The 124,069-nt window shown below is 33.0% G+C and overlaps 1 protein-coding gene across 5 annotated transcripts; it reads left to right on the plus strand.

Annotated features, from left to right (window-relative positions):
- The first annotated feature begins 5,824 nt into the window (after positions 1–5,824).
- On the plus strand, positions 5,825–116,332 carry LOC135141018 (brain tumor protein). Of its 5 annotated transcripts, none has more exons than XM_064071806.1 (2): positions 5,825–5,988; positions 112,222–116,332. In XM_064071806.1, the coding sequence occupies exon 2, from the start codon at positions 112,241–112,243 to the stop codon at positions 114,686–114,688; it is 2,448 nt and encodes an 815-aa protein (XP_063927876.1). In that variant the 5' UTR covers positions 5,825–5,988; positions 112,222–112,240; the 3' UTR covers positions 114,689–116,332. The 5 variants fall into 5 exon arrangements, with proteins under 5 accessions (XP_063927876.1, XP_063927878.1, XP_063927879.1 ...); XM_064071808.1 differs by lacking the exon at positions 5,825–5,988 and adding an exon at positions 41,510–41,678; XM_064071809.1 differs by lacking the exon at positions 5,825–5,988 and adding an exon at positions 42,778–42,984.
- Positions 116,333–124,069: the final 7,737 nt, after the last annotated feature.

A 124,069-nucleotide genomic window follows, 5' to 3' on the forward strand; every position in this document is an offset into this window, starting at 1 on the left:
GAAAAATAACCGTTATTAATTAATATTATCGCCAAACGAATGTCAGGCTTTGTTGTTTAAAGCTAATTTTATTAACCTCGGTGAGTAATTATCTATTCCACGTAAAAGTCGCGACCCGAGACATTTGTACTGGAATGCCGGTGTTACAAACATCATCTCATTTACAAAACCCACTAATTTTTAACAAAAAACGCTTTTCCCATCCGGTGTTCACGGAATGAAAGCAGTCATTATTTCATAATTTGTTGGTAGTGCTAACCTCCCGGCTACCCACCCGAATAAAACTGTCACTGGCGAAATCGTGATTTTTAACGGAAAATCCTGACTCTTTGGTGCTAAATTCGCTAGTGAAACATGCTGAAAACACGTATTTTAAAATACATTGGACGGATGATTTGCGCTAAAACGGTCTCGTTATTTTTAAACGTGGACGTGGAAAAAATGGTGCAAACTTAATTTGCAAGAGTGCAGGAAAATTGGCTTTTAATTTTTCAATTTGCAGTTTTTGGATTGTCAATTTTTCAATTTATTTAATTTTCAATATTTTGATTTTACAATACATATTTCTTTTTTTTTATTTTTCACTTTTTCGAATTTCAAGTTTTTCAATTTTTAATCTTTCGGATTTTCAATTTTTCGTTTCCTTAATTTTTCAAGTTCTCGATTTTTATTTTTCATTTTCCCGATTTTTTTAATTTTCATTTTCTCCATTTTATGTCACAAATTTTCATTTTTTTAATACCTTTATTTCCTGTTGTTTCTTTCGATTTTTCAATTTTTCGAATTTTCAGTTTCTCAATTTTTCGTTGCCACAATTTTTCATGTTCCTGATTTTTATTTTTCAATGTGGCGAATTTTTAATTTTTATTTTCTCGATTTATCTCACAATTGTCCATTTCTTCATTTCCTTTATTTTCTGTTTTTTTTCGATTTTACAATTTTTCATTTGTTCAATTTTTCAAAGTTTTGATCAATTTCTTTAATTTTCAATATGTATTTCTATTTCATAATACATACTTCTTTTTTTTTTCACTTTTTCAGTTTTTAAGATTTTTCAAGTTTTCATTTTGTAATTTTTTGTTTTTTATTTTTGATTTTTCAATTTTGCAATTTCTCGACTACCAAAATTTTCATTTGTTCGTTCCTTCAATTTTTCGGTTTGCATCAGTTTTTCAATTTGGCAATTTTTCAATATTACAGTTTTTCATTTTTTGATTTTTCAGTTTCTCAATTTTTAATTTTTCCCTTTTCTAATTTTTTTGTTTCCCAATTTTATTTTTCATTTTCCCGATTTTTTAATTTTCAGTTTTTCGATTTTATATCACAATCTTTCGTTTTTTCATTTCCTTTATTTTTTGTTGTTTCTTTCCATTTTTCAAATTTTCAGGTTTTTTCAATTTTTCTTCAAATTTTCAAGTTTGATTTTCACTTTTTACTTTTACATTTTTCAAGTTTTTATTATACACTTTTTCGTTTTTTATTTTTCAATTTTACAGTTTGTCGTCTTCTAAATTTTTCAATTTTTCAATATTACAATTTTTCATTTTTCCATTTTTCACATTCTCGATTTTTAATTTTTCCCTTTTTCAATTTTTTAACTCCCCGATTTTTATTTTGCCTTTTCCTGATTTTTTATTTTTCATTTTCTCGATTTTATATCACAATTTTTTTGTCCTTTCATTTCCTTAATTTTTGTTGTTTCTTTCGATTTTCCAATTTTTCGTTATTTAATTTTTCAGGCCAATCGTCGATTTTCCAATTTTTAAATTTTTCAGTTTGCAGTTTTTGAGTTTTTACTTTTTGGATTTTCAATTTTTCGTTAAACTTTAGATTTTTCAAATTTCTTTTTTAAAATTCTTCAATTTTTTTTATTTCTCGATTTATCGAATTCAGATGTTTGGAGGTTTTGATTGTTCAGTTTCTCAATTTATGAGTTTCTCAATTTTTTTCTATTTCTCGATGTTTCGATTTTTGGATTTCTCAGTTTTTCGATTTTCCAATTTTTGGACGTTTCGATTTTTCAGTTATCTGATTGTTCATTTTTTTTTAAATTCTGGAGATTCGATTTGTCGATTTTTCAGTTTTTCGGGTTTTAAGTTTTAGGTTTTCGAATTTTTCTGTTTTGATTCTTTGATGTTTGGATTTCTTCATTTTTGAATTTTGCGATATTTCAATTGTTCCATGGTTTAAATTTATACTTTTCTATTTTTGTTTTCTGTCTTCTTTGTTAAGTATTTTCTATATTTAAAATTGATAGTTGCTGAGATTTTTTTAAAAAACGATTTTGTGAATTTTCCAATTTTAACATTTTCCGATTTTTTAATTTCGTAATTTTTCGATATTACAGTTTCTCATTCTTCGATTTTTCACATTCTCAGTTTTTAATTTTTTTCATTTTCAATTTTTCGTTTCCTCAATTTTTCAAGTTCTCGATTTTTATTTTTTATTTTCCCGATTTTTTTAATTTTCATTTTCTCGATTTATATCACAATTGTCCGTTTCTTCATTTCCTTTATTTTCTCTGTTTTTTTTCGATTTTTTAATTTTTCAAATTTTCAGGCTTTGAATTTTCAGTTCGTCCATTTTTCAATTTTTAAATTTTTCACTTTGCAGTTTTCGGATTTCCAGCCTTCGGATTTTCCAATTTCTTTAATTTTCAATATTTCTATTTCATAATACATATTTCTTTTTTTTTTCGTTCCTTCAATTTTTCAGTTTGCATCAGCTTTTCAATATGGCAATTTTTCAATATTACAGTTTTTCATTTTTCGATTTTTCAGTTTCTCAATTTTTAAATTTTCCCTTTTCCAATTTTTTTGTTTCCGATTTTTATTTTTCATTTTCCCGATTTTTTAATTTTCACTTTTTCGATTTTATATCACAATTTTTTGTCTTTTCATTTCCTTAATTTTTGTTGTTCCTTTAGATTTTCCAATTTTTCGTTATTCAATTTTTTAAATTTTCAGGCTAATCGTCGATTTTCCAATTTTTAAATTTTTCAGTTTGCACTTTTTGAGTTTCCACTTCTTTTCTACTTTTTGGATTTTCAATTTTTCGTCAAACTTTAGATTTTTCAAATTTCTTTTTTAAAATTTTTCAGTTTTTTTTTATTTCTCGATTTATCGAATTCAGATGTTTGGAGGTTTTGATTGTTCAATTTCTCAGTTTATCGAAGTTTCGAATTTTGGATTTCTCGGTTTTTCGATTTTCCAATTTTTCGATGTTTCGATTTTTCAGTTATCCGATTTTTCATTTTTTTTTAATTCTGGAGTTTCGATTTGTCGATTTTTAAGTTTTAAGTTTTCGAATTTTTCTTTTTTGATTCTTTGATGTTTGGATTTCTCCATTTTTCAATTTTGCGATATTTCACTTGTTCAATGTTTAAATTTTAGATTTTTCGATTTCTGGATTTTTTTAATTAGACAACCTACATAAATTTTCATGTACAGACTGTTATACTTTTCTATTTTATCTTATTCTATTTTTGTTTTCTTTATTCCTTGTTAAGTATTTTCTATATTTAAAATTGGTAGTTGCTGAGATTTTTTTAAAAAACGATTTTGTAAAATTTTCGATTATCCAATTTTAACATTTTTCAATTTTTTGATTTTACAATTTCACGATCATTCGGTTTTCCAATTTAACAATCTTAGTCTTCCGAATTTTCAGTTTTTCAATTTTTAGATATTGTAATTATTGCGTTTTGTTTCTTCAGTTTTTCGAATTGCAATTTGTATTTATTTTTTTTTTATTTTGGGTTAGCAGTTTTCCACTTTTCTATTTTCAATTTTTTAATTTTTCAACTTTCCAAATTTTCATTTCTTCAGTTACGGTTGCGATTTTTCGCTTTTTCAATTTTTAATTTTTCGGTTTTTCCATTTTACAACATTTCAATTTTTAGATATTGTAATATTTGGTTTTTTCGATATTTGGACAACCTATTAAAATTTTTGAGTTTTAGTTGTTCGATTTTTAATTTTTCAATTTTCCAATAACCCAATTTTTTCAATTTTTTGGTTACAAATTTTCCATTTTCTATTTTATATTTTTTAATTTTTTGGTTTTTCCATTTTTCAATTTCAATTTCAAAAATCAAGAAACTCAAAATCTAAAGATTTAAAAATTACAAAACCGAAAAATTGTATTATTAGTAATGACAACCTAAAATACAGGGTATTCTATATGAAAAAGCTGAAATATCGATATATATTCTAAAGTTTTATAATTTTTTATAAACGCTGTGTATATTAAAATCTGATTTAATTGATACCACAACAAAGCGCGTATATTTTTCCACAGCACTCTATTGAGATCTTTTTATAAACTCAATGCTAAAAAATTTCAACAAAATTGGAATAACGTGGCCACGTCGCATCACAATTTCGAAAGTAAAGTGTACGTATAAAGACTAGGATGAGGCTAATGAGAATATGTAAAAATCTATAGTATGTTTCATAAAAAAATCCAATATACAACTCTGAAACTTTTTGGTCTTTGACTTTTTCTTCTATTTCTAACCTAACCTCGATTATCCTAGATTTTTAAATCTGAAATCATAAATTGAAAAATACCGAGTAACTATAAATGTCTGTGATTTCTTTGTCAGGTTGGCAACATATTTAAAATTTGATGATGGTAAACCTAATTGTTAAACTGACACTTTGGCAATTAGTTAAATACACTAAACTGAACACATTAGTATAAAATCTGCTTGTTTTTGTTCTCCAATGTCATTAATGTCACTATTAATTAAAAAAAATCATTCAATAGTAGAATTAATCTCTATATTTTTTCTAAGTTTTTTATCAAAATTATAATGAAAAATGACAGATTTAATGTTGATTTGAACTTTCAGTTGACATATAAGCGACACTTGGATTGAATTGTGACGCCTCTGAGTATAGCTGCTTATAATATACCGAGAGATCAATAAAAAAAACACTATCAAAGGCATCATCGTTAATAGTTTTAAACCCAAACTTTCAAATTGACGGTAAAACAAAAATCTTGACGCTTTGCTACTGATTTTGCTGTCATTATTGCAATGAAAACAGGACATTTTGACAAAATTCACTGTAAAATTTATGAAAGAATTATTCAAGAGCTCTAGTGAGTTTTATTATAATTCAGTGGAAACCTTACACAAGTGACATTTAAGAACTTAAAATTTGCTGTAATATTCTGTAAATATTGTGTGGACGAACCGCCACTGGTTCCCGATTATTATAATAATAATGATAGCCATCGGAAGTGACTTTCGGTATTCCGTTTTCCATTCTCTGATTGCCTCGAACTGGTTAGTTGTTTGTTTAGTTGCAACACTGTTTTCTTTCTAAATACCCATCGCTTTTGAATAACCCATCAACAGAAAACGTGCCCATAACCCACGCTTGTTAACAATGAAAAGCCATCATTGTTTCGTAATTCGTTGATTCCCCAAACCTGCCAACCTAAGGCACTAAAAACCGTCAGTCAGCAACCGTGTCAAAATCGGCGCCGTTTCTCTCTTAACCTCAAAGTCCGAAAAGTGCGGTTTTCGTCGAATTGACTCATCATCTCCACCAGGAACTCCGAATTCGCGCTACCGCAAGTGAGTATTGACAGTTCCCCGAAAGTCCGCTTCGCCGAAACCCCGTCCACTTGTCGGGGGTTTCGTCGGGTCAAGCTCTGGCATTACCATTGACCAGGTACAATAATTAACCCATGTGATCAAAACAGCCTGGTGGGGTGTCCGCGGGGCTGCGTCAATACGGCGACGGGCCCCCTTCGCGCAGTCCCCACGTGGTGCTCCCTCCCCTCCGGGCCCAGCCGGCAAGCGACCGGTTCCCGCCGCCAGAGCTCATTGTAACGCGAATCGCAGACGAGAACGTATCGCACACCGCCAGTTTGTTTGTTGTTGTGTGCTCAAGTTGTTCTTCACACTGTATAGTTTTAGTGCGCCGCCCCAGGACTAACTACTTCGGAGGCTCATCGCATGGCGACTACAAGGTGAGTCCCGGGGGTCCCTACCGACTCCTCTTTTCTTCGAAGTGGCGGTTGCACTCAAGGCCGACGCACCAGACGAAAGTTATTTATACGAATGATGGACGTGTCTTCTTGCACTAGCAAAAACGCCGATGCGACATATGGTGCTGCAATAAACATGCTAACGTGGAGGTGATCGATTTTTTCCGCATCCGCCGGCTTTATCGGAATAGATTATGCAAACATGAGTAACGCGAGCTGACTATCACTCAAATTTCCCAATGGTTACCTTGTCACGGGGATTCTTTGTTCTGATGGTGGCTTGCCGGACTTCCGAAACGTACATAAACAACGGACGGTCAGCCGGGACTTCGCGAAATGATGGAAAGCCGCTTTTCACGGATGGAAAGTCACGACTTCGGGGGCGATGAAGTCCAGAGGGACCCCAACACCCAAAGTTCATTCAAACTTGACATCACACCCTTGGAAATGTTACAAACTTACAAATTTACGACCCGGGCACACCTGACTAACTCAAAAGTTTACTTTTAACACCCACATTATTAAGACTAGAGTAACCGTCAAATTTAAACTGCCAGTTTAAAGTCATTTATAACACTAGCTCACGCGTCACTTTTACTATTTTGATTTTGTCTCAAAAAACAACTACACTTCGCTTTCAAACAAACGGAAGTCGAAATTAGCTTTATAGGTTATCTATATGATAGAATAGTAAAAAACAAAATGAAATTTTTATTTAAAACGAGTACATGGACCAGAGTCGTATTAATTTCTGTAAAAAAATTACCCACCTGAAGATGGAATAATGAAAAACAAGATTAACACTGAAAAGCATGTTAAGAATAGTTGAATTTTTACAGGCTTAAGTCAAAACAAGTAACTTAAGTCATCGGTATTGATCCACAAAACTCTATAATAATAATGGTAACTAAATGTTACACATGTAGCAGTTCTTTACACCACAACCACAACTTCGTATCCGCTCTAAATAAAATATGACGTCCTGTCAACGTCAATAAGAAAACTTCAAAACTTATCTCGTAATCCTGCGTCTAGCGAGAGCGCTAACGTAGAACTATTGTTTCCAAAGCAAATAAACAAAAGTTTGAACAAAAACACTATTCCCTATAGATTTCCGTGTAATAGTTACACTAATTTACGACTGCGCCCACGTATCAACTTTCGTAGCAACAGTGATAAGAAAATTCGACTTGAAGTCGACCGAACAGCGGCCATTTTTCGCGTGGGCGACTTACGGACACCCTGTATATCCAGCAGCGCCAACTCGATTTGTTCTGATTGCTGTGCGTTAGCAATAAGGACCGCGTACTCCGGAATTAACCGACTATACTCTTTGTTTCGCATTACAAGAGCTGTAATAAGACTGTGTGGTAGCTATTTTTGTTGTGGATTTGACCGTGTATCCGATGTAGTCACTGTGGAAAATTTTATGTTGTGTCAAGTCATTTGGAATTATGGTGGAGCGTATGACAGCTAAAATTAAAGTTAGTGTCACTGATTGATAAAACTGCATTGTAATCTAGAGAGTTTTTGTGGCCCAAGAAAACAAGGCGGTTTTTGTCGCGTTTCAAGTTTGGAAATTTTTGTTGTTCTTTGTTAAATAGGGTTTTTGAATGTCGTATCGTAAACTTTATCAACGGCTAATTAATACATGTTTGAATAAACATTTTTTTGCGTAATCGGTGAAATTCACTCATTCAGAAATTGGTCGTGGTTTTCAAAAAAACATAGGAATTTGGAGTTTTTTTGACACTGATTTATCGGTGTTTATGGCCCGGGTTTTCTAACAATTCATAGTTGGAAACTGACGCACCGAAGCTGTTTTCGTTCAAAGCGGTACGATTTTACGTTAAATTATTCATAAGTTTAATGAAATCATTGTGATCATCGTTTCGAATAATTATATTATTGTTCGTGAAACCAAAACATTTTTTGTTTGTATTTTTTGTATTTGGTTAAAATTACGAATATACAAATAAACTATAGGTACGGTTTTGAAACAGTGAACTTAGTGGGTTTATTTGGAAACTTCATGAATCTTTACAAAAACATTTTTGTACTCGGACATATTCGTTGGAACAATGAATATTGAGTCTATACGTAGAGATTTCTTTTGAGTAAAATAAAAATAAAAAGAAGTAAATAAGGGTTAATTTGGTTACTATTCACTATTTCAGAACCGAAACTCTACACTCATTTACAGAAATGTAAATTTGTATATATGTATGTACTAAATTTTTATGATAAGAGCATATAATTTTCGATATTACAAAACAATCTATTTTTATACATAACAAATGTATTCAAGGTTGGCTGTGCATACCTTGACCATATATATATCACCGTATTATCAAGTATCATATTAATTTGGCGTTTTATAGTTTGTTTCAAATAAACATTCGTTTTTTAAAGCCAATCAATGCTCTTACGATCCCCTGAAAAACAAATTCCATGTATTTTACGAATATACGCTTAGTGTTTTTGCGGTTAGAGAAATGTGGTCACACTTTCCGCAATCTCCCCATAGAAACTAAATATAGTTTTTTTAACGGGTGTTCAGTTGAAAAAGTCATCAAGTGGCCTTGGTTTTTTGTAAATATTGTGAAGTATGTCTACAATTAACCTAAAATTTACGGTTTCGTCCAATTTTGTGATTTTTCAGTTTTTCGATTGTTTAGTTTTTCTTGTATTTTTTCAATTTTTCGATATTCGAGTTCTGGATTTTTCGATTTCTTGACTTTTTACTTTTTGAATTTTCAATTTTTCGTTTTTTCAACGTTACTTTTTTCAATTTTTTTCGTGTTTTCGTCTTGATTTTACTATTTTTCGATATTTGAACATTTCAACGTCGTAAATTTTAGGTTATTCGATTTCTCGATTTGTCAGTTCTTCAATATTTCTATTTTTCAATTTTTAAAATTGTTCGATTTTTAGATTTCCCGATTTTTCAATTTTTCAACTTCTTGACTTTTCGACTCCTTGATTTCTCGTTCTTTTGATTTTTCGATTTCTCGATGTCTCAGATTTTGAATTTTTCGAATTGATGATTTTTCACTTTTTCGAGTTTTAATTTTAGATTTTCGAATTTTTATTTTTTTGATGTTTTGGTGTTTAGATTTCTCCATTTTTCAATTGTACGATATTTTAATTTTTCGCTGTTTCCAATTTTAGATTTTTGGAGTTTTCGTTTTTATTTTCAAATTTTGACGTTTCTGTATTTTCCTTTTTTCGATTTATCAATTGATCTATTTTTTGATTTTCCCATTTCTCGACTTCCCAAAGTTTCGATCTTTCAGTTCTTCAGTTCAATTTTTCGATTTTTCAGGTTTTTGATTTTTCAATTTTTTGGTTTCCTAATCTTTGGATATTTCCTTCAATTTTGTGATTTTTCAGTTTTTCGATTCTTAAATTTCCCGATTTTTCAAGTTTTCGATTTCTCAATTTTTTCAACATTATCAATTTTAGGAACTCTTCAATTTCATTGGTTTTTTAATTTTTGATATTTTAATTCTTTATTGCTAAAAAAAAAGTAAAAAATAGTACCAAAACTGTAACTAAAAAATTCTGAACGCTTAGATCAATCAAGTTCTCAGTTTTTGAGTCAAATCTATTTGTTGTTTCACTTGAGGTTTCACCTAACTCCCGACATCAAACGTTAATAGTTTCGTTTCGGGATTTTATAGACTGGAAAAGGATGCTTTGATTTATCCGAATTGATATTTACAAAAGACTTCTTGACAACTTTTTCAATAGAACGCCCGTTGAGTGATTAGGAGCGATTTTGATCCAAAATTCGTCCCACTCGAAAAAATAAGGAATTGGAGTAGGCTTCACGAGAACTGTTTTTAATTTGGATTATTGAGCAGTGACATTTCCTGGGAATTTCGTCACCGTTGTCCCAGAAACTGTTTCTATAGCATAAACTAATATATTTTTTTGCATTTCTTTGTCTCTCCCGCTTCACGAAAGACGCGCAAACAAAGATTACTTCTAATTTCGTGCGAATCAGGCTTTAAAGTGAACTTTTTTCTCAAGGTGCATTCGAACGGAAATACGAACGCATCAGCGAAGTCTAGTCGCATTCCTTTTTAATAATTCCGCTAAAAATACAAAACCCCCGAGTCGAAAATCGCCTGCAGCCGCACATTTTCCCACTGCCTGCCGCATTATCGCCGAACTTTCCCGCACATCGCGTTACCTTGCCGCGTCCTTTGTTCCACATTCGTTTTTTATTTTTCTCAGAAATACCATCCAAACAAAATTCCATAACGTAAACAACGTCGGACGAACTCCACATTAATATCGCTTTGATTTCTCGCGATCTGGCAAACATTTCGACGAATGCAAATAACGCGACAATAATAGAACGCGCACCGGGAGGCGACGATCTTCGGCCGAGAATTGGCGCGACGGCTCGATAGCGCTTATCACGATCACGGGCGTCCCGCAGCGGCCAAGCAGCGGGCCGATTCTTTACTCTCTCTGGCGTATCGTTGTTGTGTTTATGTTCGGTTGTGCAAACAGCGCCGACGTAAATTCGGGTTTATAAATTTCACGTTGTCGTTATCTCGAAGCAAATACGATTTTTTTTATTCTTGTTTGGTAATCTGTGCAGCCGGGAAAGTGACATCCGCCGATGACGAACAAAATAATCGAAGGCGTTCTTTTGCGTTATCTTTGTTTCCTGCTTTGTTTTCCGTGTGCGCAATACCGCAGTGTCCTTAAATTTCTTCGTCTGACCTCGACTACCGCACCTACAATATCCTTTATTGTGTCTTGGTATCAGCGGATCGGACATGTGTGCAATATCCAATTGCGCCGAAGAGGTGGTGCGGCGGAACCGCGCCGAGCCGTTGTGCAATTTTTAATTATTATTAATCTAGCGCCGAATTGCGTGATTATGGCGAAAAGATGATCTCATGGGATCGTGGATAGTGCTTTGAAAGTGAAAGTGGTTTTTGTAATGGATTATGTGTGCTGGCCTTTACGTAGCCCCTTCTCTTTGGCCTTTGAATTGGTTCACAAATGGGAATCGAATTGCTTGTGGCAGGTCACTTATTCAAAACAATAACAGATAAAAGAGGTCCGTAAATAGCGGACTAATGAATTATATTATCAATAAATTGAATAATGAGCGATAAGGGCGCGATAAAAGTAATGAAGGCGTTGTTTGTTAATGCTGGTGGGTGTCCACAGACGCTATTAATCGAGACGATTCCAGGCCAGAAACGCCGCTCGGACTGGCCTCAATTACGCTGGAAAGCCTATATTTGCTCCTTCTAGTACACACATTCTACAACAAGAGTAGGTGGTGTAGGTTTCCAGCTGGTCCGCTAACCATAAAAAATTCGTAGTGTATATTGTCTTGTTTGATTTTCTACAAATTAGATCCAACTCGCACATTATGATTGTGGGTGTCATATATTACGCTATTTGTGCTCACTCCCACTACCCGATTCTCTTATCTCTTCCTGGGAATGTGGTGACTGAATTCTACGCTATTCGATTCCTCTTTCTAATGTTTTGTTGCTCTAATCCGGCTCGAAGAAGCAAAATCGTGAGTGATACGCCAGTGATTTTATGCGCAAGGTGTCACAGTCGACTGTGGCCGAGTTCCCCGAATCCCAAAATCTGGAATGCCGCCTCGGCCGCATCTGCCGGAAGTGTGCAGGCTCTGCTCACACGTGGCGCGAATGCTGATGATTGATGAAATTTCTTATACACTTAAGGCGGTCGTCGACGCCCGGCCAAGGTCTTCGTAATTAACAATTACACCAACAGCATCGGAAAAAGTCCATTGTTTTCAATATCTCCGGACGAATCAGTGACAGTAGCCGACAAATTGATGTAGCTTTTTTTGCCGCCGACTCGATTAATGGCCAATAATTGTAATTTAATGTTTTTATGGTGTTTTCAAACGGTCAGAGGAATTTATGTTATACTCCGCAACGAATTCGGCAAAGCGGCCGTAAAGTTTGTCGAGTGTTTCGAAGTTTATGTTGGTTAAAATTAGAGTGGATTAGAGAGATGTTAACTCGGCGAAAATGTGTAGCGGGGTGTCGAGGACGCGATAGTGGAGTCCCGGGGGGCTGTGTTAAACAAGATTGCGACAATGGTTGGTTTTTTCGGGGTTCATTTCCGTTTCGATTTCTACACCGTCGAATTTATAAGAACGCATGATCGTGCTTGCACGTTGGGACAAAAAAACGTTTTTTATTGGGTACTGTGCAACGTGTTTCCTAGTCTACTTTCAGATGTATGGTCCCACTACTATAAAGTAATAAATGTAATAAGTGAAATCTCGCAATTAGAGAACGCCGCTTTTTGCATATTGGATCTTTAGAAACCGATTGCGGCAATTGAAAAATGTTAAAAGTGCTAGCGAATAAACAACAAATTACACGTATTTCTTCAACGTGTTGATGATTAGTTGTCATTCGTTTAATTAGTTTTAATTAATCAGGGATTTTGTATTGTGTTCGATTGTGAATGAGTGTGTTCATTAACCTACAACGATTTTTATTTTTGTTTGTTGATGGTTAAATAAGTCGCTTCTTAACAAATTAAAATGCCTTGTAACTTCCACAAGGTTAATGTTCTTGTTAAAATATGGATGAATGTGCCGTGGAAAGTATACTAATTTTGGTGTTTGTTTTAACGTCAATTTTAATGAAATGTGAAGGACGTTCTCAGTTCTGTATTAACAAATCTTTTTTTACTTTGCTCTTAAAAGCATCGTTAAAGCACTGCTGCGATGAGGCAATTATCAACTGCAAATGGATGGTTTAGTTCCGGTTTTGAAATAACGAAATCGACAAAAAATTGATGTAGATCTCGATGAGCTTAATCAAAAAACATAAGGTCTTGATGGTCCCAGACCAAGATTTTTCAAAAATTCGCTTCCAAATTCGACATTTCAAAATTTCTCAAAAATTACATTTCTTTTGGCGGCTCTGGTAAAATTGTACGAATTTTCGAAAAAATAAAACCAAAAAAAAACATTTGGAGATCGAAATCAATAAAAAGATCCCTTCTGCTAGTTTTCGAAAATGCGTGGGAAAAGTCAAATTTTTTTTATAGATTTTCAAAAATTGAGTTTTGTTGAAATTGGCTGAAAATCTACAAAAAATTCTGAGATGTAGATCTCGACGAGTTTAGTCAAAAAACATAAGGTCTTGCTGCTATTCGGTTTCCAAGTCGACTTTTTAAAATTTCTCAAAAATTATACTCCTATTTCTTTTGACGATTCTAGAAAAAAATTACAAATTTTCGATCAAATAAAACCAAAAACAACATCTGAAGATTGAAATAAATAAAAGAATGACTTTTGGTAATTTTTGGAAATGCTTAAGAAAAGTCAAAATTTATTTAGTTTTCAAAAATTGAGCTTTTGTTAGAGTTGACAAAAAATTCTGAAATATAGATCTCGATGAGCTTAATCGAAAAACATGTTCATGCTCCCGGAGCAAAATTTACGAAATATTGGGTTTCTACCTAAAATTTCTAAAAAATCTCAAAAGTGACTTAAAAAAAAGTTATTTCTTTATGCGATTGTGGAAAAATTCGACGAAATATCAAAAAAATAAAACCAAAAAAAAAATCTGTAGACCGAAATCAATAAAGAGATCCCTTTTGCTAATTTTCGAAGATGCTTGGGAAAAGTCAAAAAATGTATATGGATTTTCAAAAATTGAACTTTTGTTGAAATTAACAAAAAATCAACAAAAAATTCCGAGATGTAGATCTCGATGAGCTTAATCCAAAAACATAAGGTCTTGATGGTCCCAGACCAAGATTTTCGAAAAATTCGGTTTCAAAGTCGACATTTCAAAATTTCTCAAAAATTACATTTCTTTTGGCGGCTTTGGAAAAATTGTACAAATTTTCGAGAAAATAAAACCAAAAACATTTGGAGATCGAAATCGATAAAGAGATCCCTTTTGCTAATTTTCGAAAACGGTTGGGAAAAGTCAAAAACATTTTATGGATTTTCAAAAATTTAGCTTTTGTTGAAGTTGACTAAAAATCCACAAAAAAATCTGAAATGTTGATCTCGACGAGCTCAATCAAAAAACACAAGGTCTAGATGGTCCCAGATCAAGATTTTAGAAACATTCGGTTTCAAAGTTCAAAAATTACATTTCGTTTGGCGATTACTGAAAAATTTTACGACTTTTCAACCAAATAAAACCAAAAACAACATCTGGAGATCGAAATCAATAAAGGAATCCCTTTTGGTAATCTCGAACGTGCTTGAAAAAAGTCAAAAATTTGATACAGGTTCTCAAAAATTGCCATATTTCTTCCTTCGATTCTGGAAAAATTGTAAGAATTTTCAAAAAAATTGAATCCAAAACGATTTTTGGAAATCGAGATGAACAAAAAAGGAGTCTCTTTTGATAATTTTTGAAAATGCTTGGAAAAAGTCAAAAATTTTATATGGGTTTTCAAAAATTGAACTTTCGTAAACTTGACAAAAAATTCTGAAATACAGATTTGGACAAGCTTAAAAAAACATGACAGGTTCATGGTTCCGGATCAAAATTTTCGAAATACTCGGTTTCGAGCTCGAATTTTCAAAATTTCTCAAAAATTACCATATTTCTTTTGGCGATTGTGGAAAAATTGTACGCATTTTCGAAAAAACAGCCCAAACAACATCTGGAGATCGAAATCAATAAAGGAATCCCTTTTGGTAATCTCGAACGTGATTGAAAAAAAGTCAAAAATTTGACACAGGTTCTCAAAAATTGCCATATTTCTCCCGTCGATTCTGGAAAAAATGTAAGAATTTTCAAAAAAATTGAATCCAAAACGATTTTTGGAAATCGAGATGAACAAAGGAGTCTCTTTTGATAATTTTTGAAAATGCTTGGAAAAAGCCAAAAATTTTATATGGGTTTTCAAAAATTGAACTTTCGTAAAAGTTGACAAAAAATTCTGAAATATAGATTTCGACGAGCTTAAAAAAACATGACAGGTTCAAGGTTCCGGATCAAAATTTTCGAAATACTCGGTTTCGAGCTGAAATTTTCAAAATTTCTCAAAAATTACCACATTTCTTTTGGCGATTATGGAAAAATTGTACGAATTTTCGAAAAAACAACCAAAAACAACATCTGGAGATCGAAATCAATAAGGAATCCCTTTTGGTAATTTCGAACGTGCTTGAAAAAAATCAAAAATTTGATACAGGTTCTCAAAAATTGCCATTTTTCTTCCGTCGATTCTGCAAAAAATGTAAGAATTTTCAAAAAAATTTAATCCAAAACGATTTTTGGAAGAGATCGAGATGAATGGTAATTTTCAAAAATGTTTGGGAAAAGTCAAAAATTTTATATGGGTTTCCAAAAATGGAGCTTTTGTTAAAGTTGACAAAAAATTCTGAAATACACACCTCGACGAGTTTAAAAAAACATGACGAGTTCGTGGTTCCGTACCAAAATTTTCGAAATATTTGGTTTCGAAGTCGGATTTTTAAAATATGTACTAAACATGCAAAAAAATAAACTCAAACAAATTGGATGTTACCTATATGGCCACTACACAAATTTTTGGATGCAGTACAGCTGTTTGTGAATCTACATTCTCTGTTTTAACCAGCATTTTAACCAAGTACCGTACTAATTTTTTGGACTTCGACAGGTTTTTACGAAAATTTAGCGTAAAAAATCGACGTTTCCAATTATTTTAATGTTCTTTCAAATATAAAAACTGAGAAAAAATAAAATAGTTATCTGAGTGTATTATTAAAATGTAAATATTTACATGAAGCCCCCTCTGTCGACAAACTTGCCCCCCCTGAATAAGTTTTCTAGCTACGGGGCTGGAAACGAGATCTTTTGTGTTCACTATTTCAAAACCAGAACTATAGAGGAGTTTAATTGGTTATAGGAATTTGACATTTATGTAATTGTGTGTTTATTTTTGTTTCTTGATCGATGTACACACATGTTTTTGTTTTAACCGTGCGAAATAAGTTTATTACGCAACATTCTTAGACTTTCGTCTGGTAACGGAAACTTCGTGTTTATGTTTTCGCTTTGATATTTTATCATATGGAAGTTATATTAATTTCACTATTCTCGGATTTATGAGTAATACTAATAATGTAGACGGTTTGGAAATTTCAGTACTGTAAATATGATGATCTAAATACTTGAAATTGTTAATAATAAATTACATGCAGCAATAACGCAGTTTATTGTTGTTATTAATGCAAATTAATAATTAACATAACATACCCAACGGTATGAAAACATAATTTACTTCCAATATAGTTTCCAGTTAATAAATCGTAATAATTGGCGCGTTTTGTCAGCATAGTGGGCACCGGAAAACCTGAAGCGACTTTTTTGAGGAAACTTAACTGGTTGTACGTAAATTTGCTCTTCCTATTTATGATTTTACTGCTGTTAACGTGGATTTTTCATCCAATATTTACACTCGAATTAGCATAAATTCCATTCGTATCAATATTTACCTTTGGAGTTTATGCAAAATCGCGTTCAAAAGGTCGTAGATTTCTCTAGATTGATAAAGTAACCAGTCGCCGTGCCTAATCCATCATGAATGGTAGTTTTTATTTCCTAATTAGTGTATGTCCCCGTCGTGCCGTCGAATGAGATAAGGCGATTACAGCCGAAGCAGACTCCGAAATTCGGTTTCTATACACATGTCCAGCCTAAGGAGCCCCATAGCTACTCACCTTCGTCCAAGCACGACAAACTTTCACTTTCAAAAGCCAACTTTCCTACTTTATGTGCATAAATCCAATTACCCAATTTGGCAAGTTTTAAGCTGTAGGGTTTGCGTTAATTAAAACGCCAAAACGCGCCACTTCATCGTGGCTTAAGTCGGGTCCTTTCCGTGTTGACATTTTCCGCAGGCGTGAACTTTATAATTCGACTTGGTCGAGAGGCCGCGATATCAGCAGCCTTGACGGTCGTGTCGTCGACATCGCGTCCAAAAATACCGATTAATAAATTGTTTAAACGAGCTAGGCAGTATTTTTTTAACGATCTCTCTTGTTGTACGACAGTTGATTCGTTTAATTGCCAGATGCGTCGTGATTCATACGATTCAAGCAATTACCCGCCGAATTGAAACAAATGTACGACCTCATTAACGGAATCAACACGAAAAATTTAACTGGCGGCACGAGAAAGGATGTCCGCTGATTCGCGCTCGGACTTATATATCAGCTGCAGTCGGATATTTTTCGGAGGAAAAAATCGCTTTCACTCGGACCAATTAATTAGATCGGGAACAAAGGCCGCTGCGTCGGATCGGACGAATTATTCAGGAGCGAGATTTTGTATCTAACGCTCTGGGCGCCACCTCTGTATTTATTCCGACCGGTCCCGGGAAAGCACTTAATCATATTATCGTTTTCTGCTTTGTTCACGGCGGAACGTTAGTTCGTTCTGCTTCTGCTGACGTACGCCGTTTTCCGGTTGCTCCTATTTGCGTTACATTTCATCAAAAGGGAAAAAACGACCCGATTTCGTGATGACTCAAAGATGGACGCTTTTTTCACGATGACATTTATTCGAAAAACATGTGCGGAGGACAGATGTTGCGGCCTGGAATTGCATCAGACCAATGCAGGGTTTCCGGGGATGGGAAATGTTTACTTTTCAGCGCTAACAACACACAAACAACACGAAAACGTCCGAGTGATCACGTGAAAGGCGCATGAACACTCTTCGCCAAAACCCCACCGAAAATCTAGCCCGAAACTAATGGGAAAGGTAGCTTCGTTGATCACGCGCAAGATAAGTGAGAGACAGGAGAATCAGGATGACAAAAATTGGTTTATGCTGTTCAATTAAAAAGTATCAATAGAAATGTGGCGGCACAATAATACGTAGTAGTAAGCGAAGAAAGATAAGCTCCTCCGTAGTCTAGTGGTAAGGGCACCTGCCCGGCAAGCGGTAAACCGGTTTCGATCATAATTTCTTGCTGTTTCAACTTTCGAATTCTCAGTTTTTCGAAAGTTTAGTTTCAATTTCTCAATTTTTCAATTTCTTGGTTTTCAGTTTTTCTCTTCAATTTTACGTTTTTTAAATATTTCGATTTTTCAATTTTTGACTTTTATAAACTCTTTATTTGTCGATTTTTCAATTGTTTGGTTTTTCAGGTTTTTTGGTTTTTCAATTTTTCAATTTTTTCAGGTTTCGATTTTTCAACTTCACTTTTTTGATTTTTCGATTCTTTGGGTTCTCAGTTTTTAGATATTTCAGATTTAATATTTTTCAGTTTTTCTTTCATTTTTCAGTTTTTCGATATTTCAGTTTTGGAATTTTTCAATATTTCTGTTCTTCGACTTTTCCATTTTTGATTTCTGGATTTTCCGATGTCTCGACTTTTTACTTTTTCGGTTTTTAAATTTTAGATTTCTTAATTTTTTGGTATTTTAATTTCTCAGTTTTTAAAATTTTAGATTTTTCGATTTCTCGATTTTTCATTTCAGCTTTTCCATATTTCAATTTTTCAAATGTTTCGATTTCTTAATCTTTCGATTTTTCGACTTCCCGGTTTTAGATTTTCTGTATTTCAATTGTCATTTTTTCAATTTTTCGATTTTTAAATTTTAGATTTTTCAGTTTTGATATTTTAATTTTTCAATATTTAAAATTTTAGATTTTTCTGTTTCTCGATTTTTCATTTCAGTTCTTCGATATTTCCGTTTTTCATGTTTTCGAATTTTTCAAATGTTTTGATTTCTTAATCTATCGATTTTTCGACTTCCCGGTTTTAGATTTTCTGTTTTTCAATTGTCGTTTTTTCATATTTTCGATTTTTCAATTTTTCAAATTTGGCATTTATAAACTCAATTTTTCGATTTTAAAATTAATCGATGTTTTGATTTTCCCATTTCTTGACTTTCGAGGGTTTCGATATTCCTGTTCTTCAATTCTTTAATTTTTTGATTTTTCATTATTTAGTTTTTTTAAGGTTTCGATTTTTCGACTTGACTTTTTGGATTATTCAATTTTTAGATTTTACAATGTCTCAATTTTTCAATTTCTCGGTTTTTAGTTTTTCTCTTCAATTTTACGATTTTTAAATATTTCGATTTTTCAATTAATTGATTTTTCAGGTTTTTTGGTTTTTCAATTTTTCAATTTTTTCAGGTTTCGATTTTTCAACTTCATTTTTTTGATTTTTCGATTTCTCAAGTTTTCAATTTTAGTTTTGGCATTTTTCAGTTTACTTATTATTCAATTTTTCGATTTTGCAGGTTTTTGATTTCTCAATTTTTCGATTCTTAATTTAGTTTTGGGATTTTTCAATATTTTTGTTCTTCGACTTTTCCATTTTTTTGACTCCTGGATTTTTCGATGTGTCGACTTTTTACTTTTTCGATTTTTAATTTTATATTTCTCAATTTTTTGGTATTTTAATTTCTCAGTTTTTAAAATTTTAGATTTTTCGGTTTCTCGATTTTTCATTTCAGCTTTTCCATATTTCAATTCTTCAAATGTTTCGATTTCTTAATCTTTCGATTTTTCGACTTCTCGGTTTTAGATTTTCTGTATTTCAATTGTCATTTTTTCAATTTTTCGATTTTTAAATTTTAGATTTTTCAGTTTTGATATTTCAATTTTTCAATATTTAAAATTTTAGATTTTTCTATTTCTCGATTTTTCATTTCAGTTCTTCGATATTTCCGTTTTTCATGTTTTCGAATTTTTCAAATGTTTTGATTTCTTAATCTATCGATTTTTCGACTTCCCGGTTTTAGATTTTCTGTTTTTCAATTGTCGTTTTTTCATATTTTCGATTTTTCAATTTTTCAAATTTGGCATTTATAAACTGTCAATTTTTCGATTTTAAAATTAATCGATGTTTTGATTTTCCCATTTCTTGACTTTCGAGGGTTTCGATATTCCTGTTCTTCAATTCTTTAATTTTTTGATTTTTCATTATTTAGTTTTTTTAAGGTTTCGATTTTTCGACTTGACTTTTTGGGTTATTCAATTTTTAGATTTTACAATGTCTCAATTTTTCAATTTCTCGGTTTTCAGTTTTTCTCTCCAATTTTACGATTTTTAAATATTTCGATTTTTCAATTAATTGATTTTTCAGGTTTTTTGGTTTTTCAATTTTTTTATTTTTTCAGGTTTCGATTTTTCAACTTCATTTTTTTGATTTTTCGATTTCTCAAGTTTTCAATTTTAGTTTTGGCATTTTTCAGTTTACTTATTATTCAATTTTTCGATTTTACGATTTTGCAGGTTTTTGATTTCTCAATTTTTCGATTCTTAATTTAGTTTTGGGATTTTTCAATATTTCTCTTCTTCGACTTTTCCATTTTTTTGACTCCTGGATTTTTCGGTGTGTCGACTTTTTACTTTTTCGATTTTTAATTTTAGATTTCTCAAGTTTTTGGTCTTTTAATTTTTCAATATTTAAAATTTTAGATTTTTCGATTTCTCGATTTTTCATTTCAGCTTTTCCATATTTCAATTTTTCAAATGTTTCGATTTCCTTAATCTTTCGATTTTTCGACTTCTCGGTTTTAAATTTTCTGTATTTCAATTGTCATTTTTTCAATTTTTCGATTTTTAAATTTTAGATTTTTCAGTTTTGATATTTTAATTTTTCAATATTTAAAATTTTAGATTTTTCTATTTCTCGATTTTTCATTTCAGTTCTTCGATATTTCCGTTTTTCATGTTTTCGAATTTTTCAAATGTTTTGATTTCTTAATCTATCGATTTTTCGACTTCCCGGTTTTAGATTTTCTGTTTTTCAATTGTCGTTTTTTCATATTTTCGATTTTTCAATTTTTCAAATTTGGCATTTATAAACTGTCAATTTTTCGATTTTAAAATTAATCGATGTTTTGATTTTCCCATTTCTTGACTTTGAGGGTTTCGATATTCCTGTTCTTCAATTCTTTAATTTTTCGATTTTTCATTATTTAGTTTTTTTAAAGTTTCGATTTTTCGACTTGACTTTTTGGATTATTCAATTTTTAGATTTTACAATGTCTCAATTTTTCAATTTCTCGGTTTTTAGTTTTTCTCTTCAATTTTACGATTTTTAAATATTTCGATTTTTCAATTAATTGATTTTTCAGGTTTTTTGGTTTTTGAATTTTTCTATTTTTTCAGGTTTCGATTTTTCAACTTCATTTTTTTGATTTTTCGATTTCTCAAGTTTTCAATTTTAGTTTTGGCATTTTTCAGTTTACTTATTATTCAATTTTTCGATTTTACGATTTTGCAGGTTTTTGATTTCTCAATTTTTCGATTCTTAATTTAGTTTTGGGATTTTTCAATATTTCTGTTCTTCGACTTTTCCATTTTTTTTACTCCTGGATTTTTCGATGTGTCGACTTTTTACTTTTTCGATTTTTAATTTTAGATTTCTCAAGTTTTTGGTCTTTTAATTTTTCAATATTTAAAATTTTAGATTTTTCGATTTCTCGAATTTTCATTTCAGCTTTTCCATATTTCAATTTTTCAAATGTTTCGATTTCTTAATCTTTCGATTTTTCGACTTCCCGGTTTTAGATTTTCTGTATTTCAATTGTCATTTTTTCAATTTTTCGATTTTTAAATTTTAGATTTTTCAGTTTTGATATTTTAATTTTTCAATATTTAAAATTTTAGATTTTTCTATTTCTCGATTTTTCATTTCAGTTCTTCGATATTTCCGTTTTTCATGTTCTCGAATTTTTCAAATGTTTTGATTTCTTAATCTATCGATTTTTCGACTTCCCGGTTTTAGATTTTCTGTTTTTCAATTGTCGTTTTTTCATATTTTCGATTTTTCAATTTTTCAAATTTGGCATTTATAAACTGTCAATTTTTCGATTTTAAAATTAATCGATGTTTTGATTTTCCCATTTCTTGGCTTTCGAGGGTTTCGATATTCCTGTTCTTCAATTCTTTAATTTTTCGATTTTTCATTATTTAGTTTTTTTAAGGTTTCGATTTTTCGACTTGACTTTTTGGATTATTCAATTTTTAGATTTTACAATGTCTCAATTTTTCAATTTCTCGGTTTTCAGTTTTTCTCTCCAATTTTACTATTTTTAAATATTTCGATTTTTCAATTAATTGATTTTTCAGGTTTTTTGGTTTTTCAATTTTTCTATTTTTTCAGGTTTCGATTTTTCAACTTCATTTTTTTTATTTTTCGATTTCTCAAGTTTTCAATTTTAGTTTTGGCATTTTTCAGTTTACTTATTATTCAATTTTTCGATTTTACGATTTTGCAGGTTTTTGATTTCTCAATTTTTCGATTCTTAATTTAGTTTTGGGATTTTTCAATATTTCTGTTCTTCGACTTTTCCATTTTTTTGACTCCTGAATTTTTCGATGTGTCGACTTTTTACTTTTTCGATTTTTAATTTTAGATTTGTCAAGTTTTTGGTCTTTTAATTTTTCAATATTTAAAATTTTAGATTTTTCGATTTCTCGATTTTTCATTTCAGCTTTTCCATATTTCAATTTTTCAAATGTTTCGATTTTTTGACTTCCCGGTTTTATATTTTCTGTTTTTCAATTGTCGATTTTTCAATTTTCCAATTAATCGATGTTTTGATTTTCCCATTTGTTGACTTTCGAGGGTTTCGATATTCCTGTTCTCCAATTCTTTAATTTTTCGATTTTTCATTTTTTAGTTTTTTTAAGGGTTCGATTTTTCGATTTCACTTTTTTGATTTTTCGATTGCTCAATTTTTGGACTTTTTAAGTTCTCAGTTTTTAGATATTTCAGTTTTAGGATTTTTCAATATTTCAATTCTTCGATTTTTCAATTTTTGGATTTTTAAATTTTAGATTTTTCAATCTTTGATATTTTAATTTTTCAATTTTTTTTTAATCTTTCGATTTTTCGACTACCTGGTTTTAGATGTTCTGTTTTTCAATTTTTCGATTTATCAGTTTTTCAATTTTTTATGTTGGCCTATTTCGGTTTCTCAGTTTTTCCATTTTTCGTTTTTTGATTTTTCCGCTTTTTCAATTTTTCAACTTTTAACTTTTTGTTTGTCGATTTCTCTATTTTTCGATTTCTCGACTTCATCGCTTTTCGATTTCTCGTTCTTTTGATCTTTCAATCACTCAGTTTTTCAATTTCTCGAATTTTTAAATTTTTTGATTTCTCGATTTATTGGATTTTTCGATATTTTGATTGTCAATTTCTCAATTTATTGTTCAATTTTTAACTTTTCGATTTTGGCCTATTTCGGTTTCTCAATTGTTCGACTTTTCGATTCCACGATTTCTTGATCTTTTGATTTTTCGATTTCTCGGTTTTCAGTTTTTCTCTTGAATCTTAGGATTTTTAAATATTTCGATTTTTCAATTAATTGATTTTTCAGGTTTTTTGGTTTTTCAATTTTTCTATTTTTTCAGGTTTCGATTTTTCAACTTCATTTTTTTGATTTTTCGATTTCTCAAGTTTTCAATTTTTTAATTTCTCAGTTTTTGGACATTTTAGTTTTGGCATTTTTCAGTTTACTTATTATTCAATTTTTCGATCTTACGATTTTGCAGGTTTTTGATTTCTCAATTTTTCGATTCTTAATTTAGTTTTGGGATTTTTCAATACATATTTCTGTTCTTCGACTTTTCCATTTTTTTGACTCCTGGATTTTTCGATGTGTCGACTTTTTACTTTTTCGATTTTTAATTTTAGATTCTCAAGTTTTTGGTCTTTTAATTTTTCAATATTTAAAATTTTAGATTTTTCGATTTCTCGATTTTTCATTTCAGCTTTTCCATATTTCAATTTTTCAAATGTTTCGATTTTTTGACTTCCCGGTTTTATATTTTCTGTTTTTCAATTGTCGATTTTTCAATTTTTCAATTAATCGATGTTTTGATTTCCCCATTTCTTGACTTTCGAGGGTTTCGATATTCCTGCTCTCCAATTCTTTAATTTTTCGATTTTTCATTTTTTAGTTTTTTTAAGGTTTCGATTTTTCGATTTCACTTTTTTACTTTTTCGATTTTTCAATTTTAGATTTTTTAATTTTTTAAATTTTAGATTTTTCGATTTCTCGATTTTTCAGTTCAGTTTTTCGATATTTGAATTTTTCAAGTTTTTGAATTTTTCAAATGTTTCGATTTCTTAATCAATTTTCGACTTCCCGGTTTTGGATTTTCTGTTTTTCAATTGTCATTTTGTCAAATTTTCGATTTTTTAATTTTTTAAATTTGACTTTCATAAACTCTCAATTTTTCGAGTGTTTCGATTTTCCTGTTGTTCAATTCTTTAATTTTTTGATTTTTCAATTTTTCGAATTTTTAAGGTTTCTATTTTTCGACTTCACTTTTTTGATTTTTCGATTTTTGAGTTTTTAGATGTTTCAGTTTTAGGATTTTTCAATATTTCAATTCTTCGGCTTGTCTATTTTTGAATTCTCGATTTTTCGATGTGTCTACCTTTTTACTTTATCGATTTTTCAATTTTTGGATTTTTAAATTTTAGATTGTTCAATCTTTTGATATTTTAATTTTTCAGTATTTCTTAATCTTTCGATTTTTCGACTACCTTTTGATCTTTCAATTTTTCAAATTTTTAAGTTTTTTGTTTTCTCGATTTATCGAGATTTGGATTTTTGGATATTTTGATTGTCAATTTCTGAATTTATAAATTGTTCAATTTTTAACTTTTCGATTTTGGCCTATTTCGGTTTCTCAATTGTTCGACTTTTCGATTCCACGATATCTTGATTTTTTGATTTTTCGATTTCTCGGTTTTGCGATTTTCCAGTTTTCGATCTTTCGATTTTTCAGTTATCCGATTTTATAAATTTGGGAGTTTCGATTTTTCGTTATTCGGTTTTTAAATTTTCTGATGTTTCATTTTTCGATTATTATTAGATATCTCAAATTTTTGATTATTTTATTTTTTCATTTTTTTTTCTCACTGTAAATATCAACAACCACAACATTTTTTTTTATTGGCATCCACTATTTAAATTTGGCGGTTGTCGACTCCAATCTCTATATCTATATTAATCTCTGGTAGTAGTAAGCGAAGAAAGATAAGCTCCTCCGTAGTCTAGTGGTAAGGGCACCCGCCCGGCAAGCGGCAAACGTGCGGTTCGATTCCCACCGGAGAAGCAACATTTTTCTTCTGCTTACCTACAAAAGTCAGGAAGGAGCGTGAAAATGGGGCGGAGTGAACGCAGATCCTAACTTCCTGGACAATCAGAAAGCTTTTTAACGATGTTGGAAACGGCTTGTTCAATTAACGTCGTGTCGTTACATCTGTAATGCACTCACTACTGATATCGATCAAGTGTCTGATCCTTCTGCACTAAAGTGAATGCAATCAGATTGTGTAGTGGATGCAGCAGCTTTCTTCACGTTGTCTCCCGCAATAATTCGTTGTGTTTAGGCTCCTCGGGTCCTGGGTGGTCAGAACCCCCGTCGTAAAACTTGACATAAAGTCAAGATTTTAATCTCCACCCACAATAAAACAATCAGAACGAGACGAATCCGCAAAATTGCGTTGCTTGATGTGCGTAACTTACGACAAAGGAAGCCATTAGTATTATCGTTCAGAGGTGTTAGTTTATCGATTAAAGTCATCCGAACTAGTTGGAATGAACAATTGCACTGATTGGAGCGTTCCACTTTGTTAATTAATCATTGTAGCATCGATAAAATCCCTATCTCTCGAAGCAGTCGCATCGCGGATTCCACGATCGACCGGAAACGTCGATGCTAATTTCGATTCGAAACCAGAGCAGAGCCTTAATTAGCACGGAAGAAAAACAGCGAGCGACGAAATTCGATTAATCGCCCGATTTTATTAGATTTTTCCTCGTCGGTGACGTCCGACAATCTTATTTCGTACTGTTGCGACTTAATCACAGACGTAACGAATTCTTAAATTGCTCGTAAAGCAAAAATTATATTGTGTTTAATCACTATAAAACGCGCGCGCAATGACCAATAAAACGAAACGGTGGAAAATGGAGAAATTCGCATGGCGATAGTTTCCCAAGCATTGTTTAAAGTAAATATTGATAATCAGCTTGTCGAATTCCAAGAGAACACTTGTCGGATGCGAGTTTCAAGTATGTCGTTGTTTACATTTGTTGTTTCGATATGTGGAAAGAAGAACCGGCGAGGCGTTCCTCGGTGGCTTGCCCTAACGCACCCAAATTGGCTGGTTTCTTCTCGAACATCGAGAAAACTAACGCATTCGTATTTACCAATTGTGTTTGCTCTCTTACCATAAAAATCGTATCACTAAACCAACTGCGATAACGAACGAACCGTCTAGTCTGAGACGCTCTGTATTTTTGCTCGGTAAAAATGATAAATGCTAAGTTATATAATAAAAGCCCAGTTAAAAAATAAATTTTCAGTAAAAATAACATGCTTGGTGAAATAATAGCTGCTTAGTTAAATTAATAACTGTTCGGTTAAATAAGGAATGCTTAGTAAGAACCGTACGTGCTAAGTATAAAAATTGGTCGAAGGTTATTTCGACAGAACTTCCCTCGCCCGTCAAGTGCAGCACAACAAATAATACTCCCGCAGAAGGCGCAAATTGAAAAATGAAATATACTTAAAATAGACAACAAGTCGAAAAATCAAAAACTTTAAAAATCGAAAAAAAATTGAAAATCCAGAAATTGAAAAGTTCTCAATATTTAAATGCTGAAAAATTGAGTATTGAAAACTTGAAAAATTGAGAAATCCAAGCATCAAAAAATAGTAAAATCGAAAAATGTAAAATTTAAAAAATCCAAAAATTGTGAAATAAAAGAAGAGAAAAATCAAAAATTTAAAAATTCGAAAAATTGAAAAATTAAAATATCGAAAAATTGAAGAATTGGGCGATCGAAACACCAAAAAAATCAAAAAAACAAAAATCTAAAATTCAAAAATCAAAAAATTGAACACTCGAAAAGCCAAAAAGTCGAAAAATCAAAACATCAACAGTAGAGGAGTCAAAAAATAAAAAAATTAAGAAATCAAATTAGACCAAAATTGAAAAATCGAAAAGTTAATAATTGAAAAATTGAAACATTTTAAATGAAAAAAAATCGGTAAACCGAAAAATTGAAAAATCTAAAAATCGAGAAATTGAACAAACTAAAAATTAAACAATTTAAAAATCGAAGAATCGGACAACCAAAAAATCTAAACCGAGTAATCGAGAAATCAAAACATCAAGGAAATCAAAAAACTTAACGGAAAATCTAGAACTTAAAAATTGAAATATTAAAATATCTATGGAAAAATTGAAAAACCGAGAAATCGAAACATCAAAAATTGAAAAATCCCAATCGAAATTGAGAAATCGAAATCGAGCAAAACTGAAGTATCGTAAAGTTAATAAATTAAAAAACTGAAAATTTTTGAAAAAAAAAAATCGTATCAAAAACTAAAAATTCAAAAAAATCGAGAAATTGGACAATCAAAAAATCTAAACATTGAAATCCCAGTAAGTTGATAAATGGGAAAATTTAAAAAACAAAAATTTTAAAAATACAAGAATTGAACAACAAAAAAAATCCAAGCCTGAAAACTCAGAAAATCGAATGTTCGAGAACTCAAAATATCAAAGAAAACAAAAATTCTAAAATTTAAAAATTCGACAAATTGAAAAATCATGGAACTGAAAAATCGAAAAGTCGAGATAGTGAGAAATCTAAAAACCTAAAACTTTAAAAAGTGAAAAATTAAAATATCGAAAAATTTAAAAACCGAGAAAACACAATATCAAAAATTTGAAAAATTGAAGAAACGAAATATTGCAAAATTCCAAAGTTGAAATATTGAAAAACCTAAAATTGGAAGGAAAATTAAAGAATCGAAACAGTGAAAAAATCCCAAACTGAAACATTGAAAAATCTAAAAATCGAGAAATTGAACAATCTAAAAATTAAACAATTTAAAAATCGAAGAATTGGAAAATCAAAAAATCTAAACCGAGAACTTGAAAAATTGAATAATCGACAAATCAAAACATCAAGGAAAACAAAAAAATTAACGGAAAATGTAGAAATTAAAAATTGAAAAATTAAAATACCTATCGAAAAATTGAAAAACCGAGAAATCGAAACATCAAAAAATGGAAAAATTGAAGAACCGAAACATTGCAAAATCCCAGAACTGAAATACTGAAAGAAACACTGAAAAATGAAAGGAAAATTGAAAAATCGAAAAAGTGGAAAAATTCAAAACTGAAATCTTGAAAAACTGAAAAATGGAAAGAAAATTGAAGAATCGGAAAAGTGAAAAAATCCAAAACTGAGACATTGAAAAATTCAGAAATCGAAAAACTGAAAAATCACAATTGAAGAAAGAATTGAAAAATCGAGAAATAGAGAAATGTGAAAATAAAAAAATCAGTTAATCGAAAAATTTAGAAACGTCGAAAATAGAAAACTAAAAAATAAAAAAATTTAAAAATCGTAAAACTGGAACATCGGAAAATTGAGAAATCGAGAAATGAAGAAATTCGAGAAACCGAAAATATGAAGAATCGAGAAATCGAAGAATCGATAAATTGAAAAATCCCAATCGAAATTGAGAAATCGAAATCGAGCAAAACTGAAGTATCGTAAAGTTAATAAATTAAAAAACTGAAAATTTTTGAAAAAAAAAATCGTATCAAAAACTAAAAATTTAAAAAATCGAGAAATTGAACAATCAAAAAATCTAAACATTGAAATCCCAGTAAGTTGATAAATGGGAAAATTTAAAAAACAAAAATTTTAAAAATACAAGAATTGAACAACAAAAAAAATCCAAGCCTGAAAACTCAGAAAATCGAATGATCGAGAACTCAAAACATCAAAGAAAACAAAAAATCTAAAATTTAAAAATTCGACTAATTGAAAAATCACGGAAATATGTCAATTTTTGAGAACCCGTATCAAATTTTTGACTTTTTTCAAGCACGTTCGAGATTACCAAAAGGGATTCCTTTATTGATTTCGATCTCCAGATGTTGTTTTTGGTTTTGTTTGGTTGAAAAGTCGTAACATTTTTTAGCAATCGCCAAATGAAATGTAATTTTTGAACTTTGAAACCGAATGTTTTGAAAATCTTGATCTGGGACCATCTAGACCAGTGGTTCGCAAACTGGGTGCCGCGGCACACTGGGGTGCCGCGGAACCCTCAAGAGGGTGCCGTGAAAATTTTATAATGATTTTAATAAATATAAGCACACAACCAAATTTAAAAAATAATAATTGATGATCTGATTTTATTAATATGGTACAACTGTTCAGTAATGGAAAATGTGTTCTGAACATGTCAATTTTCTCCATACTGAAGTAAAATGCCTATCTAAAGGCCGTGTTCTTTCTCGATTTTGGGAATTAAGAAAAAAGATATAAACGTTTTTTGAATCAGAAAATATTGAACAATTTTTTGACCTTCAAGACCACGTTTGGTATGCAAAACTAGCATATTTAACTAATATTTTTGAACACTTAAATAAAATATGTAAATTCAAGTATGCAAAGTAGAAATGAAAATATTTTAACCTCCAGTGAAAAAATGTTGGCTTTAAAAGACAAGCTTAAATTATGGAAAAAATATTTATAAAACAATCTTAACATCAATTACATATTATACAATCATGTGATAAAGTGTTTTTGATAATAAATTAGTTACAATTAAAACTGTTCCTGGAGGGGTGCCGTCAAATTTTGTTTAATATTTTAGGGTGCCATCAATAATAAAAGTTTGCGAACCACTGATCTAGACCTTGTGTTTTTTGATTGAGCTCGTCGAGATCAACATTTCAGATTTTTTTGTGGATTTTTAGTCAACTTCAACAAAAGCTAAATTTTTGAAAATCTATAAAATGTTTATGACTTTTCCCAACCGTTTTCGAAAATTAGCAAAAGGGATCTCTATCGATTTCGATCTCCAAATGTTGTTTTTGGTTTTATTTTCTCGAAAATTTGTACAATTTTTCCAAAGCCGCCAAAAGAAATGTAATTTTTGAGAAATTTTGAAATGTCGACTTTGAAACCGAATTTTTCGAAAATCTTGATCTGGGACCATCAAGACCTTATGTTTTTGGATTAAGCTCATCGAGATCTACATCTCGGAATTTTTTGTTGATTTTTTGTTAATTTCAACAAAAGCTCAATTTTTGAAAATCCATATACATTTTTTGACTTTCCCCAGCATCTTCGAAAATTAGCAAAAGGGATCTCTTTATTGATTTCGATCTACAGATGTTATTTTTGGTTTTATTTTTTTGATATTTCGTCGAATTTTTCCACAATCGCATAAAGAAATAACTTTTTTTTAAGTCACTTTTGAGATTTTTTAGAAATTTTAGGTAGAAACCCAATATTTCGTAAATTTTGCTCCGGGAGCATGAACATGTTTTTCGATTAAGCTCATCGAGATCTATATTTTAGAATTTTTTGTCAACTCTAACAAAAGCTCAATTTTTGAAAACTAAATAAATTTTGACTTTTCTTAAGCATTTCCAAAAATTACCGAAAGTCATTCTTTTATTTATTTCAATCTTCAGATGTTGTTTTTGGTTTTATTTGATCGAAAATTTGTAAAATTTTTCTAGAATCGTCAAAAGAAATAGGAGTATAATTTTTGAGAAATTTTAAAAAGTCGACTTGGAAACCGAATAGCAGCAAGACCTTATGTTTTTTGACTAAACTCGTCGAGATCTACATCTCAGAATTTTTTGTAGATTTTCAGCCAATTTCAACAAAAGCTCAATTTTTGAAAATCTATAAAAAAAATTTGACTTTTCCCACGCATTTTCGAAAACTAGCAGAAGGGATCTTTTTATTGATTTCGATCTCCAAATGTTTTTTTTTTGGTTTTATTTTTTCGAAAATTCGTACAATTTTTCCAGAGCCGCCAAAAGAAATGTAATTTTTGAGAAAGTTTGAAATGTCGACTTTGGAAGCGAATTTTTGAAAAATCTTGGTCTGGGACCATCAGGACCTTATGTTTTTTGATTAAGCTCATCGAAATCTACATCTCAGAATTTTTTGTCGATTTTTTGTCCATTTCAATAAAAGCTCAATTTTTAGAAAATCCATATAATATTTTTGACTTTTCTCAAGTACATAGTAGGCTATGGAATAAAATGTGACATGTTCATTTTTTTATACGGTCAACATCAACGGTAGGGTGATATTGCCAAATAATATACCCTGTAAGAAAATAAAGGTGGGGCCAGTTAATATGCTTCGGCAATCGGCATTATATTGAAATTTTATTACTAATTTGAAATTTATAATATATGAGTCTTCCAGGGGGGGCAACCATAACTGCTAGTAGCTACGGGGCTGCTTTTTTTACGATATTTCTCAGCCATATTTTTTTAATTGATTGAACTGGTTTCTGCGCTCTAGAATAAGAAAAAAGCTGCACTTTGATGTGTGCTACATCTATATTAATATAATTTTTTCATACAAAAAACCAAAAAAATGTTATACCTCGTCTAGTGAGTCCCCTTAATCTAAGTATTCGTGTTACATTGTATGACTCCATTTTGACAGTTTTTCTTTTTTTGCAGGTATGTCCGTGTTTCCCCGAGGCGCCACATGTCGTTTCGAGCGGGAATGATCTCATGGTATGGCCGTGCAGCCGGCAAAAGGTTAACAAAACTGAACTTTTCGCGGGCCAGATGTGGCCACCTCCTCGTCGCCGGGTTAAAGTACGACCTTCGTTGTTCTCCGGTTAGGCGATGGCGGGGAAAAAATCCCAAATCGTCGACAGCCATAATAACAACATCCATCAGGCAGTGTGCATGAAAGTGAAGGCGCTCGGCGACCGTTGGTCGACGATGATGGTCGGCAAAAAGCTGGCCGAGACCGGTCAGTATAATATAAATGCGGATCAATGTGCCAAAGCCGGGTAAACGTCCCATGATTATTGTCCTCGCTTATGCGACCTTGTAAACGCGAACCTGATTTACCTGTGCACGCATAGATACTTACATACCTGGACCTGGTTGAAAAACGGCGACTTGAAGATGGCTCGGTCCGAGTCACGACTCATTTGCCGTAATTAGCTCATCACGGACTGAAAGTAAAGCCTGTAATCTCGTTACGGGATCGATCATACATTCGCATTATGCTGTTACAACATGAAAAAGCTCGAGGACTGATTAGTGTCCCGAATCGTCTTCGCGTTAGAAGGTCTTGGTTTTGGCTTCGCGCACGAATTCCACGCTCTCTAGCCGTTTTCGCCTTCGTTTGAAGAGGACGTCCAATTATTGAGCCGCTTTCGTCCCTGTTGCTTTGCGGATCCGAATCCTCGCACAACACAATCAATGATGTAAGCCGTGGCAAAGCCTTCGGTTGATCCGACGTGCGACGGAGGATGTGTTTATGAATATAAACGACAGGGACATCCGCCAAGATAATTCAGCATTCGGTTCGGAAACATGGGCGCAATTTCGCCAGGTTCTGGGTTTTAATAAAGGCCGGAATCCTTCGGAAGTTTGACACCGGATTCCGCGGATTATTAGCCCCGTGTTCGTCCTCGGTGAGTCATTGATGAGGAGCGTCGTGATTGGCCGAATTGAAAAAAGGCAAACTCAAGGATCACAAGTTTGCGCCGGGGGGTTTTACGCTTGATTTTTCGTCGAGCCGAGCGCTTTGAAGAAGCTTAATCAAATAAATTTCTCCCATCGTCGGGATAAAGACGTTTTTATCGTCTGGCGCGAGGAACGACGGTCAGGAATTTAAATATCTACGGATCAATGTGCGGTTACGTCCAATTTATGTTGTAAAAGGGGAAATAATTTCTTGTAGTGGATAGAACCCGGCGGATTTAATAAGTCGCTTCGGCCCGACAAATAGCAGCCATTAATAATTGCGTTTCCTAAACGCCCCGACCTTTGTTGGTCGCGCGACGATAGAACGCTGCATTGTTTTAATCGAATTTCATGAATGGTTCGGATGCTAATTCGCGCCTGTCATTCATGTGATGAATGCGCCATCGCCTTCGGCCGTTTTGTACCATTTGGGTTCAACGGTTCAAGTGTAGCGCGGCGGAGGAGAAGGAGGAGAATGTCCCCGCAGCCTTGTGTACGGATCGTGGTCGGCCGAGTGGAACGTCGGGCATGAGAATCCTGCGGCACCGTGGACTAAGTGAACGCTTAAACAAAGGATCGTTAGACTGCGGAAAAATGTAGCGAATTCTATTTGCACGTAGGAACGTGAGCCTCTGCGCATTCAGATGCGAGATCACCGCGAAAATTCTGCATTCGCGTTATGCCATGGCTTAATTACGCGGAAACTTTACTACCGCTGACGGTTTTTCTACTTTCAAGACGGACTTCAGGTACAATCGCACGCAAATGTTTTGAGCCTATGGGCGGATCGTTTTTGTAGGTAGGCTCAAACTACAACGAAATTTACATTTTACTCCATAAAATTTTATTGACAATAACGGGACGGACAGTGGTTACATTTGGTAAGAAATATTTATGGCTCCAATAAAATAATAGTCACTTTCGTTCGTGAGTAACGATAGTCCGGACATGAATTATTTTGCTTTCTAACATCTTTCGATCAATTGTTCCGTATAAAAAATTTCATCACTTTTTCAAATAAAATTCCTATTAAATGTTCCTAATAAATAAATAAAAAAAAAAACGATATTGTCGTTGAGTGACATGTAACTGACATAATAATAAAAACGTGCCATTTTTGTTAACTGATATTTTTTTCATAAAGGTCGCAAAATTATCAAATTTGTCTAATCATCCCCACCAATAATGTGATGACGTCACTTCAAATTTATGCATAGTAAATGTAGTTTATGACTCCGTGTTGAATTTTTATCCGAAACGTCCAGATTTTTGGAAAAAAATCAAAATTATAAAACAATATTTTGCAATTTAATTTTGAATTTGCAAAATCGAATACTTTGAAATCTTGCAGATGTTTTAAAGTCATGATAAACATGATACATTTTTTATTAAAATATATTTGCTTATCCCCTCTAAAAAATTTATGACGTCACCTCAAAATTTTGCAGAATAAATCCTACCTTAAATGTAGAAAATATGATGAGTTTTTATACTTGTGATTTATCACTGCATTAATATTTTTTTAGATTTGGTTATACAGGGTGTCTCAAAAAAGTTAATGACTGAGTCAATTTGTTTTATTGAAGGAATCAAGAATAGCAAAACTGAATGCTTTGAAATATTGTAGATGCAAATCGAAAATCGGAAAAACTGAAATTCACTAATGCAAAAAACAGAAAATCGAAAAATACAAATCGTAAAAATCGAAAATCTAAAAATGGATAACCAAAAAATCGAAAATTCAATGAATCAAATACCGAAGTCGATCGAAAAGTGGAAATTCACAAACCTCAAAAATCGAAAAATCGAAAATTGAAAAACGGAAAAACCAAAAAATCGAAAAGTCAAAAATTTGTAATACTGAAAATTAAAAAAATAAAAAAAAATCGGAAATTAAAATGATCAAAATATATAAAGTAGAAAAAATTGCAAAGCCTAAAAACTGAAACGAACAGAAAAATCGAAAAAGCAAAAATTCGAAAAATCTAAAATCGCAAAAGTGGAAAATCGAAAATCTGAATAAAGAAACTTGTCTAAAGTCTAAAAGGTGAGAATGGAAAAATTGAAAAACCGAAAATTCTAAAAATCGTCAATGGACAAATTGAAAATCGAAAAATTTAAATTGAAAAATTGAACATGGAAAAATCGCTGAATTGAAAAATCGAAAATTCGACTACTCAAATTTTCTAAAAATCGAAAAATCATAAAACCGAAATATCCAAAATTCTAATGGTCGAAAGTCTGAAAACTGAAAATCGAAAATTCTGAAAAGCGGAAAATAGAATATCGAAAAATTTAAGAGAAAGAAAATTGAAGTCTAAAAACCGAAGAATGGAAAAATTAAAAATCAAAAATTCGAAACTTCAAAACCGAAAAGTTCAAAGATTTAAAAAGGAAAATCCAAAAATCTGAAAATTGAAACTCGAAAATTCGGAAGATCGAAAAGTAAAAAAATTGAAGTCTAAAAGCTGAAGAATGGAAAACTGAACAATCGAAAATTTGATGAATCAGATATGCGAAAAACAGAAAATCTGAAAATACAAAACTGAAAAATCGAAAATCTAAAAATGGAAAAACCGAAAATCGAAAATTCAATGAATATAATACGTAGGTCGATCGAATAACCGGAAATTCACAAATCTGAAAAATCGGAAATTTGCAAGATTGAAAAACCGAAAATTGAAAAATCAAAAAACCGAAAAATGGAAAATTCAAAAAGTAAACAAATTTCAAAGCCTAAAAAGTGACGAACAGAAAAATCGAAAGCTCGTAAAATCATAAAGTGGAAAATCGAAAACTGGAAATTGAAAAATCGGAGGTTGGAAATCCGAAATTGAAATATCGAGAATCGACAAATTAAAAAATCGGAAATCGAAAAATAAAAAAAAACAAAATTCAAAAATCGAATAATCCGAAACTAAAATCAAAATTGATGACGCCATCTCAAAATTTTGCCTAATTAATCCTATGTAAAATAACATTTAATAATAAGATAATCTGTTTTACTGTTCAAATCAAGAACGGCTCGCCCCATTTTCCTGAAAATTTTATAACTTTGGTAATTTTTTTTTGATGGATAAAACCTGAACGCGCTCGCTGTGCTCGCATTAAAATTTTTTTTTTTAAGTTTAGTGTCAGACGATAAATACATTTTTTTGTTAATGATTTAGCTTCTCAGGGACAGAAGTAATTTACAAAAAAAAGTCGTCTTTGCACATTCTTTTATTGATTGCATTCATTCCAGAAGAACTGATTTATTTTCTCCGAATTTTGTATTTTTTCAGATTTTTTTGTTCTTTTTTTGGATTTATAGAACTGGATTTCTTGAGTTTCTTGGGTTTTTACTTTTCTTCGGTTTTTTTATGTTTTTGGGGTTGTTGGGATTTTTTAGTTTTTTGTTTGTTTTTTTTTTATCAAGTGGAAAAGTAAAAATTGCAAAGTCTAAAACTGACGAACAGAAAAACCGAAAAATATCTAAAAATGGAAAAATCGAAATGCTCAAAAATCGAAAATTCGATTAATCAATATTCTAAAAATCGAAAAAACGGACACATCCACAAATTGAAAAATCCCAAATCGAAAAATGAAAAAACCAAAAATTCAAAAATCAAACTATCGGAAAGTAAAATAATCTTAAAATGAAAAAATAAAACAAATCGCAGAACCATAAAAACTGAAACAAACAGAAAAATCGAAAAACCACAAAATCGGAAAAACGAAAATCGAAAAATCGCCAATCGAAAAATCGTAAAATCTCGAAAATGGAAAATCGAATACTCGAAAATTGAAAAATCGAAAATTGAAAAATCAAAAAACCGAAAAATGGAAAATTCAAAAATCGAAAAATAGGAAAACAGAAAATTCGAAAATTCATAATATTGAAAAGTGAAAACTCTAAAAGTCGACAATTCAAAAATCGAAAAGTAAACAAATTTCAAAGCCTAAAAAGTGACGAACAGAAAAATCGAAAACTCGTAAAATCATAAAGTGGAAAATCGAAAACTGGAAATTGAAAAATCGGAGGTTGGAAAATCGAAAATCGAAATATCGAGAATCGACAAATTAAAAAACCGAAAAATCGAAAAATTAAAAAATCGGAAATCGAAAAATGAAAAAAAAACGAAAATTCAAAAATCGAATCATCCGAAACTAAAATCAAAATTGATGACGTCATCTCAAAATTTTGCCTAATTAATCCTATGTAAAATAACATTTAATAATAAGATAATCTGTTTTACTGTTCAAATCAAGAACGGCTCGCCCCATTTTCCTGAAAATTTTATAACTTTGGTAATTTTTTTTGATGGATAAAACGCGCTCGCTGTGCTCGCATTAAAATTTTTTTTTTTAAGTTTAGTGTCAGACGATAAATACATTTTTTTGTTAATGATTTAGCTTCTCAGGAACAGAAGTAATTTACAAAAAAAAGTCGTCTTTGCACATTCTTTTATTGATTGCATTCATTCCAGAAGAACTGATTTATTTTCTCCGAATTTTGTATTTTTTCAGATTTTTTTGTCCTTTTTTTGGATTTATAGAACTGGATTTCTTGAGTTTCTTGGGTTTTTACTTTTCTTCGGTTTTTTTATGTTTTTGGGGTTGTTGGGATTTTTTAGTTTTTTGTTTGTTTTTTTTTTATCAAGTGGAAAAGTAAAAATTGCAAAGTCTAAAACTGACGAACAGAAAAATCGAAAAATATCTAAAAATGGAAAAATCGAAATGCTCAAAAATCGAAAATTCGATTAATCAATATTCTAAAAATCGAAAAAACGGACACAAATCCACAAATTGAAAAATCCCAAATCGAAAAATGAAAAAACCAAAAATTCGAAAATCAATCTATCGGAAAGTAAAATAACCGAAAAATGAAAAAATAAAACAAATCGCAGAACCATAAAAACTGAAACAAACAGAAAAATCGAAAAACCACAAAATCGGAAAAACGAAAATCGAAAAATCGCCAATCGAAAAATCGTAAAATCAGAAAATGGAAAATCGAATACTCGAAAATTGAAAAATCGAAAATTGAAAAATCAAAAAACCGAAAAATGGAAAATTCAAAAATCGAAAAATAGGAAAACAGAAAATTCGAAAATTCATAATATTGAAAACTCAAAAGTCGACAATTCAAAAATCGAAAACTCGTAAAATCATAAAGTGGAAAATCGAAAACTGGAAATTGAAAAATCGGAGGTTGGAAAATCGAAAATCGAAATATCGAGAATCGACAAATTAAAAAACCGAAAAATCAAAAAATTAAAAAATCGGAAATCGAAAAATGAAAAAAAAAACGAAAATTCAAAAATCGAATAATCCGAAACTAAAATCAAAATTGATGACCTCATCTCAAAATTTTGCCTAATTAATCCTATGTAAAATAACATTTAATAATAAGATAATCTGTTTTACTGTTCAAATCAAGAACGGCTCGCCCCATTTTCCTGAAAATTTTATAACTTTGGTAATTTTTTTTGATGGATAAAACCTGAACGCGCTCGCTGTGCTCGCATTAAAATTTTTTTTTTTAAGTTTAGTGTCAGACGATAAATACATTTTTTTGTTAATGATTTAGCTTCTCAGGGACAGAAGTAATTTACAAAAAAAAGTCGTCTTTGCACATTCTTTTATTGATTGCATTCATTCCAGAAGAACTGATTTATTTTCTCCGAATTTTGTATTTTTTCAGATTTTTTTGTTCTTTTTTTGGATTTATAGAACTGGATTTCTTGAGTTTCTTGGGTTTTTACTTTTCTTCGGTTTTTTTATGTTTTTGGGGTTGTTGGGATTTTTTAGTTTTTTGTTTGTTTTTTTTTATCAAGTGGAAAAGTAAAAATTGCAAAGTCTAAAACTAACGAACAGAAAAATCGAAATGCTCAAAAATCGAAAATTCGATTAATCAATATTCTAAAAATCGAAAAAACGGACACAAATCCACAAATTGAAAAATCCCAAATCGAAAAATGAAAAAACCAAAAATTCAAAAATCAAACTATCGGAAAGTAAAATAATCGAAAAATGAAAAAATAAAACAAATCGCAGAACCATAAAAACTGAAACAAACAGAAAAATCGAAAAACCACAAAATCGGAAAAACAAAAATCGAAAAATCGCCAATCGAAAAATCGTAAAATCAGAAAATGGAAAATCGAATACTCGAAAATTGAAAAATCGAAAATTGAAAAATCAAAAAACCGAAAAATGGAAAATTCAAAAATCGAAAAATAGGAAAACAGAAAATTCGAAAATTCATAATATTGAAAACTCAAAAGTCGACAATTCAAAAATCGAAAACTCGTAAAATCATAAAGTGGAAAATCGAAAACTGGAAATTGAAAAATCGGAGGTTGGAAAATCGAAAATCGAAATATCGAGAATCGACAAATTAAAAAACCGAAAAATCAAAAAATTAAAAAATCGGAAATCGAAAAATGAAAAAAAAAACGAAAATTCAAAAATCGAATAATCCGAAACTAAAATCAAAATTGATGACCTCATCTCAAAATTTTGCCTAATTAATCCTATGTAAAATAACATTTAATAATAAGATAATCTGTTTTACTGTTCAAATCAAGAACGGCTCGCCCCATTTTCCTGAAAATTTTATAACTTTGGTAATTTTTTTTGATGGATAAAACCTGAACGCGCTCGCTGTGCTCGCATTAAAATTTTTTTTTTTAAGTTTAGTGTCAGACGATAAATACATTTTTTTGTTAATGATTTAGCTTCTCAGGGACAGAAGTAATTTACAAAAAAAAGTCGTCTTTGCACATTCTTTTATTGATTGCATTCATTCCAGAAGAACTGATTTATTTTCTCCGAATTTTGTATTTTTTCAAATTTTTTTGTCCTTTTTTTTGGATTTATAGAACTGGATTTCTTGAGTTTCTTGGGTTTTTACTTTTCTTCGGTTTTTTTATGTTTTTGGGGTTGTTGGGATTTTTTAGTTTTTTGTTTGTTTTTTTTTATCAAGTGGAAAAGTAAAAATTGCAAAGTCTAAAACTGACGATCAGAAAAACCGAAAAATATCTAAAAATGGAAAAATCGAAATGCTCAAAAATCGAAAATTCGATTAATCGATATTCTAAAAATCGAAAAAACGGACACATCCACAAATTGAAAAATCCCAAATCGAAAAATGAAAAAACCAAAAACTCAAAAATCAAACTATCGGAAAGTAAAATAATCGAAAAATTAAAAAATAAAACAAATCGCAGAACCATAAAAACTGAAACAAACAGAAAAATCGAAAAATCGTAAAATCAGAAAATGGAAAATCGAATACTCGAAAATTGAAAAATCGAAGGTCGAAAAAAAAAACCGAAAAATCGAAAAATTTAATGATCAATGGAAAATCGAAAAATCGAGAATAGAAGAATTAAAAACGTAAAATCGAAAATTCAAATATCAAAAAAATCGGAAAGTAAAATGTAATCGAAAAATGCAAAAAAATTGCAGCAAAGTCTAAAAACTGCCCAACAGAAAAATCAACAAATCGAAAAACGGAAAAGCCGAAAACTCTAAAATTCAAAATACCGCAAATTTGAAAAATCAGAAAATGGGAAAGTAAAAAAATCGAAAAGTTGATAGAAAAATGGCAACTGAAAAATCTAATTACATGAAACGGTTGGTCGAAAAAACGAAAAATCGAAAATCGAAGTGATCTTTTTTTGAGACAGCCTGTATAAGTAAATCTAAAAAATATTACTGCAATGATAAATCACAGGTATAGAAATGTAGTACACTTCAAAAATGTCCGTGACTTAATTTAATGTGAATTTTATAACTATGGTTGGCACAATTAGACCTAATATTAGTGTGATTTTGAGCATATTCTCAATTTTATTAGAGCAGAATAGGTTATTTTTCTAATTTTATAAGTTACGGAAACTAATGGCACATCACAGATATTGCAAAAAAAATTGGGCTCAGGTTCCAACTAATTGACAAGATTTCAAAGTATTCAGTTTTGCAATTCTTGATTTCTTCAATAAAATAAATTTACTCAGTCATTATTTTTTTTGAGTCACCCTGTATGTATAAACAAATCCAAAAAATATAAATGGAATGGTAAATCACAAGTATAGACTCATCATATTCTGAACATTTTAGATAGGGTATTTATAAAATTAAAACTAATTCAGAGTAAGAATTTGGTCAACACGTAAATTTCGTTGTAGTTTGAGCCTACCTACAAATTCTGCCCTTGGACGATTTGTACCGCCTCCTTCGGTGACGACCGGCAAAAACGATCCGCCCATAGGGCTCAAAACATTTGCGTGCGATTGTACACAGACGCCGATACCACATTTTCTTCGAAAGCCACTCGACTTGCGATAACGCCGCCGTCCCGAATCCAGCGTTAGCTTAATTACTCGGAAGCCCTTCGAGCAGCCCAACTCGGCCTAGTCGTTCCGAGTCGCGGAAATGTAAATGGCGCCTAATGACACAGCGTCGTTGTTTTCTCTGTAATTTCGAGATGCCGAGCGTGCGTTCACCCATCCGACGACGGCGTCATCTCTTGAGTTGAAGGTGACGGTGCTGGCTGCCGTTGCTCCTGCTGCCACCGCCGTGCGATACTCATTTGTTTGGTGCGCCGTTGACCTTGAGAACGTACGCGAACCCAACAAAGAACTCGTGAGGAGTTCAAGCCGGAAACGACGGAGCGAGGGGCCGACCCGGAGGCTCCGGACGGACGATCGATGAGAGGACTGTCGCGTTCGCCGAGATACGGCTAATTGAAAGCCGCCCGAAAAGAAAAAATCGAATGCTCGTCGAGGTATATAGGTTGTGAATCATGAGATACGTTTTCAATTTTATCTGGAGTGTCTCCCCTTCCAAGTGCGGAAGTAGTAAATCCGCCATGGCTTTGTTTAGAAATACAGATATGCTTATCTGAACAACTTGGCCGTATAGAGGATCTCGTAAAGCACTTGATTTAAGTACGGGTACAATTGTGGGCGCGTAGGTGTTTGTTTTTGTTCGATTGATAGTAAATAGAGGTTGAATTTGGTCTTCAAATGTCTGTGTTTTGAAACGGTGTCAAAATGTGGTTTCGCGGTGTGTCGAGATTTTCGCCAGCGACCCGATTAAAAATTGACCTTCGCCATACATCGCAAGAAACCGTTTTCAAGTCGGCGAAAGTAAGTTGAACGGACATTAATTATGGAAGGAACAATTTCCTATTATGTTGAAGTACAAACGGTGTCGGTAACGCCGCTTGTTATAATGCAATATTGAAATAATTTCCATTCTTTGAGCTGAATCTCGCCCAGGGATCTCGCCTATCTCGCTACGAGATCGCACCGCTGGAACAATGAAAGCTTTGTTCGCGATATATCCTAGAGGAAAATTCATGCAACGTTCGCGGCCTTGGTGTCGATTTTGTGCAGGTCGCAGACTTTACAATAAATTTCTCGGTCCATTGTTGCGGCGAACACGGGAAGACGGCGCACGTGCCCTGGAACAGTAGACGGTACACGTGCTCGTTAGTTTTTCCAGCAAAGTGGAAAATTTGCAGATTTTATTTATCTTTGAGGAAACGTTGGCAGTGAATATTAAACTGATTTATTTGCGTTGAAAATTTGCGTGCTTGATTCTGTATACACCGACCACTAAATTTAGACGCCTGCACGTTCATTAGGATGGAAGCTTCGTGGAAAATCGTTTTGTCTTTGGATTAGCTCTCTCGGTTTTCGGCTTGTTGCCATTGGAAACCGATTAAAGTGGGCAATCAATCCGATTCGTATGCCGCGTCCGAGAATAGCTACACCCATAAAACTTCTGACGAAGATGAGCTTTTTTCGCGTGGAGTTTGTTGCTCTGTCCATATCGGCGACGCTGGAAGCCATCAAGTTCAAGGTCGTTTTGGAATATATTCGGAGAACGCTCTTGGTGTGCTCGTTTAGTAACGTCGACAGTAAATTTGGAAGCATGTGCGTCTGATGTTTTCAACGCGACGGCTTTTTTTAGATCATGTGAAAAGGGAACATAAACAATTTTGTATATGTTACAAGATTTTTTTCCCTCGGCGTGGAAGAAGGAATCCGCGTCCGACAACTCCGTCGTTGCACAAAAATCCGTCCACCGCCAGGGTCGATAGGTCATTCTTCCTTCGCCCCCTTTGTTGGCGGTGTTTATTTACGTTTGAAAGTTTTGGACGCCACCCAAAATATTCATCATTAATTCCGTTTCGAAGCTGGTAAACGGCCACTTCGCCGCGAATTACTCATTGTATCGGTTTCGTTTTTTGCAGAGTTAATCCCGGCTACATATTAGTGCATACATAATTTCAATTTTTGACAAGATCGATTGGCGTTAATTAGCGTGGGCGGCGCCGCCGCCGGATTAACGCCGAGATGGGAACGCTCCTTCATTATCCCTGATGCTGGTGGGTGTGCCAGCCTGGACTTCGAGGAGTCGGCCTTTCACTTTCCCATCGAAAAATTGGTGTGTATGCGATGCTGCAACCGCTCCCGTTCGCGCACTGCAACAATGCCCCAGAGCGTTGACCCCGGTGCATCCGCAGATCCTTGTTTGGTTTGCGCAAACTAGACCAAACCGCGCCAAATCGGCTTCTGCTTTCGTCGTTCTTCAGGTATGATCGCGTGCGTGTCAGACGTGGAGCCAGGGGGACCACCGCTTGCGTAACGCTTCTTTCGCGACTGCGACGCATCATCTGCTCTCGATCGCCCATTAAATTCGGATCTATTCAAACCCGGAGTTTGTTGACCCTTCTGCTCGTGTTTTTACCATACAGTTCAATTATCACTTGCTTTGATGCGGTAAGTGTACATTGAGAATCTTTTTTCCTCGGTCTGCGCGCGTTACAAAGTCGTCAGCGGGATCAATGACGTATTACCAACGCGTATGTTGCCGACTCGGTTGGGTCCGTTTGTTTTCCCCCAGCTGCACTTTGTTAAATGTGTAGAATAATAAACTCCGAGGAGGTTTTCTCTGTTTGTTAGTGTTGTACATATTTGAAACGGTTGCATGTGCGCGCCCCGGAATTATAAAGTACACATTAATGTCTTGTAATGTAAACAGTTTCGAGTTATGGTTATTTTTCGATGCGGCTACCTCTCCAGAGCGGTTTCCTTTCAACAGAACGAGAAGTTGGTCTTGGTCGAAATTTACAACGCGACGTTGCTGTTACTTCACGTTTATGACTGTTTTAGAGTTCACTCTTTGTATCTACTCTGTATGATTGTACTAATGTTCATTATGCGTCTGTTTTCTTTCTTACAAACCACATGTGCATTTTAATTCTCAAAGTCCTTGGTCGCCCTTTACAGACTTAATTATGCCCGCATCTGACAATAGAAGGGGGTAGACCTTTTTTATATGTATATGGTATAACGTTTTTTTAACGCGGCGATTTATAGAACTGCTATTGAATAAAGTTTTTATGCTTTAGTCATTGCGTTACTTTGTGCTACTAAAAATCCGTGACGAAGCAAAATTCGCACTATAACATAAATACAATTCGGAGCGCGTGCTCACATTTTTATATTTTAAAATAACCACTTCGTAACATAAACAGTTTAAAAGTTTCAGGATTAATATGCAACAGCACTCTCCTTTTCTGTTTATTTTGAATATTTCGCCCGCACATAATTGCGACTACGATTCTGTTAGGGTTAGAGAGATAGTTCCACTGAAACGTCAAAAACGTGTCGTAATAGTAATACGTTAATCGGTTTAATTGCAAAACATAAAAATAAAACAGTTACAAAGTTCTCCTGTATTTGTGGTTTATGAATCCGCCTTGAGTGTTTACCACAGGCAAACAGATTTTATAAAATAACATGATTCTCGTAATGCTGGTCTTGAATGCGTAATATATATTAATCATAAAGTTTTTTTTCTTTTCAAAAAATTATACAAATTATCAGACAAGCAGAAACAATGATTTCTTCGAATATCGCGTTTGTGTTAATGCAATGGGTTCTCGATAACACAAAAGCCATTAAATTTCGTTTATGGTTGTTGTAACATGTTATTTAAAATTGCTTGTACAGAATGACTCAGAAGGATTAATAAATGAGGCAGCTTAAACTTATGGAGGTTAATGGGTTATCACAAAAACATTAGATAAGTTGTGCTGTACTTCATGGACACGAGGGAAGTTCTGTGGAAATAACCTTCGACCAATTTTGGGTAATTAAAAATTGTGATATTTCAGTGCACTGTATTAATTCATTTAAAATTACTAATTCTGGAAAAAAGGTTGAAGTTATCAAGAAATGAGGCCGGATTTGAGTTTTAGACCTCGAAATCTACAAGAAAAAGTATTTCGTTAAAGTTCGAAAATCGTCGAAAATGAATCGAAATTTGCTAATAATTGCCAAATAACCTACCAATGACTTACTCATCTAAGAAAATGTACTAGGCCCGCCCACCCACCCTTTCTTTTCTTAGAAGAGTGGGTCATCTGCCAAAATCTTATTTTAACAAGTACCACCCCCGCCCCCACCCACCCTTATTTTCTTAGAGGGTAGGTTCTATGGCAAGTGTTAGCCCCACCCACCCGCCCTTTGTTTCCTTAGAGCGTAGATCATTGCCAAAATCAGTCTTATCTTAGCGAGTACAACTAGATTTTTCAGTTTTCGAACTTTTCAATTTCTCGCTTTTTAAATTTTCAATATTTTGATGTCTTTCGATTTTCGATTTCTCTGGTCAACTGAAAAAAACTTTCGATTTTTTAATTTTCACAGTTGTGACGCAGTTTTCCGATTTCTCAATTATTTAATTTTTAAAAAAATCGAGGAAATAGATGTATTTTTTTTTTAATTTTCGATTTTTGATTTTTTTATCACCGAGCTTTTGGAACGGAGTAAAAATAATTATTTTGATCAGCGATTTGCCATGTTTACCGTAACTTTAAAACATCTGAAAATTTTGTTTCTGATTTTCTATTTTTGGATTTTTCGATTTTTCAAAATTTCGGTTCGAATAAATTTGTTCTTTTAGTAAAAAATCGAACAATGACAAATCGTAAAAAGGAAAAATTTTAACATGAGAACTTGAAAAATTAAAAATCAAAAAATTCCAAAATTGTAAAGTTAAAACTTGAAAAATCAAATGACTGGAATTAAAAACTACAAAATTGTCAAAAAAATTATCAAGTGAAATATTTAAAAGTTGAAAAATCTAAAAGCTAAAAAAAAATGAAAACGGGAATTTCGAATTCGATTTTATAAGATTTGTTTTTTTTTTTCAATTTTTTTCATATTTTCTCATTTATCTGATTTTTTCAATTTGTCATTTTTTGATTTTTATTTTTTTTATTTTTAGCAATTACTAGCTCCACCCACTAGCCTCGTAGCGAGTACCCCTAGATTTTTCAGTTTTACGATTTTTCATCTTTCGAACTTTTCAATTTTTCGCTTTTTAAATTTTCAATTTTTTGATCTGTCTTCCGCTTTTTGATTTCTCTGGGCAACTGAAAAAAACTTTCAATTTTTTAGTTTTACATTTCTGGCAGGTTTCCGATTTCTCAGTTATTTGATTTAAAAAAAAATCGAGGAAATAGATGTACCTATATATTTTTTTTAATTTTCGATTTTTGATTTTTTATCACCGAGCTTTTGGAAGGGAGTAAAAAATAATTGTTTTGATCAGCGATTTGCCATGTTTACCGTAACTTTAAAACATCTGAAAATTTTGTTTCTAATTTTGTATTTTTGGATTTTTCAATTTTTCAAAATTTCGGTTCGAATAAATTTGTTCTTACTACTAAAGTAAAATATCGAAAAATGACAAATCGTGAAAAGAAAAAAATTAGAAATGAAAAAAATCCAAATTTGTTAAGTTAAAACTTGAAAAATCAAATGATTGAATTAAAAACTGCAAAATTGTCAAAAAAAAAACTATCAAATGAAATATTTAAAAGTTGAAAAATCTGAAAGCTAAAAAAAATGAAAACGGGAATTTCGAATTCGGTTTTATAAGATTTGTTTTTTTTTTTGTCAATTTTTAGATATTTTAGTTTCTGATTTTCCGATTATACAGTTGTACAATTTTCCGATTTCTCATTTATCTGATTTTTCAATTTGTCATTTTTTGATTTTTATTTTTTTTTTATTTTTAGCAATTACTAGCTCCACCCACCAGCCTTTATTTTTTTTGGAAAAATAAGTCATTTGCCAAAATTAGTCTCATCTTGAAAAGTCCTAGCCCCGCCCACCCACCCTTTATTTTCTTACAAGAGTGGGTTGTCTGCCAAAATCAGTCTTACCTTGACAAGTACTAGCCCCGCCCACCCACCCTTATTTTCTTAGAGGATCTGTCATCTGCAAAAATCACTCTCATACTTGACAAGATAAGATTGATTTTGGCAGATGACCTACTCTTCTAAGAAAATAAAGGGTGGGTGGGCGGGGCTAGTACCTTTTCTTAAAAGAGTAGGTCATTTGCCAGAATGAGTCTGTCAAATGTTAAGAGGGTAGGTTATTTGGCAAGTACTACCATAGTGTAAAATTTAATTTTTGAAACGAAAGAATCGTCCTTTAAACATTCAAAAATATGAAAAATACTCCAATTTTCGACCAATTTTCAACAAAATTTTCGAAATTTCACAAAATACATTTTCTTGTAGATTTCGGGCCGCAGAAGTCATATCCGCTTTCATTTCTTCGATAACTCCAGTGGTTTTTCCAGAATCGTTATTTGAAACATTCAAAAATATGCAAAATACCGCAATTTTCGACCAATTTTCAACAAAATTTTCGAAATTTCACAAAATACATTTTCTTGTAGATTTCGGACCGCAGAAGTCATATCCGTTTTCATTTCTTCGATGACTCCATTGGTTTTTCCAGAATCCAAAAATTGAAAACCGAACAATTCCAAATCGAAAAATTGACAAAATTAAAAATTGGAAACTCGAGAAACTCATCGAAAAATTGCAAAATCTAAAAATTAAAACATAAAAGAGCATTGCAAGTCAGAAAATTGAAAACATTGGGACTGGAAAAAAATTATAAAAAAATCTGAATATTGAAAAATCGAAAAATTGAAAAAATTAAAATTGAAAAAAAAATTGCATACTGAAAAATGAAACATTGAAAATTCGGGAAACTGAAATCGAAAAATTGAAAAACTGAATAAACCAAAGATTTTCAGTTATCCGATTTTCCGGTTTCTTTAATTTTCAATATTTAGATGTTACGATCTTTACATATTCCGTTTATTCGATTTCGCACTTTTTCGATTTTTACGTTTCTTAATTTTTAATCTTTGGATTTTTTAATTTTTGGTTTCTTCATTCTACTGGGTTCTTGATTTCCAATTTCTATTAGATTTTTCAAAGTTTTCGTTTTATACTTTTTTGTTTTTTCAGTTTTACAATTTTGCAATTTTTCCATTTTTTTTTAATTCGAAAAGTAGAAAGATGGAAAAATTGAAAAATCGAAAAATCGAAAATCTGTAGTGAACGAAAAATGGAAAAATTAAATGTCGAGAAATTATGAAATGAAAAATCCGAAAATTAATAATAATAATAATTATTATTATTTATTTGCTACAGGTACATAACCCAATTATAGAAAATGTAAAAGAATATACAAAATTGAAAAAATTGAATAAATGAAAAAATTAAAATCCACTGAAAAATGGAAAAATTCTAAAATCATGAAATTGAAAAAGTGCAAAATTTTCAAAATTATTATCATTACAACATTACATATTTAAAATAAAAACTAGAAAAATTACAAATCAAAATTGAAGTCACAAAAATTAAAAATCTAGAAGTCGAAAAATTGAAAAATCCAAAAATTGTAAAACTGAGGAAACAAAAAAATGAAAAATTGAGAAACTGAAAGAAGGGAAAATTGAAAAAATTGTAATTGAAATAAAAAAAATATAAACTAGGAACATTGAAAAATGGAAAAATGCTAAAAATGAAGAAAATAAAATCGAAACGAAGGATTGCAAATCAAAAAATTGGAATATCGAAAAGTTGAAAATTAAATATCAAGAAAGTGAAAAATTGAAAAATCAAATAAATGAAGTTTTAAAATCTAATAGTTGAAAAATCCAAAAATTGAAAACCGAACAATTTCTTGTAGATTTCGGGTCGCAGAAGTCATATCTGCGTTCATTTCTTCGATAACTCAATTGGTTTTTACAGAATCGTCCTTTGAAACATTCAAAAATATGCAAAATACCCCAATTTTCAACAAAATTAGGTTTATATCTTGAAATTTGTCTTCAGCAGTGTATGACGTTGTTCAATTTCTTCATATATATTCATTATTGAGCTTCCTTGAATATAGTAGAATGGCGTGCCCACTAGTTAATTTAGAATTTATAGTTCTGGTTCTTAAATAAGGAACACTGACCAAATGACTTCCGGTGGATTTGTGATTATTTGCACATTATGGCAACAACAATTTACGACATAAACTTCAATGCAGAAATACCTCACGAGATTGTTTGCAAATTTTGGTACGATTTTCGATATTTTCGCAATTTCAGAACCGGAACTATACGTACATTTTTCACCATATAATTTCCATATTATTTCTCTCGATGACTGTGGCCACACTTTCTATTATGTATGGTATTTCTCATTTTCTTCTTCCGTTACTTATTAATTATTATTAAAGATTACAAAAAAGAGTTAATTAATTTTAACCTTGTCAAAGTTGTACGTCGCTTAGCATATAACAACGTAAATGATGCCTGCACATGGCATCCAATTAATCTAATATTACAGATGTAGTTGGTAATTTTTTTACACATGACTAAAAATAGCTCGATTTGATTGAATTTGAAAGTTTTATATATAACTCGAACTATATAGGAGAAAATTTTAAAAGACGAACGACGCATTTATCACCTGTAAGCCGTTACTAAGTCTCGGAAATCTCCTTATTTGTGCAACGAATTACCTGCGTTATTCATTAACTAAACAAAGACAGTCCTGTACCAAACAAATTCAGTGAAGTATTCCGTTTCAAGTTCGCGAAAAGGTAATGACCTAACAGCCAACGTTCTTTATCTCTGACGCAAATAACCAGTAAAACGAACCCGCTGTGATTGTAGTTATTATTCCGAACATTTTTCCACTCCATATACTGAAAAATGTTAATTAAACCCCGATTAATTTTCTCCAATTCCATACGTCGCCCCGTGATAATCGCAAACTCGGTCTGAAGTTCAACTCCGTTTTAATTACGGCGAAGTTGCAAAAACCCCGAATTCCTGTCGAGCCCCCGGCACCTGAACTCAGCCCGGCAAAAACTGTGCATAAACGCGCTTCCTGCAGGATTCATGCATAATTTACTGCAGCGACAAAACACAGACCTTGCACGTTATTTGAACGTGCACGAAGGGCCACATAATAACGCGAAAAATCGATGCTTTCGCAAATCTCGGCTCGGTTTGTTCGAATGCTCGTCGAGTCCTTTGTGAATTACCGGTAAACGCCGCCGCCAAGCCGTTATTTCGCCCCCTTGGCGGCGGTAGAGGGTTTTCGGCGATACCTATAAATCGGCGGGGCGAACATAAATATGCACTTTATTTTTACTGGAATTCTGAATTAAAAAAGGAGCCGGCGAGGAAAGGCTTTCAGGGTTGCATTAATTTAACGCGAGGGCTCGGATTTCAAATTAGTGAAGTCGCGGAAGGAGTTTTGCGCCGTTTTCGTCTCCCGGTTCGGGGCGGCGCCCGCCTGCAATTAAAGGCGATTACTTTATTGCCGGCCGGGATTCGGCGGGACGTCGGTTTTTTAAATAACGTGACCTTATTGTAAATGAGATACGCGATTTATGCTTTTCGACTATGTCGCGATTTATACTCGTCAACGCCTTTCCCGTTAACGAAACCATATTAAATCGCCGCCTGGACTGTTAAATATTAATAAATCTGCATTTGCGATTCCGTTCGTTTGAGGAAGCGACCATTCATGTTTATTTATGCGCCCGCTGGGAATCAATCATGAATTTTTATTATTTTTTTGGCCTAGTCTCTATTAATAGCAAGGGCGCGCAGGAACCACACTTTACGCAAAAATTAAGCCTTTGACGACGCTGGATTATTTAGTATTCGTTCGGTTTCTGCATGGCTTGCCACAACACACCGTGGACCTCCAGAGTACGAAAAAAGTGATCTATTGTTTCCGTCTGTCTGTCTGTCTATCTGTCTGTCTGTCGATTTTGTAAAATAAGATCCTCTTGCACTTGTGTGTGAATCCGTGTTGGTTTTTCACCCTGGAAATCAAAATTGTATAACATTTTATAATGTAACTTTGTCTTATGTATTCGTTTATCCTCTCCTAAAAAAATGATGACGTCATCTCGAAATTACTTATTATACAGGGTGGCTCAAAAAATCTTATTTTATTAGTTATTTTTGATATCACAATTTTTCGTTTTTTCAACTTTAATTATGTCAGTGTTTCAGTTTTTCGTTTCTTCAATTTTTCAGGTTCTTGATTTTTACTTTTCTTTTTTCCGATTTTTTAATTTTCGTTTCAATGTTTCTTTCGGTTTTATAATTTTTTGTTTATTCAATTTTTCGAAATTTCGATTTTGATTTTTCAATTTTCGAGTTCTTGGATTTTCAGTTATTCGATTTTCCGGTTTCTTTAATTTTCAATATTTAGATTTTACAATCTTTACATATTTCGTTTATTCGATTTCGCACTTTTTCGAGTTTTACGTTTCTTAGTTTTTCCATTTTTTTTTTATTCGAAAAGTAGAAAGATGGAAAAATTGAAAAGTCGAAAAACTGAAAAACTGAAAAAACGAAGAATTCCAAAATCGAAAAATTAAATGAAAAATCCGAAAATTGATAATAATAATAATAATAATTTATTTTCTACAGGTACATAACGCAATTATAGAAAATATAAAAGAACATATAAAGTTGAAAAAATTGAATAAATGAAAAAGTTAAAATCCGCTGAAAAATGGAAAAATTCTAAAATCATGAAATTGAAAAAGTACAAAATTTTAAAAATTATTATCATTATATATTTAAAATGAAAACTAGAAAAATTACAAATCAAAAATTGAAGAAACGAAAATTAAAAAATCTAGAAGTCGAAAAATTGAAAAATCCAAAAATTGTAAAATATTATATTTAAAAAAGAAATATCAAAGAATCAGAACATTGAAAAACCGAAAAATTTTAAAAATGAAAATTCAAAGAGTTGTATAGCGTAAAAGTGAAGAAACAAAAAAATTAAAAATTGAGAAACTGAAAGGAGGGAAAATTGAAAAAATTGTAATTGAAATAATAAAAAAAATATAAAATAGGAACATTGAAAAATCGAAAAATGGTAAAAATAAAGAAAATAAAACCCAAACGAAGGATTGCAAATCGAAAATTTGAAGAAACGAAAAATTGAAAAATCAAATAAATGAAGTTTTAAAATCTAATAATTGAAAAATGATTTTTTTTTATTATAATTTTTACATATTTAAAATAAGAACAAATAAAGAATTGAAGAAGCGAAAAATGAAAATATCCAAAGTTGAAAAATCCAAAAATTGGAAACTCGAGAAACGCATCGAAAAATTGCAACATCTAAAAATTAAAACATAGAAGAGTATTGCAAGTCAGAAAATTGAAAAAATTGTGACTGGAAAAAATCAGAATATTGAAAAATCGAAAAATTGAAAAAAATTAAAATTGAGAGAACAAAAACTTGTCAAACCGAAACGAAAATTGCAAATTGAAAAATAAAACATTGAAAATTCGAGAAACTGAAATCGAAAAATTGAAAAACTGAATAAACCTAAGATCTTCAGTTATCCGATTTTCCGGTTTCTTTAATTTTCAATATTTAGATTTTACAATCTTTACATATTTCGTTTATTCGATTTTTACGTTTCTTAATTTTTAATCTTTGGATTTTTTAATTTTCGTTTCTTCAATCTCCCGTATTCTTGATCTCCAATTTCTATTAGATTTTTCAAAGCTTTCGTTTTATACTTTTTCGTTTTTTCAGTTTTTCAATTTTGCAATTTTTCCATTTTTTTTTTAATTCGAAAAATAGAAAGATGGAAAAATTGAAAAATCGAAAATCTGTAGCATTGAGTGAACGAAAAATTGTTAAAATTTAAATATCGAGAAATTATTTAATGAAAAATCCGAAAATTAATAATAATAGTAATAATTTATTTTCTACGGGTACATAACCCAATAATCGAAAATATAAAAGAACATTAAAATTGAAAAAATTGAGTAAATTAAAAAGTTAAAATCCACTGAAAAATGGAAAAATTCAAAAATCAATAAATCATGAAATTGAAAAAGTACAAAATTTAAAAAAAATTTGTCATTACATATTTAAAATGAAAACTAGAAAAATTGCAAATCAAAAATTGAAGAAATGAAAATTAAAAGAAAACAGAAGTCGAAAAATTGAAAAATCCAAAAATTGTAAAATATTACATTTAAAGAAAAGATACATCAAAGAATCACAACATTGTAAAACCGAAAAATTTTAAAAATGAAAATTCAAAGAATTGCATAGCGTAAAACTGAAGAAACAAAAAAAATGAAAAATTGAGAAACTGAAAGAAGGGAAAACTGAAAAAATTGTAATCGAAATAACAAAAAAATATATATAAAATAGGAACATTCAAAAATCGAAAAAGGATAAAAATAGAGAAAATAAAACCCAAATGAAGGATTGCAAATCGAAAATTTAAAGAAACGAAAAATTGGAATATCGAAAATTTGAAAATTAAATATCAAGAAATTGAAAATTGAAAAATCAAATAAATGAAATTTTAAAATCTAATCATTGAAAAATGATTTTTTTTATTACAATTGTTACATATTTAAAATGACAACAAATAAAGGATTGAAGAAGCGAAAAATGAAAAAATCCCAAGTTGAAAAATCCAAAAATTGAAAACCGAACAATTCCAAATTGAGAAATTGAAAAACTTAAAAATCGGAAACTCTAGAAACTCATCGAAAAATTGCAAAATCTAGAAATTAAAACATAGAAAAGCATTGCAAGTCTGAAAATTGAAAAAATCGGGACTGGAAAAAATTTTTTTAAAAATCAGAATATGTATTGAAAAATCGAAAAATTGAAAGAATTAAAATTGAGATAACAAAAACTTGTCAAACCGAAACGAAAATTGCAAATTGAAAAATGAAACATTGAAAATTCGAGAAACTGAAATCGAAAAATTGAAAAACTGAATAAACCAAAGATTTTCAGTTATCCGATTTTTCGGTTTCTTTAATTTTCAATATTTAGATTTTACAATCTTTACATATTTCGTTTATTCGATTTCTAACTTTTTCGATTTTTACGTTCCTTACTTTTTAATCTTTGGATTTTTTAATTTTTCGTTTCTTCAATCTTCCGGGTTCTTGATCTAAAATTTCTGTTAGATTTTTCAAAGTTTTCGTTTTATACTTTTTTGTTTTTTCATTTTTACAATTTTGCAAATTTTTTATTATTGTTTTTAATTCGAAAAGTAGAAAGATGAAAAAATTGAAAAATCGAAAATTTGTAGCATTGAGTGAACGAAAAATTGAAAAATTAAAATTATAAAATGAAAAATCCGAAAATTAATATGTAATAATAATAATAATTATTATTATTTATTTGCTACAGGTACATAACCCAATTATAGAAAATATAAAAGAACATACAAAATTGAAACAATTGAATAATTGAAAAAGTTAAAATCCACTGAAAAATGGAAAAATTCTAAAATCATAAAATTGAAAAAGTGCACAATTTTAAAAATTATTATCATTACATATTTAAAATAAAAACTAAAAAAATTACAACTCAAAAATTGAAAAAACGGAAATTAAAAAATCTAAAAGTCGAAAAATTGAAAAATCCAAAAATTGTAAAATATTATATTTAAAAAAGAATTATCAAAGAATCAGAACATTGTAAAACCGAAAAATTTTAAAAATGAAAATTCTATGAGTTGCATAGCGTAAAACTCAAGAAACAAAAAAAATTAAAAATTGAGAAACTGAAAGTAGGGGAAATTAAAAAAATTGTAATTGAAATAACAAAAAAAAAGAAAATAAAACCCAAACGAAGGATTGCAAATCGAAAATTTAAAGAAACGAAAAATTGGAATATCGAAAATTGGAAAATTAAATATCAAGAAATTGAAAAATTGAAAAATCAAATAAGTGAAGTTTAAAAATCTAATAATTGAAAAATGATTTTTTTTTTTTAATTTCAATTGTTACATATTTAAAATGAGAACAAATAAAGAATTGAAGAAGCGAAAAATGAAAATATCCAAAGTTGAAAAATCCAAAAATTGAAAACCGAACAATTCCAAATTGAGAAATTGAAAAAAATAAAACAGGAGAGCATTACAAGTCAGAAAATTGAAAAAATTAGGGCTGGAAAAAAATTATAAAAAAATCAGAATATTGAAAAAATCGAAAAATTGAAAAAATTAAAATTGAGAGAACAAAAATTTGTAAAACCGAAACGAAAATTGCAAATTGACAAATGAATCATTGAAAATTCGAGAAACTGAAATCGAAAAATTGAAAAACTGAATAAACCAAAGATTTTCAGTTATCCGAATCTCCAATTTCTATTAGATTTTTCAAAGTTTTCGTTTAATTACTTTTTAATTGAGAAATTGAAAAAATTAAAAATTGGAAACTCGATAAACTCACAGAAAAATTGCAAAATCTAGAAAGTAAAACAGTGCTAGTCAGAAAATTGAAAAATGAAACATTGAAAATTCGAGAAACTGAAATCGAAAAATTGAAAAACTGAATAAACCAAAAAAAAATAATGTAAAATTGAAAAATTCAAGCTAAAAAAGCTACAGGAGTGTGTTTACATCACTTCTTTTTACTTTTAGAGATTACCGACCAAAAAACAAAAACCTCAATTTTTTTTTATAATTTTTCAAAAAAGTGATATTTATTGGCCTGCTTTCTAGGGGCCAATTGAGTTCGGTATAGGTTTCTTCCAACAACACGATAGTTAAGGATGTTTTAAGTTTCTTTTTGGGAAAAGAAGGCTTCGTATATTAAGAAAAGATGGACAAAATATAAGCCCCGCCCACCCACCCCGTCTCAATTGTGATGAATTTTGTATTCAACGTAAGCAGAGGTGCGGAGCTTGCTTAAAAAATCCTCATTTCGCTACAGAAAATTTACAAAAAAAAATTAGAAACTGAAACTAGGGAAAATTGAAAAAATTCACCACGAACGGTTTTTCCGCGCTGTGTAAATAGTATTCATTTTGCCAGTTCTTTCTTTATTGGCACACGGCCGCTCTTCGCCGCGGTATTTCGCGCATCGATCTGTCCCACTTTCGCGATGTGGGAGGCTCACGGTTGCCCCATGGAGTACTCGCCGGTTGCATCACCACCCAGCGAATATCGTGCACTTTTGCAACGAGGGATCTTCCTTTCACCGCTGCTAGAAAGCGCGATTTTTTCGCCACCGGGTCACCCCCTTCCTCATTGTTTACGTCCTATGTCGTAAAATATTCATAACTGTTATTGCGTACAAGCCACCAAACTTTATTAAGCGTAAAGCTCTTCCGACCGATATTAGATCCGCCAGAGTCTAATTTAATTATTTCGGTAGTCTCGGGGTGTCTGTTACACGCAAACGTTACTTCAGGCTCCGGCGCGTTCCACGTACGAAAACGATTCGTTTAAATTTGAGAGAGTTTCGGGTTTATGTATCAAAAGAGCAATGTTTACCGGTCGGCTGTTGTGTTGGCGCCAAGTTTTTGTGAATTGTTGGTAAATAAACGCCTAAATAAACTCGGGACTTTATGAAAAAATAAAAGAAGTGAATTATTAAAAGGGTTGGCCAGGACGGCAATACGGGGACGCGACGAAATTGAAAAGTTCGGTCGCGATATTGGTAACAACGTTATTTGCGCTGCAGAGGCCTGAGGAGAATTTTGAAGAGGCGGAAAAAGTCGAAAACGATTTAATGTTCGGATAAGTTTTAATTTTTTAGCAAACTAAAAAATCTCGTGGGTGATTTGCCCGTGAATGCGTTATTGAATCAAATGTGGGTTAAATGTGACGTTTCTTTTTGTGCCGGTACTTCTCCGAGCAATAACGTCTTTATATGCAGCAGCAATGAAATTTTTACGACACATTGTTTGATATTTAAGCTTGGAGTTACTTTGTTTGAAGTCGTCTGGAAAACTTTCTTCGTGCGACTCATTGACTTGAAAAGTGTATGACGCAGTTGATTTTTTCTTAATGGTATTTGTTCCAGCCCCGTAGCTACGGGGGGGGGGGGGGGGGCAAGAGGGGGCAAATTAGTAATAAAATTTCAATATAATGCCGACTGCCGAAGCATATTAACTGGCCCCACCCGCCCCACCTTTATTTTCTTACAGGGTATATTATTTGGCAATATCACACTACCGTTGATGTTGACCATATAAAAAAATGAACATGTCACATTTTATTCCATAGCCTACTATGTACTTGAGAAAAGTCAAAAATATATGGATTTTCTAAAAATTGAGCTTTTATTGAAATGGACAAAAAATCGACAAAAAATTCTGAGATGTAGATCTCGATGAGCTTAATCAAAAAACATAAGGTCTTGACGGTCCCAGACCAAGATTTTTCAAAAATTCGCTTCCAAAGTCGACATTTCAAACTTTCTCAAAAATTACATTTCTTTTGGCGGCTGTGGAAAAATTGTATTAATTTTCGAAAAAATAAAACCAAAAAAAAAACATTTGGAGATCGAAATCAATAAAAAGATCCCTTCTGCTAGTTTTCGAAAATGCGTGGGAAAAGTCAAATTTTTTTTCTAGATTTTCAAAAATTGAGCTTTTGTTGAAATTGGCTGAAAATCTACAAAAAATTCTGAGATGTAGATCTCGACGAGTTTAGTCGAAAAACATAAGGTCTTGCTGCTATTCGGTTTCCAAGTCGACTTTTTAAAATTTCTCAAAAATTATACTCCTATTTCTTTTGACGATTCTATAAAAATTTTACAAATTTTCGATCAAATAAAACCAAAAACAACATCTGAAGATTGAAATAAATAAAAGAATGACTTTTGGTAACTTTTGGAAATGCTTAAGAAAAGTCAAAATTTATTTAGTTTTCAAAAATTGAGCTTTTGTTAGAGTTGACAAAAAATTCTGATATATAGATCTCGATGAGCTTAATCGAAAAACATGTTCATGCTCCCGGAGCAAAATTTACGAAATGTTGGGTTTCTACCTAAAATTTCTAAAAAATCTCAAAAGTGACTTAAAAAAAAGTTATTTCTTTATGCGATTGTGGAAAAATTCGACGAAATATTAAAAAAATAAAACCAAAAATAACATCTGTAGATCGAAATCAATAAAGAGATCCCTTTTGCTAATTTTCGAAGATGCTTGGGAAAAGTCAAAAAATTTATATGGATTTTCAAAAATTGAGCTTTTGTTGAAATTAACAAAAAATCAACAAAAAATTCCGAGATGTAGATCTCGATGAGCTTAATCCAAAAACATAAGGTCTTGATGGTCCCAGACCAAGATTTTCGAAAAATTCGGTTTCAAAGTCGACATTTCAAAATTTCTCAAAAATTACATTTCTTTTGGCGGCTTTGGAAAAATTGTACAAATTTTCGAGAAAATAAAACCAAAAACAATATTTGGAGATCGAAATCGATAAAGAGATCCCTTTTGCTAATTTTCGAAAACGGTTGGGAAAAGTCAAAAACATTTTATAGATTTTCAAAAATTTAGCTTTTGTTGAAGTTGACTAAAAATCCACAAAAAAATCTGAAATGTTGATCTCGACGAGCTCAATCAAAAAACACAAGGTCTAGATGGTCCCAGATCAAGATTTTCGAAACATTCGGTTTCAAAGTTCAAAAATTACATTTCGTTTGGCGATTGCTGAAAAATTTTACGACTTTTCAACCAAATAAAACCAAAAACAACATCTGGAGATCGAAATCAATAAAGGAATCCCTTTTGGTAATCTCGAACGTGCTTGAAAAAAGTCAAAAATTTGATACAGGTTCTCAAAAATTGCCATATTTCTCCCGTCGATTCTGGAAAAAATGCAAGAATTTTCAAAAAAATTGAATCCAAAACGATTTTTGGAAATCGAGATGAACAAAGGAGTCTCTTTTGATAATTTTTGAAAATGCTTGGAAAAAGTCAAAAATTTTATATGGGTTTTCAAAAATTGAACTTTCGTAAAGTTGACAATAAATTCTGAAATACAGATTTGGACGAGCTTAAAAAAACATGACAGGTTCATGGTTCCGGATCAAAATTTTCGAAATACTCTGTTTCGAGCTCGAATTTTCAAAATTTCTCAAAAATACCATATTTCTTTTGGCGATTGTGGAAAAATTGTACGAATTTTCGAAAAAATAACCAAAAACAACATCTGGAGATCGAAATCAATAAAGGAATCCCTTTTGGTAGTCTCGAACGTGCTTGAAAAAAGTCAAAAATTTGATACAGGTTCTCAAAAATTGCCATATTTCTTCCGTCGATTCTGGAAAAATTGTAAGAATTTTCAAAAAAATTGAATCCAAAACGATTTTTGGAAATCGAGATGAACAAACGAGTCTCTTTTGATAATTTTTGAAAATGCTTGGGAAAAGTCAAAAATTTTAGATGGGTTTTCAAAAATTGAACTTTCGTAAAAGTTGACAAAAAATTCTGAAATATAGATTTGGACGAGCTTAAAAAAACATGACAGGTTCAAGGTTCCGGATAAAAATTTTCGAAATACTCGGTTTCGAGCTGGAATTTTCAAAATTTCTCAAAAATTACCATATTTCTTTTGGCGATTGTGGAAAAATTGTACGCATTTTCGAAAAAACAACCAAAAACAACATCTGGAGATCGAAATCAATAAAGGAATCCCTTTTGGTAATCTCGAACGTGCTTGAAAAAAAGTCAAAAATTTGACACAGGTTCTCAAAAATTGCCATATTTCTCCCGTCGATTCTGCAAAAAATGTAAGAATTTTCAAAAAAATTGAATCCAAAACGATTTTTGGAAATTGACATGAACAAAGGAGTCTCTTTTGATAATTTTTGAAAATGCTTGGGAAAAGTCAAAAATTTTATATGGGTTTCCAAAAATTGAGCTTTTGTTAAAGTTGACAAAAAATTCTGAAATACACATTTCGACGAGTTTAAAAAAACATGACGAGTTCATGGTTCCGTACCAAAATTTTCGAAATATTTGGTTTCGAAGTCGGATTTTTAAAATATGTACTAAACATGCAAAAAAATAAACTCAAACAAATTGGATGTTACCTATATGGCCACTACACAAATTTTTGGATGCAGTACAGCTGTTTGTGAATCTACATTCTCTGTTTTAACCAGCATTTAACCAAGTACCGTACTAATTTTTTGGACTTCGACAGGTTTTTACGAAAATTTAGCGTAAAAAATCGACGTTTCCAATTATTTTAATGCTCTTTCAAATATAAAAACTCAGAAAAAATAAAGTAGTTATCTGAGTGTATTATTAAAATATTGATTTGTTCAGTGTTAAGCTTTGTTCGCCAACACGGAATAGACACACCGTAACCTTAACTTTGTAGCTAAATAACGTTCGTTAGCTTTGTTTGCATTTCCGTGAAACGAGATAAAGCTAGATGTGCATTATTCGAGAATGAGTCAGTTAGAAACAAAGAGGGTCTCAAGATTTTGCTTTAAATTATGACATCGGTGATTTTGTAACACGAAATTCCACTCTGTTTACCTAAAGGCGAAGAGTGTTTCCGGTTGGTGAGGAAACATCTCGATAAGATAGTGGAAATGTGGCTTTTATCAAACGAGAGTTATTGTTAAAGCGTCATTAATATTAATAGTGGTTATATAATTTGAGGTGTCCCGTTTCGAACGCGACTATAGATCATCTCGGACCCCTACTTCTGCCAGTCACGAAATTAACGGCTATAAATTGGTATTTTCGGTTTTTGGTTTCGCGGCAAATAAAAGATGTCGTTATCATTTATTCCCGCGCTTGATAAATATTTTTTATTCCGACAGCTAACTGGACCGGACAATGATTAATGGCTTCGGTACCCTGGGAAGCCAAGTCACGGTAAAAACTAAATTATTTTAATCTATGCGTGAACAGTGCACTAATCCTAGATTCAATGGATAAAGGTCGCCCATAATTACAACCAACAACTCTGCGTAACTTCCTAGCGATTAATTCTGTCGTAAGATGTTAGCAATCTCCGTTAAAAAAATTCTTTGTTTTGTTGGCAGCGCAATACATCAAGTTCACGGCTTGGTAATTACATTTAGAGACTTTTTTCGAAGTCGGGTATTGTTTTCGCCTGTGCGACCGAAAAAATTGTTATTGAACGACCTGATAAAGCGTAACAAAGAGAGAGGATTTTTTCCTTCGTACCGATTAAAATCGTGGGGGAAAAAGCGACTTGTTTGTTTAGTTTCAGGGAAGATTGATGGAATATTGTGAATGCAATATTCTAATGATAATCAAATTGGATTTCGTTCCATCTCATACGATGTTATCGCTTCGCAGACACGTCCCACTATCGATTCGTACAACTAATTCGACGAGCTTTTTTGGCCGAAATTTTCGTTCGAAATCTCAAGAACAGTCAACCGGTTCCAGCATGAAATACGCACGGGGACGCCATCAATACCGTAAATTATTCAACAAGAAGCAAATCCACTTTCGATTTCGTTAATCGCTGAAAGTAAGAGTGCGCGGACTTTCTTTCGGTGTTCTACTATTTTTTTCAACTTACGTAATAACTCGTAGAAATCGTCCGTGAAATTCAACCCCTTGGAAATTGTTTTGTTGGCCGGGTCCAATTGAAAAGTAATTTCGGCTCAAGCGGACATTGTAAAAGTTTCATCTCGAAACTTGCTAAATCCTCCGGGACGCCCCGGATCCACTGCCGAACTTTCGACGAAAGAAATTAATGAAACAGCATGAAAGTCGTTGGAAATTAATTCGACGCCCGTATTGGCACAGCTGCACCTTTTGAAACTGAGATGATGCGGGCGAATTAAGAAAAACGCTGATTACGACTCGACGCAGAGGATCGATCAAGATTCGGGGAAAATTCCGCCGAAAAAACTGTGTTTTTAGTTGGAAGTTTCCCCTATTGTTTACTGTTTTGTTTCAAAGAACCACTGCCAAAACGAATCTCTCTTAATCACCCGTCACGTCAACTTGTTTACAAAGAGGCTTCCTATTGATCGATCCTGGACCAATTGGGGTTGTTTTATAAATGAGAAGCCAATAAGTGGCGGTCGGACGCGAAAACAACCCGGACGGACACTCGGGGCGCAGCGAGCGCCGCGGCGCACCCAAATTCACACTGTCAATTAACTTGTCGTTAGTCATACTTAAGATCGATGTAGATTTTACTACCGCGTTTGGAAAATGTCAAGTATGTTGTGGGAACGAGAATCCGAGGGAGTATGAAAATCCTTGACTCGTTATTTATTTCCTAATGTATCTGTGTGGAAAATTTCACAAAGTACGTGGGTCTGGATCGATAGTGAACTTTTTTACTCGACAAATGACACGTTGCATCGGCGTCATATTTTTAATCGAGCGCGTTTCATAGGGAAAACCGAAAAAAAGCCAATTACCGTCGGTTTATATATTTATAATTAACGTAATTGCGTTGTTTTAATCGGATTTGTTTTAAACAAAAGTTCGTAAAAGTGTTTCATTCCGATTGACTTTTTAGAAAGCCGGGTTTCGTTTTCGGTGAATTTATCCTAGACAATAAACGGTAAATTTCTAAATTGTGCCAAAAAAACGTGAGAGGGAGGATTTAAGTATCCGACAGAGAAAGTGTAAATTGAATTAATTACGCCAGATGACGGCGCCGTAAGACATTTTAGGTTTGCAATGTTTTGTTCTATTGAAACCAGAAAATACGTTGTTAATTGTTGGATAGTCGGGGTTTTTGTGACTAGTTTCTCCCTTCAAAGTCTCGGTTAGATTCATTTTAATTCTAATAAACCTGCAGACGGTTTATTGTCCAATTGTGTAAGTCATAGTTCTGAGTATAGAGAAACTCGAGGAGAATATTAAACGGATTGTTTTGAGTACGAGCAGTATCCATACCACACAAACAATAACGTGGATAACAATAATTACAATCCGTTTTAACTGCAAGTATGATTCAGTGATTGACGTAATCATTTGCATTCTTTGATTGTTACGAAAGGCGAAAATATGCATTGACTTAAGGAAACCGAGATAATGCTAATGAGCGTGTTGATACGAAAATCGGTCGCGTCAAAAACCCAGCCCCGTAGCTACGGGGGGGCAAGAGGGGGCTGAGCCCCCCCTAGCAGTTGTGGTTGCCCCCCCTGGAAGACTTATACATTATAAATTTCAAATTAGTAATAAAATTTCAATATAATGCCGATTGCCGAAGCATATTAACTGGCCCCAACCGCCCCACCTTTATTTTCGTACAGGGTATATTATTTGGCAATATCACCTTACCGTTGATGTTGACCGTATAAAAAGATGAACATGTCACATTTTATTCCATAGCCTATATGTAGGTACTTGAGAAAAGTCAAAAATATTATATGGATTTTCTAAAAATTGAGCTTTTATTGAAATGGACAAAAAATAGACAAAAAATTCTGAGATGTAGATCTCGATGAGCTTAATCAAAAAACATAAGGTCTTGATGGTCCCAGACCAAGATTTTTCAAAAATTCGGTTCCAAAGTCGACATTTGAAAATTTCTGAAAAATTACATTTCTTTTGGCGGCTCTGGAAAAATTGTACGAATTTTCGAAAAAATAAAACCAAAAAAAAAACATTTGGAGATCGAAATCAATAAAAAGATCCCTTCTGCTAGTTTTCGAAAATGCGTGGGAAAAGTCAATTTTTTTTTATAGATTTTCAAAAATTGAGCTTTTGTTGAAATTGGCTGAAAATCTACAAAAAATTCTGAGATGTAGATCTCGACGAGTTTAGTCAAAAAACATAAGGTCTTGCTGCTATTGGGTTTCCAAGTCGAATTTTTAAAATTTCTCAAAAATTATACTCCTATTTCTTTTGACGATTCTAGAAAAATTTTACAAATTTTCGATCAAATAAAACCAAAAACAACATCTGAAGATTGAAATAAATAAAAGAATGACTTTTGGTAATTTTTGGAAATGCTAAGAAAAGTCAAAATTTATTTAGTTTTCAAAAATTGAGCTTTTGTTAGAGTTGACAAAAAATTCTGAAATATAGATCTCGATGAGCTTAATCGAAAAACATGTTCATGCTCCCGGAGCAAAATTTACGAAATATTGGGTTCTACCTAAAATTTCTAAAAAATCTCAAAAGTGACTTAAAAAAAGCTATTTCTTTATGCGATTGTGGAAAAATTCGACGAAATATCAAAAAAATAAAACCAAAAATAACATCTGTAGATCGAAATCAATAAAGAGATCCCTTTTGCTAATTTTCGAAGATGCTTGGGAAAAGTCAAAAAATGTAGATGGATTTTCAAAAATTGAGCTTTTGTTGAAATTAACAAAAAATCAACAAAAAATTCCGAGATGTAGATCTCGATGAGCTTAATCCAAAAACATAAGGTCTTGATGGTCCCAGACCAAGATTTTCGAAAAATTCGGTTTCAAAGTCGACATTTCAAAATTTCTCAAAAATTACATTTCTTTTGGCGGCTTTGGAAAAATTGTACAAATTTTCGAGAAAATAAAACCAAAAACAACATTTGGAGATCGAAATCGATAAAGAGATCCCTTTTGCTAATTTTCGAAAACGGTTGGGAAAAGTCATAAACATTTTATAGCTTTTCAAAAATTTAGCTTTTGTTGAAGTTGACTAAAAATCCACAAAAAAATCTGAAATGTTGATCTCGATGAGCTCAATCAAAAAACACAAGGTCTAGATGGTCCCAGATCAAGATTTTCGAAACATTCGGTTTCAAAGTTCAAAAATTACATTTCGTTTGGCGATTGCTGAAAAATTTTACGACTTTTCAACCAAATAAAACCAAAAACAACATCTGAAGATCGAAATCAATAAAGGAATCCCTTTCGGTAATTTTTGAAAATGCTTGGGAAAAGTAAAAAATTTTATATGGGTTTTCAAAAATTGAACTTTCGTAAAAGTTGACAAAAAATTCTGAAATATAGATTTGGACGAGCTTAAAAAAACATGACAGGTTCATGGTTCCGGATCAAAATTTTTGAAATTCTCGGTTTCGAGCTCGAATTTTCAAAATTTCTCAAAAATTACCATATTTCTTTTGGCGATTGTGGAAAAATTGTACGAATTTTCGAAAAAATAACCAAAAACAACATCTGGAGATCGAAATCAATAAAGGAATCCCTTTTGGTAATCACGAACGCGCTTAAAAAAAAGTCAAAAATTTGATACAGGTTCTCAAAAATTGCCATATTTCTTCCGTCGATTCTGGAAAAATTGTAAGAATTTTCAAAAAAATTGAGTCCAAAACGATTTTTGGAAATCGAGTTGAACAAAGGAGTCTCTTTTGATAATTTTTGAAAATGCTTGGGAAAAGTCAAATATTTTATATGGGTTTCCAAAAATTGAGCTTTTGTTAAAGTTGACAAAAAATTCTGAAATATAGATTTGGACGAGCTTAAAAAAACATGACAGGTTCATGGTTCCGGATCAAAATTTTCGAAATACTCGGTTTCGAGCTCGAATTTTCAAAATTTCTCAAAAATTACCATATTTCTTTTGGCGATTGTGGAAAAATTGTACGCATTTTCGAAAAAACAACCAAAAACAACATTTGGAGATCGAAATCAATAAAGGAATTCCTTTTAGTAATCTCGAACGTGCTTGAAAAAAAGTCAAAAATTGACACAGCTTCTCAAAAATTGCCATATTTCTCCCGTCGATTCTGGAAAAAATGTAAGAATTTTCAAAAAAATTGAATCCAAAACGATTTCTGGAAATCGAGATGAACAAAGGAATCTCTTTTGGTAATTTTCGAAAATGCTTGGGAAAAGCCAAAAATTTTATATGGGTTTTCAAAAATTGAACTTTCGTAAAAGTTGACAAAAAATTCTGAAGTATTGATTTCGACGAGCTTAAAAAAACATGACAGGTTCAAGGTTCCGGATCAAAATTTTCGAAATACTCGGTTTCGAGCTGGAATTTTCAAAATTTCTCAAAAATTACCATATTTCTTTTGGCGATTTTGGAAAAATTGTACGAATTTTCGAAAAAACAACCAAAAACAACATCTGGAGATCGAAATCAATAAAGGAATCCCTTTTGGTAATTTCGAATGTGCTTGAAAAAAATCAAAAATTTGATACAGGTTCTCAAAATTTGCCATTTTTCTTCCGTCGATTCTGCAAAAAATGTAAGAATTTTCAAAAAAATTGAATCCAAAACGATTTTTGGAAGAAATCGAGATGAACAAAGGAATTCTTTTGGTAATTTTCGAAAATGCTTGGGAAAAGTCAAAAATTTTATATGGGTTTCCAAAAATTGAGCTTTTGTTAAAGTTGACAAAAAATTCTGAAATACACATCTCGACGAGTTTAAAAAAACATGACGAGTTCATGGTTCCGTACCAAAATTTTCGAAATATTTGGTTTCGAAGTCGGATTTTTAAAATATGTACTAAACATGCAAAAAAATAAACTCAAACAAATTGGATGTTTCCTATATGGTCACTACACAAATTTTTGGATGCAGTACAGCTGTTTGTGAATCTACATTCTCTGTTTTAACCAGCATTTTAACCAAGTACCGTACTAATTTTTTGGACTTCGACAGGTTTTTACGAAAATTTAGCGTAAAAAATCGACGTTTCCAATTATTTTAATGTTCTTTCAAATACAAAAACTCAGAAAAAATAAAGTAGTTATTTGAGTGTATTATTAAAATATAAATATTTACATGAAGCCCCCTCTGTCGACAAACTTGCCCCCCCTGAATAAGTTTTCTAGCTACGGGGCTGCAAAAACCGTCGTCGCTAGAACGAGATAAATGTGCCGCCTTTCCGAAAAATTCACCCTACGTTTATCCTGCAATTACGCGAGATGACTTGCCTCTACAATATAAAACCGTTAGTGCACCTTTTTCCTAATCTTGACCGGCACTACCGGGTATTGAGTCAAGTGCGCACTGCAGATACCGGGGATTTCAATTCTCTTAATTGCAATTTCCAGGTTAGTCGTTATTTTATTGCTTCTCGCACAAACTTCGCAGTGTTTTTGACAGGCGTTGTTAAATCTTCTCGAAAGACTTTGTGCGAGCTTTTAATGAAGTAGATTCCTAGTTAAAGAAAGTTCGCTTGCTACGATTTTACGAAACGAATATTTTAAAGTTGTACGAGTTGTTTGATAGCGAACAAAAGTCGACGTTTTAAGTTGTGGCTCAAATCAAATTAATCAGTTTTGGTTTTGGGGAGTGCGCGAACTGCGCTGACGTGCGTCCGCCAAATCGAGCGCAAATGAGATTCGTCCGAAATCGTTCGAATTGGTTTCGGCAAAGGTCACTTAAGCCATAAGTAAATGTATAAGTGCCTTGTTAGAATTGATTAGTGTCGACGCGACGCTCGTGTGGGCAAACAGCGCCATATTTAAAAATAGCCATTTTTCTTTCCCGTTCCCGTTCGTCCGCTATCGATTGTAGCGATTTCCACTTGTTGATAGAATCCTCGTGTGAGACATACGTCCCGGAATTCGATGCATTTTTATGAATTCGATTACCTACGAAATAAATGCGTTATTTATGAGGGCGTCGTTCGGCGTCGCGGCGCCGCTCGCAGATGGATGCCGCGTAGGTAATTGATAACAGTTTGCATAGCGCACGTCGCCCTCCACCCGGACCACCTGAAAACACGCAAAATCGATAATAATACATTATCGTCGGCCACCTCTCCCTATTACCGTATTGTTTTTTTGTTTACCTTTCCGGCGGAGTAATAAAAGCGAATTATTAACCAAACATAGCGCGGGAGAGCGTCGCGGCGCTAATGCCGACGACAGCGGCGATAATTAATCGGAGACGACGCCCTTGTTTGCCGAACGATTTCGCGCAAAATATCTCGTTTCTGTCGTGCGTTCGTTGACTCTGCGGGCATTGTCGAGGTTTTTTCGCGTTTTCATGGTCATGGTTTTGTCGAAATTTTCCATCGTTGTGGTAGCGCGCGGGAAAACGAAGAAATTGACACGGCGACAGAGAGAGATCGAGAGAGAGGGAGGAGGTAGAGGCGGATGTGGCTCAGGGACGGCGCCGGTTCGTATCACAGGTTTACCTTCGATGCTTCGATATTCAACACGGGTTCAGTTTTTTCCCGTGAAGGTGGAAGATTAATCTGACTTTCACCTGAAGAAATTCGGAAAAAAATAAAGGTTGAGGTTCGGACGTGCGTAGGGGAGGACGAGAAAGTTGGACAAAGGATTGACGTATTGCACATGGCGACGCGTCATCACTCGACGATTTATTATTAAACTATGCATTGTGGAATCTTAGTATAACTGTATAGGAAAAGAAGGTGAAGGCGGCGGCAATGTAACATGTGGGAGGAGTTTAATTGAAATGAATACGGTTTTTGTGATTCATTTACATACAAGTGTGTTCAATTTTTTCTCAATGCGGGATGTCCCAACACAGTCCATGGTGCAAGATTGTGTTTTTCTTCGAGTATCAACGAGTCATTTTTACAGAGGTGTACCAATTAATTTTTTTGGCATTAATCCTACGGTTGGATTTTTAGAAATTGGATTTCATTATAAAAGAAAGTGTTCATTTGTTACTGGTCCTCCTTTTTAATTGAGTATGTATGTTTATGTCTTTCTTTGAAAGCTGGTTTAATCGGGATGGTTCTTAGTTAGCTATGTTTGATGATAATTGATAACACTTCCACCTCATAACTCAGTTGGTGTAGGAACTAGTTACATTTTAAGAGTTATGGAAAAATTTTACAATGTCATTACGAGGGGTTGGCTAAGCTGTTCACTAACTGACTGTCCCACCGCCTTAGCATGCGCCGCCATTGTTCAACCAGAAGAAGGGTAGCTAAGAACCGCTCGGCTTACTGATCTTGCACTTGTCCGGTTTTCAAATTACAATTTATGGTGGGTTTGAGCCTCTGTGAAGTTAACTGGCTTAAGCCATCATAAAATTTTATTGTATGCAAGGATTCACCGGCCCCACTTCAGACGGGTAGATAGGATGAATAGTCATAGTCATAGCAAAACGCATCTGTGCCAGAAAAGGTTCTGAGTGCAAAAAATGTATGTACAACGGGAATACATTACATTGGAAGAATGTCACGTAGACATTTGTTTGATTTGAATGAGTTAATACTTCCTCTCTGGTGTACAACGGCCTCTGCAAAATTCTCGATTTCCCAAAAATTAATATTTTTTAAAATCTGTGTCATTCACGGAGAAAGACTTTCGACGAACCGCGAAAACAAGTTCATCAAGCAAAAAGTTGTTTCGAGTGGTCCAAGGATCGGTTTTTTGGTGATACCTTAGATTAATATAGATGCGACATACAAGCTGATTTTGCAAAACCACCCTTATTGACATTGGAATCCTCAACCGTCAAAGACAAGGGCCAAATTTAAATAGTCGATGCCAATAAAAAACTTGTTTCACTACAACTCGTCGAACACTGTGTTCTATTTTATATGAATTTTTAAATGTTTTAGTTACAATTTTTGTAGTTGTTTTCGATACACTGTATGATCTTAACAGTGAGAAAAAAATGAAAAATTAAATAATCGAAAATTCGAAAAATCGAAACCTTGAAAAATCGTAAAACCCAAAACATCAAAAAATCAAAAGATCAAGAAATGGTGGAGTCGAAAAGTCGAACTGAGAAACCGAAATAGGCCAAAATCGAAAAATCGAAAAGTTAAAAATTGAACAATTTATAAATTGAGAAACTGACAATCAAAATATCGAAAAATTCAATCTCGATAAATCGAGAAAACAAAAAACTTAAAAATTTGAAAAATTGAGAGATTGAAAGATCAAAAGAACGAGAAATCGAAAAGTGATGAAGTCGAAAAATCGAAAAATAGAAAAATCGACAAACAAAAAGTTAAAAGTTGATAAATCGGGAATGACAAATTAACAAATCGAAAGATTAAGAAATATTGAAAAATTAGAATATCAAAAGATTGAAAAATCTAAAATTGAAAAATCCAAAAATTGAAAAATCGAAAAAGTAAAAAGGTAGACACATCGAAAAATCCAGAAGTCAAAAATAGGAAAGCCGAAGAATTAAAATATTGAAAAATCCTAAAACTGAAATATAATAAAAACCGAAAAATTGAAAAATCAAAAACCTGAAAAATCAAAAAATTAAAGAACTGAAGAACAGGAAAATCGAAACACTCGAAGGTCAATAAATGGGAAAATAAAAAAATTGATAATTTATGAAAGTCAAATATCCAAAATATGATGAGTCTACACTAGTGGTTTATCATTCCATTCAAATTTTTTGGATTTGCTGATACAGCGTGACTCAAACAAATTAATGAATTATTTTATTTAATAAATCAAAAATTGCACAACTAAATCCTTGAAAATCTTGGAGACGTTTTTACTGTTGGTGTGTTAACGTGTTAATCAAAATATATCTGTTTATTCCCCTCCAAAAAATTTATGACGTCATCTCAAAATTTTGCCGAATAAATTCTTCCTAAAATATACTAAATGTAACGAGTTTTTACTTGCGATTTATCACTGCAAGGGAAGTTCTGTTGAAACAACTTACGACCAATTTTTTCTAGTTTTATGAGCAAGCAGTAGCCCCGCCCACCCACCCCTTCTTCATTCCAGTGACCACTCCTAATATTGTTCAGTCCTATTTTAGCAAGTTCTACTTAATTATTTTCTTGTACTACTTATCCCCTATAAAATTTATTTCTTATTTCTGAGGACAAAATGAGAGAACGGGTGGGTGGGCGGGGCTAAGTTTAACCGTTTCCCACAGAATCTTTTATGATCAAGCAATAGCCCCGCCCACCCACCCCTTCTTCATTCCAGTGACTACTTTCAACATTGTTCAGTCCTATTTTAGCAAGTTTTACTTAATTATTTTCTTGTACTACTTATCCCCTATAAAATTTATTTCTTATTTCTGAGGACAAAATGAGAGAACGGGTGGGTGGGCGGGGCTAAGTTTAACCGTTTCCCACAGAATCTTTTATGAACAAGCAATAGCCCCGCCCACCCACCCCTTCTTCATTCCAGTGACTACTCTCAACATTGTTCAGGCCTATTTTAGCAAGTTCTACTTAATTATTTTCTTGTACTACTTATCCCTTATAAAGTTTATTTCTTATTTCTGAAGACAAAATGAGAGAACGGGTGGGTGGGCGGGGCTAAGTTTAACCGTTTCCCACAGAATCTTTTATGATCAAGCAATAGCCCCGCCCACCCACCCCCTTCTTCATTCCAGTGACTACTCTCAACATTGTTCAGTCCTATTTTAGCAAGTTTTACTTAATTATTTTCTTGTACTACTTATCCCCTATAAAATTTATTTCTTATTTCTGAAGACAAAATGAGAGAACGGGTGGGTGGGCGGGGCTAAGTTTAACCGTTTCCCACAGAATCTTTTATGAACAAGCAATAGCCCCGCCCACCCACCCCTTCTTCATTCCAGTGACTACTCTCAACATTATTCAGTCTTATTTTAGCAAGTTTTACTTAATTGTTCTGTTATACTGCTTATCTGCTATAACAAATATTGCTTATTTCTGAGGACAAAATGAGAGAACGGGTGGGTGGGCGGGGCTATGTTTAACCTTTTCCCACATCATCTTTATAAGCAAGCAATAGCCCCGCCCACCCACCCCTCCTTCATTCCAGTGACTACTCTCAACATTGTTCAGTCCTATTTAAGCAAGTTCTACTCAATTATTTTCTTGTACTACTTATCTCTTATAAAATTTATTTCTTATTTCTGAAGACAAAATGAGAGAACGGGTGGGTGGGCGGGGGTAAGTTTAACCATTTCCCATAGAATCTTTTATGAACACGCAATAGCCCCGCCCACCCACCCCTTCTTCATTCCAGTGACTACTCTCAACATTGTTCAGTCTTATTTTAGCAAGTTTTACTTAATTATTTTGTTATACTGCTTATCTGCTATAACATTTATTTCTTATTTTTGAGGACAAAATGAGAGAACGGGTGGGTGGGCGGGGCTATGTTTAACTCTTTCCTACAGAATCTTTTATAAGCAAACAATAGCCCCGCCCACCCACCCCTTCTTCATTCCAGTGACTACTCTCAACATTGTTCAGTCTTGTTTTAGCAAGTTTTACTTAATTATTTTGTTATACTGCTTATCTGCTATAACAATTATTTCTTATTTCTTAAGACAAAATGAGAGAACGGGTGGGTGGGCGGGGCTAAGTTTAACTTTTTCCTACAGAATCTTTTATAAACAAGCAATAGCGGGAAGTCGAAAAATCAAAAGATTAAGAAATCGAAATATTTGAAAAATTTGAAAACTTGAAAAATTCAAATATCGAAGAACTGAAGTGAAATATCGAGAATTCGAAAAATCTAAAATTTTAAAAATTAAAAAATCTAAAATTAAAAAATCGAAAAATTGAAAAAGTAAAATAATCGACACATCGAAAAATCCAGGAGTCAAAAATCGAAAAGTCGAAGAATCGAAATAACGAAAAACCCCAAAACTGAAATATCCAAAATCTGAGAAATTAAAAAATTGAAAAATTGAGAAATCGAAAAATCAAAAAAGTGAAGTTGAAAAATCGAAACCTGAAAAAATTGAAAAATTGAAAAACCAAAAAACCTGAAAAATCAATCAGTTGAAAAATCGACAAATAAGGGGTTTATAAAAGTCAAAAATTGAAAACTGGAAATATTTAAAAATCGTAAAATTGAAGAGAAAAACTGAAAACCGAGAAATTGAAAAATTGGGAAATTGTGAAATCCAAAAATTGAGTAATAAATAGGAGTAAACTGAAAAAATCCAACTGTTTTCAAGTTTACAAATTTAAAGATGAAAGTGACCGTAATGGTGTTGCCCACAAAGTCGATCCATGGAACGATTTATAACAATATAAGCTGTAAATAAATAAATTTCAACCACCAAATGTTATTGAGACCAAAAATAAAAGGGACATTGTTCTCCTGTCATAGGTGATCAGACAATCCATACATCATTTTGTTTTCAAACATATATTTTGCAAGGTGTCATGTCACTGGTACCTATATAAGCAACAAATTGTACGATAGAGTTACTACATCAAGTCTTTACAAGAGTGTGAAAAATTCTGTTGCCATGTAAATCGATTATTATATAAGCAATCGGTTGGTATAAAGAATATATATTATTTCAAATGTACGTGGGTTTAAAACAGTGTAATTTTGGTCATAAATTTGTCAAAAAGAGTCGTCTTGCAGACAGGTTTCGCTATATTTCGAGAATGAAAAATTTACATAATTCGCTCTTGGTGGACCGTTTACAAGTAGTCGTCTTGCCTCGAATTTATTTTCGGCGATTGCAGAACACCGTCTAGAATGACAACAGCAACAATTTTTGTTTAGCATTGCTAATGCAATGATTTGAAAAAAGCTCACTCTTGAAGAAAATTCCACCTACATCCGTCAAGTGTATAACGACCTTTATCGGCTTTTTGTGTGTGTTTATCGGCTCCAGCTAGTTTTTTCGCAAAAAGAAAGTAAAAACACGATTTCTCCGAACCCGAACGGAATAAATACTCGGACTCCATCTCGAGCAGCTGCAACCACGTGGTAATATCAACAGTATTGTTCTGAAAAGTCGCAGTTGTCGCAACCGCCGCCTCCAAATAAGGCGACACTCTACTAAAGTAAGTCCGTACCTACCGAGGTCATTAATATTCTCTCTCCGCCGACATCCCGAAATCGTATGACCGATCTCAGGTAAAAAGTCCGACCGTTTATCGTGTAAAAACACGTCTGTTAAGCCACGTTCACACAACCTTGGACGTCCCGCTCTTTTTGTCATTAGTGCGGAAAAGGCGACTAAATATCAATCATGCGACCTTTCGAGATCGAGATGGGTGTTCACAATTGTCGGTAACCGTTCCAGATAAGATGAAAATGTTTGCTCGCTTTATCGCGCGATTTCCACTATCCGCGATTCGTCGTTTACTTATTTCCGACGTGTAAGTGCGTCTTTAGTAGCGTTCTGAAAAATGCACCTCGTAACGGGGTGGGTCTTGCGGTGTCATTCTTGTTGCCCAACATCGAAGTAGGCCGCAGCGGTCCGCTGATCAGCGGCGATATTGCACGGTATCCGAAAGCGATCAAGGCCACCGGCCTGGCTGCCGCGCCTGAACCTCTTCGCCGATGGGGCTCAGCTCTGGCCGATAGAGGGGGCCTAATATTAGAGAAATGCCTCGGTGTCGGCGTAGTCGACGTCGCGTTTATGCAACGGCACGAACCAAGGTAGATGTACTTTCACTCGAGAGTTATGCCGCGCGGTTGCGTAACATTAACGGAAACAATATACCTATATAGTGTGTGCATCTGGCGGCTCGACCATCTCGCAACGCTCAAATGGAGGTGTAGAAAGTGAAGATTTTTTGCTCTTGCGCTCCGTCTGGATCGATAGGTAAAACGAAGATGGTGAAATTGATAGAGGACGAGTTCAGTGATCGGATTGGGTTAAATTAGTGCCGTCGCTGACATTGGGTCAGGTTAGGTTGGGTGCAAATTTCCTGGCATGCGTTCGCCGCCGCAATAAATTAAAGACGACACAAGCAAAACAAAGCGGTATTTATAAAGCGCAACAAGCAAACACTAGTTTATTAATAGGCCCAATCAACGAATTGTTCGTATTTTTATTGCTGCATCCTTATCTCGCGCGATAACGCTTGGTCAACGCACCAAAAGCGCCGGAAGAGGAAGACTTCTAGAAAGACGAGTGAAAAATTTTGTGCTGTGCTGGCGAAATTTGTAGCCGTTGTGGTGATAATAAACCGTGCTGGATTTTTACGATTTTAATGTTCGTTATGTAAGTTTATGTATGTTCTTTCATGGTAGTAACGACCGGTGAACATTTTTGTCCACTTTTATGGGAATTTGGTGGAATTTTCCGTAACGGTTATAGATACTTCACGACCATCTCATGTATTAATGTGGCATGAATAATATTTATTGTTGGACTATCTACAGTCCAAAAAGTTATCAGAAACCCCATGTTTGTCGTAAGGGATAGTCCAGGATGTTTTTCGATTCGTATCTCTTAATGACGATGATAATGTCGGCATGCTTTGGAAGCTAACTCAAATTATTTTTTCCGAATTTGACAAATCGTTTTCACTTCCAGTGGTCCTTGTCTGGGTAAAAATAATTTTTGTTGTGTGGGTAATCCTTGACCCGACTGCACCATTATACAAAAACACAACAGATTAAAAAACTATTTAAAAATGAACACTAAAACTTGATTTACAGAGCACACCATTCTTGATTCTACAAACGAGTTAAGATTGTTGCTACGCTGAAATCGACGAGAATTAACGTCGACTAAATTTCCATTAGGATCAGCATTGCTTACTTCATTATTTTAAATTATTCCTAATTATGCTTTACGACCAAATTGTTTTCTAATAAAATATAGTCCTTTAGTATTTTCTCCCCAAATCCATCGTCGTTCGAAATTATCAAACGTCTTGGAAAAATAATGTAGAATAAAGCAACAGTTTGTTTTAAAAAGATCACAGCAAGCCGTAAAATCTTGTCACTTCAGCCTAGCAACAGCCTTAAGTAACCGAGTAACATATTTTTAGAAAAGTCATTAAATATTTGTTAGTAGTACAATTTATTTAAATAATAAGGTCTTTGTTAATTTGTTTTTATAAATTTTGATCCTTGTCCGCTTTATTCCAAGCAGTCTAACCCTCGCTGCTGGGTGAATTTTACTCACATTCTTATATTTCTTTTTTCTTAGTAAAAACCTAATAATAATCAATTATCACATTGTAACTGTTTTTAGGTATTTGTGTTCTGTAGAAATAACTTTCGACAAATTTTTTCTGTCAGTGTTTGTAGGCCAAGTTCACATTATGGTTCTAGTTCTATTGGTTCGTTTAAAAATAATAAAATTTAATTAAAATTCAGGAAAAAAAAAAGAAAGTGTCTCCCTGTGAAATTAAATTCATTACTTCACACGGTTGCGGACCACGAATCGTGTGATGGCTCCTTAAACCAGATTTGTATGCAGCTGCTCACCTCGTGAAACCATAAATTTAAAAAATTATCTTCATTAACACTCTGGCTGTTTTTTAGCCGCCATCTTCCAAGATGTCTCCCCTTAGATCAACCAAAGTCAGTTTTTTCCACCACGACTAATCGAGTGCCGGTTGCGTAAATGTCAACGTCTTTTTCGTTCTCCGACGGGCTTTATCTGGACGCACGCGGCGCATCCGAGCGTGGGTCTTTGTCAGTCGTTAGTCGAGGAACGGTCGCCGGAAGTCCGACACTTGATTTCCGGCGTAACGCATACACGCACAGTCCGCGCCAGATGTTGGGGCGTGTGCGTTACAAAACCCAAAAACGCTTAATATACGTTACTTAGGCGAACAAGCGACCGTAAATAAAGGCGGCTTCACAGCAACGGTCGGCCGTGAAACCATTTCCGCGTGAACGATGCCGATGCACTTTCACTTTGGAAAGTCACTCCCTCGCCAAAGGCTCCCAGATTCTCGCAACACGTCATTGGTGGTGTTATGTAAATGCGGAGTGGAGAGACGTAACGTGACACGAGGTGTCTTGAGTCGATAGGTTAGGAGGGACAGAGGATTTGGGGTTTAAAGGCGCGCTTACACGGTTGCGGATTCGGCAAGCCGAGCTGGCCGCTCGACGCACAAGTAACACGGGAATAAGCGATTCTTTGTGTGACCAAAATATGCTTACGGGTGATTTTAGTGACAATTTTTGTGGTTGTTTTCGATACACTGCATGATATTAACAGTGAGAAAAAAAAAAGAAAAATTAGAACAATCGAAAATTCGAAAAATCGAGAAATCTGATAATCGTAAAATCGAAAAAATGTAAAATTGAAAAATCAAAAGACCAAGAAATCGTGGGGTCGAAAAGTTGGACAATTGAGATACCGAAATAGGCCAAAATCGAAAAGTTAAAAATTGAACAATTTATAAATTAAGAAATATTGAAAAATTAAAATATCAAAACATTGAAAAATCTAAAATTTAAAAATCCAAAAATTGAATAATCGAAAAAGTAAAAAGGTAGACACATCGAAAAATCCAGAAGTCAAAAATAAAAAAGCAGAAGAATTGAAATATTGAAAAATCCTAAACCTGAAATATCTAAAAATTGAAAAATCGGAAAATCAAAAAGGTGAAATCGAAAAATAGAAAATCGCAAATTCGAAGAAACGAAAAATTGAACACCAACAAACCTGCAATGAAAAACCAAAAATCGGGAAATTTAAAAATCCAAAGAAAACTTAAGAATCGAAAAATTGGACAGAAAAAAACAAATCGAACGAAAAATTGGAAAATCAAAAAATTGTACATTTGAAAAATTATGGAAGCGTCAAAATCTTAATTTTTCAAGTTTGCAATTGTTGGATTTCCAGATATCCGATTTTCCGATTTCTATCATTTTCAGCATTTTGATTTCGCACCTTTTCGATTTTTAAGTTTCTCAATTTTTAATGTTTCGATGTTTGAAATTTCGTTTCTTCAATTTTTCAAGGTTGATTTCCAATTTTGAGTTTTTGCAAGATTTTCATTTTACACTTTTTCGTCTCTTCATTTTGGATTTTTCAATATTACATTTTTTGAATTTTTTTAATGAAAAAGTTGAAAAATCGAAAAACTGAAAATCTAAAAACTAAAAAATCTGAAAAAACAAAAAATGGAAAATCGAAAAATCGAAGAAACGAAAAATTGAAATATTTAAAAACCAAAAATCGCGAAATTTAAAAATCCAGAGAAAATTCAAGAATCGAAAAATTGTACAATCGAAAAATTATGGAATCATCAAAATTGTAATTTTTCAAGCTTGCAATTGTTGGATTTCCAGTTATCTGATTTTCCGACTTGTATAATTTTCAACATTTTGACTTAACAATACATTTTGTTTTTTTTAATTTCGCACTTTTTCGATTTTTAGGTTTCTCAATTTTTAATTTTTTGATTCTTTAATTTTTCGTTTCATCAATTTTTCAAGATTTTGATTTCCAGTTTTCAGAGTTTTCAAGGTTTTCATTTTACAATGTTCCAATTTTTCGATTCGATTTGTTTTTTTTCTTCAGTCTAGTTTTTCGATTCATTGAATTTTCTTTCGATTTTTCGACTTTGCGATTTTCCACTTTTTTCGATTTGTCGTTTCTTCTTCTTATGCCACACGCATATTTCGTATGGATTATTGGTTTGGGGTCATTCGTGCATTCGAAATAGAATTTTTAAAATACAACGTAGAGCGATCAGGGTAATTGCAGGTCTCGGATATAGAGAAGACTGTCGACACCAGTTTGTTAGATTAAGTATTCTAACATTGCCAGCATTATATATTTATGAATGCTTAATATATGTAAAATATAATATTTCAAATTATAATGTTAGTTCGAACATACACTCTTACAATACAAGACACAATTCCGACCTATGTCTCAAAAAGATACGTTTGTGTAAATCACAAACTGGTGTCGACTATTATGGAATTAAATTTTTCAATAAATTGCCTAAGAATGTGCAGTGTTTGTCGTTTAAAACTTTTAAAAATATATTAAAGAAATTTTTAATAGAGAAGGCATTTTATAACTTTGAGGAATACCTGTGCAACAAGTATGATTTTAGTTGTTATATTTAGTTTTATTATTTGTATTTTTTACATGTTCATAGTCTGACTTATGCAAAAACTATATGTTACAAGCATCAATAAAATATTCTATTCTATTCTATTCTATTTAGATTTTTTAGATTTTAGATTTTTAATTTTTCGGTTTTTCAGTTTTCGATTTTTCAGCTTTTTGAATAAAAAATTAGAAAAATCGGAAGATTAAGAAATATTGAAAAATTAAAACATCAAAAGATTGAAAAATCTAAAATTTAAAAATCCAAAAATTGAAAAATCGAAAAAGTAAAAAGGTAGACACATCGAAAAATTCAGAAGTCAAAAATAGAAAAGCTGAAGAATCGAAATATTGAAATATCTTAAACCTGAAATATCTAAAAATTGAAAAATCGAAAAATCAAAAAAGTGAAATCGAAAAATAGAAAATCGCAAATTCGAAGAAACGAAAAATTGAAAACCAACAAACCTGCAATGAAAAACCAAAAATCGGGAAATTTAAAAATCCAAAGAAAACTTAAGAATCGAAAAATTGGACAGAAAAAAAAACAAATCGAACGAAAAATTGGAAAATCAAAAAATTGTACATTTGAAAAATGATGGAACCGTCAAAATCTTAATTTTTCAAGTTTGCAATTGTTGGATTTCCAGATATCCGATTTTCCGATTTCTATCATTTTCAGCATTTTGATTTCGCGCCTTTTCGATTTTTAAGTTTCTCAATTTTTTATGTTTCGATGTTTGAAATTTCGTTTCTTCAATTTTTCAAGGTTGATTTCCAATTTTGAGTTTTTGCAAGATTTTCATTTTACACTTTTTCGTCTCTTCATTTTGGATTTTTCAATATTACATTTTTTGAATTTTTTTAATGAAAAAGTTGAAAAATCGAAAAACTGAAAATCTAAAAACTAAAAAATCTGAAAAAACAAAAAATGCAAAATCGAAGAAACGAAAAATTGAAATATTTAAAAACCAAAAATCGCGAAATTTAAAAATCCAGAGAAAATTCAAGAATCGAAAAATTGTACAATCGAAAAATTATGGAATCATCAAAATTGTCATTTTTCAAGCTTGCAATTGTTGGATTTCCAGTTATCTGATTTTCCGACTTGTATAATTTTCAACATTTTGACTTAACAATACATTTTGTTTTTTTTTAATTTCGCACTTTTTCGATTTTTAGGTTTCTCAATTTTTAATTTTTTGATTCTTTAATTATTCGTTTCATCAATTTTTCAAGATTTTGATTTCCAGTTTTCAGAGTTTTCAAGGTTTTCATTTTACAATGTTCCAATTTTTCGATTCGATTTGTTTTTTCTTCAGTCTAGTTTTTCGATTCATTGAGTTTTCTTTCGATTTTTAAATTTCTCGATTTTTCGACTTTGCGATTTTCCATTTTTTTTCGAGTTTTTAGATTTTTAATTTTTCGGTTTTTCAGTTGTCGATTTTTCAGCTTTTTGAATACAAAAATAGAAAAATTGGAAGATTAAGAAATGTTGAAAAATTAAAATATCAACAGATTGAAAAATCTAAAATTTAAAAATCCAGAAATTGAAAAATAGAAAAGCCGAAAAATTGAAATATTGAAAAATCCTAAAACTGAAAAATCCAAAAATCAAAAGAGTGAAGTCGAAAAATAGAAACCTTAAAAGATCAAAAAACTGAAAAATCAAAAAATTAAAGAACTGAAGGACAGGAAAATCGAAACACTCGAAGGTCAAGAAATGGGAAAATCAAAACATCGAGTTTTAACTAGTAATTTATCACTGCAAGGGAAGTTCTGTTGAAACAACTTTCGACCAATTTTTTCTCGTTTTATGAGCAAGCAGTAGCCCCGCCCACCCACCCCTTCTTCATTCCAGTGACCACTCCTAATATTGTTCAGTCCTATTTTAGCAAGTTCTAGTTAATTATTTTGTTATAGCACTTATCTGCTATAACATTTATTTCTTATTTCTGAAGACAAAATGAGAGAACGGGTGGGTGGGCGGGGCTAACTTTAATTTTTTCCCACAGAATCTTTTATGAACAAGCAATAGCCCCGCCCGCCCACCCCCTCATTTTTCCGGTGACCACTCTTAATATTGTTCAGTCCTATTTTAACAAGTTCTACTTAATTATTTTCTTGTACTACTTACCTCCTATAAAATTTATTTCTTATTTCTGAAGACAAAATGAGAGAACGGGTGGATGGGCGGGGCTATGTTTAACCTTTTCCCACATAATCTTTTATAAGTAAGCAATAGCCCCGCCCACCCACCCCTTCTTCATTCCAGTGACTACTGTCAACATTGTTCAGTCTTATTTTAGCAAGTTTTACCTAATTGTTTTGTTATACTGCTTATCTGCTATAACAATTATTTCTTATTTCTTAAGACAAAATGAGTGAACGGGTGGGTGGGCGGGGCTAAGTTTAACCGTTTCCCACAGAATCTTTAATGAACAAGCAATAGCCCCGCCCACCCACCCTTTCTTCATTCCAGTGACTACTGTCAACATTGTTCAGTCTTATTTTAGCAAGTTTTACTTAATTATTTTGTTATACTGCTTATCTGCTATAACTTTTATTTCTTATTTCTGAGGACAAAATGAGAGAACGGGTGGGTGGGTGGGGCTAAGTCTAACTTTTTCCTACAGAATCTTTTATAAGCAAACAATAGGTGTTTTTCAAATGACAATTGAAAAACAGCAAATCCAAAACCGGGAAGTCGAAAAATCAAAAGATTAAGAAATCGAAACATTTGAAAAATTCGAAAACTTGAAAAATTCAAACATCGAAGAACTGAAGTGAAATATCGAGAATTCGAAAAATCTAAAATTTTAAAAATTAAAAAATCTAAAATTTAAAAATCGAAAAATTGAAAAAGTAAAATAATCGACACATCGAAAAATCCAGGAATCAAAAATCGAAAAGTCTAAGAATCGAAAAAATCCCGAAACTGAAATATCCAAAAACTGAGGACTTAAAGAATCGAAAAATTGAGAAATCGAAAAATCAAAAAGTGAAGTCGAAATATCGAAGCCTGAAAAAATAGAAAAATTGAAAAACCAAAAAACATGAAAAATCAATTAATTGAAAAATCGAAATATTTAAAAATCGTAAAATCGAAGAGAAAAACTGAAAACCGAGAAATTGAAAAATTGAGAAATTGTAAAATCCAAAAATTGAAAAATAAATAGGAGTAAACTGAAAAGTCCGCAAACTAAAATTTCGAAAAACTGAGACAGAACAGTTTGTAATATACTGGTAAATCTAGTGTCAATTTGTCGAAAGTAAAACACATCGTTAAAAATATTATGACATTTTTTTCTAGTTAATTTTATTCCTAGTTAGAAACAAACACTGTCGCCAACATAAGTCGAGGAGTCCTCAACCGTCATTTAATTTAAACAATGACGCTTCTCTATGTTCTCTGGTAAAGCTAAAGGCACGCTCACACAGCCGGAGGTTCAGCAAGCCAAGCTTGCCAACCAACCCACATAAAATGGGCGTAAATGAACACGAAGATTTATAAGCAAAAATATAGATGTCGGATGTTGTCATTCGACGATTATTAGTAGCGACAATTTTGCATAAATTTGTAGTTTCATTATGGGGTGCAAAATGCACGAGTGAAACAATACATGCCATGTTTTTCCGCGTGTGTCAGTTCAGTGCACTTTCTGTAGGTGGACCATAAAAATTCAAATTGTTTCCGTTATAGACAATTATCATTTCGTGCTCATGGATAGTTTGAATCGATGATTAACTTCACTGGAGATTCATTATCCTACAATGTTACTCGGAATGTTGGCAATCCTGCCGAGTTTATTTGGAATGAAGTGTATTGTTTTCACTGCCATAAATTACTTTTTATTTCTAGAAGTAATGGCCGACGGACCGAATTGGATGAAATAAAATTAGTTTATACTTTTATATCCTGTTTAGTGCACGCTTAATAGACGTTACGAAATTGCATTGAAATGCCTTCGGCCGTTCACTTGCTTTATTAATTTATTTTTAGTTACATTTTATTGACGGAATGGCACTAAAAACCGATGTGTCCGTTTCGTAAAAAAGATATCCAACCGGAAGCGATGCGAGCGTCAAATATACAGGGTTTTTCATCAGTGAAGTGTACAATCAAAAACACAAACTCTTTTTAATTAAATTTGCGATGTGACGTCACGCGACCTTCCAAATTTGACACCGGGCCAACTTAATTTCATTAAAACTTTTGACTGTCGGATTAGTGTTTATAAACCTGAACCACTCTTTTCGCCGCGTTACGGCTAACACGACATTCCTTACACAATCCACTTGTCATCCATGACCAACCTTGATCGCTTTTTTTTGCCACGGTTTGTTAGCATTATTATCCAGACAGAAAAAAATCTGTTCACGTACAAAGTTAAAGCGACAAATGCGAGTCATGCTACATAGAAAGGAAGATAAAAATAACCGGAGTGCTTACTGCCGTCATTCCCGTAAATTTCAACGTCGCGAAAATTTTCAAAACGCCGTCAAGTGGGAACTGGACGTTCGACGCTTAAATTGCTTTGTTTGTTGATGGTACAAATAAAAAAATTTGTAGCAGCTTGTCTACAATTTACTTTATTGAGTGAGGACACCCTCGGAACGAAGCTCAAACGTCAGTCATAACAGCCCCGTAGCTACGGGGGGGCAAGAGGGGGCTGAGCCCCCCCTTGCAGTTGTGGTTGCCCCCCCTGGAAGACTTATACATTATAAATTTCAAATTAGTAATAAAATTTCAATATAATGCCGATTGCCGAAGCATATTAACTGGCCCCACCCGCCCCACCTTTATTTTCGTACAGGGTATATTATTTGGCAATATCACCTTACCGTTGATGTTGACCGTATAAAAAAATGAACATGTCACATTTTATTCCATAGCCTACTATGTACCTACTTGAGAAAAGTCAAAAATATTATATGAATTTTCTAAAAATTGAGCTTTTATTGAAATGGACAAAAAATAGACAAAAAATTCTGAGATGTAGATCTCGATGAGCTTAATCAAAAAACATAAGGTCTTGATGGTCCCAGACCAAGATTTTTCAAAAATTCGGTTCCAAAGTCGACATTTCAAAATTTCTGAAAAATTACATTTCTTTTGGCGGCTCTGGAAAAATTGTACGAATTTTCGAAAAAATAAAACCAAATAAAAAACATTTGGAGATCGAAATCAATAAAAAGATCCCTTCTGCTAGTTTTCGAAAATGCGTGGGAAAAGTGAAATTTTTTTTATAGATTTTCAAAAATTGAGCTTTTGTTGAAATTGGCTGAAAATCTACAAAAAATTCTGAGATGTAGATCTCGACGAGTTTAGTCAAAAAACATAAGGTCTTGCTGCTATTCGGTTTCCAAGTCGAATTTTTAAAATTTCTCAAAAATTATACTCTCCTATTTCTTTTGACGATTCTAGAAAAATTTTACAAATTTTCTATCAAATAAAACCAAAAACAACATCTGAAGATTGAAATAAATAAAAGAATGACTTTCGGTAATTTTTGGAAATGCTAAGAAAAGTCAAAATTTATTTAGTTTTCAAAAATTGAGCCTTTGTTAGAGTTGACAAAAAATTCTGAAATATAGATCTCGATGAGCTTAATCGAAAAACATGTTCATGCTCCCGGAGCAAAATTTACGAAATATTGGGTTCTACCTAAAATTTCTAAAAAATCTCAAAAGTGACTTAAAAAAAAGTTATTTCTTTATGCGATTGTGGAAAAATTCGACGAAATATCAAAAAAATAAAACCAAAAATAACATCTGTAGATCGAAATCAATAAAGAGATCCCTTTTGCCAATTTTCGAAGATGCTTGGGAAAAGTCAAAAAATGTATATGGATTTTCAAAAATTGAGCTTTTGTTGAAATTAACAAAAAATCAACAAAAAATTCCGAGATGTAGATCTCGATAAGCTTAATCCAAAAACATAAGGTCTTGATGGTCCCAGACCAAGATTTTCGAAAAATTCGGTTTCAAAGTCGACATTTCAAAATTTCTCAAAAATTACATTTCTTTTGGCGGCTTTGGAAAAATTGTACAAATTTTCGAGAAAATAAAACCAAAAACAACATTTGGAGATCGAAATCGATAAAGAGATCCCTTTTGCTAATTTTCGAAAACGGTTGGGAAAAGTCAAAAACATTTTATAGATTTTCAAAAATTTAGCTTTTGTTGAAGTTGCCAAAAAATCCACAAAAAAATCTGAAATGTTGATCTCGACGAGCTCAATCAAAAAACACAAGGTCTAGATGGTCCCAGATCAAGATTTTCGAAACATTCGGTTTCAGAGTTCAAAAATTACATTTCGTTTGGCGATTGCTGAAAAATGTTACGACTTTTCAACCAAATAAAACCAAAAACAACATCTGGAGATCGAAATCAATAAAGGAATCCCTTTTGGTAATCTCGAACGTGCTTGAAAAAAGTCAAAAATTTGATACAGGTTTTCAAAAATTGCCATATTTCTCCCGTCGATTCTGTAAAAAAAGGTAGAATTTTCAAAAAAATTGAATCCAAAACGATTTCTGGAAATCGAGATGAACAAAGGAATCTCTTTTTGTAATTTTCGAAAATGCTTGGAAAAAGCCAAAAATTTTATATGGGTTTTCAAAAATTGAACTTTCGTAAAAGTTGATAAAAAATTCTGAAATATAGATTTGGACGAGCTTAAAAAAACATGACAGGTTCATGGTTCCGGATCAAAATTTTCGAAATTCTCGGTTTCGAGCTCGAATTTTCAAAATTTCTCAAAAGTTACCATATTTCTTTTGGCGATTGTGGAAAAATTGTACGAATTTTCGAAAAATAACCAAAAACAACATCTGGAGATCGAAATCAATAAAGGAATCCCTTTTGGTAATCTCGAACGTGCTGAAAAAAAAGTCAAAAATTTGATACAGGTTCTCAAAAATTGCCATATTTCTTCCGTCGATTCTGGAAAAATTGTAAGAATTTTCAAAAAAATTGAGTCCAAAACGATTTTTGGAAATCGAGATGAACAAAGGAGTCTCTTTTGATAATTTTTGAAAATGCTTGGGAAAAGTCAAAAATTTTATATGGGTTTTCAAAAATTGAACTTTCGTAAAAGTTGACAAAAAATTCTGAAATATAGATTTGGACGAGCTTAAAAATTCATGACAGGTTCATGGTTCCGGATCAAAATTTTCGAAATTCTCGGTTTCGAGCTCGAATTTTCAAAATTTCTCAAAAATTACCATATTTCTTTTGGCGATTGTGGAAAAATTGTACGAATTTTCGAAAAAATAACCAAAAACAACATCTGGAGATCGAAATCAATAAAGGAATCCCTTTTGGTAATCTCGAACGTGCTTGAAAAAAAGTCAAAAATTTGACACAGGTTCTCAAAAATTGCCATATTTCTCCCGTCGATTCTGGAAAAATTGTAAGAATTTTCAAAAAAATTGAGTCCAAAACGATTTTTGGAAATCGAGATGAACAAAGGAGTCTCTTTTGATAATTTTTGAAAATGCTTGGGAAAAGTCAAAAATTTTATATGGGTTTTCAAAAATTGAACTTTCGTAAAAGTTGACAAAAAATTCTGAAATATTGATTTCGACGAGCTTAGAAAAACACGACAGGTTCAAGGTTCCGGATCAAAATTTTCGAAATACTCGGTTTCGAGCTGGAATTTTCAAAATTTCTCAAAAATTACCATATTTCTTTTGGCGATTATGGAAAAATTGTAGGAATTTTCGAAAAAACAACCAAAAGCAACATCTGGAGATCGAAATCAATAAAGGAATCCCTTTTGGTAATTTCGAATGTGCTTGAAAAAAGTCAAAAATTTGATACAGGTTCTCAAAAATTGCCATTTTTCTTCCGTCGATTCTGCAAAAAATGTAAGAATTTAAAAAAAAATTGAATCCAAAACGATTTTTGGAAGAAATCGAGATGAACAAAGGAATTCTTTTGGTAATTTTCGAAAATGCTTGGGAAAAGTAAAAAATTTTATATGGGTTTCCAAAAATTGAGCTTTTGTTAAAGTTGACAAAAAATTCTGAAATACACACCTCGACGAGTTTAAAAAAACATGACGAGTTCATGGTTCCGTACCAAAATTTTCGAAATATTTGGTTTCGAAGTCGGATTTTTAAAATATGTACTAAACATGCAAAAAAATAAACTCAAACAAATTGGATGTTACCTATATGGCCACTACACAAATTTTTGGATGCAGTACAGCTGTTTGTGAATCTACATTCTCTGTTTTAACCAGCATTTTAACCAAGTACCGTACTAATTTTTTGGACTTCGACAGGTTTTTACGAAAATTTAGCGTGAAAAATCGACGTTTCCAATTATTTTAATGTTCTTTCAAATATAAAAACTCAGAAAAAATAAATTAGTTATCTGAGTGTATTATTAAAATTTAAATATTTACATGAATCCCCCTCTGTCGACAAACTTGCCCCCCCTGAATAAGTTTTCTAGCTACGGGGCTGAGTCATAATCCTCGACAATGAAATATTTATTAATTTCGCTTTGTTCGTATTCAAAATGGCACTTGATAATCGCTTTTTTGCGCGCAAAAGCGGCTAGCGGCTTCAATTAATTCAAAGTTCTCGAACTTGTGCCTAAGCACATGTTTCAGAGCTTTTCCACCTGAACTTCGCAGTATTTAAGAAGCTTTTCTCTAATCCTCGAAGGAGTTACGTGAAAATTTAAACATAAAGCCACATGTTTATCTATCCTTGCACTTAATCACCGCCAACTACAATCTAATGCTATATAAGCACGTTGTTCGATATCCCTAGACGTGAATTCCTTTGTTTCCGAATCATCCTTTCCTAAAATGTACAAATGTACAGCGGTGGCCTTATTTGGACGGCGTTTGCGACACAGATTCTTTTAATGAAGATTTCAGAATTTTATTTGGTCGTAATTACAACGTAAACAAACCACTTTAAAGCTTGTTTTTATCTGTTAAAAAACACTTTATAAATATTTAAGGCGATTCCTCGCTGCTTTATTATTTACGTTTAGTCGACTCGAGCTGTATACATTTATTTATACGCCGTTTAAGGAAGCGCGTTTTTGATTTATTTTTCGCGTTAAGTAGCGATTACACCGCTTCGGTGTTGGCCAGACCAGTCGAACACGCAGTAAATCACGATCATTAACTCGGACTAAGCAGAAGACCATAAATTTGTGAAAGCAAGTAATTTAAAAGCTATTTTGACAAACCCCAGCTGTGTAAGTGCGGCTTAAGCCGTCCTTTCAAGTTTTAATAAAAGTACAAGGAACGTTTCGGTTTACTTCCAGGTAGCAGAGTTCGTCCCGAAACGGAAAAATTTGCATATTAAAGTCATAAAGGAACGACTTGTCAACTGCTGCCAAAATTTGCTTACAACAAAAGTCGGCCACCCGCCGAGCCGAAAATCTCAATAAGGGGCGGAATTTGAACAACCCTCCGCGACATATGGCGACTATTTCTGTATGGAAAGTTCGTAAGTGATTTATACATCCAAGAGGAATTTATACAAGAACGCGGCCTTATTTCCCAACGATGTTCAGAAATAAACTTGTCAAGGACCGTAACTGACGCTAAGCAGCTTTTACACCGAAGAAATTATTTCTGCATGTACACGTCGGTGAATGCGGTTCGATTATTCGAAGGGAGAGCCGCGGTGGAAAAGTTCGATAAAGACTATTTAGACCATTTCACTTTTCTGGTTTATTTGTTCGAGCGCAATTGGCAATGGTCCATTTTTTGACACTGTCGAAAGTATTGACTCTTTTTCGCCAATTGTTAAAATAAACGAGTCAATTTGAAAGAAAAATAAATTATATTTAACTTTTAGTAACGAAGGTTTTACGTGAGGGTTTTTTGCGTGGAGTGGCGGAGAAATGTTGGTTTTAAGGTGCGGTTACACAAGTGTGGTGATTAACGAACGGATCGACAAGGACACTGCGTTCCACAATTTCTGTTCACATATTTTCAAAAGTTCGTTGGTTTGTTTTTACGATATTTATTCGATAAAATATATCACCATTTTTCCTTTTTTCGTTTTCTTTAATTTTGAATTTTCTCGTTTTTCAATGTTTTGGGTTTCATTTGTCGTTCCAACCGTAATTTTTAAAATTTTTCAATTTGTCACGTTTTTAATTTTGATTTTTCTTTGTCCTGATTTTTTAATTTTCATTTCCTCGATTTTATATCTCAATCAGCGTTTTTTCATTTCCTTTATTTTTTCTTCCGATTTTATCATCAAATTAAAAATCGGGAAATTTAAAAAGCGAAAAAAATAATGAATGGAAAATTGGAAAACCCAAAAATTGATAGGATCATTAAATATCAAGAAATTGCAAATCAAGAATTGAAAAAAAAATCTAAAAGTTGAAAACTCAAAAAATTGAAAACCGAACAATTTCAAATTGAGAAATTGAAAATTTTAACCTTGAAAAAAGAAAGATAATAAAATCAGGACTTTGAAAAACCGAAAAATTGCACAAAAAACTGAAAAATTAACGATTGGAAATTCTAGAAACTCATCGAAAAATTTCTTTCGGTTTTATAATTTTTTGTTTCTTCAATTTTTCGAAATTTCAATTTTTCAGTTTTTGGATACTGACTTATCCGATTTTCCGGTTTTTTAAATTTTCAAAATTTTATATTTTACAATCTTTACATATTTCGTTTATTCGATTTCGCACTTTTCGAAAAGTAGAAAGATGGAAAAATTGAAAAATTAAATATCAAGAAATTATAAAATGAAAAATTCGGAAATAAATAATAATAATTTATTTTCTACAGGTACATAACCCAATTATAGAAAATATAAAAGAACATATAAAATTGATAAAATTGAATAAATGAAAAAGTTAAAATCCACTGAAAAAGTGCGAAATTTTAAAAATTATTATCATTACATATTTAAAATGAAAACTAGAAAAATTACAAATCAAAAATTGAAGAAACGAAAATTGAAAAATCTGAAAGTCGAAAAATTGAAAAATCCAAAAATTGTAAAATATTATTTTTAAAAGAGAAATATCAAAGAGTTGCATGGCGTAAAACTGAAGAAACAAAAAAATGAAAAATTGAGAAACTGAAAGAAGGGAAAATAGAAAAATTTTAATTGAAATAACAAAAATATATATAAAATAGGTACATTGAAAAATCAAAAAATGGTAAAAATAAAGAAAATAAAACCCAAACGAAGGATTGCAAATCGAAAATTTGAAGAAACGAAAAATTGGAATATCGAAAATTTGAAAATTAATTATCAAGAAATTGAAAAATTGAAATTTCAAATAAATCAAGTTTTAAAATCTGATATTGAAAAATTATTTTTTTTTTATTATAATTGTTACATATTTAAAAAAAATGAGAACAAATAAAGAATTGAAGAAGCGAAAAATGAAAAAATCCAAACTTGAAAAATCCAAAAATTAAAAACCGAACAATTCCAAATTGGGAAATTGAAAAAATTAAAAATTGGAAGCTCCAGAAACTCATCGAAAAATTGCAAAATCTAAAAATTAAAACATAAAAGAGCATTGCAAGTCAAAAAATTGAAAAAATTAGGACTGGAAAAAATTTATAAAAAAAAATCAGAATATTGAAAAATCGAAAAATTGAAAAAATTAAAATTGAGAGAACAAAAACTTGTCAAACCGAATCGAAAATTGAAAAACTGAATAAACCAAAGATTTTCGGTTATCCAATTTTCCGGTTTCTTTCATTTTCAATATTTAGATTTTACAATCTTTACATATTTCGTTTATTCGATTTCGCACTTTTTCGATTTTTACGTTTCTTAATTTTTAATCTTTGGATTTTGTAATTTTTCGTTTCTTCAATCTTCCGGGTTTTTGATCTCCAATTTCTATTAGATTTTTCAAAGTTTTCGTTTTATACTTTTTTGTTTTTTCAGTTTTACAATTTTGCAATTTTTCCATTTTTTTTTAATTCGAAAAGTAGAAAAATGGAAAAATTAAAAAAACGAAAAACTGAAAAAACGAAGAATTGCAAAATCCAAAAAATCGAAAATGTGTAGCATTGAGAAATTATAAAATGAAAAATCTGAAAAATAATAATAATAATTTATTTTCTGCAGGTACATAACCCAATTATAAAAAATATAAAAGATAATATAAAATTGAAAAAATTGAATACATAAATGAAAAAGTTAAAATCCACTGAAAAATGGAAACATTCTAAAATCAAAAAAATGAAAAATTGAGAAACTGAAAAAAGGGAAAATTGAAAAAATTGAAATAACAAAAAATATATATAAAATAGGTACATTGAACAATCGAAAAATAGTAAAAATAAAGAAAATAAAACCCAAACCAAGGATTGCAAATCGAAAATTTGAAGAAACGATAAATTGGAATATCGAAAATTTGAAAATTAAATATCAAGAAATTGAAAAATTGAAAATCAAATAAATGAAGTTTTAAAATCTAATAATTGAAAAATGATTTTTGTTTGTTACAATTGTTCCATATTTAAAATGAGAACAAATAAAGAATTGAAGAAGCGAAAAATGAAAAAATCCAAAGTTGAAAAATCCAAAAATTGAAAACCGAAAAATCCCAAATTGAGAAATTGAAAAAATCAAAAATTGGAAACTCGAGAAACGCATCGAAAAATTGCAAAATCGAGAAATTAAAATATAGAAGAGCATTGCAAGTCAGAAAATTGAAACAATTGGGACTGGAAAAAAATTATAAAAAAATCAGGATATTGAAAAATCGAAAAATTAAAAAAATTAAAATTGAGGGAACAAAAATTGAAAAACTGAATAAACCAAAGATTTTCAGTTATCCGATTTTTCGGTTTCTTTAATTTTCAATATTTAGATTTTACAATCTTTACATATTTCGTTTATTCGATTTCGCACTTTTTAGATTTTTAAGTTTCTTAATTTTAAATGTTTGGATTTTTTAATTTTTCGTTTCTTCAATCTTCCGGGTTCTTGATCTCCAATTTCTGTTAGATTTTTCAAAGTTTTCATTTTATACTTTTTTGTTTTTTCAGTTTTACAATTTTGTAATTTTTCCATTTTTTCTTTTTAATTCGAAAAGTAGAACGATGGAAAAATTGAAAAATCGAAAAACTGAAAAACGAAGAATTGCAAAATCAAAAAATTAAATATCGAGAAATTATAAAATGAAAAATCCGAAAATTAATAATAATAATAATAATAATAATTTATTTCCTGCAGGTACATAACCCAATTATAGAAAATATAAAAGAACATATAAAATTGACAAAATTGAATAAATGAAAAGGCTAAAATCCACTGAAAAATGGAAAAATTCTAAAATCATGAAATTGAAGAAACGAAAATCAAAAAATCTAGAAGTCGAAAAATTGTAAAATATTGTATTTAAAAAAGAAATTTCAAAGAATCAGAACATTGTAAAACCGAAAAATTTAAAAAATGAAAATTTGAGCTGCATGACGTAAACCTGCAGACACAAAAAATAAAAAACTGAGAAACTGAAAGAAGGGAAAATTTAAAAAATTGTAATTAAAATAATAAAAAAAAAAAAAAATAGGTACATTGAAAAATCGAAAAATGGTAAAAATAAAGAAAATAAAACCCAAACCAAGGATTGCAAATCGAAAATTTGAAAATTAAATATCAAGAAATTGAAAAATTGAAAAATCAAATGAATGAAGTTTTAAAATCTAATATGTAATTGAAAAATGATTTTTTTTTTATTACAATTGTTACATATTTAAAATGAGAACAAATAAAGAATTGAAGAAGCGAAAAATGAAAAAGTCCAAAGTTGAAAAATCCAAAAATTGAAAACCGAACAATTCCAATTTGAGAAATTGAAAAAATTCAAAATTGGAAACTCGAGAAACTCATCGAAAAATTACTTTCGGTTTTATAATTTTTTGTTTATTCCATTTTTCGAAATTTCGATTTTAATTTTTCAATTTTTCAGTTTTTGGATTTTCAATTATCCGATTTTCCGTTTTCTTTAATTTTCGATATTTAGATTTTACAATCTTTACATATTTGGTTTATTCGATTTCGCACTTTTTCGATTTTTACGTTTCTTAATTTTTAATCTTTGGATTTTTTAATTTTTCGTTTCTTCAATCTTCCGGGTTCTTGATCTCCAATTTCTCCTTTTTTGTTTTTTCAGATTTACAAGTTTGCAATTTTTCCTTTTTTTTTTTTTTTTTAATTCGAAAAGTAGAAGGAAACATTGAAAATCTGTAGCATTGAGTGAACGAAAAATTGAAAAATTAAAAAATTAAATATCGTGGAATTATAAAATGAACAATCCGAAAATTAATAATAATAATTTATTTTCTACAGGTACAAATTATAGAAAGTATAAAAGAACATATAAAATTGAGTAAATGAAAAGGCAAAAATCCACTGAAGAATGGAAACATTCTAAAATCGTGAAATTGAAAAAGTGCAAAATTTTAAAAATTACCATCATTACATATTTAAAATGAAAACTAGAAAAATTACAAATCAAAAATTGAAGAAACGAAAATTGAAAAATCTAGAAGTCAAAAAATTGAAAAATCCAAAAATTGTAAAATATTATATTTAAAAAAGAAATATCAAAGAATCAGAACATTGCAAAACCGAACAATTTTAAAAATGAAAATTCAAAAAGTTTCTTGGCGTAAAACTGAAGAAACAAAAATATGAAAAATTGAGAAACTGAAAGAGAAAATTGAAAAAATTGTAATTGAAATAAAAAAAATATATATATAAAATAGGTACATTGAAAAATCGAAAAATGGTAAAAATAAAGAAAATAAAACCCAATCGAAAATTTGAAAATTAGATATCAAGAAATTGAAAAATGATTTTGTTTTATTACAATTGTTACCTATTTAAAATGAGAACAAATTAAGAATTGAAGAAGCGAAAAATGAAAATATCCAAAGTTGAAAAATCCAAAAATTGAAAACCGAACAATCCGAAAGTGAGAAATTGAAAAAATTAAAACATAGAAGAGCAGAAAATTGAAAAAATTGGGGCTGGAAAAAAATTATTAAAAAAATCAGAATATTGAAAAATGAAACATTGAAAATTCAAGAAACTGAAATCTAAAAATTGAAAAACTGAATAAATCAAAAAATTGAAAAATTCAAGTTAAAAAAGCTAAGGAAGTATTTTTACGCCACTTGTGTTTACTGTATAGAGATTATCAGAAAACACAATCCCCATTTTTTTGTAATTTCTCAAAAAAGTGATATTTTTAATATATATATAATTATGGTTTTCTTTCAACAACACGATGGTTAACCATGTTTTCAGTCTCTTGTTGTTAAAAAAAAAGACTTCGTATATTGAGAAAAGACGGACAAAATATAAGCCCCACCCACCCACCCCCTCTCAATTGTGATGAATTTTTTGTGCATCGTGAGTCGAGAGGCGGAGCTTAGTGACAAAATCTTTATTTCTTTACAAAAAATTACCACGTGAAATATGTTTCTATAAGGGTAAAATTTTATAGAGAAATATCGATTTTGCAATTAAACTCCGCCCTTCGGTGTGATTTCGAATGAAAAACTTATCATAATTGAGATCGGGGCGAGTTTTTTTCTTAATATATACATATAGTTTTCTTTCAGCAGTAAGATACTTAAAAACAGATTCCACATAGCAATTTTTCACAATTGAGATAGGGTGGGTGGGCGGGGCTTATATGTTGTCAAGCACTTTTCACTTTCATTTGTTTGTCTTATTATTATTAATTATTATTAATTAAATATAAAAACTAGTTACAAGAAACTGTTGGCTGTTTACGGTATTACAGGCTGCGGTTTCCAATAAGTTATAAGGGGTCGTAATAGAAAAATGTACATATAAAGTGTGCATTCAAAATCGAATAATATGTATTTTTTTCTAACAAAATGTGCGCAGCAACTTTGCGAATTTCCATCGTTAATTTATTACTTTGATATTTAAAGATTTCAGATGAATTGGTGTTTGTTTAAGTTCTGAGAATAGCTCCAGCGTGAATTCCACCAAAGCGAATATTCATTCCAGCCGTGCCAAACCCCAAATCCCAGCACAAAAGTGACGAAATCGCCACCTCGTCTGCGTCGCACAGCCACGCCAGTTTATCAACCCATAGTTCTTCCTCTCTAAAAAATGAACAAAGCCGTGCGTTCCATCCGAGAGCAGTTTATTAAACCACACTCAATCAAGACGACAATGACCGTGTTGATGCGGCCATGAACTCGTGGAAATTTTAATGACCCGCATACACATCCTAATATTGGAACCCCGCGACTCGCCCGTCTCGTCCGTGCCTAATCATTTCCAAGAAAGCGGCGGTTCGTGGTCGACGGCGTCGACGTGACCGTCCCCAGGAAGCCCACACGCTTATCGGCGTGTCAAGTTGAAGGCCGCCGCAGCGCGCCCCATCTGGCGGCATGATCGCCAATTACGAGCGACGAGTCGTGGCGCGATCGTTTAAAATGATGGAGCGCTTTATTTCCGTCGGAAGCGATATTTTCGCAGTGTCAATAATTCATGGTGCCCGGAGCAGATGCACATCAAAATTTCAAATGTGCTTATTCGAAACGTCGCGTTGACGTTTGTCAGCGACGCGTCGCGGTTTTCCGCCGAATTAATTTCGCGTTAAGACAGCGCGGATCCGATGACGTCTGATCGATTCTTTTCATTAAGATATTTCATGGGGGCTAATTAAATCCCATAAATAATTGAATTTGATGTTGACATTTAATCGTTAGCCGGTTTAATTGAAAACGTCACTCACTTTGTGGTCTTCGATTAGTAAGTGGCAAAATGTACGAAACAACACTTTTAATTAAAAATTCGCGTTCGTGGGTAATGGGGAGACGATGGTCTGGTAATTAACGTTGAGCTTTGGTAATGCACGCGGTAGTTTGTGTTCGCGCTAATGTCGGTTTAGTGCAGAAGAGGGTCACCGCCAGACCAAGTCGAGGAATTGCGTCAAGACTGGACGACGCTGGGAGGATCAATGGGTAAAAACAATAAGTAAATTGCTGCTATTACGAGCCGCAGCTACTGTAAACAACAAAAATGACCGGGCCGGCTCTTAGTTCGGCCAAATTTAAATCAGTTTTTTCACGTTTGTTTTGTTGGTCTTCACGGGCAATTAACGGTTTAAAAAGTGTTTATTTGTTGCACACAAACTATACATTTTTGCGGAATTTAAAACGGAAATCGCGAAATATTCATCAACATTACTCATTATTCATAGATTTTTTTTAATTTATTTAAGACCCACAAATTGCGTCGAAACCGCAACCAATATTGCCTCCCACCACAATTTCGGAGAACCTCAACCAAACGTCCAGATTGAGCGTTTACTAATCCGACACCTAAATTGAGCCCGACAAATATCTACCTTACTTTAATCACGCTTATTTAGTGCGGGGACCAGGAAGTAGGCGGGAAACACATTAGGAGAATTAGGAATCCAAAATGAGTTAAATCTAGCGAAGTAAAAATTACTAATAATTCTTTTTTCTGCCTGAGCGTAATTTAAGGAAGTATAGTAATCGAGTCCATCGGACGACTGCCACTTTCATGTTTTCTCGACGTTTTGTGACCTCAGCAGTATAAAAGAATGATGTTTGGAATGACAGTCGGTGCTCTTTGTTAGTGTTTCTGAATTTTATGTGACAAATTTTCATTTTTTCAATTCCTTTATTTCGTGTTGTTTCTTTGAATTTTTCAATTTTTCGAATTTTCAGTTTCTCAATTTTTCAATTTTTCGCTTTGCAGTTTTGGGTTTTCCAGTCTTCTGATTTTCCAATTTCTTTAATTTTCAATATTTCTATTTCATAATACGTATTTCCTTTTTTTTTTTCAATTTTACAATTTCTCAACTTCCAAAATTTTCACTTTTTCGGTTTGCATCAGTTTTCCAATTTGGCAATTTTTCACTATTACAAATTTTTTTCCGACTTTAGTTTTCATTTTCCCGATTTTTTAATTTTTTCTTTTTCGATTTTTCGTTTATTCAAATTTTCAGGTTTTTTTCAATTTTTGCTTCAAATTTTCAAGTTTGATTTTCACCTTTTACGTTTTTCAAGTTTTTATTATACACTTTTTCGTTTTTTTATTTTTGATTTTTCAATTCTACAATTTGTCGACTTCCAAATTTTCTAATTTTTCAATATTACAATTTCTCATTTTTCCATTTTTCACATTCTCGATTTTTAATTTTTCCCTTTTTCAATTTTTCAACTCCCCGATTTTTTATTTTCTCATTTTCTGGATTTTTTATCACAATTTTTTTTTTGTTTTTTTTTTTATTTTCTTAATTTTTGTTGTTTCTTTCGATTTTCTAATTTTTCGTCTATTCAATTTTTCAAATTTTCAGGCCAATCGATTCCAATTCGATGATTTTCCAATTTTGAAATGTTTCAGCTTGCAGTTTTTGGGTTTCCACCCCTTTTTTACTTTTTGGATTTTTAATTTTTCGGTTCTTAAGATTTTTCAAGTTTTCATTTTGTAATTTTTCGTTTCTTATTTTTGATTTTTCAATTTTTCAATTTGGCAATTTTTCAATACTACAATTATTCATTTTTCGATTTTTCAGTTTCGCAATTTTTAATTTTTTCCTTTCCCAATTTTTTGTTTCCGATTTTTATTTTTCATTTCCTTTATTTTTTGTTATTTCTATCTACTTTACAATTTTTTGTTTATTCAATTTTTCAAATTTTCAGCTTTTTTTCAATTTTTCTTCAAACTTTCAAGTTTGATTTTCACTTTTTAGATTCTTCAAGTTTTTATTGTACACTTTTTCGTTTTTTTATTTTTGACTTTTCAATTTTACATTTTGTCGACTTCCAAATTTTCTAATTTTTCAATATTACAAACTCCCCGATTTTTATTTTCCATTTTCCTGATTTTTTATTTTCTCATTTTCTGGATTTTTTATCACAATTTTTTTTTTATATCCTTAATGTTTGTTTTTTCGATTTTCCAATTTTTCGTCGATTCAATTTTTCAAATTTTCAGGCCAATCGATTCCAATTCGTCGATTTTCTAATTTTTAAAATTTTTCAGCTTGCAGTTTTTGGGTTTCCACCCCGTTTTTACTTTTTGGATTTTCAATTTTTCGATTCTTTGGATTTTTCAAGTTTTCATTTTGTAACTTTTCGTTTCTTATTTTTGATTTTTCAATTTTACAATTTCTCGACTTCCAAAATTTTTAATTTTTCCCTTTTCCAATTTTTTGTTTCCGATTTTTATTTTTTTATTTCCTTTATTTTTTGTTATTTCTATCGATTTTACAATTTTTTCTTTATTCATTTTTTCAAATTTTCAGCTTTTTTTTCAATTTTTCTTCACATTTTCAAGTTTGATTTTCACTTTTTACGTATTTCATGTTTTTATTGTACACTTTTTCGTTTTTTTATTTTTGACTTCAATTTTACAATTTCTCATTTTTCCATTTTTCACATTCTCGATTTTTTATTTTTCCCTTTTTCAATTTTTCGTCCGCTCAATTTTTCAACTCTCCGATTTTTATTTTGCATTTTCCTGATTTTTTAATTTTTACTTTTTCGATTTTTCGTTTATTCAGTTTTTCAAATTTTCAGGTTTTTTTCAATTTTTCTTCAAATTTTCAGGTTTGATTTTCACTTTTTACGTTTTTCAAGTTTTTATGATACATATTTTCGTTTTTTAATTTTTGATTTTTTAGTTTTCCATTTTGTCGACTTCCAAATTTTCTAATTTTTCAATATTACAACTCCCCGATTTTTATTTTCCACTTTCCTGATTTTTTATCACAATTTTTTTTTTGTTTTTTTTTATTTCCTTAATGTTTGTTTCTTTCGATTTTCCAATTTTTCGTCTATTCAATTTTTAAAATTTTTCAGCTTGCAGTTTTTGGGTTTCCACCCCTTTTTTACTTTTTGGATTTTCAACTTATCGATTCTTTATATTTTTAAAAGTTTTCATTTTGTAATTTTTCGTTTCTTATTTTTGATTTTTCAATTTTACAATTTCTCGACTTCCAAAATTTTCAATTTTTCGGTTTGCATCAGTTTTTCAATTTGGCAATTTTTCAATATTACAGTTTTTCATTTTTCGATTTTTCAGTTTCTCAATTTTCAATTTTTCCGTTTTCCAATTTTTTGTTTCCGATTTTTATTTTTGATTTTCCCGATTTTTTAATTTTCACTTTATCGATTTTATATCACAATTTTTCGTTTTTTCATTACCTTTATTTTTTGTTGTTTCTTTCGATTTTACAATTTTTCGTGTATTCAATTTTTCAAATTTTCAGCTTTTTTTCAATTTTTCTTCAAATTTTCAAGTTTGATTTTCATTTTTTACATTTTTCAAGTTTTTATTGTTCACTTTTTCGTTTCTTTATTTTTGACTTTTCAATTTTAGAATTTGTCGACTTCCAAATTTTCCACTTTTTCAATATTACAATTTCTCATTTTTCCAATTTTCACATTTTCGATTTTAAATTTTTCCCTTTTTCAATTTTTCAAGTCCCCGATTTTTACTTTGCATTTTCCTGATTTTATTTTCTCATTTTCTGAATTTTATGTCACAAGTTTTCATTTTTTCAATTCCTTTATTTCTTGTTGTTTCTTTCGATTTTCCAATTTTTCGTTTATTCAATTTTTCAGTTTGCAGTTTTTGGCTTTCCACCCCGTTTTTGCTTTTTTGATTTTCAAATTTTTCTTAAACTTTAGATTTTTCAAATTTTCGACAGTTTTATAAGTCGATTTCTCAATTTTTTTCAACTTTTCGATGTTTATAATTTTTCTTTTTTAAAATTTTTCAATTTTTTTGATTTCTGGATTTATCGAATTCAGATGTCTGGATGTTTTGATTGTCCAATTTATCAATTTCTTAATCTTAATCAATTTCCCGATGTTTCGATTTTTGGATTTCTCGGTTTTTCGATTTTCCAATTTTTCGATTTTTAAGTTTTAGATTTTCGAATTTTCGTTTTGATTCTTTGATGTTTGGGATTCTCCATTTTTCAATTTTGAGATTTTCAATTGTTCAATGTTTTAAATTTTCGATTTCTGGATTTTTTTATTTTCCAGTTCTATCAGTATTTCGATTTTTCAGTTCTTCAATTCTCCGATTTTTGGATTTTTCGGTTGGCTAATTTTTTAATTTCTCAATTTTGGATATTTGTTTCAGTTTTGCTATTTTTCAATAGTTCTATTTTTCGTCTTTTCGATTTTGTATTTTTTGGATTTTCAATTTTTCGTTTTTGAAACTTTGGATTTTTCAATTTTCGACTGTTTTATATATATATTTCGATTTCTGAATTTTTTGAGTTTTCAGTTCTCGTATATTTTAATTTTTTTTTTCGATTTTTTTAAGTTTTTGAGAACTCGATTTATCGATAATTTCGGATGTAGGCATGCACAACACTCCACCCTCTTCCAGTGGCCCAGACCAATTTTCATTAAAACGTCGCTAAGCGTCTTTGATGGGGTCGTTTCGAAAGAGCGACAACATTATATAGGCATTAAGATATTTGAAAAGTGACTAGAGAACACTAGAGAGTACATATTTGGACTACGTGAAGAGGTATTTATGCTCAACTGTTGTGTGACAATTCTGAGTGATACCACCTTAAGGCGAGGGAATAAGGCACTCCAGGTATCAGTGCAACGATATATAACTTTGAACCGGAATAATAGTTATTTATTCGGTAAGGGGTCATCATAATACTGTTGTTTAATTTGCAAATTTTTGACTTAAAAACCAGACTTTCTCGTAGCATTACCGGATTTATAGCGACAAAATTGCAGCGCCAATTAGTTTTAATTAATAGCCGGAACTAGCGAAAGTACAATCCGTTTTAATATCTCAGTTACGAAACATTTCGTACCGTAGGTGGTCTCCAAATTCAGTCCGTCTTCGTTGACCCACCAAACAGTATCCAAAAATTCTCTTCTAAGTACCCCAGCATTAAAACCCGCTTTAATTGACGCGTGTTTTGCGGCCCGTTCCACCGATTAGCCCACCTTTAGAAAGCCTTCGCCCCAACAAAGAATTTCCTCAAACTTCTTTCAGTCATCTCGAATTACCCTCCCGGCAAAAACTCGCCGATTCCTCAACAAAGACGTCAGGTAAATGTTTATTTCATCTCCACCAAGCTTAACTTGCTGAAACTTGCGTCCGACTTATGAGTGACCGACGTCTCGGCTGCGAACACGTTGACGTTGTTTAGGGCCGGAAGGCACACCAGATTAGGCGCCCTTCGACCTCAGAACAAAGTTAAGTCGCAGTTAAGTGCTGGTAATTGTGTAAGTCTGCGCCCTTTCCGCTTTCCGCATGAGGGGGCCCGAGAAAAAATTCCGACTACAAGCGTGAGAAAAAAGGCTTTTACGCATCGCGAACTATTGCGATCGCGGTATCCGGCGGCGCTAATGAAATTTCGGCCTCTTTGTGCCGGGAAAGTACCCGAATTGACACGGAATTTTCCCTTGAAAGCCCCTAATTGCTTTACCTGGGCTTTTCGCCGAAAATATTGGGTGCGCGAGATTTTAAATTTCGGGAGATGGAAACAATAAGGGATAAAAGCCGCCGGGATTTTCTTAAACCACCCCCAAGCCGGCGTAAAACGCAATTTAATATGGACGTTTGGAGCGGAGATTAAATTTTTTTCGACAAACACGGAAACACAGGCTTCTCGTGGCGCGAACTAGCGAACCGACTACTTTTAAAAATGTAACTAATTCGTGGCGGTTTAGTTCTCGCCCCCGGTAGATATTTTATGAGGCGTGGGTGAAAACCGCTCCCGGAATCCTCGATAAGTTATTCGACGTTTTAGTCTCGGAATTCGCGACGCTAATGTTTTCATTAAGGGCGATCCTCATCTCGGGGTGTTATTTTTCATCGTTAGCGGGCTCTTAAGGCTGCGGAGGGCGCTAAAGGCGACGCGACAACAGTAATTTCCGGCAGGAACCAGGTGCTAGACGACGGTAATAATTTGCGCGGAACGTCCAAACGGGGCGAATCGTTCATTCATTATCGTTCATTTTCTAAACCCTAATTAATTGGAGAACCGCCGTGACGGGATAAAAATCTGCGGGAGTCATTTATCTTGCGTGTGTCGATTAGGAGGCATAGCGCGACTATTCCATAGCCTACTATGTAGGTACTTGAGAAAAGTCAAAAATATTATATGGATTTTCTAAAAATTGAGCTTTTATTGAAATGGACAAAAAATAGACAAAAAATTTTGAGATGTAGATCTCGATGAGCTTAATCAAAAAACATAAGGTCTTGATGGTCCCAGACCAAGATTTTTCAAAAATTCGGTTCCAAAGTCGACATTTCAAAATTTCTCAAAAATTACATTTCTTTTGGCGGCTCTGGAAAAATTGTACGAATTTTCGAAAAAATAAAACCAAAAAAAAAACATTTGGAGATCGAAATCAATAAAAAGATCCCTTCTGCTAGTTTTCGAAAATGCGTGGGAAAAGTCAAATTTTTTTTATAGATTTTCAAAAATTGAGCTTTTGTTGAAATTGGCTGAAAATCTACAAAAAATTCTGAGATGTAGATCTCGACGAGTTTAGTAAAAAAACATAAGGTCTTGCTGCTATTCGGTTTCCAAGTCGACTTTTTAAAATTTCTCAAAAATTATACTCCTATTTCTTTTGACGATCCTAGAAAAATTTTACAAATTTTCGATCAAATAAAACCAAAAACAACATCTACAGATTGAAATAAATACAAGAATGACTTTTGGTAATTTTTGGAAATGCTTAAGAAAAGTCAAAATTTATTTAGTTTTCAAAAATTGAGCTTTTGTTAGAGTTGACAAAAAATTCTGAAATATAGATCTCGATGAGCTTAATCGAAAAACATGTTCATGCTCCCGGCGCAAAATTTACGAAATATTGGGTTCTACCTAAAATTTCTAAAAAATCTCAAAAGTGACTTAAAAAAAAGTTATTTCTTTATGCGATTGTGGAAAAATTCGACGAAATATCAAAAAAATAAAACCAAAAATAACATCTGTAGATCGAAATCAATAAAGAGATCCCTTTTGCTAATTTTCGAAGATGCTTGGGAAAAGTCAAAAAATGTATATGGATTTTCAAAAATTGAGCTTTTGTTGAAATTAACAAAAAATCAACAAAAAATTCCGAGATGTAGATCTCGATGAGCTTAATCTAAAAACATAAGGTCTTGATGGTCCCAGACCAAGATTTTCGAAAAATTCGGTTTCAAAGTCGACATTTCAAAATTTCTCAAAAATTACATTTCTTTTGGCGGCTTTGGAAAAATTGTACAAATTTTCGAGAAAATAAAACCAAAAACAACATTTGGAGATCGAAATCGATAAAGAGATCCCTTTTGCTAATTTTCGAAAACGGTTGGGAAAAGTCATAAACATTTTATAGATTTTCAAAAATTTAGCTTTTGTTGAAGTTGACTAAAAATCTACAAAAAAATCTGAAATGTTGATCTCGACGAGCTCAATCAAAAACACAAGGTCTAGATGGTCCCAGATCAAGATTTTCGAAACATTCGGTTTCAAAGTTCAAAAATTACATTTCGTTTGGCGATTGCTGAAAAATTTTACGACTTTTCAACCAAATAAAACCAAAAACAGCATCTAGAGATCGAAATCAATAAAGGAATCCCTTTTGGTAATCTCGAACGTGCTTGAAAAAAGTCAAAATTTGATACAGGTTTTCAAAAATTGCCATATTTCTTCCGTCGATTCTGGAAAAATTGCAAGAATTTTCAAAAAAATTGAATCCAAAACGATTTTTGGAAATCGAGATGAACAAAGGAGTCTTTTGATAATTTTTAAAAATGCTTGGGAAAAGTCAAAAATTTTAGATGGGTTTTCAAAAATTGAACTTTCGTAAAAGTTGACAAAAAATTGTGAAATATAGATTTGGACGAGCTTAAAAAAACATGACAGGTTCATGGTTCCGGATCAAAATTTTCGAAATACTCGGTTTCGAGCTCGAATTTTCAAAATTTCTCAAAAATTACCATATTTCTTTTGGCGATTGTGGAAAAATTGTACGAATTTTCGAAAAAACAACCAAAAACAACATCTGGAGATCGAAATCAATTAAGGAATCCCTTTTGGTAATTTCGAATGTGCTTGAAAAAAGTCAAAAATTTGATACAGGTTCTCAAAAATTGCCATTTTTCTTCTGTCGATTCTGCAAAAAATGTAAGAATTTTCAAAAAAATTGAGTCCAAAACGATTTTTGGAAATCGAGATGAACAAAGGAGTCTCTTTTGATAATTTTTGAAAATGCTTGGGAAAAGTCAAAAATTTTATATGGGTTTTCAAAAATTGAACTTTCGTAAAAGTTGACAAAAAATTCTGAAATATAGATTTGGACGAGCTTAAAAAAACATGACAGGTTCATGGTTCCGGATCAAAATTTTCGAAATACTCGGTTTCGAGCTCGAATTTTCAAAATTTCTCAAAAATTACCATATTTCTTTTGGCGATTGTGGAAAAATTGTACGCATTTTCGAAAAAACAACCAAAAACAACATCTGGAGATCGAAATCAATAAAGGAATCCCTTTTGGTAATCTCGAACGTGCTTGAAAAAAAGTCAAAAATTTGACACAGGTTCTCAAAAATTGCCATATTTCTCCCGTCGATTCTGGAAAAAAAGTTAGAATTTTCAAAAAAATTGAATCCAAAACGATTTCTGGAAATCGAGATGAACAAAGGAATCTCTTTTGGTAATTTTCGAAAATGCTTGGGAAAAGCCAAAAATTTTATATGGGTTTTCAAAAATTGAAGTTTCGTAAAAGTTGACAAAAAATTCTGAAGTATTGATTTCGACGAGCTTAAAAAAACATGACAGGTTCAAGGTTCCGGATCAAAATTTTCGAAATACTCGGTTTCGAGCTGGAATTTTCAAAATTTCTCAAAAATTACCATATTTCTTTTGGCGATTATGGAAAAATTGTACGAATTTTCGAAAAAACAACCAAAAACAACATCTGGAGATCGAAATCAATAAAGGAATCCCTTTTGGTAATCTCGAACGTGCTTGAAAAAAAAGTCAAAAATTTGATACAGGTTCTCAAAAATTGCCATTTTTCTTCCGTCGATTCTGCAAAAAAAGTAAGAATTTTCAAAAAAATTGAATCCAAAACGATTTTTGGAAGAAATCGAGATGAACAAAGGAATTCTTTTGGTAATTTTCGAAAATGCTTGGGAAAAGTAAAAAATTTTATATGGGTTTCCAAAAATTGAGCTTTTGTTAAAGTTGACAAAAAATTCTGAAATACACATCTCGACGAGTTTAAAAAAACATGACGAGTTCATGGTTCCGTACCAAAATTTTCGAAATATTTGGTTTCGAAGTCGGATTTTTAAAATATGTACTAAACATGCAAAAAAATAAACTCAAACAAATTGGATGTTACCTATATGGTCACTACACAAATTTTTGGATGCAGTACAGCTGTTTGTGAATCTACATTCTGTTTTAACCAGCATTTTAACCAAGTACCGTACTAATTTTTTGGACTTGGACAGGTTTTTACGAAAATTTAGCGTAAGAAATCGACGTTTCCAATTATTTTAATGTTCTTTCAAATATAAAAACTCAGAAAAAATAAAGTAGTTATCTGAGTGTATTATTAAAATATAAATATTTACATGAAGCCCCCTCTGTCGACAAACTTGCCCCCCCTGAATAAGTTTTCTAGCTACGGGGCTGTTTTGAGCCACTAAATAAAATTCACGAGTTCGCTAACGAAGCCATAAATCGTTAAATTCGGACGAGCTTTCCCAACAACGTGCACAGTTCCGACCAGACTCCGCAAATACACTCATACTTTTCGCGTTTTCCTCGAGCAAAAAGGCCAACACGTTTCGTCGCCTAGCGAAGAATTCAGCCGGCAACACGTGAGTTTTACCCGACGCTAGAACCAGTGTCTGAACTGATCTTCTCGGAATTCATCTACCTGTATTTTCAAGTTTAACATTAGGTTGATGTGGACAGGTAGAAACCGTTCCTGGAATCCGACTTTTGTTGTGCTTTCAACCACGAATTTCTCCGTAGTTCCGATGAAAATTTTCGATATCGGAAATTTGGGTCATGAAGCGGATACGTGACGCCGGCATCTTCATAAAATCCAAGAAAAATATCGAATTATTTTCGGTTACTTCACACAAACACTTTATTTATAACTTTACATGTTTGGATTATTCGGGCAGTCGATATGTAGGGGCTATCGGTTATTGAAGCGGCGCAGTTCGCCCGCTCTTATCGTCTGGAATGCGGCGCGGTTGCGTTTTATTAACGCTAACAAGAAATTTAGAAAATTATGACTTAACTAAATAATTCCAAAAAGAAGATCTGGATCTTTGTCTCGGCAGCAGGTTATCGAGTCCAGCGCGCTTTTCGGCTCGTGAAGGCAACGGCCTCGGCATGGCGCGTTTTCTTCAACCGTCTTGCTCTTCATTAACGTATCCTTTTGCCGCGAAAATTCCCGCGCCAAAAAAACAAGTCGCATTCTAGCCGCTCATTTTCGTTTAATATGATGGTTTTAATTCTGATACCTGCCCGACGGTAAGAAGGGGTGGAAATCCCTGTGAGTTTACCAGTTGGAAGAGGGGAGGGGTGAAATATAGCCGCGTTTGTATCCCCTCGGCTAGTTCTTATTTTATTTAACATCTGCTCGTTTCGTAGGCCGGAGGTCCGACCGACGTGTTGTGGTTGGAAATTCAGTGGTGTTTTCGTTATGGATGTTAGCTAGTTTTAAGGGAATTCACGAAGAGTTATTACGTTATCGCATTAACTGTGAGTATTTATTTTGAGTTTTATCGATCGGGCGCGAAAATCCCTTGATTAACATGCACCAGCAGTCGTTAATTGGGGATGAAGTGGTTCGGGGCGGAATTTTCCGCAAATTATCCGACGAAGTGGATTACTTTGTTGATAGTATGGCGTGGCGACGCAAAAACCTTCCACAAAATAGGGGTTAACCGCACAAAGAAAAACGTTACGAATGTTAGTTGCGACGACAAAAACAAAGTAGCACGTGCTCGATCGATTTATGTTGTTTAAACAAATTCGGTAGTCGTGGATAAAATCTCGTACGGGGTAAGTGGGCTAAAGTATTATTACCACAGTCGTGTGACGTACAACTTAATATCATAATTTTTCCGAAACTGAGTATCAGCGGCTGTGTCGAGCGCCATCTGTGGGCGTCCGAGTATTTACCTCCACGTTTTTGCCTCTGCAAGCATTAATTTAAGGAAAATCAGATTTCTCTCGTTATTTTTTGCGCCGTTCCTGGAAACTGTAGCTACATTCGTGCACGGTTTCGCATTTCCGTGATTCGCTCCCCCATCGATCCAGCCGTGTTTATTTTTTCTCTCCCGTTCTATTTGGCAAGACACGGCGTTGTCCATTCATTTGCGAGCCTTGGCAACAGGTAGCGCGCGAATGACGCAGTGTTGTAGCAAAGCAACAAACAACGCACAAGGATATCGAACGGCCACGACACCGCCGCCGGCCGCGACTGCATTGCCGGGGGCGGCGGTTTTATTCTTAGTCGTCGTCGTCGTAATCCATCCCGTCGTACGTTCCGAGTGAATGGCGGTCTCGGCCCGGTCGGGAGAGGCAGCCACCTTGTTGCAGCAATAATTCAAGTCGGGGTTGCAGCCCTCACAGCGTTACCTTGGCAACAGCATTAGTCCCCTCGGTCGGCACATCGATCGTCCGCCGCCTCCTCTTTCCGCGCCAGACACGTCTAAACACTTCGCCCCCGCGCGATTTGACAGCCCCAGGATGCACCCGCTCGACCGACGCCGCTGATTCATCGGTTCGACGCTGCAGAACGGGGATGAATAAATAACGGTCGCGCCGCCGCCGCGTTCGATGCCCCCATCGATAATAAGCGCCGATTTCGCCTATTATTCGAAAACGCGAGGTGGCGCCGACGCCGGGGGCGGGCGGCGGCCCCGAACTTCGGAAAAGATTCGGGCGCAGATTTGTACTGCAGGGAAGAAATACGAAGCTTCAGGTGAATTTAATTTTCCACGCCATGGTAATGATAACCATAATATAAGTGCCTTTAACTTTCGTAAAGCTTACAATGATATCCTATTAACTGATTGGTCATTATTATCAACTCTTTCTTCTGTAGATCTGATGGTTGATTGTTTTTATAATATCCTGTTCAATTTATTCCGTAAACATGTACCTGTCTTTCGGTCAAAAAAGCGGCATTACCCGCCATGGTTCAATAGGGAAATAATAAATAATATTAAATTTAAATTCCGATACCTTAAGAAATCTACATTCTTATTTACTGAAATTTAAAGAAATTAGGTCCCTTTTAAAGAAGCAAATAAATACTGCTTATAAATTGTATATTAACAACATTCAAATTAACATACATCATGATCCTAAGCAATTCTGGGGTTACATTAATGCTAAAAAAGGTAAAACTAGAATTCCAGGCCAAATGTCATTTGGTATAAACAAGTTTGAAAATCCTATGGAAATAGTAAATGCCTTTAGTGATTTCTTTAGATCCGCCTATACTAAATCTGATCCGCTTGATGAATATTATTTAGCTGATACTGTAAATTCTACCTCATGTGTTGTAAATATATTTAAGATCACGGAAGATGATATAATAAAAGCCATCACAAGATTGAAACCAGGTATGACATCAGGTTCAGATCAGATTCCAAGTTTCATAATTAAGGACTGTAAGTTTCAAATTGCTAAGCCACTCCTACTAATTTTTAATAAATCCCTTGAAACAGGAGTTTTTCCTAATAAATGGAAAGAATCTAAGATCTGTCCTGTCTTGAAGTCCGGTGATGCATCTAAAATTGAAAATTATAGACCAATCTCCCTGCTTTCTAATTTTGCTAAAATTTTTGAATTAAGGTGATGTTATCGGTTTAGTTTTCAGTGAATTTACAGTAGATTTTGTTTCACAAATACTAGACAACTAGTTGGAATCTGAACCCAATTTTTTTTTTTACAATATCTTTGATATGCTATTAGTGTCCGGAACTTATAAAATTGGAGAAAAAATGACCTGTTTTGCTCTAATAAAATCGCAAATATGCTCAAAATCACTCTAATATTAGGTTCGACTGTGCCGACCATAGTGATAAAATTCACATTAAAGTAAGTCATGGACATTCTTTGAAGTGTTTACTATGATATTTCAAAAAGAAAAAAAAATGCTCGATTTATAAAACTGCATAATTTTGATTTAAAACTGATCATGTTTGAAGCTTTATTTTATCCGTACCATTTGCTGTCTCTTACTGCGGTCTCTCTCGGATTGGGGTATAACACCCACCGAACGTTCTTGGACCGATGGGATAATTTATTACTTCCGACATCTTTTCAGTGACAAATTTAATCTTTGCATAAATTTACTTCAGTGAAGTTAGTGAACTCGTTGTGACCATTGAAATGTATAAAGAGTAAATTTTGAAATGGGACAAAAGTCGAAGATTCCACTTTCAAAGCCACGAAAAAGTCGAAAAAACTTTTATCAGAATTATTATATCAAAAACCTACTAAAACTACAGACAAAAAATGCAGTTTAGTGATCATTTGATTAGTTTTACTATTATTATGCTTTTATTTCCTAATTTCTGTACATATAAATATTATTGTTTTTTAGACCCGCCGCTGTTTTTATACACTTACATAAAGTGTAAGTCAATGTTACTAATAGAAATTTTGTTATTGTTACTTTATATAATCACCAACCCTATTGCTTTTCGGCTTTTTGTCAAAGATCAAAGTGTATTACCTGGAAGAACTTTATTTTGTTTAATAAAAGATTACCATAAACCTTATAATTAGCCGGATAACCATTCAGTATACACAGGTAGTTTCTATACCTCTTTAGTTTGAACTTAGCCGATACTAACCAGCTAGGGAACCAGTTATAATTGAAATATGTAAACCAAATAGTTGAAGTACTTTGTTTTAAGCAAAATAATTAGGTATATTTATAAATACGCATAAATAAAAACGAAACAAATTATTGGTCTCTAGTTTATTTTATAATTTGCATTACATCATGACGTATAGGTACGTACTGATGCAGAAATTGGTGATTTTCTTGTTGCATTTCAGTATAGGGACACACTCAGTAGAACCATTTGGACACTTAAAATTCATTTTGTTTTACTTGCCACAAATCTTTTTAAGTGTTGCGAAAGTGATTATTTTGTGTCCGAAAAATAACTGGATTTATAATTTTTCGGCTGAGTGCTTTTTTGTTCTAAATCAATCAGTTTTCCAATTAGATTATAATTGCTTGGACTTACTATTTGTTGTCTTAATTTTTCGAAGTTCATTTTTGTACACATTCAGATTTTTATTTCTTATTAATTTCTTGTGGTCATTTTTATAAATTCGTATATGAAAATTGAACTGTTGACGAACGAAAATCGAACAATAATACACGACAAGCGGGTGCCGAATTGTTACCAGAGATTATGGGTGTCATAAATTACACCCCAGCTTTCCTGCGTTTTAACCAGCTTACCACTACTTCTCGTCTTTATTTTTCTACACGTAAACTTCTTGTGAAGACAATAACACGGCAAAATTAAAAATCCGACAGTTTTCTTTTAGCAAACATCCCCTTAATCCTATATTCCCATATCTACCCCGAAGTGAAAAATTATATATCAAAGTATCAGCATGGTTTTTTAAATTATAGATCAACAACAACTAACCTCATAATGTTCTCACAATTTGTATCTGAAAGTTTGGAAAATCAATCACAAGTCGATGTCATCTATACGGATTTTACAAAGGCATTTGATCGTATTGACCACAATATTCTTCTTAAAAAACTTGTAAATTTTGGTTTCACTTGTAAATTATTAAACCTTTTTCGATCTTATCTTACTCTCCGTACTCAATTTGTGCAGTATAACAACTTTGTATCTTATTCTTTTATTGCTAGCTCAGGAGTTCCTCAAGGATCTATATTAGGGCCACTTCTCTTTAATTTATACATAAATGATCTACCTTCCAGCATACACTGTTCAATTTTGTTATTTGCAGATGACGCGAAAATATTTCATAATATTAACTCATTAGCTGATGCTATCTTTCTTCAAAAAAACTTAACCAGGCTCTATGAGTGGTGCATCAGCAATAAATTTAAATTGAGCCTTCCTAAATGCAAAATTATTTCATTTACTCGAAAAAACAACATTATTACTTATGATTATGAAATAGATCAAAGCATACTCCCGCGATATAACACTGTTAAAGACTTAGGTATATACTTTGATAAGGCTTTTCGATTTGATCAACATTATTTTAATATTATTTCATCCTGTAATCGGACGCTGGGTTTTATTATACGTAATAGTAAATCTTTCTATAATACTGACTGCCTCGTCGCCTTATACAGAACACTTATTTTGAGCAAGCTTGAATATGCTTCCATTGTGTGGTATTCTATATATCAAACCTACAATGTCATAATTGAAAACATCCAACGTAAATTCCTAAAATACTTATTCTTAAAATCTCATAAAGTTATAGAGGATATAACCACGATCTTCTCCTAGATGAATTTAAGTTTATCCCTGTTTTAGTAAAGCGTCAAACTAATGTTCTACTTCTATTATATAAATTACTTCACTCCCAATTGGATATACCTCAAATGCTTGAAAAAATGAACTTTTTGGTCCCACGAATATACGCCAGACATCATTCAACTTTCACCTACAATATCCCCAGGACAAATATGATTGTTAGATCCCCGCTATACCTGATGTCATCTTTATATAATGAAGTTTGTAATGATGTTGACATATTTCATTTGAGATATTCAACGTTTAAAAAATGTGTTGAAAGATTTTTTTTTTTTGAAAAAGTAGGTAATATTTAGTAATTCATTAATTTTTGTATTAATTTAGTATTAGTTTAGCCAATAAATAACACAGGCCTGCGAAATATAACTTTTAAATTCCCTTTTAAATAATATTGTTTTTTTTTAGGTATTTATGTATGCCGAATTAAAATATAACTCTAGTTTTTTTGTAGCACATCGAGATTTATTTTTATGTAGGCCTAAATATTCATAGGTTTTCAAACAATTTTAATGAAAAAATAAAATATAAAGAATATAAAATTGAATGTTTATTTATTAAATGAACTAAATTAGTCATAAATAAGACTTAAAAAAACAAATAAATCAAGAAGCTTCTTTTTTTCTTTCTTCAAAGCTCTGATTTAAGCGTTTTCTCTTGTATTCACGATAGGATATGTTATTGCTGTTACATTTTTCGTATTATATCATTTTATATTTGAACAGCAAAAGTAACAATCGTCTGTATGATTTTGTGGCTCCATCCAAATCATTGGTGTCAGCAAACTTATCTGAAGAATTAACCCATTTCCGAGAAGTCATTAGTAATTTTTGTTTAAATTCAGGGTAATAAGCGCATAGTCGACACAAATAACTCTTACTAAGCTGAACACGAAATGAAATATCAACACCATTATCCATACTTATTATTACCACAAAATCTAGAAGTTAATTTTTATAGTACTAAGAACAAAACTGAAAAAAATATTTTTTGCAGAAACTGTACGTGATAGAAATTTTTGCAATTTTTTTTTATACATGAGTGTCTAAGACCTGCCAAAATTACTACTTGATTTTGTTAGGGGAAAACCATCGCAGGCCTGTGTAATCTATCGTTTCGTAGTTTATTTTTCTTTTTATTTAGTTCTTTTTTTACATACAATTGTTCTTTTAAGTTGTACCTGTAATTGGTGTATTTTACACTGTTGGGCAATAAAGACATTATTATTATTATTATTATTAATTTTGGATTACCGTTGTTTGCGCCGGCCGCTTTTCTTGATTCATTATTTATTATTGTTGTGTATTTTTTGTTTGAATATGTGGTGATTGTCGTATTTGGTTTCAGGGATGACGGGTAATTAAAGATGGCATCTCCGACTCCTTCGATTGAATCATTACCACGAGCAAACTCGATTGGATCGTTCGGTGACCAAGCAGACTACCTGTCCCTGTCTCCCCTGGAGGACTCCCCCTTGTCAGTGAGCGGTTCGTCACCACCAGTCAGCGATTCCGTCGACCGAGACAGCGACCCCTCCGAGCTCCATTGCCAGCAGTGCCGCGAGCCCGTGGCCGACCCCAAGCTGTTGGCCTGCTTCCACACCTTCTGCACCCCGTGTCTCGAGAAGAACAAGCTCATCTGCCCCCGGTGCAACTCGGAGTCGATCGAGGGCATCCTCAACAGCCTGTTGTTCAGCTCGGAGTCGACGAGCGAGTCGTTCCACCCGACGGTCCGTTGCACCGGCTGCAAGACCAAGAAACTAGACGCGGTCGCCCGCTGCGTCGATTGTGCCAATTATCTGTGCCCGAACTGCGTCATGGCTCACCAGTTCATGCACTGCTTCGAAGGCCATCGAGTCGTCAACCTGAACGAAATGAAAGAAGAATCCAAGAACGGCCTCATCTCGAATTCGACGATCACGAACGGCGAAAAGAACACGGTGTGTCCGCGACACAAAGGCGAGCTCCTGAAGTACTTTTGTCGCACGTGCACGATCCCGATATGCAAGGAGTGCTTGAACCTGGAGCACCCCGCCGGTATTCACGAATACGAACATATCAGCGAGGCGGCGCCGAAGCAGGTCGAGGCCATCCAGCACGCAGTGCAAGAGGCCAAAACCAAAGCGACGGACATGCGCAACATAATGAAGAACGTCGAACACGTATCCAGCCGCCTCCAGGTGCAATACCACAAAGCCCAAAACGAAATCAACGACACGTTCATGTTCTACAGGTCGATGCTGGAGGAGCGGAAGCAGGAGCTGCTCAAGGAGCTCGAGAGCGTGTTCTCGGCCAAGCAGATCTCGCTCGGCGTGGCCTCGCAGAAGGCCCAGGAGACGGTCGATCAAATCTACAAAACGTGCGAATTCGTCGAGAGACTGAACAAATGCGCGACCATTGTTGAAATTTTAATGATTAGGAAATTGTTAGACACGAAATTGCAAGGCCTTTTGAGTTATAACGTAGACCAGAGCGTGCAGTCGGCGTGCGAACTGGAGTTCGTCTCGAATTACCAAGCGATCCAGGTGGGCGTCCGCAACACGTTCGGGTACGTGCGGTCCAACTCCGAGGCGGTGGTGGGGCCGAGCAAGCAGCCGCCCATCGCCCGCCCCACCGGCGGCGGCTCGAGCTCGAGCGGCAGCAGCGTGAACGGGAGCTCGGGCAGCCTGAACGGCGGCATCCACTGCCCCTTCACCATCTCGGGCTCCAGCCAGTCCACCTCGCCCTTCGAATCCAACATAATCAGCAAGAGATTCAGCAGTGCCAACAGCCTGGGGCCGTTCTCGACGACGATCGGCGATCTGAACCTGAACGGGATCAACCCGTACGAGAAGTGGTCGAACGGCGGCACCGACACCATGTTCCAGAACGGCACCCCCGACCCCTACTCGCTCACGAGCGCCGGCCACGCCGACCCCATGCTCGACCTCACGTCGAAGCTGATGTCCTCGGCCATCTTCCCCCCCAAGTCGCAGATCAAGCGCCAGAAGATGATCTACCACTGCAAGTTCGGCGAGTTCGGCGTGATGGAGGGCCAGTTCACCGAGCCGAGCGGCGTGGCGGTGAACGCGCAGAACGACATCATCGTCGCCGACACGAACAACCACCGCATCCAGATCTTCGACAAGGAGGGCCGCTTCAAGTTCCAGTTCGGCGAGTGCGGCAAGCGCGACGGGCAGCTCTTATACCCGAACCGCGTGGCCGTGGTGCGCACCTCGGGCGACATCATCGTGACCGAGCGCTCCCCCACACACCAGATCCAGATCTACAACCAGTACGGACAGTTCGTGCGCAAGTTCGGGGCCAACATCCTGCAGCACCCGCGCGGCGTCACCGTCGACAACAAGGGCCGCATCGTCGTGGTCGAGTGCAAGGTGATGCGCGTGATCATCTTCGACCAGACCGGGACGGTGCTGCAGAAGTTCGGCTGCTCGAAGCACCTCGAGTTCCCGAACGGCGTGGTCGTCAACGACAAGCAGGAGATCTTCATCAGCGACAACCGCGCGCACTGCGTCAAGGTGTTCAGCTACGAGGGGGTGTACTTGCGCCAGATCGGTGGTGAAGGCATCACCAACTATCCGATCGGGGTCGGGATCAACGCCAACGGAGAGATTTTGATCGCGGACAACCACAACAACTTCAACCTGACGATCTTCACCCAGGAGGGCCAGCTGGTGTCGGCGCTCGAGAGCAAGGTCAAGCACGCGCAGTGCTTCGACGTGGCGCTGATGGACGACGGCTCCGTCGTGCTCGCCAGCAAGGACTACCGCTTGTACATCTACCGTTACGTGCAGGTGCCCCCCATCGGCCTGTAGACGGACGGGAGCGTCACGAGACAGGGTCTCCAGCAGCCGTTCCCGACACCTTTTTGTTGATGCATTTTTGAGCGAAGCGTTCGGATTGCTGGTCTGTTATTGTATTTATCAATTTAGAAATTTAGAGTTTGTCCAAAATTGTAACGATGTGCAGTCGTCATAGTTTTGTATTGTACTTCACAATGTTGATATTTTTTATTGATAGTATGTACGATATTTGACGATGCGTTTGAGACAGGAAGCCTGCCTGCTCCTTCCGGGGAGCGCGGCCCGTCACCCGTGTTGAATGACCAATTCTATCACTAATTAAAAACAGGGATATTATAATTCACATTTAGAAATGTTAAAAGAAAAAATAATAACCAAGCAGCATTGCGGTGCCTGGGCCATTGTTGTATTTAAGTCGAGCATCAATTTCCGATACGATATGATGATCTATTTTAATATGCGTGTATGATGTTGTGTATGTCCTTTAGTATAGCGCGTTGTTGTTTGCGGGATGCCGCGTTGTTAGCGACCCTAGTCACCCACGAACTGTACTTGTAGTAGCAGTTTCTTCTATTATTATTATTATTGATTTTTTTTATTATATGCCCCCACCCACCCACCCATTTTTGTATTTTTTTTTTGTATTATTATTTTTTTTTTATTTACTACTACCGTGCTTTGTTCGACACCGTAGCGTGCCGTGCCCCCAACTTCCAGTCGCTCGGGCGTTGTTTATTTTTAGTTTTGTTATCAATTTATGAATAGTGGTATTAATACACCATATCTCTATTAAGTTAGTAAAGAAACGAAGCAACGTAGGAAGAATTGCAACTCTCCGTGTGGTGCATGCAATATACTTCTCTCTTCCTCCTGATTTTTTTTTTTTTATTATTATTATGAGTTAGTCGTAGCAGTAGAAATATATTTGTTTGTTGATGCTGCCGAGTTTAAGATAGTGACGCGGGCCGCACGAGCATGCGTGCGGCGGCCGCCGCCGCAGGCGCGCCCTACAAGACTATTTACTTAGTAGCTAGGGTTTTATTTTAGTTAGAGATGGTGAGGGCGAGCGGGCGGATGGCGTCGCCGTCGTCGTCGTCGCCACCCGTATCTCTTTGTGTTTTTTTTTTCTGTCTGTCTCTCTCTACGTGATCGCGACGCCCCGCGCCCGCCCCGCCCCGTTCCGTATTATTATTTATATTATTATTATTATATTGTTGTTTTTTGAAACCGGAGGCGATGATCGCAGAACACGGGGGCTGAGCGATCTCAATCCCACTATTTACCAGCAGTCCCGTGACTACGCCGCGCCGCCCTCGCCCGGTCGCCGAATTGTTGCCTCTCGGTGCCCCGCCGACAAGTGTTATATATGTTGTTTTTAATGTCTTGTTCAGAGTACGCTCTATTTTTTCTATTGTTCCTGAGACGTCCTCGGCGAGGCACCGCGAGAACGGCCGGCGCGCCCGACCAGACCAGGGCGGCCACGGCGCCCCAAATGTATTACTAGAATTTTTTTAAACTTGTTGTTATTATTATTATTATCTTAATTTTAATGGTAAAATTGTTCTTAAATTAAATGTACATTGTTTTGTTTTCTTTGATTTTTTTTGTTGTAAATGCTTTTTAATTAATAATACCAATTCTTGCAGTTTTCAGTTATTTTTATTTTGTTTTATTTTTCTCTGTCGTTTCTCTCTCTCTCTTGAGTAATGCGCTGTTGGAGATTGCCCACCTAGTCCTAGTCCTTCACCGCCCCGAGTGATCACCGCTTCGAGCACGGCACGGCTGTTGATTGATACACGGCCCCCTTTCATCATCATCTTCTTCTACTTCTTCTTCTTTACTACTACTATTACTGTACTGTAACTTTTATACTTAGAACGTAAGCGATGATATTAATGTATTCCTGCGGGAGCAGCTTGTGTACGTTATTTATGATAAACAAAAAAAACTATTGATATTGAACAATCTTCCTGGGCCCAACTAAGCAGATCCTATATAGGTATAGATATATAGGCATGTGTGATTTTTTTCTTATCATATAGTCACTAGTATTAGTAGCTACGTAGTTATACTTTGAAATGATTTGTAGGCAGTCTCGCTAGAGAGGCTCGCGTTGTGTGAGTTAAGCGTATTATAAAGATAAAACAAGATTTAAAAAAGCATTTTCGGTAAGACTGATTCAACAACACATTTCTTCTGGTAACGAACTTAGTGATACGCAGATGCAATAGTCCTCCGGAGCGGGGGGCGGCCGCCCGCCTTTCCAGCAAGATGCGCACAATGGGCCGGCCACCGCCGCTCAGGGGCCTGTCACTTGAATATGTTGCGTTTACCTTCATGTCAATTACTCTAGGGAACATTACTCTATTTTATCCACGTGGAGTGTGTACATATGTAGTGTCGTCTCCTCCGGTTCAGCACACCACAAACCGCACACCGCCATCACCGAACAACTCCCGCCTCACCGCTCCCGAGTGTGTCTGTCTGTCTGTCTCTCCGTCGTTCTACGGTACACTCAATCCGGCACCGGGTAACTATTTCGGGTAAGCGGCATTTTTTATCGCTCTAGTCGGACGCCGTTTTTTGAGGCCGGATTGATTGAACTCTGCCCCCACTTCGTTGTTTGGCCGCTCCAGGCCGCACTCACATTCCCGTCGCACAATCTCTTGTTATTCGCTGCATGAGTTGTTCCAGATTATAAATTTTTATACATTTTGCTCATGTTGTAGATTGTTGTTGTGCACTGTTAATTAATAATGAGCCACGCCGCAGAGTCCACACTTCCGAGCACCCATTCCCGGTATTGCGCTCGAACAGAACCTCTTAACAGACTGTGATTATCGGAAATGCCTTCCCCAACTCCCGATGTTATTATCACTTGCACCACCACCTGCACGGCCGGCGCCGCCCCCACTGGCGGAAGTCGTCGGGGACGGCGCGGCCGGTCCGTAAGTCAAAGCGTACGCTCTTCCACCACACTTCTTCGTTAAAGTACGAACACCAAAGCATTGTACGTGTTGTACTGTATAAAGGATTACAAAAACTTGTACTGACTGTACTGATCACACCAATTCTCCTTGCTTTTGGCTGGAACCCGCGGACCAAAGCTCGCGCGGACCGACCAAACGTAGCTGCTTACGTCGTATCTAGTCTAGTCGTTTTATATCAAAAACAAAATGATATATTGTATTTTTATGTGCTTTGTACGTCCTTATTATGGTTGTATTGAAACTGCGACGTATGTCTCTCTCTTTGATAAGTAGTAGTGTGTAGGTATTTGTTAGGACTGACCGAGTTTATCACATTTACGCTAAGGTTATTGTAACAATACGAGTATTATATTGAGTGTTTTCTTGTTGTGAGGCCGCACATTCCACGGCGCCCGCGCCTGTTGCGGCTCTCGGGAGTCCCACTCGAGAGTCCCCACCCCCGAGAGTCTCGCGGGAGCCCCGGACGCCGCCACCTAGCATAGCCGCTTTGTCCGTCATCATCGTTCCTGCCATAGGTCGCGCAGACAAATCGCAGATACTCTATATTTGATAGCAATAGTGCGTGTTATATATCTGTGTAGTGTGTTGTGTTGGCCACGTGACACATATCGCCGCCGCCGACCGTCGTGTTACCCACCACCCCCGATAATGTGCTTCTCTCCGCCGCCGCCGCTTGCTTCTCCGTGTCTCGTGCGTGTTATTAAACGTAGGATATTTAATTAGTAGTCGCGAGCTGTCCGCGCCTAAGCTTTTGCTCTTCTCTCAACTGTAAGACTGATGCGTTGTAGTAGGTACTTATATTTGCAAAATTGAATCAAGGCAATATATATTGTGAGTAATATATATTTTTGAGCTATGTTTGTTACTAACATAATCAATCAACTCGACGAGCGGGTGTAAATTTAGCCAAAAAAACACAAAAATCGACTAGTACGGTCAAGCCGGCAACTCGTTTCGGTTGCGCAGAGAGCCGCAACACCGCTCGATACGTGACGCTATAGATACATTTTTTTGAATTTGAGCGAAAACCGAGTTGCCGGATTGGCCGGACTAACCACAAAAAAATAAATGAGCGTGTTCGTTGACGCAGTAGTGGCCTCAACCGCCGCTTGGCCTAGTCTGTGCATGCGCCCCCGCACCCCCACACCAAGTGCACCTCACTCGTTTATTGCGGCAGTGGACAATAACGTTACTCCACTTGTTGGCAACTACTCTATTCCAAAGTATTTTCAAAGTTGTTAAATCAAAATGTTACGAAGATAAAATTAAGGTGTTCTTCTCGGTTGAAGTTTTCTTTGGAACTCGACACATTCCGAACAGATGGTTTATTTTGTATATGATCGTTAATATTAAAATGAGAAAAATCATTAATTAGTGTGTGAATGTCACTCGATTATTATGGAGCACATTATCTGGCTAAAGCATTACATGTATACACTGTTGGTCCTGTTACAAGAATATCTTGATAATTTATATGTTGTAATGATAAAGTATTTTTAAAAATCGAAAAAAAAAATGAGACCGTTGTGAGGTCGGCGTACCCTCGTCGACTGTATTATTTGATTATTTGTCTGTTTCTTTTATTGTCGGAAGTTTCTATTTTTCATAGGACAGTTTCTTGTTATTATATAAACTAAGTGTGCCTAGTCAATAGAGTTCAGGTCAATTTTACGAAGTAATTAATATTAAAAACAATGTTGTGCAGTTCCATCGATATTATTAAGAAAAATGAAACTTGTTTTTATTTTGATTCATTAAGAGCAGCGAACAACGTTTGACCTAAACCGACAAAGATTTTGTGAGGGGCGATGCTGTGCTGGTCGCGGTCACTTTTTGCACCCCCCCAGCACCGCAGGCGCTCCCGACGCATGTTCAGCCTCGTCGTTATGAACTTTATAATTTATTATCATTTAGTCAGTCTACTCTAACCGAGTACGATATTTGATGATTAAGTCATATCAGTTTGTTACAAGCGTGTATTATTGCAGTGGTGTATCTAATAAAGCATTTCGTTTGCTTGAAACCATACTAACTTATTTGTAGACTCGAATCGATCCTCACATCATTCTCCCACCTCCCATGTCGTGGTGTAGTAGCCGAACCTAACAGTAGATGGCACCCTCGTTACTAATCTGGTTAATCTGGACATGATCGTAGACGTACCTAAACACTCTTAACAAAAATACGATACACAGTTTGCTCCCGAAAAAGTTCGCTCCAGTTGTAGATCGTGAGAGGGGTAAGTGATTTTATCGGTCGCTGGAAGCCGAAGGACAGAGTGAGAAAATCCGAGTTAGTTTAAGGCGTTATAGTCACACTTAGAGGAAATAACGTGTAAGTGATGACGACTGCCGAGTATCTTGGATAAAAGATACGCTTTCTTTCACACATCCTTTAAGAGTGGCGTTAGTGGAATCTGCCGATGTGTTGTTAACGTTAAGACAGTCATTGTTGTAGTATCAATAAAAAAGAACTCTCAAAATCCTCACTTCATTCAACCTTGCTTCTCTGAATCCGCTTAGTACACAAGCTTTCAACAAAATCACGAGGTAAGTACGAATACGTCATGAGAAAATTGTGAGTGCAACCGTGCCTAAAACGCTCACTTTACACATTATTGCACTCAAAAAGTATTGAAGTAGTAAAGCTGCTGACAAGGACATAGTGTCAAGGTAAGTGCGTATACAACGACATAGTCAACGATAACGTAATCTCAAGTACTACGTGTTACATGCAGCGTTTTTATCCAACCAGAATTTACAAAAAACTTCCGTCAGATTTGTATTCGAAGAATATGTGTTGTAAATAAATTGTCACGAAGTTTAAGGGGACTCGCTAGACGAGGTATAACATTTTTTTGGTTTTTTGTATTTCAATTTGGTCTAAATTCAAAGATAATTTTCTCTTTGGCTGTCACGAAATAATGTTTCTACATCCATGACAGGATTTTTTAAAAATATTTAAACCATAATCGCAGTCGGGACCAGCATACCTAAATTTTTCTACGACATATTTTTTTGTTATTAAACCAGGACCGTTTTAATCAGAATATATTTACTTATCCCCTCTAAAAAAATGATGACGTCACCTCAAAATTTTGCTGAATAAATCCTATCTAAATTGTATAAAATATGATGAGTCTCTTCTTGTGATTTATCATTCCATTCATGTTTTTTGGATTTGCATATACAAGATGACCCCAAAAATTAATGAATGCGTAAATTTATTTTATTGATTTAATCAGGAACTACAGAACCCAATGCTTTGAAATCTTGCAAATGTTTTAAGGTTATAAAGAGCATAATAAATTTTTAGTCAAAATATGTTTGCTTATCCCCTCCAAAAAATTGATGACGTCAGCTCAAAAGTTTGCCGTATAATCTTAGTTAAAACTTACAAAATATGATGAGTCTCTTCTTGTAATTTATCATTCCATTCATATTTTTTGGATTCGGATATACAGGGTGACTCAAAAAATTTAATGAATGCGCAAATTTATTTTATTGATTTAATCAGGAACTACAAAACCGAATGCTTTGAACTCTAATGTGAAAAAAAAAACATAATTGGCATGCAGTCGTCACGTTTCCGATAGCGAGGGAAGTACAGTCTAAACTCTTTAGACCAAATTTTTTGGGTTTCCCATTTTTCCATTTCTCAATTTTTCAATGTTTCAGTTTGGGATTTTTTCCCTGTTTCGATTCTTTAATTTTCCTTCCATTTTTAGGTTTTTCAATGTTTCAGCTTTGGAATTTTGCAATATTTCGTTTCTTCAATTTTTCAAATTTTTGATATTGTGTTTTCTCGGTTTTTAGATTTCTCACTATCTCGACTTTTCGATTTTTCAGTTCCATGATTTTTCAATTTGTCGAATTTTTAAATTTTAGATTTTTTTTTCTCGATCTTTCAATTTTCTGAGTTTTCAGGCTTAGATTTTTTTTGTTGTTCAATTCTTGGATTTTAAAATTTTTGTTTTTAAAATTTTCCTATTTATCAACTTACTGGGATCTCAATGTTTTGATTTTTTGATTGTTCAATTTCTCGATTTTTTGAATTTTTAGTTTTTGATACGATTTTTTTTTTCAAAAATTTTCAGTTTTTCAATTTATTAACTTTACGATATTTCAGTTTTAGGATTTTTAAATTTTTTTATTTTCCAGTTTTCAATTTTTGACGTTTCTAAATTTTTCATTTTTCAATTTTTCGATTAACTGAATTTTCGATTTTCCCATTTTTCCATTTCTCAATTTTTCAATGTTTCAGTTTGGGATTTTTTCACTGTTTCGATTCTTCAATTTTCCTTCCATTTTTAGGTTTCTCAATATTTCAGCTTTGGAATTTCTCGATTTTTTCAAAAATTTTCAGTTTTTCCATTTATTAACTTTACGATATTGCAGTTTTAGGATTTTTAAATTTTTTTATTTTCCAGTTTTCAATTTTTGACGTTTCTAAATTTTTCGATTTTTCAATTTTTCGATTAACTGAATTTTTGATTTTCCCATTTTTCCATTTCTCAATTTTTCAATGTTTCAGTTTTTTCACTTTCTGGATTTTGTCACAGATTTTCATGTTCTTTCTTTCGATTTTTCAATTCTTCGAATTTTCAGTTTCTCAATTTTTCCATTTTTCAATTTTTAAATTTTTCACTTTGCAGTTTTTGGATTTCCAGTCTTCCGATTTTCCAGTTTGTTTAATTTTCAATATTTCAATTTCATAATACGTATTTCCTTTTTTTTGATTTTTCATTTTTTCGATTCTTAAGATTTTTCAAGTTTTCATTTTGTAATTTTTCGTTTTATTTTTGATTTTTCAATTTTACAATTTCTCGACTTCCAAAATTTTCAATTTTTCGGTTTGCATCAGTTTTTCAATTTGGCAATTTTTGAATATTACAGTTTTTCTTTTTTCTATTTTTCAGTTTCCCAATTTATAATTTTTCCCTTTTCCAATTGTTTGTATTTCCGATTTTTATTTTTCATTTTACCGATTTTTGAAGTCTCACTTTTTCGATTTTATATCACAATTTTTCATTTTTTCATTTCCTTTATTTTTTGTTGTTTCTTTCGATTTACAATTTTTTAATTATTAAATTTTTAAAATTTTCAGGCTTTGATTTTTCACGTTTAAAATTTTTCAATTTGCAGTTTTTGGATTTCCAGTCTTCCAATTTTTCAATTTCTTTAATTTTCAATATTTTGATTTTACAATACATATTTCTTTTTTTTTATTTTTCACTTTTTCGAATTTTAAGTTTTTCAATTTTTAATCTTTCGATTTTTCAAATTTTCGTTTCTTCAAATTTTCAAGTTTGATTTTCACTTTCGACATTTTTCAAGTTTTCATTATATACTTTTTCGTTTTTTTTTTTGATTTTTCAATTTTACAATTTCTTGACTTCTAAATTTTTAAATTTCTCCAGTTGCATTTTTTCGATATTACAGTTTTTCATTTTTCGATTTTTCACGTTCTCAGTCTTTAATTTTTGTCATTTTCAATTTTTCGTTTCCTCAATTTTTCATTTTCTAGATTTTATGTCACAAATATTCATTTTTTCAATTCCTTTATTTCTTGTTGTTTCTTTCGATTTTTCAATTTTTCAAATTTTCAGTTTCTCAATTTTTCCAATTTTCAATTTTTGAATTTTTCACTTTGCAGTTTCTGGATTTCCAGTCTTCCGATTTTCCAGTTTCTTTAATTTTCAATTTTCTGGGTTTTCAGGCTTAGATTTTTTTGTTGTTCAATTCTTGGATTTTTAAAATTTTTGTTTTTTAAATTTTCCTATTTATCAACTTATTGGGATTTCAATGTTTCGATTTTTTGGTTGTTCAATTTCTCGATTTTTTGAATTTTTAGTTTTTGATACGATTTTTTTTTTCAAAAATTTTCAGTTTTTCAATTTATTAACTTTACGATATTTCAGTTTTAGGATTTTTAAATTTTTTTATTTTCCAGTTTTCAATTTCTGACGTTTCTAAATTTTTCGATTTTTCAAGTTTTCGATTAACTGAATTTTTGATTTTCCCATTTCTCTATTTCTTGATTTTTCAATTCTTTCTTCAATTGTGATTTTTCAATTTTTCGATTTCTGGACTTTTCAATGTTTCAGTTTTGGATTTTTTCACTTTTCCGATTCTTAAATTTTCTTTCCATTTTTCAGTTTTTCAAGATTTCAGTTTTGAATTTTTTCGTTTCTTCAAATTTTCATGTTTGATTTTCACTTTTGACATTTTTCAAGTTTTCATTATATACTTTTTCGTTTCTTTATTTTTGATTTTTCAATTTTAGTTTCTTCATCTCTAAATTTTTCAATTTTTTTATTTTGCAATTTTTCGATTTTTCACATTCTGTTTTTAATTTTTGTCATTTTCAAATTTTCGTTTCCTCAATTTTTCAAGTTCTCGAT

Source organism: Zophobas morio, unplaced genomic scaffold, assembly GCF_036711695.1.
Source record: "Zophobas morio isolate AGI-343-1 ecotype UQ-CSIRO unplaced genomic scaffold, CSIRO_AGI_Zmor_V1 ptg000041l, whole genome shotgun sequence".
In the NCBI taxonomy this organism is placed as follows: Eukaryota; Metazoa; Arthropoda; class Insecta; order Coleoptera; family Tenebrionidae; genus Zophobas; species Zophobas morio.

Coding starts and splice junctions, on each gene's coding strand:
- LOC135141018 (XM_064071806.1), top strand. CDS start 112,241: ATGGCATCTCCGACTCCTTCGATTGAATCATTACCACGAGCAAACTCG.